This window comes from Bufo bufo, chromosome 1 (genome assembly GCF_905171765.1).
Source record: "Bufo bufo chromosome 1, aBufBuf1.1, whole genome shotgun sequence".
NCBI lineage: Eukaryota > Metazoa > Chordata > Amphibia > Anura > Bufonidae > Bufo > Bufo bufo.
This window is the reverse complement of record NC_053389.1, coordinates 836,143,655-836,269,047: the sequence shown is the minus strand read 5'-3', so window position 1 is coordinate 836,269,047 and position 125,393 is coordinate 836,143,655. Positions and strand designations below refer to the sequence as shown.

At 51.7% G+C, this 125,393-nt stretch overlaps 2 protein-coding genes across 2 annotated transcripts; one reads left to right on the top strand and one right to left on the bottom strand.

The window, feature by feature from the left end:
- The first annotated feature begins 4,284 nt into the window (after positions 1 to 4,284).
- Positions 4,285 to 42,891, top strand: LOC120986661 (insulin receptor substrate 1-like). Its single transcript, XM_040415327.1, has 4 exons — positions 4,285 to 4,913; positions 15,663 to 15,955; positions 19,265 to 21,080; positions 41,730 to 42,891. The coding sequence occupies exons 1-4, from the start codon at positions 4,589 to 4,591 to the stop codon at positions 41,735 to 41,737; spliced, it is 2,442 nt and encodes an 813-aa protein (XP_040271261.1). The 5' UTR covers positions 4,285 to 4,588; the 3' UTR covers positions 41,738 to 42,891.
- A 217-nt stretch (positions 42,892 to 43,108) lies between these two features.
- Positions 43,109 to 90,905, bottom strand: SAP25 (Sin3A associated protein 25). The gene is made up of 3 exons (XM_040415865.1): positions 90,753 to 90,905; positions 90,314 to 90,408; positions 43,109 to 43,508 (listed from the first exon to the last, which is right to left on the bottom strand). The coding sequence occupies exons 1-3, from the start codon at positions 90,772 to 90,774 to the stop codon at positions 43,179 to 43,181; spliced, it is 447 nt and encodes a 148-aa protein (XP_040271799.1). The 5' UTR covers positions 90,775 to 90,905; the 3' UTR covers positions 43,109 to 43,178.
- Positions 90,906 to 125,393: the final 34,488 nt, after the last annotated feature.

The window sequence follows — 125,393 nt, the reverse complement described above, 5'->3', positions numbered from 1 at the left end:
ACACCCATATACTGAGTGTGAGCAGTGTACACCCCGTATACGGAGTATGAGCAGTGTGTACACCCCCATTTTCTGAGTATGAGCAGTGTACACCCCGTATACTGAGTGTGAGCAGTGTGCACCCCCATTTTCTGAGTATGAGCAGTGTACACCCCCATTTTCTGAGTATGAGCAGTGTACACCCCCATTTTCTGAGTATGAGCAGTGTACACCCCCATTTTCTGAGTGTGAGCAGTGTACACCCCATATACTGAGTGTGAGCAGTGTACACCCCGTATACTGAGTGTAAGCAGTGTGTACACCCATATACTGAGTGTGAGCAGTGTACACCCCATATACTGAGTGTGAGCAGTGTACACCCCCATTTTCTGAGTGTGAGCAGTGTACACCCCATATACTGAGTGTGAGCAGTGTACACCCCGTATACTGAGTGTAAGCAGTGTGTACACCCATATACTGAGTGTGAGCAGTGTACACCCCATATACTGAGTGTGAGCAGTGTACACCCCCATTTTCTGAGTGTGAGCAGTGTACACCCCATATACTGAGTGTGAGCAGTGTGTACACCCCCATTTTCTGAGTGTGAGCAGTGTACACCCCGTATACTGAGTGTAAGCAGTGTGTACACCCATATACTGAGTGTGAGCAGTGTACACCCCATATACTGAGTGTGAGCAGTGTACACCCCCATTTTCTGAGTGTGAGCAGTGCACACCCCATATACTGAGTGTAAGCAGTGTACACCCCATATACTGAGTGTAAGCAGTGTGTACACCCATATACTGAGTGTGAGCAGTGTGTACCCCATATACTGAGTGTGAGCAGTGTGTACACCCCCATTTTCTGAGTGTGAGCAGTGTACACCCCGTATACTGAGTGTGAGCAGTGTACACCCATATACTGAGTGTGAGCAGTGTGTACACCCCCATTTTCTGAGTGTGAGCAGTGTGCACCCCGTATACTGAGTGTGAGCAGTGTACACCCCATATACTGAGTGTAAACAATGTGCACCCCGTATACTGAGTGTGAGCAGTGTACACCCCGTATACTGAGTGTAAGCAGTGTACACCCCGTATACTGAGTGTGAGCAGTGTACACCCCATATACTGAGTGTGAGCAGTGTACACCCCGTATACGGAGTGTGAGCAGTGTACACCCATATACTGAGTGTGAGCAGTGTGTACACCCCCATTTTCTGAGTGTGAGCAGTGTACACCCCCATTTTCTGAGTATGAGCAGTGTACACCCTATATACTGAGTATGAGCAGAGTGCACCCCGTATACTGAGTGTAAGCAGTGTACACCCCCATTTTCTGAGTGTGAGCAGTGTACACCCCATATACTGAGTGTGAGCAGTGTACACCCCGTATACTGAGTGTAAGCAGTGTGTACACCCATATACTGAGTGTGAGCAGTGTACACCCCATATACTGAGTGTGAGCAGTGTACACCCCCATTTTCTGAGTGTGAGCAGTGTACACCCCATATACTGAGTGTGAGCAGTGTGTTCACCCCCATTTTCTGAGTGTGAGCAGTGTACACCCCGTATACTGAGTGTGAGCAGTGTACACCCATATACTGAGTGTGAGCAGTGTGTACACCCCCATTTTCTGAGTGTGAGCAGTGTGCACCCCGTATACTGAGTGTGAGCAGTGTACACCCCGTATACTGAGTGTGAGCAGTGTACACCCCGTATACTGAGTGTGAGCAGTGTACACCCCGTATACTGAGTGTAAGCAGTGTACACCCCGTATACTGAGTGTAAGCAGTGTACACCCCGTATACTGAGTGTAAGCAGTGTACACCCCGTATACTGAGTGTAAACAATGTGCACCCCGTATACTGAGTGTGAGCAGTGTACACCCCATATACTGTGTGAGCAGTGTACACCCCATATACTGAGTGTGAGCAGTGTACACCCCATATACTGAGTGTGAGCAGTGTACACCCCATATACTGAGTGTGAGCAGTGTACACCCCATATACTGAGTGTGAGCAGTGTACACCCCGTATACTGAGTGTGAGCAGTGTGTACACCCCATATACTGAGTGTGAGCAGTGTACACCCCATATACTGAGTGTGAGCAGTGTACACCCATATACTGAGTGTGAGCAGTGTACACCCCGTATACTGAGTGTGAGCAGTGTGTACCCCGTATAGTGAGTGTGAGCAGTGTACACCCCATATACTGAGTGTGAGCAGTGTACACCCATATACTGAGTGTGAGCAGTGTACACCCCGTATACTGAGTGTGAGCAGTGTACACCCCGTATACTGAGTGTGAGCAGTGTGTACACCCCATTTTCTGAGTGTGAGCAGTGTGTACACCCCCATTTTCTGAGTATGAGCAGTGTACACCCCGTATAGTGAGTGTGAGCAGTGTACACCCCGTATACTGAGTGTGAGCAGTGTGTACACCCCCATTTTCTGAGTATGAGCAGTGTACACCCCGTATACTGAGTGTGAGCAGTGTACACCCCGTATAGTGAGTATGAGCAGTGTGCACCCCGTATAGTGAGTGTTATTCGCACACTCACACACACATATCCGCAGCGGTGGCTGGTGAAGCTGCTGCCTCTAGGACCATGTGCTGCCTGTCATTCTGCTGCTGTCTGACCATGGGAGGGGATTGCAGAAAACAAGTTTAGTTAAGCTGCTGTGTGTGCAGGGTCTGCCCTGTGCCCCTGCTGCTGCCCCCACACGGCTATGCTGCCATGCCTGCCCTGAAGGTGAAGCCTGCAGCCCCCTCTCGCCCAGCTCCTGCATGAAGACTGAGCCCCCCTCCAGCCTCACCGCCTGCATGGAAGGAGCAGCATGCCCTGCTAGGATCCAGGTATTTGCTGCCCCCCCCCCAGCACCTATGTGCCAGGGCAGAGTGACAGCAGCCCCTGCTGATCCAGGCCAAAGGACACGTTCATTGCACAAGCCCAGCCTGCAGCAGCATGCCTGCCCCCAGCCCAGAGCTGCAGCTGGGGTAAGGAGCGGCCCCCTCCTGCAAGAAACCGCTCCAGAGCCTGCACAGTCTGACAGCCAGCGCCATCCTGGAAGGACACGTGGGGGTGAGGCCTTTAAATGCATGCAGCCTTGTTACATTGTGGCAGCTGACGCAGGCTCCCACTCCAAACTTCCTGCAGGGTCTGCAAGAATTGGATCAATTCTGATTCAAAAACTTCAATGTGACTTTTACGCAAAAAAACATTTTTGGAATTTGGTTTTATTTTTTGTCCGCCGGTCGTCGGTCTCCTGTCAGACCGCAGATTGATTTGTTGCCGTTTTTCTTTTTTCTCCATTTTGTGCAAAGTTCTTTTGGTGCTTTTTTTTTCTCTCAGGTTTTAGGAAAAATTGTGATTTATTATTTTTTCCTGGTACTGAAGGAAGGGTCGCTGGCCGGCGCGGCTGTGCGCCTGACGCGCTGTGGTTTTTATAGATGGGACAGATGGCGAGAGCCGGGCGCAGTTGCATTTAAATATCACCTTACTTGCAAAGAATGTTTTATGCTGAAACTGCAAATTTTTTTTTTTAAAGTGCTAGTAACCTATTTTTTGATTTCCCCCCTTCGCGATCTTTAAGCTGCAAATCACTGTGTGAATTATTACAGTATTTCCAAAGATTATTACGGACGGACGCCGTAAAAACGCTTGCGGACTGTGCCTTCTCCCTGCCGTCTGCGCTCGTTTCTTAACCGATTAGAACAGAATTTTAGGTTTTTTTCAGCCTCATTGCGCCTTTTTTTTACTCGTCTACTATAGAGAAATTGAAAACTATTATAAAAAAAAAATTCTGCACTAAAATTATTATTTTTGTTTTGGTAAAAAAACAAAAAGTTCCCAGAATATTTTTTTTTTTTTTTTTTTTTTTTTTCAAAAAGTTGCTTGAAATTCTGCAGAGATTTGATGAAGACCCGACATTAATCTCCTTCACGTTGAATAAATCCCTTTTTTTTAAGGGGGGAAAAAAAATTCAAGTGGCCATTGTTTTAGGGAAATCCATTCACTGCCTGGAAGCGGTGTGTTGCACAATCTGATTTATGTAGCAGTACTCAACGTGCTAATGTGTGCCCCGGGGCCTGAAGGCGCTGATCGCTTCATAGACTGAAACCTTTGTATGCTTAGAATTTTTTATTTATTTTTTTAAGTGTAAAATTAATTTTTTGGGGTCTTGAGGTTTTTGTTGTCGTCATTTAAAAATATTTTAGAAAAATATTGCTCAAATTTATTTATTTTTTCTTTTTGAGTGGGTCTAAAAAAGCAAAACAGCACTTTTAAAATATTTAGTATATTTTTATTTTTCAGGTTGCGGGGCTGTGTAATAGCCGCCACTGGAAGCTGCATTTTTTCAGGGACGGAGTCTGGATTTAAAGACTCCCCGAATATTTAGCAGATTTTCTGGGGGGGGGGGGAGATAAGAAAAAAAAAAATCAAATTTTTTTTTCTTAGGGAAACCTTTTGTTTACGGAGCCTGGAAAATCTATTAAAGGAATTGGTGCTTTTTGTAAGGACACTTTAGTGGAAAGAAAGGAATTCTAGATTTTTTTTAGTTTTTTCTGGGACATGTAAATTAAAAAATAAACCAAAAAAACAGGCGACAATGGATGACGTGAAGAAGTGCGGCTATCTGCGCAAACAGAAGTCCATGCGCAGGAGATTTTTTGTTTTGCGAGGCCCCGGCTCTCGGGGTGCAGCTCGTCTGGAGTACTATGAGAATGAGAAGAAATTTCGGCTGGGGGACGGCTCCGGGGGGCCACGGGGGACAATCGTCCTAGAGGAAGCATTTGGAGTGAACAAGAGAGCCGATGCCAAGAGGAGACATCTCCTGGTGCTGTACACACGGGACGGGGGGCTGTGCGTGTCCACCGAGGGAGAAGAGGAGCAGGACGCCTGGTACCAAGCCATCCAAGAACTCCAGGCCCAAGGTAATGACAACCGCCATTCCTCCATGTGCCAGAGGGGGGCGCCAGTGTACACAGCAGATCTATCAGCAGCCACATGTGCACCACACTACATATGAGTCTGGACCAGGGGGGCACAACCTTTCTGGTTGGGGGACATATTGTCAGACAGAAGGAATCCCGGGGGTATTACCATCTGAAATGCTGTATTTATGGGGTATTGTACATACAGTATATACTAAATACATGACATATGTCACCAGATGGTCGGGGGCTGCATGTGGCCCCCTGGTCTGGACTTTTAGTGGCCCTGCCGGTGCCGGTAATTATTTTCTACTAGCGATGGTAACAGCACTGCTATTGATGAGCGCTCATTAGTGCGGCCTTTACCTCCCCCTAAACCCACCCCATCCTGTGCTAATTAAAATAATAATAGCCCCCCTCCTCCATTTGCTGGCGCTGCTGACTGAAGGACAGGACCTGCGAGACGTCATCACGCTGGAGGCAGGTCCTGCACATCCAGTCAGCAGGGGGCGTTCACAGCGGCGCCAGCAAATGGAGTGAGAAACAGAGAAGGGGCACTAATGGGGCATTATTCTAACTGGGGGGCACTAATGGGGGCATTATTCTAACTGGGGGCACTAATGGGGGCATTATTCTAACTGGGGGCACTAATGGGGGCATTATTCTAACTGGGAGCACTAATGGGGGCATTATTCTAACTGGGAGCATTAATGGGGGCATTATTCTAACTGGGAGCACTAATGGGGGCATTATTCTAACTGGGGGGCACTAATGGGGGCATTATTCTAACTGGGGGGCACTAATGGGGGCATTATTCTAACTGGGGGGCACTAATGGGGGCATTATTCTAACTGGGGGGCACTAATGGGGGCATTATTCTAACTGGGGGCACTAATGGGGGCATTATTCTAACTGGGGGCACTAATGGGGGGCATTATTCTAACTGGGGGGCACTAATGGGGGCATTATTCTAACTAGGGGCACTAATGGGGGCATTCTAACTGGGGGGCACTAATGGGGGCATTATTCTAACTGGGGGCACTAATGGGGGCATTATTCTAACTGGGGGCACTAATGGGGGCATTATTCTAACTGGGAGCACTAATGGGGGCATTATTCTAACTGGGAGCACTAATGGGGGCATTATTCTAACTGGGAGCACTAATGGGCGGAATTATTCTAACTTGGGGTACTAATAGGGGGCAATAATGTGCCCACTACTCTTAGGGCCCTTTCACACGAGTGAGTTTTTGGGGCGGGTGCAATGCGTGACGTGAACTCGTAGCACCCGCACTGAATCCTGAACCATTCATTCAGTGGGGCTGTGCACAGGAGCGTTTTTTTTTTTCACGCATCGGTTCTGGACTGTGTGTATACTGGTCATGGTGTAGCAGTGTCTGGACTGTGTGTATACTGGTCATGGTGTAGTCTGGACTGTGTGTATACTGGTCATGGTGTAGCAGTGTCTGGACTGTGTGTGTATACAGGTCATGGTGTAGTCTGGACTGTGTGTGTATACAGGTCATGGTGTAGTCTGGACTGTGTGTGTGTATACTGGTCATGGTGTAGCAGTGTCTGGACTGTGTGTATACTGGTCATGCTGTAGTCTGGACTGTGTGTATACTGGTCATGGTGTAGCAGTGTCTGGACTGTGTGTATACTGGTCATGCTGTAGTCTGGACTGTGTGTATACTGGTCATGGTGTAGCATTGTCTGGACTGTGTGTATACTGGTCATGGTGTAGCAGTGTCTGGACTGTGTGTATACAGGTCCTGGTGTAGCAGTGTCTGGACAGTGTGTATACTGGTCATGGTGTAGTCTGAACTGTGTGTATACTGGTCATGGTGTAGCAGTGTCTGGACTGTGTGTATACAGGTCATGGTGTAGCAGTGTCTGGACTGTGTGTATACTGGTCATGGTGTAGTCTGGACTGTGTGTATACTGGTCATGGTGTAGCAGTGTCTGGACTGTGTGTATACAGGTCATGGTGTAGTCTGGACTGTGTGTGTATACAGGTCATGGTGTAGTCTGGACTGTGTGTGTGTATACTGGTCATGGTGTAGCAGTGTCTGGACTGTGTGTATACTGGTCATGCTGTAGTCTGGACTGTGTGTATACTGGTCATGGTGTAGCAGTGTCTGGACTGTGTGTATACAGGTCATGGTGTAGTCTGGACTGTGTGTATACAGGTCATGGTGTACCATTGTCTGGACTGTGTGTATACTGGTCATGGTGTAGCAGTGTCTGGACTGTGTGTATACAGGTCCTGGTGTAGCAGTGTCTGGACTGTGTGTATACTGGTCATGGTGTAGTCTGAACTGTGTGTATACTGGTCATGGTGTAGCAGTGTCTGGACTGTGTGTATACAGGTCATGGTGTAGTAGTGTCTGGACTGTGTGTATACAGGTCATGGTGTAGCAGTGTCTGGACTGTGTGTATACAGGTCATGGTGTAGTAGTGTCTGCACTGTGTGTATACAGGTCATGGTGTAGCAGTGTCTGGACTGTGTGTATACAGGTCCTGGTGTAGCAGTGTCTGGACTGTGTGTATACAGGTCCTGGTGTAGCAGTGTCTGGACTGTGTGTATACAGGTCATGGTGTAGCAGTGTCTGGACTGTGTGTGTATACAGGTCATGGTGTAGCAGTGTCTGGACTGTGTGTGTATACAGGTCATGGTGTAGCAGTGTCTGGACTGTGTGTGTATACAGGTCATGATGTAACAGTGTCTGGACTGTGTGTATACAGGTCATGGTGTAGTCTGGACTGTGTGTATACTGGTCATGGTGTAGCAGTGTCTGGACTGTGTGTATACAGGTCATGATGTAGCAGTGTCTGGTCTGTGTGTATACAGGTCATGGTGTAGTAGTGTCTGGACTGTGTGTAGTCTGGACTGTGTGTATACTGGTCATGGTGTAGCAGTGTCTGGACTGTGTGTATACAGGTCATGGTGTAGCAGTGTCTGGACTGTGTGTGTATACAGGTCATGGTGTAGCAGTGTCTGGACTGTGTGTATACAGGTCATGGTGTAGTAGTGTCTGGACTGTGTGTGTATACAGGTCATGGTATAGTAGTGTCTGGACTGTGTGTGTATACAGGTCATGGTGTAGCAGTGTCTGGACTGTGTGTATACAGGTCATGGTGTAGTCTGGACTGTGTGTATACTGGTCATGGTGTAGCAGTGTCTGGACTGTGTCTATACAGGTCCTGGTGTAGCAGTGTCTGGACTGTGTGTATACAGGTCATGGTGTAGCAGTGTCTGGACTGTGTGTGTATACAGGTCATGATGTAACAGTGTCTGGTCTGTGTGTATACAGGTCATGGTGTAGCAGTGTCTGGACTGTGTGTATACTGGTCATGGTGTAGCAGTGTCTGGACTGTGTCTATGCAGGTCCTGGTGTAGCAGTGTCTGGACTGTGTGTATACAGGTCATGGTGTAGCAGTGTCTGGACTGTGTGTGTATACAGGTCATGATGTAGCAGTGTCTGGTCTGTGTGTATACAGGTCATGGTGTAGTAGTGTCTGCACTGTGTGTATACACTTTGTGGTGTAGCAATGTCTGGACTGTGTGTATACTGGTCATGGTGTAGTCTGGACTGTGTGTATACTGGTCATGGTGTAGTCTGGACTGTGTGTATACTGGTCATGGTGTAGTCTGGACTGTGTGTATACTGGTCATGGTGTAGCAGTGTCTGGACTGTGTGTATACAGGTCATGGTGTAGCAGTGTCTGGACTGTGTGTATACAGGTCATGGTGTAGCAGTGTCTGGACTGTGTGTATACAGGTCCTGGTGTAGCAGTGTCTGGACTGTGTGTATACTGGTCATGCTGTAGTCTGGACTGTGTATATACTGGTCATGGTGTAGCAGTGTCTGCACTGTGTGTATACAGGTCATGGTGTAGTCTGGACTGTGTGTATATACTGGTCATGGTGTAGCAGTGTCTGGACTGTGTGTATACAGGTCATGGTGTAGCAGTGTCTGGACTGTGTGTATACAGGTCATGGTGTAGTAGTGTCTGGTCTGTGTGTATACAGGTCATGGTGTAGTAGTATCTGCACTGTGTGTATACACATCGTGGTGTAGCAGTGTCTGGACTGTGTGTATACAGGTCATGGTGTAGTCTGGACTGTGTGTATATACTGGTCATGGTGTAGCAGTGTCTGGACTGTGTGTATACAGGTCATGGTGTAGTAGTATCTGCACTGGGTGTATACACATCGTGGTGTAGCAGTGTCTGGACTGTGTGTATACAGGTCATGGTGTAGCAGTGTCTGCACTGTGTGTATACAGGTCATGGTGTAGTCTGGACTGTGTGTATATACTGGTCATGGTGTAGCAGTGTCTGGACTGTGTGTATACAGGTCATGGTGTAGCAGTGTCTGGACTGTGTGTATACAGGTCATGGTGTAGCAGTGTCTGGACTGTGTGTATACAGGTCATGGTGTAGCAGTGTCTGGACTGTGTGTATACAGGTCATGGTGTAGTAGTGTCTGGACTGTGTGTATACAGGTCATGGTGTAGCAGTGTCTGCACTGTGTGTATACAGGTCATGGTGTAGTCTGGACTGTGTGTATATACTGGTCATGGTGTAGCAGTGTCTGGACTGTGTGTATACAGGTCATGGTGTAGTCTGGACTGTGTGTATATACTGGTCATGGTGTAGCAGTGTCTGAACTGTGTGTATACAGGTTATGGTGTAGTAGTGTCTGGACTGTGTGTATACAGGTCATGGTGTAGCAGTGTCTGGACTGTGTGTATACAGGTCATGGTGTAGTCTGGACTGTGTGTATACAGATCATGGTGTAGTCTGGACTGTGTGTGCATATAGCATTGTGGTGCAGCAGAACAGTCTTAGTGGGTGACTTCCCTGATTTATTGTATTCTAAAACTACTGTAATTGAACTCTCCGATTACAGGACATATTAAAACCTTCTCTGAGTCAGGGGTCAAATGCCCACTGTGTCCTCGTCTACCCCCTGGAGTGGTGTCTGCTGCCCGCTGTGTCCTCCTGTCTGCCGTCTGGGGTGGGGCTCTGCTGCCCGCTGTGTCCCCCTGTCTGCCCTCTGGGGTGGGGGTCTGCTGCCCGCTGTGTCCCCCTGTCTGCCCTCTGGGGTGGGGGTCTGCTGCCCGCTGTGTCCCCCTTGGCTGGGGGTCTGCTGCCCACTGTGTCCCCCTGGGGTGGGGGTCTGCTTCCCGCTGTGTCCCCCTCTATGCCCCCTGGGGTGGGGGTCTGCTGCCCGCTGTGTCCACATGGGGTAGGGGTCTGCTTCCCACTGTGTCCCCCTGTCTGCCCCCTAGGGTGGGGGTTTGCTGCCCGCTGTGTCCCCCTGTCTGCCCCCTGGGGTGGGGGTCTGCTGCCCGCTGTGTCCCCCTTGGCTGGGGGTCTGCTGCCCAGTGTCCCCCTGGGGTGGGGGTCTGCTTCCCGCTGTGTCCCCCTGTCTGCCCCCTAGGGTGGGGGTTTGCTGCCGCCTGTGTCCCCCTGTCTGCCCCCTGGGGTGGGTGTCTGCTGCCCGCTGTCCCCCTGGGGTGGGTGTCTGCTGCCCGCTGTCCCCCTGGGGTGGGGGTCTGCTGCCCAGTGTCCCCCTGGGGTGGGGGTCTGCTTCCCGCTGTGTCCCCCTGTCTGCCCCCTAGGGTGGGGGTTTGCTTCCGCCTGTGTCCCCCTGTCTGCCCCCTGGGGTGGGGGTCTGCTGCCCGCTGTCCCCCTGGGGTGGGGGTCTGCTGCCCGCTATGTCCCCCTGGGGTGGGGGTCTGCTGCCCGCTGTGTCCCCCTGGGGTAGGGGTCTGCTGCCCGCTGTGTCCCCCTGGGGTGGGGGTCTGCTGCCCGCTGTGTCCCCCTGGGGTGGGGGTCTGCTGCCCGCTGTGTCCCCCTGGGGTGGGGGTCTGCTGCCCACTTTGTCCCCCTGGGGTGGGGGTCTGCTGCCCGCTGTGTCCCCCTGGGGTGGGGGTCTGCTGCCCACTGTGTCCCCCTGGGGTGGGGGTCTGCTGCCCACTGTGTCCCCCTGGGGTGGGGGTCTGCTGCCCGCTGTGTCCCCCTGGGGTGGGGGTCTGCTGCCCGCTGTGTCCCCCTGGAGTGGGGGTCTGCTGCCCGCTGTGTCCCCCTGGGGTGGGGGTCTGCTGCCCGCTGTGTCCCCCTGGGGTGGGGGTCTGCTGCCCACTGTGTCCCCCTGGGGTGGGGGTCTGCTGCCCGCTGTGTCCCCCTAGGGTGGGGGTTTGCTGCCCGCTGTGTCCCCCTGTCTGCCCCCTGGGGTGGGGGTCTGCTGCCCGCTGTGTCCCCCTTGGCTGGGGGTCTGCTGCCCAGTGTCCCCCTGGGGTGGGGGTCTGCTTCCCGCTGTGTCCCCCTGTCTGCCCCCTAGGGTGGGGGTTTGCTGCCGCCTGTGTCCCCCTGTCTGCCCCCTGGGGTGGGTGTCTGCTGCCCGCTGTCCCCCTGGGGTGGGTGTCTGCTGCCCGCTGTCCCCCTGGGGTGGGGGTCTGCTGCCCAGTGTCCCCCTGGGGTGGGGGTCTGCTTCCCGCTGTGTCCCCCTGTCTGCCCCCTAGGGTGGGGGTTTGCTTCCGCCTGTGTCCCCCTGTCTGCCCCCTGGGGTGGGGGTCTGCTGCCCGCTGTCCCCCTGGGGTGGGGGTCTGCTGCCCGCTGTGTCCCCCTGGGGTGGGGGTCTGCTGCCCGCTGTGTCCCCCTGGGGTAGGGGTCTGCTGCCCGCTGTGTCCCCCTGGGGTGGGGGTCTGCTGCCCGCTGTGTCCCCCTGGGGTGGGGGTCTGCTGCCCACTTTGTCCCCCTGGGGTGGGGGTCTGCTGCCCGCTGTGTCCCCCTGGGGTGGGGGTCTGCTGCCCACTGTGTCCCCCTGGGGTGGGGGTCTGCTGCCCGCTGTGTCCCCCTGGGGTGGGGGTCTGCTGCCCGCTGTGTCCCCCTGGGGTGGGGGTCTGCTGCCCGCTGTGTCCCCCTGGGGTGGGGGTCTGCTGCCCGCTGTGTCCCCCTGGGGTGGGGGTCTGCTGCCCGCTGTGTCCCCCTGTCTGCCCCCTGGGGTGGGGGTCTGCTGCCCGCTGTGTCCTCCTTGGCTGGGGGTCTGCTGCCCAGTGTCCCCCTGGGGTGGGGGTCTGCTTCCCGCTGTGTCCCCCTGTCTGCCCCCTAGGGTGGGGGTTTGCTGCCGCCTGTGTCCCCCTGTCTGCCCCCTGGGGTGGGGGTCTGCTGCCCGCTGTCCCCCTGGGGTGGGGGTCTGCTGCCCGCTGTGTCCCCCTGGGGTGGGGGTCTGCTGCCCGCTGTGTCCCCCTGGGGTGGGGGTCTGCTGCCCGCTGTGTCCCCCTGGGGTGGGGGTCTGCTGCCCGCTGTGTCCCCCTGGGGTGGGGGTCTGCTGCCCGCTGTGTCCCCCTGGGGTGGGGGTCTGCTGCCCGCTGTGTCCCCCAGGGGTGGGGGTCTGCTGCCCGCTGTGTCCCCCTGGGGTGGGGGTCTGCTGCCCGCTGTGTCCCCCTGGGGTGGGGGTCTGCTGCCCGCTGTGTCCCCCTGGGGTGGGGGTCTGCTGCCCGCTGTGTCCCCCAGGGGTGGGGGTCTGCTGCCCGCTGTGTCCCCCAGGGGTGGGGGTCTGCTGCCCGCTGTGTCCCCCTGGGGTGGGGGTCTGCTGCCCGCTGTGTCCCCCTGGGGTGGGGGTCTGCTGCCCGCTGTGTCCCCCTGGGGTGGGGGTCTGCTGCCCGCTGTGTCCCCCTGTCTGCCCCCTAGGGTGGGGGTTTGCTGCCGTCTGTGTCCCCCTGGGGTGGGGGTCTGCTGCCCGCTGTGTCCCCCTGTCTGCCCCCTAGGGTGGGGGTTTGCTGCCGTCTGTGTCCCCCTGGGGTGGGGGTCTGCTGCCCGCTGTGTCCCCCTGTCTGCCCCCTAGGGTGGGGGTTTGCTGCCGTCTGTGTCCCCCTGGGGTGGGGGTCTGCTGCCTGCTGTGTCCCCCAATAGCTTTACCTCTCACCTCCACCTCGGCTGTTCTGAAAAGCTAACACTTTTTAGGCCCCAAAGCCTTACAGTTGTCATGGTTACCAAAGCTGCATCTACCAAAGGTGCGTATCCATGGTGATCATGGCGTCAGAACACTTGTTTTTCTGCAGAACGTCACTCCCTTAATTAATAACTTCCTGTAGAGGTGTTTTTTTTTCCCATCTAAGATGTCCCTGGGGCAGAGCGATGTTCTGCAGATCTCTAAAAAGGTCAGTCGTGTAATAATCTGCAGGATATATCACTATCTATCTGTCAGGAGGTAGAACGTGTGATGTTCTGCAGATCTCAGGAGCTATCAGTGCAGTGTAGTCTGCACTACTGACAGATAAATTGGGGACTGGTGTTTTAACCCTATGTTCTCCACATGGCACCAGATGTAGTACATGTTATGGACACTAGGGGGCAGACATGTGAAATCAAGTGGTAATTCTTCCTCAGCAACCAATCACAGCGCTGCCTTCATTTATCTGGCGCTCTACGAAGCATGAGAGCTGTGCTGTGATTGGCTGCTATGGGTAATGTTCTCTGTATGTAACACACATGATCCGTGTTCTCCTCCTCTGTACTGTGTATGTAACACACATGATCCGTGTTCTCCTCCTCTGTACTGTGTATGTAACACACATGATCCGTGTTCTCCTCCTCTGTACTGTGTATGTAACACACATGATCCGTGTTCTCCTCCTCTGTACTGTGTATGTAACACACATGATCCGTGTTCCCTTCCTCTGTGCTGTGTATGTAACACACATGATCCGTGTTCCCTTCCTCTGTGCTGTGTATGTAACACACATGATCCGTGTTCTCCTCCTCTGTGCTGTGTATGTAACACACATGATCCGTGTTCTCCTCCTCTGTACTGTGTATGTAACACACATGATCCGTGTTCTCCTCCTCTGTGCTGTGTATGTAACACACATGATCCGTGTTCTCCTCCTCTGTGCTGTGTATGTAACACACATGATCCGTGTTCCCTTCCTCTGTGCTGTGTATGTAACACACATGATCCGTGTTCTCCTCCTCTGTGCTGTGTATGTAACACACATGATCCGTGTTCCCTTCCTCTGTGCTGTGTATGTAACACACATGATCCGTGTTCTCCTCCTCTGTGCTGTGTATGTAACACACATGATCCGTGTTCTCCTCCTCTGTACTGTGTATGTAACACACATGATCCGTGTTCCCTTCCTCTGTACTGTGTATGTAACACACATGATCCGTGTTCTCCTCCTCTGTGCTGTGTATGTAACACACATGATCCGTGTTCTCCTCCTCTGTACTGTGTATGTAACACACATGATCCGTGTTCTCCTCCTCTGTGCTGTGTATGTAACACACATGATCCGTGTTCTCCTCCTCTGTGCTGTGTATGTAACACACATGATCCGTGTTCTCCTCCTCTGTGCTGTGTATGTAACACACATGATCCGTGTTCCCTTCCTCTGTGCTGTGTATGTAACACACATGATCCATGTTCCCTTCCTCTGTACTGTGTATGTAACACACATGATCTGTATTCTCCTCCTCTGTGCTGTGTATGTAACACACATGATCTGTATTCTCCTCCTCTGTGCTGTGTATGTAACACACATGATCCGTGTTCTCCTCCTCTGTGCTGTGTATGTAACACACATGATCTGTATTCTCCTCCTCTGTGCTGTGTATGTAACACACATGATCTGTATTCTCCTCCTCTGTGCTGTGTATGTAACACACATGATCCGTGTTCTCCTCCTCTGTGCTGTGTATGTAACACACATGATCTGTGTTCTCCTCCTCTGTGCTGTGTATGTAACACACATGATCCGTGTTCCCTTCCTCTGTGCTGTGTATGTAACACACATGATCCGTGTTCCCTTCCTCTGTGCTGTGTATGTAACACACATGATCCGTGTTCCCTTCCTCTGTGCTGTGTATGTAACACACATGATCCGTGTTCCCTTCCTCTGTGCTGTGTATGTAACACACATGATCCGTGTTCCCTTCCTCTGTGCTGTGTATGTAACACACATGATCCGTGTTCCCTTCCTCTGTGCTGTGTATGTAACACACATGATCCGTGTTCTCCTCCTCTGTACTGTGTATGTAACACACATGATCCGTGTTCTCCTCCTCTGTGCTGTGTATGTAACACACATGATCCGTGTTCTCCTCCTCTGTGCTGTGTATGTAACACACATGATCCGTGTTCCCTTCCTCTGTGCTGTGTATGTAACACACATGATCCGTGTTCCCTTCCTCTGTACTGTGTATGTAACACACATGATCCGTATTCTCCTCCTCTGTGCTGTGTATGTAACACACATGATCCGTGTTCTCCTCCTCTGTGCTGTGTATGTAACACACATGATCCGTGTTCCCTTCCTCTGTGCTGTGTATGTAACACACATGATCCGTGTTCCCTTCCTCTGTGCTGTGTATGTAACAAACATGATCCGTGTTCCCTTCCTCTGTACTGTGTATGTAACACACATGATCTGTATTCTCCTCCTCTGTGCTGTATATGTAACACACATGATCCGTGTTCTCCTCCTCTGTGCTGTGTATGTAACACACATGATCCGTGTTCTCCTCCTCTGTGCTGTGTATGTAACACACATGATCCGTGTTCTCCTCCTCTGTGCATGTAACACACATGATCTGTATTCTCCTCCTCTGTGCTGTGTATGTAACACACATGATCTGTATTCTCCTCCTCTGTGCTGTGTATGTAACACACATGATCTGTATTCTCCTCCTCTGTGCTGTGTATGTAACACACATGATCCATGTTCTTCTCCGCAGCCCGCTCCTTCTCATCCTCATCAGAAGATGGCGCCTCTTGGCCTGGTCCGCCCTTCCGTGAGGTCTGGCAGGTCAGCTTACGCCCTCGCGGCCTGGGTCAGACACGTAACCTGTCCGGTGTCTACCGCTTGTGTCTGACGGAGCGCACCCTGAGCCTACTGCGCCTGCGCTGTGACAACCCATCCGTCACCCTGCAGCTCATGAACGTCCGCCGGTGCGGCCACTCCGACAACTATTTCTTTGTGGAGGTGGGAAGGTCGGCCATCACCGGCCCTGGAGAGTTATGGATGCAGGTGAGAGCAGGGGCTACGTATAGGGCTCCTGACATTACTGAGCATGGGCGGGGCTAGATATAGGGCTCCTGATATTACTGAGCATGGGCGGGGCTACATATAGGGCTCCTGACATTACTGAGCATGGGTGGGGCTACATATAGGGCTCCTGACGTTACTGAGCATGGGCGGGGCTACATATAGGGCTCCTGACATTACTGAGCAAGGGCGGGGCTAGATATGGGGCTCCTGACGTTACTGAGCATGGGCGGGGCTACATATAGGGCTCCTGACATTACTGAGCATGGGCGGGGGCTAGATATGGAGCTCCTGACATTACTGAGTAAGGGCGGGGCTAGATATGGGGCACCTGATGTTACGGAGCATGGGCGGGGCTAGATATGGGGCTTCTGACCTTACTAGCGTAAGCAGGGCTAGATATGGGGCTCCTGACACTACTGAGCATGGGCGGGGCTAGATAGGGGGCTCCTGACACTACTGAGCATGGGCGGGGCTAGATAGGGGGCTCCTGACTTCTGAGCATGGGCGGGGCTAGATATGGGGCTCCTGACATTACTGAGCGTGGGAGGGGCTAGATATGGGGCTCCTGACATTACTGAGCATGGGCAAGACTAGATATGGGGCTTCTGACATTACTGAGAATGGGCTGAGCTAGATATGGGGCTCCTGACATTACTGAGCATGGGCAGGGCTAGATATGGGGCTCCTGCCATTACTGAGTAAGGGCGGGGCTAGATATGGGGCTCCGGACATTACTGTGCATGGGCGGGGCTACATATAGGGCTCCTGACATTACTGAGCAAGGGCGGGGCTAGATATGGGGCTCATGACCTTACTAGCATAAGCAGGGCTAGATATGGGGCTCCTGAAATTACTGAGCATGGGTGGGCCTACATATAGGGCTCCTGACATTACTGAGCAAGGGCGGGGCTAGATATGGGGATCCTGACATTACTGAGCATGGGCGGGGCTACATATAGGGCTCCTGATATTACTGAGCAAGGGCAGGGCTAGATATAGGGCTCCTGACCTTACTAGCGTAAGCAGGGCTAGATATGGGGCTCCTGAAATTACTGAGCATGGGTGGGGCTACATATAGGGCTCCTGACATTACTGAGCATGGCTGGGGCTACATATAGGGCTCCTGACATTACTGAGCAAGGGCAGGGCTAGATATGGGGCTCCTGACGTTACTGAGCATGGGCGGGGCTAGATATGGGGCACCTGATGTTACGGAGCATGGGCGGGGCTAGATATGGGGCTTCTGACCTTACTAGCGTAAGCAGGGCTAGATATGGGGCTCCTGACACTACTGAGCATGGGCGGGGCTAGATAGGGGGCTCCTGACACTACTGAGCATGGGCGGGGCTAGATAGGGGGCTCCTGACTTCTGAGCATGGGCGGGGCTAGATATGGGGCTCCTGACATTACTGAGCGTGGGAGGGGCTAGATATGGGGCTCCTGACATTACTGAGCATGGGCAAGACTAGATATGGGGCTTCTGACATTACTGAGAATGGGCTGAGCTAGATATGGGGCTCCTGACATTACTGAGCATGGGCAGGGCTAGATATGGGGCTCCTGCCATTACTGAGTAAGGGCGGGGCTAGATATGGGGCTCCGGACATTACTGTGCATGGGCGGGGCTACATATAGGGCTCCTGACATTACTGAGCAAGGGCGGGGCTAGATATGGGGCTCATGACCTTACTAGCATAAGCAGGGCTAGATATGGGGCTCCTGAAATTACTGAGCATGGGTGGGCCTACATATAGGGCTCCTGACATTACTGAGCAAGGGCGGGGCTAGATATGGGGCTCCTGACATTACTGAGCATGGGCGGGGCTACATATAGGGCTCCTGATATTACTGAGCAAGGGCAGGGCTAGATATAGGGCTCCTGACCTTACTAGCGTAAGCAGGGCTAGATATGGGGCTCCTGAAATTACTGAGCATGGGTGGGGCTACATATAGGGCTCCTGACATTACTGAGCATGGCTGGGGCTACATATAGGGCTCCTGACATTACTGAGCAAGGGCAGGGCTAGATATGGGGCTCCTGACGTTACTGAGCAAGGGCGGGGCTAGATATGGGGCTCCTGACATTACTGAGCATGGGCGGGGCTACATATAGGGCTCCTGATATTACTGAGCAAGGGCAGGGCTAGATATAGGGCTCCTAACCTTACTAGCGTAAGCAGGGCTAGATATGGGGCTCCTGAAATTACTGAGCATGGGTGGGGCTACATATAGGGCTCCTGACATTACTGAGCATGGCTGGGGCTACATATAGGGCTCCTGACATTACTGAGCAAGGGCAGGGCTAGATATGGGGCTCCTGACGTTACTGAGCATGGGCGGGGCTAGATATGGGGCACCTGACGTTACGGAGCATGGGCGGGGCTAGATATGGGGCTTCTGACCTTACTAGCGTAAGCAGGGCTAGATATGGGGCTCCTGACACTACTGAGCATGGGCGGGGCTAGATAGGGGGCTCCTGACTTCTGAGCATGGGCGGGGCTAGATATGGGGCTCCTGACATTACTGAGCATGGGAGGGGCTAGATATGGGGCTCCTGACATTACTGAGCATGGGCAAGACTAGATATGGGGCTTCTGACATTACTGAGAATGGGCTGGGCTAGATATGGGGCTCCTGACATTACTGAGCATGGGCAGGGCTAGATATAGGGCTCCTGACATTACTGAGCATGGGCGGGGCTAGATATGGGGCTCCTGCCATTACTGAGCCTGGGAGGGGCTAGATAGGGGGGCTCCTGACATTACTGAGCATGGGCGGGGCTAGATATGGGGCTCCTGCCATTACTGAGCCTGGGAGGGGCTAGATATGGGGCTCCTGACATTACTGAGCATGGGCGGGGCTTGATTGGGGGCTCCTGATATTACTGAACATGGGCGGGGTTACAGATGGGGCTCCTGACATTACTGTGGGCGGGGCTAGACACAGGGCTCCTGATATTACTGACTGTGGGCGGGGCTAGATACAGGGCTCCTGATATTACTGACTGTGGGCGGGGCTAGATCCAGGGTTCCTGATATTACTGACTGTGGGTGGGGCTAGATAAAAGGCTCCTGATATTACTTAATGTGGGTGGGGCTAGATACAGGGCTCCTAATATTATTGGCTGTGGGCGGGGCTAGATTTGGTGCTCTAGTCGGGGACCCTACTGATTCCCAGAATGAGCGACATACTTACTTTGCTATAAAGAGGTCATCTGCCCGGGCTCATAGTTGGAGTACGGGGGGTACATACCTAGGTGTTGGGTACTTACCTCTGGTCACTTTGCAGGTGGAGGACTCTGTAGTCGCGCAGAACATGCATGAGACCATCCTAGAAGCCATGAAGTCTCTGAGCGAAGAGTTTCGTCCTCGCACCAAGAGTCAGTCCCTGTCCTCCACCCCCATCACCGTCCCCTCCCGACGTCACCTACCTAATCCCCCTCCCCCCAGCCAGGTAGGTCTGTCCCGTAGATCCAGGGCAGAGGTCCCGATGGACAGCTCTCCGGCGATGAAACCCCGAGATCAGAGTCCACACTCCCTAGAAGAGGATGAGGAGAAGCTTCCTCGGAGCGGCCACCCCTCGGCGGACTACGGCTCTGCCTCATCTGATGAGTACGGCTCCAGCCCGGGATTTGAGCCGTCCACTTACCTGCCACCATCTCCATTGGCTGAAACTAATTACATCTCCATGGGACAATTGGGGAGGAGACCCCAGACGCTAGACCTCACCCAACCGCCACCTAATGAGGAACATGGAGGACGACCCTCCAAGGTGGACAATGAAGAGAACTACGCCATGATGGGGAGGAGCGAAGTGCGCCAGAAAGGGGGCTACATGCCCATGTTACCTGGCGGTAGACCATCCCACGATTACATGCCCATGACCCCCAACAGCATTTCGCCCCCCGCACCTATAGAAATGGCCGGCTACGTCATGATGTCCCCCCTCGGGAGCTGCTCCCCGGAGAGGACAAGCTGGCCGCCCCTGGGGGAGATGACTGTAGGCAGCGCTGACAGCCAGGCGTCAGACTACATGAACATGTGGTCGCTGAGCCGCTCCGCCTCCAACACGCCGCCCCTGTCACAGGAGAACACGCTAACCTCTACCGATCGGCCCACCAGGATCCCGGCCTCCTACCGCTCACTGCCTCGCTCTTACAAAATGGACTCCGTGCCCCCGTCCCATTACTCCTCCTCCTCCGACAGTCTGGAAGAAGGGACTGGCGGCAGGTGCCGGAGACCGCTCAGTATGTCCGTGGACACGTGGCGGCCCAGTATGCTGCCCAGAAACTACGGCAGACCACCCAGTCCCGGGGAGTATGTCAGCATCCATTACAGGTCTAAGCCAGAGAAGACCACCAGCAAGGATGACCCCCATCAGGCAGAGTACATCGCCATGGAGATTCACAGCCACGCTCCAAACGGGGACTACACTCACATGGCTTTCGAGCCGGAGACCCTACCCTCTCATGTCAAAATGGCAGTCAGACCGGAGAAGAAACTGGCCGCAGAGACCGGAAAGCTGCCCAAACCAGCATTGGAGAAGACACCATGGATACCACCAGCCATGGAGAGGTCCTCCACAAAGACCACCACAGAGAACAGCTACTGGATGGCGGCCAACAGTGAGAAGACCTTCAGGCCCATCGATCCCACAGGTGTATATGGCGCCAGTGCCCGGGTCCCAGGGGACTCCACCATCGACCACATGGAGAAGACACTGGTGGTCCGGTCCTGCTCTGTGGACACCACCTTGAAGGGACTCCTCACTGGAGTGTCCGGGTGTACCCTCCACAAAGGTCCGGAACAGGCAAAGTTCTCCAGGACAGAACCTCCTGCCAGAAGCAGACACTGCTCCGATGGGGCTCCTCTAACCCCGCACAATGGGAGTCGTCCTCCAGTGGAGGAGTCCGGACTCAACTACATAGACCTGGACCTGGCAAAGGATGCCGGGGGTGCTACCCCCTCTGCTGCACTACTGGGGCCCAGCGTACTGCCCCCCATTAAGTCTGGAAACCTGGCACCAGCTCCGTACATAAACACCTACGCCAGCATCGACTTCCAGATGTCCGGAGAACTGAGGAGAGGTAGCAGAGACGAAACAGGTAGGTGTAGTGTAGAGGAGTGTGTGTGAGGACAGTACAGGAATAGTAGATACAGGAGGTGTAGTGTAGAGGAGTGTGTGTGAGGACAGTACAGGAATAGTAGATACAGGAGGAGGTGTAGTGTAGAGGAGTGTGTGTGAGGACAGTACAGGAATAGTAGATACAGGAGGAGGTGTAGTGTAGAGGAGTGTGTGTGAGGACGGTACAGGAATAGTAGATACAGGAGGTGTAGTGTAGAGGAGTGTGTGTGAGGACGGTACAGGAATAGTAGATACAGGAGGAGGTGTAGTGTAGAGGAGTGTGTGTGAGGACGGTACAGGAATAGTAGATACAGGAGGAGGTATAGTGTAGAGGAGTGTGTGTGAGGACGGTACAGGAATAGTAGATACAGGAGGAGGTGTAGTGTAGAGGAGTGTGTGTGAGGACGGTACAGGAATAGTAGGTACAGGAGGAGGTGTAGTGTAGAGGAGTGTGTGTGAGGACGATACAGGAATAGTAGATACAGGAGGAGGTGTAGTGTAGAGGAGTGTGTGTGAGGACGGTACAGGAATAGTAGATACAGGAGGAGGTGTAGTGTAGAGGAGTGTGTGTGAGGACGGTACAGGAATAGTAGATACAGGAGGAGGTGTAGTGTAGAGGAGTGTGTGTGAGGACGGTACAGGAATAGTAGATACAGGAGGAGGTGTAGTGTAGAGGAGTGTGTGTGAGGACGGTACAGGAATAGTAGATACAGGAGGAGGTGTAGTGTAGAGGAGTGTGTGTGAGGACGGTACAGGAATAGTAGATACAGGAGGAGGTGTAGTGTAGAGGAGTGTGTGTGAGGACGGTACAGGAATAGTAGATACAGGAGGAGGTGTAGTGTAGAGGAGTGTGTGTGAGGACGGTACAGGAATAGTAGATACAGGAGGAGGTGTAGTGTAGAGGAGTGTGTGTGAGGACGGTACAGGAATAGTAGGTACAGGAGGAGGTGTAGTGTAGAGGAGTGTGTGTGAGGACGATACAGGAATAGTAGATACAGGAGGAGGTGTAGTGTAGAGGAGTGTGTGTGAGGACGGTACAGGAATAGTAGATACAGGAGGAGGTGTAGTGTAGAGGAGTGTGTGTGAGGACGGTACAGGAATAGTAGATACAGGAGGAGGTGTAGTGTAGAGGAGTGTGTGTGAGGACAGTACAGGAATAGTAGATACAGGAGGAGGTGTAGTGTAGAGGAGTGTGTGTGAGGACGGTACAGGAATAGTAGATACAGGAGGAGGTGTAGTGTAGAGGAGTGTGTGTGAGGACGGTACAGGAATAGTAGATACAGGAGGAGGTGTAGTGTAGAGGAGTGTGTGTGAGGACGGTACAGGAATAGTAGATACAGGAGGAGGTGTAGTGTAGAGGAGTGTGTGTGAGGACGGTACAGGAATAGTAGATACAGGAGGAGGTGTAGTGTAGAGGAGTGTGTGTGAGGACGGTACAGGAATAGTAGATGCAGGAGGAGGTGTAGTGTAGAGGAGTGTGTGTGAGGACGGTACAGGAATAGTAGATACAGGAGGAGGTGTAGTGTAGAGGAGTGTGTGTGAGGACAGTACAGGAATAGTAGATACAGGAGGAGGTGTAGTGTAGAGGAGTGTGTGTGAGGACAGTACAGGAATAGTAGATACAGGAGGAGGTGTAGTGTAGAGGAGTGTGTGTGAGGACGGTACAGGAATAGTAGATACAGGAGGAGGTGTAGTGTAGAGGAGTGTGTGTGAGGACGGTACAGGAATAGTAGATACAGGAGGAGGTGTAGTGTAGAGGAGTGTGTGTGAGGACAGTACAGGAATAGTAGATACAGGAGGAGGTGTAGTGTAGAGGAGTGTGTGTGAGGACAGTACAGGAATAGTAGATACAGGAGGTGTAGTGTAGAGGAGTGTGTGTGAGGACGGTACAGGAATAGTAGATACAGGAGGTGTAGTGTAGAGGAGTGTGTGTGAGGACGGTACAGGAATAGTAGATACAGGAGGAGGTGTAGTGTAGAGGAGTGTGTGTGAGGACGGTACAGGAATAGTAGATACAGGAGGAGGTGTAGTGTAGAGGAGTGTGTGTGAGGACGGTACAGGAATAGTAGATACAGGAGGTGTAGTGTAGAGGAGTGTGTGTGAGGACAGTACAGGAATAGTAGATACAGGAGGTGTAGTGTAGAGGAGTGTGTGTGAGGACGGTACAGGAATAGTAGATAAAGGAGGTGTAGTGTAGAGGAGTGTGTGTGAGGACGGTACAGGAATAGTAGATACAGGAGGAGGTGTAGTGTAGAGGAGTGTGTGTGAGGACGGTACAGGAATAGTAGATACAGGAGGAGGTGTAGTGTAGAGGAGTGTGTGTGAGGACAGTACAGGAATAGTAGATACAGGAGGTGTAGTGTAGAGGAGTGTGTGTGAGGACAGTACAGGAATATTAGATCCAGGAGGTGTAGTGTAGAGGAGTGTGTGTGAGGACGGTACAGGAATAGTAGATACAGGAGGTGTAGTGTAGAGGAGTGTGTGTGAGGACGGTACAGGAATAGTAGATACAGGAGGTGTAGTGTAGAGGAGTGTGTGTGAGGACAGTACAGGAATAGTAGATACAGGAGGAGGTGTAGTGTAGAGGAGTGTGTGTGAGGACGGTACAGGAATAGTAGATACAGGAGGAGGTGTAGTGTAGAGGAGTGTGTGTGAGGACGGTACAGGAATAGTAGATACAGGAGGAGGTGTAGTGTAGAGGAGTGTGTGTGAGGACAGTACAGGAATAGTAGATACAGGAGGTGTAGTGTAGAGGAGTGTGTGTGAGGACAGTACAGGAATAGTAGATACAGGAGGTGTAGTGTAGAGGAGTGTGTGTGAGGACTGTACAGGAATAGTAGATACAGGAGGTGTAGTGTAGAGGAGTGTGTGTGAGGACGGTACAGGAATAGTAGATACAGGAGGTGTAGTGTAGAGGAGTGTGTGTGAGGACAGTACAGGAATAGTAGATACAGGAGGAGGTGTAGTGTAGAGGAGTGTGTGTGAGGACGGTACAGGAATAGTAGATACAGGAGGTGTAGTGTAGAGGAGTGTGTGTGAGGACGGTACAGGAATAGTAGATACAGGAGGTGTAGTGTAGAGGAGTGTGTGTGAGGACGGTACAGGAATAGTAGATACAGGAGGAGGTGTAGTGTAGAGGAGTGTGTGTGAGGACGGTACAGGAATAGTAGATACAGGAGGAGGTGTAGTGTAGAGGAGTGTGTGTGAGGACGGTACAGGAATAGTAGATAGAGGAGGAGGTGTAGTGTAGAGGAGTGTGTGTGAGGACGGTACAGGAATAGTAGATACAGGAGGAGGTGTAGTGTAGAGGAGTGTGTGTGAGGACAGTACAGGAATAGTAGATACAGGAGGAGGTGTAGTGTAGAGGAGTGTGTGTGAGGACGGTACAGGAATAGTAGATACAGGAGGTGTAGTGTAGAGGAGTGTGTGTGAGGACAGTACAGGAATAGTAGATACAGGAGGAGGTGTAGTGTAGAGGAGTGTGTGTGAGGACGGTACAGGAATAGTAGATACAGGAGGAGGTGTAGTGTAGAGGAGTGTGTGTGAGGACGGTACAGGAATAGTAGATACAGGAGGAGGTGTAGTGTAGAGGAGTGTGTGTGAGGACGGTACAGGAATAGTAGGTACAGGAGGTGTAGTGTAGAGGAGTGTGTGTGAGGACAGTACAGGAATAGTAGATACAGGAGGTGTAGTGTAGAGGAGTGTGTGTGAGGACGGTACAGGAATAGTAGATACAGGAGGAGGTGTAGTGTAGAGGAGTGTGTGTGAGGACGGTACAGGAATAGTAGATACAGGAGGAGGTGTAGTGTAGAGGAGTGTGTGTGAGGACAGTACAGGAATAGTAGATACAGGAGGAGGTGTAGTGTAGAGGAGTGTGTGTGAGGACGGTACAGGAATAGTAGATACAGGAGGAGGTGTAGTGTAGAGAAGTGTGTGTGAGGACGGTACAGGAATAGTAGATGCAGGAGGAGGTGTAGTGTAGAGGAGTGTGTGTGAGGACGGTACAGGAATAGTAGATACAGGAGGTGTAGTGTAGAGGAGTGTGTGTGAGGACTGTACAGGAATAGTAGATACAGGAGGTGGTGTAGTGTAGAGGAGTGTGTGTGAGGACGGTACAGGAATAGTAGATACAGGAGGTGTAGTGTAGAGGAGTGTGTGTGAGGACGGTACAGGAATAGTAGATACAGGAGGAGGTGTAGTGTAGAGGAGTGTGTGTGAGGACGGTACAGGAATAGTAGATACAGGAGGTGTAGTGTAGAGGAGTGTGTGTGAGGACGGTACAGGAATAGTAGGTACAGGAGGTGTAGTGTAGAGGAGTGTGTGTGAGGACGGTACAGGAATAGTAGATACAGGAGGAGGTGTAGTGTAGAGGAGTGTGTGTGAGGACGGTACAGGAATAGTAGATACAGGAGGAGGTGTAGTCTAGAGGAGTGTGTGTGAGGACGGTACAGGAATAGTAGATACAGGAGGAGGTGTAGTGTAGAGGAGTGTGTGTGAGGACGGTACAGGAATAGTAGATACAGGAGGAGGTGTAGTGTAGAGGAGTGTGTGTGAGGACGGTACAGGAATAGTAGATACAGGAGGAGGTGTAGTGTAGAGGAGTGTGTGTGAGGACGGTACAGGAATAGTAGATACAGGAGGTGTAGTGTAGAGGAGTGTGTGTGAGGACGGTACAGGAATAGTAGATACAGGAGGAGGTGTAGTCTAGAGGAGTGTGTGTGAGGACGGTACAGGAATAGTAGATACAGGAGGAGGTGTAGTGTAGAGGAGTGTGTGTGAGGACGGTACAGGAATAGTAGATACAGGAGGAGGTGTAGTGTAGAGGAGTGTGTGTGAGGACGGTACAGGAATAGTAGATACAGGAGGAGGTGTAGTGTAGAGGAGTGTGTGTGAGGACGGTACAGGAATAGTAGATACAGGAGGAGGTGTAGTGTAGAGGAGTGTGTGTGAGGACAGTACAGGAATAGTAGGTACAGGAGGAGGTGTAGTGTAGAGGAGTGTGTGTGAGGACGGTACAGGAATAGTAGATACAGGAGGAGGTGTAGTGTAGAGGAGTGTGTGTGAGGACGGTACAGGAATAGTAGATACAGGAGGTGTAGTGTAGAGGAGTGTGTGTGAGGACGGTACAGGAATAGTAGATACATGAGGTGTAGTGTAGAGGAGTGTGTGTGAGGGCGGTACAGGAATAGTAGATACAGGAGGTGTAGTGTAGAGGAGTGTGTGTGAGGACGGTACAGGAATAGTAGATACAGGAGGTGGTGTAGTGTAGAGGAGTGTGTGTGAGGACGGTACAGGAATAGTAGATACAGGAGGTGTAGTGTAGAGGAGTGTGTGTGAGGACGGTACAGGAATAGTAGATAAAGGAGGAGGTGTAGTGTAGAGGAGTGTGTGTGAGGACGGTACAGGAATAGTAGATACAGGAGGTGTAGTGTAGAGGAGTGTGTGTGAGGACGGTACAGGAATAGTAGATACAGGAGGTGTAGTGTAGAGGAGTGTGTGTGAGGACGGTACAGGAATAGTAGATACAGGAGGAGGTGTAGTGTAGAGGAGTGTGTGTGAGGACGGTACAGGAATAGTAGATACAGGAGGAGGTGTAGTGTAGAGGAGTGTGTGTGAGGACAGTACAGGAATAGTAGATACAGGAGGAGGTGTAGTGTAGAGGAGTGTGTGTGAGGACAGTACAGGAATAGTAGATACAGGAGGTGGTGTAGTGTAGAGGAGTGTGTGTGAGGACGGTACAGGAATAGTAGATACAGGAGGAGGTGTAGTGTAGAGGAGTGTGTGTGAGGACAGTACAGGAATAGTAGATACAGGAGGAGGTGTAGTGTAGAGGAGTGTGTGTGAGGACGGTACAGGAATAGTAGATACAGGAGGTGTAGTGTAGAGGAGTGTGTGTGAGGACGGTACAGGAATAGTAGATACAGGAGGAGGTGTAGTGTAGAGGAGTGTGTGTGAGGACGGTACAGAAATAGTAGATACAGGAGGTGTAGTGTAGAGGAGTGTGTGTGAGGACAGTACAGGAATAGTAGATACAGGAGGTGGTGTAGTGTAGAGGAGTGTGTGTGAGGACGGTACAGGAATAGTAGATACAGGAGGTGTAGTGTAGAGGAGTGTGTGTGAGGACGGTACAGGAATAGTAGATACAGGAGGTGTAGTGTAGAGGAGTGTGTGTGAGGACGGTACAGGAATAGTAGATACAGGAGGAGGTGTAGTGTAGAGGAGTGTGTGTGAGGACGGTACAGGAATAGTAGATACAGGAGGTGTAGTGTAGAGGAGTGTGTGTGAGGACGGTACAGGAATAGTAGATACAGGAGGAGGTGTAGTGTAGAGGAGTGTGTGTGAGGACAGTACAGGAATAGTAGATACAGGAGGTGTAGTGTAGAGGAGTGTGTGTGAGGACGGTACAGGAATAGTAGATACAGGAGGAGGTGTAGTGTAGAGGAGTGTGTGTGAGGACAGTACAGGAATAGTAGATACAGGAGGTGTAGTGTAGAGGAGTGTGTGTGAGGACGGTACAGGAATAGTAGATACAGGAGGAGGTGTAGTGTAGAGGAGTGTGTGTGAGGACGGTACAGGAATAGTAGATACAGGAGGTGTAGTGTAGAGGAGTGTGTGAGGACGGTACAGGAATAGTAGATACAGGAGGAGGTGTAGTGTAGAGGAGTGTGTGTGAGGACGGTACAGGAATAGTAGATACAGGAGGAGGTGTAGTGTAGAGGAGTGTGTGTGAGGACGGTACAGGAATAGTAGATACAGGAGGTGTAGTGTAGAGGAGTGTGTGTGAGGACGGTACAGGAATAGTAGATACAGGAGGTGTAGTGTAGAGGAGTGTGTGTGAGGACGGTACAGGAATAGTAGATACAGGAGGAGGTGTAGTGTAGAGGAGTGTGTGTGAGGACGGTACAGGAATAGTAGATACAGGAGGAGGTGTAGTGTAGAGGAGTGTGTGTGAGGACGGTACAGGAATAGTAGATACAGGAGGAGGTGTAGTGTAGAGGAGTGTGTGTGAGGACGGTACAGGAATAGTAGATACAGGAGGTGTAGTGTAGAGGAGTGTGTGTGAGGACAGTACAGGAATAGTAGATACAGGAGGTGTAGTGTAGAGGAGTGTGTGTGAGGACGGTACAGGAATAGTAGGTACAGGAGGAGGTGTAGTGTAGAGGAGTGTGTGTGAGGACAGTACAGGAATAGTAGATACAGGAGGAGGTGTAGTGTAGAGGAGTGTGTGTGAGGACAGTACAGGAATAGTAGATACAGGAGGAGGTGTAGTGTAGAGGAGTGTGTGTGAGGACAGTACAGGAATAGTAGATACAGGAGGTGTAGTGTAGAGGAGTGTGTGTGAGGACAGTACAGGAATAGTAGATACAGGAGGAGGTGTAGTGTAGAGGAGTGTGTGTGAGGACGGTACAGGAATAGTAGATACAGGAGGTGTAGTGTAGAGGAGTGTGTGTGAGGACGGTACAGGAATAGTAGATACAGGAGGAGGTGTAGTGTAGAGGAGTGTGTGTGAGGACGGTACAGGAATAGTAGATACAGGAGGAGGTGTAGTGTAGAGGAGTGTGTGTGAGGACGGTACAGGAATAGTAGATACAGGAGGAGGTGTAGTGTAGAGGAGTGTGTGTGAGGACGGTACAGGAATAGTAGATACAGGAGGAGGTGTAGTGTAGAGGAGTGTGTGTGAGGACGGTACAGGAATAGTAGATACAGGAGGAGGTGTAGAGGAGTGTGTGTGAGGACAGTACAGGAATAGTAGATACAGGAGGTGTAGTGTAGAGGAGTGTGTGTGAGGACGGTACAGGAATAGTAGATACAGGAGGAGGTGTAGTGTAGAGGAGTGTGTGTGAGGACGGTACAGGAATAGTAGATACAGGAGGTGTAGTGTAGAGGAGTGTGTGTGAGGACGGTACAGGAATAGTAGATACAGGAGGTGTAGTGTAGAGGAGTGTGTGTGAGGACGGTACAGGAATAGTAGATACAGGAGGAGGTGTAGTGTAGAGGAGTGTGTGTGAGGACGGTACAGGAATAGTAGATACAGGAGGAGGTGTAGTGTAGAGGAGTGTGTGTGAGGACAGTACAGGAATAGTAGATACAGGAGGAGGTGTAGTGTAGAGGAGTGTGTGTGAGGACAGTACAGGAATAGTAGATACAGGAGGTGGTGTAGTGTAGAGGAGTGTGTGTGAGGACGGTACAGGAATAGTAGATACAGGAGGAGGTGTAGTGTAGAGGAGTGTGTGTGAGGACAGTACAGGAATAGTAGATACAGGAGGAGGTGTAGTGTAGAGGAGTGTGTGTGAGGACGGTACAGGAATAGTAGATACAGGAGGTGTAGTGTAGAGGAGTGTGTGTGAGGACGGTACAGGAATAGTAGATACAGGAGGAGGTGTAGTGTAGAGGAGTGTGTGTGAGGACGGTACAGAAATAGTAGATACAGGAGGTGTAGTGTAGAGGAGTGTGTGTGAGGACAGTACAGGAATAGTAGATACAGGAGGTGGTGTAGTGTAGAGGAGTGTGTGTGAGGACGGTACAGGAATAGTAGATACAGGAGGTGTAGTGTAGAGGAGTGTGTGTGAGGACGGTACAGGAATAGTAGATACAGGAGGTGTAGTGTAGAGGAGTGTGTGTGAGGACGGTACAGGAATAGTAGATACAGGAGGAGGTGTAGTGTAGAGGAGTGTGTGTGAGGACGGTACAGGAATAGTAGATACAGGAGGTGTAGTGTAGAGGAGTGTGTGTGAGGACGGTACAGGAATAGTAGATACAGGAGGAGGTGTAGTGTAGAGGAGTGTGTGTGAGGACAGTACAGGAATAGTAGATACAGGAGGTGTAGTGTAGAGGAGTGTGTGTGAGGACGGTACAGGAATAGTAGATACAGGAGGAGGTGTAGTGTAGAGGAGTGTGTGTGAGGACAGTACAGGAATAGTAGATACAGGAGGTGTAGTGTAGAGGAGTGTGTGTGAGGACGGTACAGGAATAGTAGATACAGGAGGAGGTGTAGTGTAGAGGAGTGTGTGTGAGGACGGTACAGGAATAGTAGATACAGGAGGTGTAGTGTAGAGGAGTGTGTGAGGACGGTACAGGAATAGTAGATACAGGAGGAGGTGTAGTGTAGAGGAGTGTGTGTGAGGACGGTACAGGAATAGTAGATACAGGAGGAGGTGTAGTGTAGAGGAGTGTGTGTGAGGACGGTACAGGAATAGTAGATACAGGAGGTGTAGTGTAGAGGAGTGTGTGTGAGGACGGTACAGGAATAGTAGATACAGGAGGTGTAGTGTAGAGGAGTGTGTGTGAGGACGGTACAGGAATAGTAGATACAGGAGGAGGTGTAGTGTAGAGGAGTGTGTGTGAGGACGGTACAGGAATAGTAGATACAGGAGGAGGTGTAGTGTAGAGGAGTGTGTGTGAGGACGGTACAGGAATAGTAGATACAGGAGGAGGTGTAGTGTAGAGGAGTGTGTGTGAGGACGGTACAGGAATAGTAGATACAGGAGGAGGTGTAGTGTAGAGGAGTGTGTGTGAGGACGGTACAGGAATAGTAGATACAGGAGGTGTAGTGTAGAGGAGTGTGTGTGAGGACAGTACAGGAATAGTAGATACAGGAGGTGTAGTGTAGAGGAGTGTGTGTGAGGACGGTACAGGAATAGTAGGTACAGGAGGAGGTGTAGTGTAGAGGAGTGTGTGTGAGGACAGTACAGGAATAGTAGATACAGGAGGAGGTGTAGTGTAGAGGAGTGTGTGTGAGGACAGTACAGGAATAGTAGATACAGGAGGAGGTGTAGTGTAGAGGAGTGTGTGTGAGGACAGTACAGGAATAGTAGATACAGGAGGTGTAGTGTAGAGGAGTGTGTGTGAGGACAGTACAGGAATAGTAGATACAGGAGGAGGTGTAGTGTAGAGGAGTGTGTGTGAGGACGGTACAGGAATAGTAGATACAGGAGGTGTAGTGTAGAGGAGTGTGTGTGAGGACGGTACAGGAATAGTAGATACAGGAGGAGGTGTAGTGTAGAGGAGTGTGTGTGAGGACGGTACAGGAATAGTAGATACAGGAGGAGGTGTAGTGTAGAGGAGTGTGTGTGAGGACGGTACAGGAATAGTAGATACAGGAGGAGGTGTAGTGTAGAGGAGTGTGTGTGAGGACGGTACAGGAATAGTAGATACAGGAGGAGGTGTAGTGTAGAGGAGTGTGTGTGAGGACGGTACAGGAATAGTAGATACAGGAGGAGGTGTAGAGGAGTGTGTGTGAGGACAGTACAGGAATAGTAGATACAGGAGGTGTAGTGTAGAGGAGTGTGTGTGAGGACGGTACAGGAATAGTAGATACAGGAGGAGGTGTAGTGTAGAGGAGTGTGTGTGAGGACGGTACAGGAATAGTAGGTACAGGAGGAGGTGTAGTGTAGAGGAGTGTGTGTGAGGACAGTACAGGAATAGTAGATACAGGAGGAGGTGTAGTGTAGAGGAGTGTGTGTGAGGACAGTACAGGAATAGTAGATACAGGAGGAGGTGTAGTGTAGAGGAGTGTGTGTGAGGACAGTACAGGAATAGTAGATACAGGAGGTGTAGTGTAGAGGAGTGTGTGTGAGGACAGTACAGGAATAGTAGATACAGGAGGAGGTGTAGTGTAGAGGAGTGTGTGTGAGGACGGTACAGGAATAGTAGATACAGGAGGAGGTGTAGTGTGGAGGAGTGAGTGTGAGGACAGTACAGGAATAGTAGATACAGGAGGAGGTGTAGTGTAGAGGAGTGTGTGTGAGGACGGTACAGGAATAGTAGATACAGGAGGAGGTGTAGTGTAGAGGAGTGTGTGTGAGGACGGTACAGGAATAGTAGATACAGGAGGAGGTGTAGTGTAGAGGAGTGTGTGTGAGGACGGTACAGGAATAGTAGATACAGGAGGTGTAGTGTAGAGGAGTGTGTGTGAGGACGGCACAGGAATAGTAGATACAGGAGGAGGTGTAGTGTAGAGGAGTGTGTGTGAGGACGGTACAGGAATAGTAGATACAGGAGGTGTAGTGTAGAGGAGTGTGTGTGAGGACGGTACAGGAATAGTAGATACAGGAGGAGGTGTAGTGTAGAGGAGTGTGTGTGAGGACGGTACAGGAATAGTAGATACAGGAGGAGGTGTAGTGTAGAGGAGTGTGTGTGAGGACGGTACAGGAATAGTAGATACAGGAGGTGTAGTGTAGAGGAGTGTGTGTGAGGACGGTACAGGAATAATAGATACAGGAGGTGTAGTGTAGAGGAGTGTGTGTGAGGACGGTACAGGAATAGTAGATACAGGAGGAGGTGTAGTGTAGAGGAGTGTGTGTGAGGACGGTACAGGAATAGTAGATACAGGAGGAGGTGTAGTGTAGAGGAGTGTGTGTGAGGTCGGTACAGGAATAGTAGATACAGGAGGTGTAGTGTAGAGGAGTGTGTGTGAGGACGGTACAGGAATAGTAGATACAGGAGGTGTAGTGTAGAGGAGTGTGTGTGAGGACGGTACAGGAATAGTAGATACAGGAGGTGTAGTGTAGAGGAGTGTGTGTGAGGACGGTACAGGAATAGTAGATACAGGAGGTGTAGTGTAGAGGAGTGTGTGTGAGGACGGTACAGGAATAGTAGATACAGGAGGTGTAGTGTAGAGGAGTGTGTGTGAGGACGGTACAGGAATAGTAGATACAGGAGGAGGTGTAGTGTAGAGGAGTGTGTGTGAGGACGGTACAGGAATAGTAGATACAGGAGGTGTAGTGTAGAGGAGTGTGTGTGAGGACGGTACAGGAATAGTAGATACAGGAGGTGTAGTGTAGAGGAGTGTGTGTGAGGACAGTACAGGAATAGTAGATACAGGAGGTGTAGTGTAGAGGAGTGTGTGTGAGGACGGTACAGGAATAGTAGATACAGGAGGAGGTGTAGTGTAGAGGAGTGTGTGTGAGGACGGTACAGGAATAGTAGATACAGGAGGAGGTGTAGTGTAGAGGAGTGTGTGTGAGGACAGTACAGGAATAGTAGATACAGGAGGAGGTGTAGTGTAGAGGAGTGTGTGTGAGGACGGTACAGGAATAGTAGATACAGGAGGTGTAGTGTAGAGGAGTGTGTGTGAGGACGGTACAGGAATAGTAGATACAGGAGGAGGTGTAGTGTAGAGGAGTGTGTGTGAGGACGGTACAGGAATAGTAGATACAGGAGGTGTAGTGTAGAGGAGTGTGTGTGAGGACGGTACAGGAATAGTAGATACAGGAGGTGTAGTGTAGAGGAGTGTGTGTGAGGACGGTACAGGAATAGTAGATACAGGTGGTGTAGTGTAGAGGAGTGTGTGTGAGGACAGTACAGGAATAGTAGATACAGGAGGAGGTGTAGTGTAGAGGAGTGTGTGTGAGGACAGTACAGGAATAGTATATACAGGAGGTGTAGTGTAGAGGAGTGTGTGTGAGGACGGTACAGGAATAGTAGATACAGGAGGTGTAGTGTAGAGGAGTGTGTGTGAGGACGGTACAGGAATAGTAGATACAGGAGGTGTAGTGTAGAGGAGTGTGTGTGAGGACAGTACAGGAATAGTAGATACAGGAGGTGTAGTGTAGAGGAGTGTGTGTGAGGACGGTACAGGAATAGTAGATACAGGAGGAGGTGTAGTGTAGAGGAGTGTGTGTGAGGACGGTACAGGAATAGTAGATACAGGAGGAGGTGTAGTGTAGAGGAGTGTGTGTGAGGTCGGTACAGGAATAGTAGATACAGGAGGTGTAGTGTAGAGGAGTGTGTGTGAGGACGGTACAGGAATAGTAGATACAGGAGGAGGTGTAGTGTAGAGGAGTGTGTGTGAGGACGGTACAGGAATAGTAGATACAGGAGGTGTAGTGTAGAGGAGTGTGTGTGAGGACGGTACAGGAATAGTAGATACAGGAGGTGTAGTGTAGAGGAGTGTGTGTGAGGACGGTACAGGAATAGTAGATACAGGAGGTGTAGTGTAGAGGAGTGTGTGTGAGGACGGTACAGGAATAGTAGATACAGGAGGAGGTGTAGTGTAGAGGAGTGTGTGTGAGGACGGTACAGGAATAGTAGATACAGGAGGAGGTGTAGTGTAGAGGAGTGTGTGTGAGGACGGTACAGGAATAGTAGATACAGGAGGAGGTGTAGTGTAGAGGAGTGTGTGTGAGGACGGTACAGGAATAGTAGATACAGGAGGAGGTGTAGTGTAGAGGAGTGTGTGTGAGGACGGTACAGGAATAGTAGATACAGGAGGTGTAGTGTAGAGGAGTGTGTGTGAGGACGGTACAGGAATAGTAGATACAGGAGGTGTAGTGTAGAGGAGTGTGTGTGAGGACAGTACAGGAATAGTAGATACAGGAGGTGTAGTGTAGAGGAGTGTGTGTGAGGACAGTACAGGAATAGTAGATACAGGAGGTGTAGTGTAGAGGAGTGTGTGTGAGGACGGTACAGGAATAGTAGATACAGGAGGTGTAGTGTAGAGGAGTGTGTGTGAGGACGGTACAGGAATAGTAGATACAGGAGGAGGTGTAGTGTAGAGGAGTGTGTGTGAGGACGGTACAGGAATAGTAGATACAGGAGGAGGTGTAGTGTAGAGGAGTGTGTGTGAGGACGGTACAGGAATAGTAGATACAGGAGGAGGTGTAGTGTAGAGGAGTGTGTGTGAGGTCGGTACAGGAATAGTAGATACAGGAGGAGGTGTAGTGTAGAGGAGTGTGTGTGAGGACGGTACAGGAATAGTAGATACAGGAGGTGTAGTGTAGAGGAGTGTGTGTGAGGACGGTACAGGAATAGTAGATACAGGAGGAGGTGTAGTGTAGAGGAGTGTGTGTGAGGACGGTACAGGAATAGTAGATACAGGAGGTGTAGTGTAGAGGAGTGTGTGTGAGGACGGTACAGGAATAGTAGATACAGGAGGTGTAGTGTAGAGGAGTGTGTGTGAGGACAGTACAGGAATAGTAGATACAGGAGGAGGTGTAGTGTAGAGGAGTGTGTGTGAGGACGGTACAGGAATAGTAGATACAGGAGGAGGTGTAGTGTAGAGGAGTGTGTGTGAGGACGGTACAGGAATAGTAGATACAGGAGGTGTAGTGTAGAGGAGTGTGTGTGAGGACGGTACAGGAATAGTAGATACAGGAGGTGTAGTGTAGAGGAGTGTGTGTGAGGACGGTACAGGAATAGTAGATACAGGAGGTGTAGTGTAGAGGAGTGTGTGTGAGGACAGTACAGGAATAGTAGATACAGGAGGAGGTGTAGTGTAGAGGAGTGTGTGTGAGGACGGTACAGGAATAGTAGATACAGGAGGAGGTGTAGTGTAGAGGAGTGTGTGTGAGGACGGTACAGGAATAGTAGATACAGGAGGAGGTGTAGTGTAGAGGAGTGTGTGTGAGGACGGTACAGGAATAGTAGATACAGGAGGAGGTGTAGTGTAGAGGAGTGTGTGTGAGGACGGTACAGGAATAGTAGATACAGGAGGAGGTGTAGTGTAGAGGAGTGTGTGTGAGGACGGTACAGGAATAGTAGATACAGGAGGTGTAGTGTAGAGGAGTGTGTGTGAGGACGGTACAGGAATAGTAGATACAGGAGGAGGTGTAGTGTAGAGGAGTGTGTGTGAGGTCGGTACAGGAATAGTAGATACAGGAGGTGTAGTGTAGAGGAGTGTGTGTGAGGACGGTACAGGAATAGTAGATACAGGAGGTGTAGTGTAGAGGAGTGTGTGTGAGGACGGTACAGGAATAGTAGATACAGGAGGTGTAGTGTAGAGGAGTGTGTGTGAGGACGGTACAGGAATAGTAGATACAGGAGGTGTAGTGTAGAGGAGTGTGTGTGAGGACAGTACAGGAATAGTAGATACAGGAGGTGTAGTGTAGAGGAGTGTGTGTGAGGACGGTACAGGAATAGTAGATACAGGAGGAGGTGTAGTGTAGAGGAGTGTGTGTGAGGTCGGTACAGGAATAGTAGATACAGGAGGTGTAGTGTAGAGGAGTGTGTGTGAGGACGGTACAGGAATAGTAGATACAGGAGGTGTAGTGTAGAGGAGTGTGTGTGAGGACGGTACAGGAATAGTAGATACAGGAGGTGTAGTGTAGAGGAGTGTGTGTGAGGACGGTACAGGAATAGTAGATACAGGAGGTGTAGTGTAGAGGAGTGTGTGTGAGGACGGTACAGGAATAGTAGATACAGGAGGAGGTGTAGTGTAGAGGAGTGTGTGTGAGGACGGTACAGGAATAGTAGATACAGGAGGAGGTGTAGTGTAGAGGAGTGTGTGTGAGGACAGTACAGGAATAGTAGATACAGGAGGTGTAGTGTAGAGGAGTGTGTGTGAGGACGGTACAGGAATAGTAGATACAGGAGGAGGTGTAGTGTAGAGGAGTGTGTGTGAGGACGGTACAGGAATAGTAGATATAGGAGGTGTAGTGTAGAGGAGTGTGTGTGAGGACGGTACAGGAATAGTAGATACAGGAGGAGGTGTAGTGTAGAGGAGTGTGTGTGAGGACGGTACAGGAATAGTAGATACAGGAGGAGGTGTAGTGTAGAGGAGTGTGTGTGAGGACGGTACAGGAATAGTAGATACAGGAGGTGTAGTGTAGAGGAGTGTGTGTGAGGACAGTACAGGAATAGTAGATACAGGAGGTGTAGTGTAGAGGAGTGTGTGTGAGGGCGGTACAGGAATAGTAGATACAGGAGGTGTAGTGTAGAGGAGTGTGTGTGAGGACGGTACAGGAATAGCAGATACAGGAGGTGTAGTGTAGAGGAGTGTGTGTGAGGACAGTACAGGAATAGTAGATACAGGAGGTGTAGTGTAGAGGAGTGTGTGTGAGGACGGTACAGGAATAGTAGATACAGGAGGAGGTGTAGTGTAGAGGAGTGTGTGTGAGGACGGTACAGGAATAGTAGATACAGGAGGTGTAGTGTAGAGGAGTGTGTGTGAGGACGGTACAGGAATAGTAGATACAGGAGGAGGTGTAGTGTAGAGGAGTGTGTGTGAGGACAGTACAGGAATAGTAGATACAGGAGGAGGTGTAGTGTAGAGGAGTGTGTGTGAGGACAGTACAGGAATAGTAGATACAGGAGGAGGTGTAGTGTAGAGGAGTGTGTGTGAGGACTGTACAGGAATAGTAGATACAGGAGGAGGTGTAGTGTAGAGGAGTGTGTGTGAGGACGGTACAGGAATAGTAGATACAGGAGGAGGTGTAGTGTAGAGGAGTGTGTGTGAGGACGGTACAGGAATAGTAGATACAGGAGGAGGTGTAGTGTAGAGGAGTGTGTGTGAGGACAGTACAGGAATAGTAGATACAGGAGGTGTAGTGTAGAGGAGTGTGTGTGAGGACGGTACAGGAATAGTAGATACAGGAGGTGTAGTGTAGAGGAGTGTGTGTGAGGACAGTACAGGAATAGTAGATACAGGAGGAGGTGTAGTGTAGAGGAGTGTGTGTGAGGACGGTACAGGAATAGTAGATACAGGAGGAGGTGTAGTGTAGAGGAGTGTGTGTGAGGACAGTACAGGAATAGTAGATACAGGAGGTGTAGTGTAGAGGAGTGTGTGTGAGGACGGTACAGGAATAGTAGATACAGGAGGAGGTGTAGTGTAGAGGAGTGTGTGTGAGGACGGTACAGGAATAGTAGATACAGGAGGAGGTGTAGTGTAGAGGAGTGTGTGTGAGGACGGTACAGGAATAGTAGATACAGGAGGTGTAGTGTAGAGGAGTGTGTGTGAGGACGGTACAGGAATAGTAGATACAGGAGGAGGTGTAGTGTAGAGGAGTGTGTGTGAGGACAGTACAGGAATAGTAGATACAGGAGGTGGTGTAGTGTAGAGGAGTGTGTGTGAGGACGTTACAGGAATAGTAGATACGGGAGGAGGTGTAGTGTAGAGGAGTGTGTGTGAGGACAGTACAGGAATAGTAGATACAGGAGGTGTAGTGTAGAGGAGTGTGTGTGAGGACGGTACAGGAATAGTAGATACAGGAGGTGTAGTGTAGAGGAGTGTGTGTGAGGACGGTACAGGAATAGTAGATACGGGAGGAGGTGTAGTGTAGAGGAGTGTGTGTGAGGACGGTACAGGAATAGTAGATACAGGAGGTGTAGTGTAGAGGAGTGTGTGTGAGGACAGTACAGGAATAGTAGATACAGGAGGTGTAGTGTAGAGGAGTGTGTGTGAGGACGGTACAGGAATAGTAGATACAGGAGGTGTAGTGTAGAGGAGTGTGTGTGAGGACAGTACAGGAATAGTAGATACAGGAGGTGTAGTGTAGAGGAGTGTGTGTGAGGACGGTACAGGAATAGTAGATACAGGAGGTGTAGTGTAGAGGAGTGTGTGTGAGGACAGTACAGGAATAGTAGATACAGGAGGAGGTGTAGTGTAGAGGAGTGTGTGTGAGGACAGTACAGGAATAGTAGATACAGGAGGTGTAGTGTAGAGGAGTGTGTGTGAGGACAGTACAGGAATAGTAGATACAGGAGGAGGTGTAGTGTAGAGGAGTGTGTGTGAGGACGGTACAGGAATAGTAGATACAGGAGGAGGTGTAGTGTAGAGGAGTGTGTGTGAGGACGGTACAGGAATAGTAGATACAGGAGGAGGTGTAGTGTAGAGGAGTGTGTGTGAGGACGGTACAGGAATAGTAGATACAGGAGGTGTAGTGTAGAGGAGTGTGTGTGAGGACAGTACAGGAATAGTAGATACAGGAGGTGTAGTGTAGAGGAGTGTGTGTGAGGACGGTACAGGAATAGTAGATACAGGAGCAGGTGTAGTGTAGAGGAGTGTGTGTGAGGACAGTACAGGAATAGTAGATACAGGAGGAGGTGTAGTGTAGAGGAGTGTGTGTGAGGACAGTACAGGAATAGTAGATACAGGAGGTGTAGTGTAGAGGAGTGTGTGTGAGGACAGTACAGGAATAGTAGATACAGGAGGAGGTGTAGTGTAGAGGAGTGTGTGTAAGGACGGTACAGGAATAGTAGATACAGGAGGAGGTGTAGTGTAGAGGAGTGTGTGTGAGGACGGTACAGGAATAGTAGATACAGGAGGTGTAGTGTAGAGGAGTGTGTGTGAGGACAGTACAGGAATAGTAGATACAGGAGGTGTAGTGTAGAGGAGTGTGTGTGAGGACGGTACAGGAATAGTAGATACAGGAGCAGGTGTAGTGTAGAGGAGTGTGTGTGAGGACAGTACAGGAATAGTAGATACAGGAGGAGGTGTAGTGTAGAGGAGTGTGTGTGAGGACAGTACAGGAATAGTAGATACAGGAGGTGTAGTGTAGAGGAGTGTGTGTGAGGACAGTACAGGAATAGTAGATACAGGAGGAGGTGTAGTGTAGAGGAGTGTGTGTAAGGACGGTACAGGAATAGTAGATACAGGAGGAGGTGTAGTGTAGAGGAGTGTGTGTGAGGACGGTACAGGAATAGTAGATACAGGAGGTGTAGTGTAGAGGAGTGTGTGTGAGGACGGTACAGGAATAGTAGATACAGGAGCAGGTGTAGTGTAGAGGAGTGTGTGTGAGGACGGTACAGGAATAGTAGATACAGGAGGAGGTGTAGTGTAGAGGAGTGTGTGTGAGGACAGTACAGGAATAGTAGATACAGGAGGTGTAGTGTAGAGGAGTGTGTGTGAGGACGGTACAGGAATAGTAGATACAGGAGGTGTAGTGTAGAGGAGTGTGTGTGAGGACAGTACAGGAATAGTAGATACAGGAGGTGTAGTGTAGAGGAGTGTGTGTGAGGACAGTACAGGAATAGTAGATACAGGAGGAGGTGTAGTGTAGAGGAGTGTGTGTGAGGACAGTACAGGAATAGTAGATACAGGAGGAGGTGTAGTGTAGAGGAGTGTGTGTGAGGACAGTACAGGAATAGTAGATACAGGAGGAGGTGTAGTGTAGAGGAGTGTGTGTGAGGACAGTACAGGAATAGTAGATACAGGAGGTGTAGTGTAGAGGAGTGTGTGTGAGGACAGTACAGGAATAGTAGATACAGGAGGAGGTGTAGTGTAGAGGAGTGTGTGTGAGGACGGTACAGGAATAGTAGATACAGGAGGAGGTGTAGTGTAGAGGAGTGTGTGTGAGGACAGTACAGGAATAGTAGATACAGGAGGTGTAGTGTAGAGGAGTGTGTGTGAGGACAGTACAGGAATAGTAGATACAGGAGGTGGTGTAGTGTAGAGGAGTGTGTGTGAGGACAGTACAGGAATAGTAGATACAGGAGGAGGTGTAGTGTAGAGGAGTGTGTGTGAGGACAGTACAGGAATAGTAGATACAGGAGGAGGTGTAGTGTAGAGGAGTGTGTGTGAGGACAGTACAGGAATAGTAGATACAGGAGGAGGTGTAGTGTAGAGGAGTGTGTGTGAGGACAGTACAGGAATAGTAGATACAGGAGGTGTAGTGTAGAGGAGTGTGTGTGAGGACGGTACAGGAATAGTAGATACAGGAGGTGTAGTGTAGAGGAGTGTGTGTGAGGACAGTACAGGAATAGTAGATACAGGAGGAGGTGTAGTGTAGAGGAGTGTGTGTGAGGACAGTACAGGAATAGTAGATACAGGAGGAGGTGTAGTGTAGAGGAGTGTGTGTGAGGACGGTACAGGAATAGTAGATACAGGAGGAGGTGTAGTGTAGAGGAGTGTGTGTGAGGACAGTACAGGAATAGTAGATACAGGAGGTGTAGTGTAGAGGAGTGTGTGTGAGGACGGTACAGGAATAGTATATACAGGAGGAGGTGTAGTGTAGAGGAGTGTGTGTGAGGACGGTACAGGAATAGTATATACAGGAGGAGGTGTAGTGTAGAGGAGTGTGAGTGAGGACGGTACAGGAATAGTATATACAGGAGGAGGTGTAGTGTAGAGGAGTGTGTGTGAGGACGGTACAGGAATAGTAGATACAGGAGGTGTAGTGTAGAGGAGTGTGTGTGAGGACGGTACAGGAATAGTAGATACAGGAGGAGGTGTAGTGTAGAGGAGTGTGTGTGAGGACGGTACAGGAATAGTAGATACAGGAGGAGGTGTAGTGTAGAGGAGTGTGTGTGAGGACGGTACAGGAATAGTAGATACAGGAGGTGTAGTGTAGAGGAGTGTGTGTGAGGACAGTACAGGAATAGTAGATACAGGAGGAGGTGTAGTGTAGAGGAGTGTGTGTGAGGACGGTACAGGAATAGTAGATACAGGAGGTGTAGTGTAGAGGAGTGTGTGTGAGGACGGTACAGGAATAGTAGATACAGGAGGAGGTGTAGTGTAGAGGAGTGTGTGTGAGGACGGTACAGGAATAGTAGATACAGGAGGAGGTGTAGTGTAGAGGAGTGTGTGTGAGGACGATACAGGAATAGTAGATACAGGAGGAGGTGTAGTGTAGAGGAGTGTGTGTGAGGACGGTACAGGAATAGTAGATACAGGAGGAGGTGTAGTGTAGAGGAGTGTGTGTGAGGACGGTACAGGAATAGTCTCCTCAGGTGGCCCCGAGTTGTCAGAAGATGTGGTGTACAGTCTCCTCAGGTGGCCCCGAGTTGTCAGAAGATGTGGTGTACAGTCTCCTCAGGTGGCCCCGAGTTGTCAGACATTGGGGTGTAGAGTCCATGTGTGAGTGCTGTGGTCACCGACCTGTTGGAATTTAAAGGAGAACTCCGCTAACGTCTGGCTTTGGGCGGAGCCTGTAGTATATTATATGTTTATCCTTTTTCTTTCTCTCTTTCACAGAATGTTGAGTCGCGGTGAGGAGACGATGCCGCCGCCGCCGCCGCACAATGTCCGTTACTATTTGCACTTTGCATCTCACAATTGACGCAAAATATCAGGACCGGACTTTACAATCAGATGTGCCTTTTCCCATAAACCGGGATGTCAGAAAGCCAACGCTGAAGTGTTGCCATAGCAACCTCGCCGTCAACGTCCACATTTACCCCGACTTTGCCGACGCAGCCGCCAATACTCCCGAAACCACTCTGACAACCACACCGAGAACTGTCTTGTAGCGCAGGAAGCCATTTTGTGTCTATTGCTGCGCCTCCAAAATGGCTTCCCCACATCACCGGTGTCCGCGGCTATAACTTAGCGTCTGGAGACGTCCGAACAAGAAGTGTAGCAGACTCCAGTAGGTACGATGTAGCTGTAGTCAGGGGCGACAACTACACAAAATGGCTGCCGTCATCGCCCCTGCGCCAGGGACAAAGGTGACGAGACGAGGATTTACAGTGTTTTTATCAAAAGCCAAAAATCTGGAAACAAAAAAAACTCATGAAACATGTGGTACGACCGCCGCGGACAGACGCGGCGCGCCATTTTGTGAGTGGATGCCGTCTGGTACTTTACTACAAGGTACGAGGCACCAGCTGCCTCCTAAAGTGACTTAATTTAATGGCATCCACAAAATGGCTGCCTGCAGCGCGTGTAGGAAGCGGGTCCGTGTTAAAGCGTTTGCGTGTTCGATGTCTGTTTTACATGAATTATGAGAATTTTTAGGAAATGTTGAAATCTATGACTAGAGGTTTATGGAGATGATGTAATATATAGATTATAACAGAGTATTATAACCCCAAGTGTTATTACGTTACAGAGAGCCATAACGAGGGGGGGGGGGAACTACGCCATCCCCCATCAGTCATATCAGCTGCCCCCCCCCCCTTATATTGTATGTAAATGGAACATTCCAAGTGCTGCCTGGGGGGTGGGACAAGAAACTGAGCCAATAGAAACGCTCGCTTGCCATCAGCTTGTCCTGTGTTGAGCCTGTAGACAGTCTCCATGGCAACGCCTAAGCTCCACCTTCCATGGGCCTGTAAAATGGCCGCAGCCTGTGCAGCCGCCAAAGTCACAGGAAAACTGCAATGTATAAGCTATGTCTGATAAATAAAGTGTCTGAACAGCGCCCGAGTCCATGGTCTGCCTCACACATAAAGCATGCCACAAGGGGGGCGGGGCTGTCCGGTGGAGGTCACATGACTGAGCGTTATATTATATAAAAAGCCTCTGACACCAGACTACACCGTCATACCCTGGACGGCCTGCAGGTGTCACTGTGACTGACCATCAGCACCACCTAGTGTCGGCTTAAGGAACTACCGGTCACACACCAGGGCTCACCCGCAGAGCTTACACTCTAATACAAGAAAAAACACAAATAATACAGAGGTGGGCGGAGCTCAGTGTCTATTGTGCGCGGTGCGGGGGGGATGTGGCCGACAGACACAACAGTCCACACACGGCCTCCAGCTCTGATGGGGTGTAGAGCGCGGGGGAGGGGACAGCACTGACCGTCCCACAACACCCTGAAACTGGGAGGACGAGACACTGGGGAGCGACCATGTCCAGGGGGTCAGAGCCGGGAGGAAGAAGGGGCAACTCCGAGGGTCCTCCATTATGTGAAATGTTCTCCGAGATATCTTCATCATCACCCATAGGATCATCATCATAGGAGGAGGGGAACACACAGGAAGACATGATGGGAGGCGGAGTCTGAAGGCGCAAACAGCCCATCACCTGAAAAAAGACAGAATGTATGAGCCCGCCCCCTGCAGGGTGATACAGACAGAAGAGAGCTATGAGCCTGCCCCTCCCCCTGCAGGGTGATACAGACAGAAGAGAGCTATGAGCCTGCCCCTCCTCCTGCAGGGTGATACAGACAGAAGAGAGCTATGAGCCTGCCCCTCCTCCTGCAGGGTGATACAGACAGAAGAGAGCTATGAGCCTGCCCCTCCTCCTGCAGGGTGATACAGACAGAGGAGAGCTATGAGCCTGCCCCTCCTCCTGCAGGGTGATACAGACAGAAGAGAGCTATGAGCCTGCCCCTCCTCCTGCAGGGTGATACAGACAGAAGAGAGCTATGAGCCTGCCCCTCCTCCTGCAGGGTGATACAGACAGAGGAGAGCTATGAGCCTGCCCCTCCCCCTGCAGGGTGATACAGACAGAGGAGAGCTATGAGACTGCCCCTCCCCCTGCAGGGTGATACAGACAGAAGAGAGCTATGAGCCTGCCCCTCCTCCTGCAGGGTGATACAGAAGAGAGCTATGAGCCTGCCCCTCCTCCTGCAGGGTGATACAGACAGAAGAGAGCTATGAGACTGCCCCTCCCCCTGCAGGGTGATACAGACAGAAGAGAGCTATGAGCCTGCCCCTCCTCCTGCAGGGTGATACAGAAGAGAGCTATGAGCCTGCCCCTCCTCCTGCAGGGTGATACAGACAGAAGAGAGCTATGAGCCTGCCCCTCCCCCTGCAGGGTGATACAGACAGAAGAGCTATGAGCCTGCCCCTCCTCCTGCAGGGTGATACAGACAGAAGAGAGCTATGAGCCTGCCCCTCCTCCTGCAGGGTGATACAGAAGAGAGCTATGAGCCTGCCCCTCCTCCTGCAGGGTGATACAGACAGAAGAGAGCTATGAGCCTGCCCCTCCTCCTGCAGGGTGATACAGAAGAGAGCTATGAGCCTGCCCCTCCTCCTGCAGGGTGATACAGACAGAAGAGAGCTATGAGCCTGCCCCTCCCCCTGCAGGGTGATACAGACAGAAGAGCTATGAGCCTGCCCCTCCTCCTGCAGGGTGATACAGACAGAGGAGAGCTATGAGCCTGCCCCTCCCCCTGCAGGGTGATACAGACAGAAGAGAGCTATGAGCCTGCCCCGCCCCCTGCAGGGTGATACAGACAGAAGAGAGCTATGAGCCTGCCCCTCCTCCTGCAGGGTGATACAGACAGAAGAGAGCTATGAGCCTGCCCCTCCTCCTGCAGGGTGATACAGACAGAAGAGAGCTATGAGCCTGCCCCTCCTCCTGCAGGGTGATACAGACAGAAGAGAGCTATGAGCCTGCCCCTCCTCCTGCAGGGTGATACAGACAGAGGAGAGCTATGAGCCTGCCCCTCCTCCTGCAGGGTGATACAGACAGAAGAGAGCAATGAGCCTGCCCCTCCTCCTGCAGGGTGATACAGACAGAAGAGAGCTATGAGCCTGCCCCTCCTCCTGCAGGGTGATACAGACAGAAGAGAGCTATGAGCCTGCCCCTCCTCCTGCAGGGTGATACAGACAGAAGAGAGCTATGAGCCTGCCCCTCCTCCTGCAGGGTGATACAGACAGAAGAGAGCTATGAGCCCGCCCCCTGCAGGGTGATACAGACAGAGGAGAGCTATGAGCCTGCCCCTCCTCCTGCAGGGTGATACAGACAGAGGAGAGCTATGAGCCTGCCCCTCCTCCTGCAGGGTGATACAGACAGAAGAGAGCTATGAGCCCGCCCCCTGCAGGGTGATACAGACAAAAGAGAGCTATGAGCCCGCCCCCTGCAGGGTGATACAGACAGAGGAGAGCTATGAGCCTGCCCCTCCCCCTGCAGGGTGATACAGACAAAAGAGAGCTATGAGCCTACCCCTCCTCCTGCAGGGTGATACACACAGAAGAGAGCTATGAGCCTGCCTCTCCTCCTGCAGGGTGATACAGACAAAAGAGAGCTATGAGCCTACCCCTCCTCCTGCAGGGTGATACACACAGAAGAGAGCTATGAGCCTGTCCCTCCTCCTGCAGGGTGATACAGACAGAAGAGAGCTATGAGCCTGCCCCTCCTCCTGCAGGGCGATACAGACAGAAGAGAGCTATGAGCCTGCCCCTCCTCCTGCAGGGTGATACAGACAGAAGAGAGCTATGAGCCTGCCCCTCCTCCTGCAGGGTGATACAGACAGAAGAGAGCTATGAGCCTGCCCCGCCCCCTGCAGGGTGATACAGACAGAAGAGAGCTATGAGCCTGCCCCTCCTCCTGCAGGGTGATACAGACAGAAGAGAGCTATGAGCCTGCCCCTCCTCCTGCAGGGTGATACACACAGAAGAGAGCTATGAGCCTGCCCCTCCTCCTGCAGGGTGATACAGACAGAAGAGAGCTATGAGCCTGCCCCTCCTCCTGCAGGGCGATACAGACAGAAGAGAGCTATGAGCCTGCCCCTCCTCCTGCAGGGTGATACAGACAGAAGAGAGCTATGAGCCTGCCCCTCCTCCTGCAGGGCGATACAGACAGAAGAGAGCTATGAGCCTGCCCCTCCTCCTGCAGGGTGATACAGACAGAAGAGAGCTATGAGCCTGCCCCTCCTCCTGCAGGGTGATACAGACAGAAGAGAGCTATGAGCCTGCCCCTCCCCCTGCAGGGTGATACAGACAGAAGAGAGCTATGAGCCTGCCCCTCCCCCTGCAGGGTGATACAGACAGAAGAGAGCTGTGAGCCTGCTCCTCCTCCTGCAGGGTGATACAGACAGAGGAGAGCTATGAGCCTGCCCCTCCTCCTGCAGGGTGATACAGACAAAGGAGAGCTGTGAGCCTGCCCCTCCTCCTGCAGGGTGATACAGACAGAAGGGAGCTATGAGCCTGCCCCTCCTCCTGCAGGGTGATACAGACAGAAGAGAGCTATGAGCCTGCCCCTCCTCCTGCAGGGTGATACAGACAGAAGAGAGCTATGAGCCTGCCCCGCCTCCTGCAGGGTGATACAGACAGAAGAGAGCTATGAGCCTGCCCCTCCTCCTGCAGGGTGATACAGACAGAGGAGAGCTGTGAGCCTGCCCCTCCTCCTGCAGGGTGATACAGACAGAAGAGAGCTATGAGCCTGCCCCTCCTCCTGCAGGGTGATACAGACAGAGGAGAGCTATGAGCCTGCCCCTCCTCCTGCAGGGTGATACAGACAGAAGAGAGCTATGAGCCTGCCCCGCCCCCTGCAGGGTGATACAGACAGAAGAGAGCTATGAGCCTGCCCCGCCCCCTGCAGGGTGATACAGACAGAAGAGAGCTATGAGCCTGCCCCTCCTCCTGCAGGGTGATACAGACAGAAGAGAGCTATGAGCCTGCCCCTCCTCCTGCAGGGTGATACAGACAGAGGAGAGCTATGAGCCCGCCCCTCCTCCTGCAGGGTGATACAGACAGAAGAGAGCTATGAGCCTGCCCCTCCCCCTGCAGGGTGATACAGACAGAAGAGAGCTATGAGCCTGCCCCTCCTCCTGCAGGGTGATACAGACAGAAGAGAGCTATGAGCCTGCCCCTCCTCCTGTAGGGTGATACAGACAGAAGAGAGCTATGAGCCTGCCCCTCCTCCTGCAGGGTGATACAGACAGAAGAGAGCTATGAGCCTGCCCCTCCTCCTGCAGGGTGATACAGACAGAAGAGAGCTATGAGCCTGCCCCTCCTCCTGCAGGGTGATACAGACAGAAGAGAGCTATGAGCCTGCCCCTCCTCCTGCAGGGTGATACAGACAGAAGAGAGCTATGAGCCTGCCCCTCCTCCTGCAGGGTGATACAGACAGAAGAGAGCAATGAGCCTGCCCCTACTCCTGCAGGGTGATACAGACAGAAGAGAGCTATGAGCCTGCCCCTCCTCCTGCAGGGTGATACAGACAGAAGAGAGCTATGAGCCTGCCCCTCCTCCTGCAGGGTGATACAGACAGAAGAGAGCTATGAGCCTGCCCCTCCTCCTGCAGGGTGATACAGACAGAAGAGAGCTATGAGCCCGCCCCCTGCAGGGTGATACAGACAGAAGAGAGATATGAGCCTGCCCCTCCTCCTGCAGGGTGATACAGACAGAAGAGAGCTATGAGCCTGCCCCTCCTCCTGCAGGGTGATACTGACAGAAGAGAGCTATGAGCCTGCCCCTCCTCCTGCAGGGTGATACAGACAGAAGAGAGCTATGAGCCTGCCCCGCCCCCTGCAGGGTGATATAGAAGAGAGATATGAGCCTGCCCCTCCTCCTGCAGGGTGATACAGACAGAAGAGAGCTATGAGCCTGCCCCTCCTCCTGCAGGGTGATACAGACAGAAGAGAGCTATGAGCCTACCCCTCCCCCTGCAGGGTGATACAGACAGAAGAGAGCTGTGAGCCTGCCCCTCCTCCTGCAGGGTGATACAGACAGAAGAGAGCTATGAGCCTGCCCCTCCTCGTGCAGGGTGATACAGACAGAAGAGAGCTATGAGCCTGCCCCTCCTCCTGCAGGGTGATACAGACAGAAGAGAGCTATGAGCCTGCCCCTCCTCCTGCAGGGTGATACAGACAGAAGAGAGCTATGAGCCTGCCCCTCCTCCTGCAGGGTGATACAGACAGAAGAGAGCTATGAGCCTGCCCCGCCCCCTGCAGGGTGATACAGACAGAAGAGAGCTATGAGCCTGCCCCTCCTCCTGCAGGGTGATACAGACAGAGGAGAGCTATGAGCCTGCCCCTCCTCCTGCAGGGTGATACAGACAGAGGAGAGCTGTGAGCCTGCCCCTCCTCCTGCAGGGTGATACAGACAGAAGAGAGCTATGATGATGCCCCTCCTCCTGCAGGGTGATATAGACAGAAGAGAGCTATGAGCCTGCCCCTCCTCCTGCAGGGTGATACAGACAGAAGAGAGCTATGAGCCTGCCCCTCCTCCTGCAGGGTGATACAGACAGAAGAGAGCTATGAGCCTGCCCCGCCTCCTGCAGGGTGATACAGACAGAAGAGAGCTATGAGCCTGCCCCTCCTCCTGCAGGGTGATACAGACAGAAGAGAGCTATGAGCCTGCCCCTCCTCCTGCAGGGTGATACAGACAGAAGAGAGCTATGAGCCTGCCCCTCCTCCTGCAGGGTGATACAGACAGAAGAGAGCTATGAGCCTGCCCCTCCTCCTGCAGGGTGATACATATAGAAGGAGCTATGAGCCTGCCCCTCCTCCTGCAGGGAGATACAGACAGAGGAGAGCTATGAGCCTGCCCCTCCCCCTGCAGGGTGATACAGACAGAGGAGAGCTATGAGTCTGCCCCTCCTCCTGCAGGGTGATACAGACAGAAGAGAGCTATGAGCCTGCCCCTCCTCCTGCAGGGTGATACAGACAGAAGAGAGCTATGAGCCTGCCCCTCCCCCTGCAGGGTGATACAGACAGAAGAGAGCTATGAGCCCGCCCCTCCTCCTGCAGGGTGATACAGACAGAAGAGAGCTATGAGCCTGCCCCTCCTCCTGCAGGGTGATACAGACAGAAGAGAGCTATGAGCCTGCCCCTCCTCCTGCAGGGTGATACAGACAGAAGAGAGCTATGAGCCTGCCCCTCCTCCTGCAGGGTAATACAGACAGAAGAGAGCTATGAGCCTGCCCCTCCTCCTGCAGGGTGATACAGACAGAGAAGAGCTATGAGCCTGCCCCTCCTCCTGCAGGGTGATACAGACAGAAGAGAGCTATGAGCCTGCCCCTCCTCCTGCAGGGTGATACAGACAGAAGAGAGCTATGAGCCTGCCCCTCCTCCTGCAGGGTGATACAGACAGAAGAGCTATGAGCCTGCCCCTCCTCCTGCAGGGTGATACAGACAGAGGAGAGCTATGAGCCTGCCCCTCCTCCTGCAGGGTGATACAGACAGAAGAGAGCTATGAGCCTGCCCCTCCTCCTGCAGGGTGATACAGACAAAAGAGAGCTATGAGCCTGCCCCTCCTCCTGCAGGGTGATACAGACAGAGGAGAGCTATGAGCCTGCCCCTCCTCCTGCAGGGTGATACAGACAGAAGAGAGCTATGAGCCTGCCCCTCCTCCTGCAGGGTGATACAGACAAAAGAGAGCTATGAGCCTGCCCCTCCTCCTGCAGGGTGATACAGACAGAGGAGAGCTATGAGACTGCCCCTCCCCCTGCAGGGTGATACAGACAGAAGAGAGCTATGAGCCTGCCCCTCCTCCTGCAGGGTGATACAGACAGAAGAGAGCTATGAGCCTGCCCCTCCCCCTGCAGGGTGATACAGACAGAAGAGAGCTATGAGCCTGCCCCTCCTCCTGCAGGGTGATACAGACAGAAGAGAGCTATGAGCCTGCCCCTCCTCCTGTAGGGTGATACAGACAGAAGAGAGCTATGAGCCTGCCCCTCCTCCTGCAGGGTGATACAGACAGAAGAGAGCTATGAGCCTGCCCCTCCTCCTGCAGGGTGATACAGACAGAAGAGAGCTATGAGCCTGCCCCTCCTCCTGCAGGGTGATACAGACAGAAGAGAGCTATGAGCCTGCCCCTCCTCCTGCAGGGTGATACAGACAGAAGAGAGCAATGAGCCTGCCCCTCCTCCTGCAGGGTGATACAGACAGAAGAGAGCTATGAGCCCGCCCCCTGCAGGGTGATACAGACAGAAGAGAGATATGAGCCTGCCCCTCCTCCTGCAGGGTGATACTGACAGAAGAGAGCTATGAGCCTGCCCCTCCTCCTGCAGGGTGATACAGACAGAAGAGAGCTATGAGCCTGCCCCGCCCCCTGCAGGGTGATATAGAAGAGAGATATGAGCCTGCCCCTCCTCCTGCAGGGTGATACAGACAGAAGAGAGCTATGAGCCTGCCCCTCCTCCTGCAGGGTGATACAGACAGAAGAGAGCTATGAGCCTACCCCTCCCCCTGCAGGGTGATACAGACAGAAGAGAGCGGTGAGCCTGCCCCTCCTCCTGCAGGGTGATACAGACAGAAGAGAGCTATGAGCCTGCCCCTCCTCCTGCAGGGTGATACAGACAGAAGAGAGCTATGAGCCTGCCCCTCCTCCTGCAGGGTGATACAGACAGAAGAGAGCTATGAGCCTGCCCCTCCTCCTGCAGGGTGATACAGACAGAAGAGAGCTATGAGCCTGCCCCTCCTCCTGCAGGGTGATACAGACAGAAGAGAGCTATGAGCCTGCCCCGCCCCCTGCAGGGTGATACAGACAGAAGAGAGCTATGAGCCTGCCCCTCCTCCTGCAGGGTGATACAGACAGAGGAGAGCTATGAGCCTGCCCCTCCTCCTGCAGGGTGATACAGACAGAGGAGAGCTGTGAGCCTGCCCCTCCTCCTGCAGGGTGATACAGACAGAAGAGAGCTATGATGATGCCCCTCCTCCTGCAGGGTGAGAAAGACAGAAGAGAGCTATGAGCCTGCCCCTCCTCCTGCAGGGTGATACAGACAGAAGAGAGCTATGAGCCTGCCCCGCCTCCTGCAGGGTGATACAGACAGAAGAGAGCTATGAGCCTGCCCCTCCTCCTGCAGGGTGATACAGACAGAAGAGAGCTATGAGCCTGCCCCTCCTCCTGCAGGGTGATACAGACAGAAGAGAGCTAAGAGCCTGCCCCTCCTCCTGCAGGGTGATACAGACAGAAGAGAGCTATGAGCCTGCCCCTCCTCCTGCAGGGTGATACAGACAGAAGAGAGCTATAAGCCTGCCCCTCCTCCTGCAGGGTGATACATATAGAAGGAGCTATGAGCCTGCCCCTCCTCCTGCAGGGAGATACAGACAGAGGAGAGCTATGAGCCTGCCCCTCCCCCTGCAGGGTGATACAGACAGAGGAGAGCTATGAGCCTGCCCCTCCTCCTGCAGGGTGATACAGACAGAAGAGAGCTATGAGCCTGCCCCTCCTCCTGCAGGGTGATACAGACAGAAGAGAGCTATGAGCCTGCCCCCCCCCCTGCAGGGTGATACAGACAGAAGAGAGCTATGAGCCCGCCCCTCCTCCTGCAGGGTGATACAGACAGAAGAGAGCTATGAGCCTGCCCCTCCTCCTGCAGGGTGATACAGACAGAAGAGAGCTATGAGCCTGCCCCTCCTCCTGCAGGGTGATACAGACAGAAGAGAGCTATGAGCCTGCCCCTCCTCCTGCAGGGTAATACAGACAGAAGAGAGCTATGAGCCTGCCCCTCCTCCTGCAGGGTGATACAGACAGAGAAGAGCTATGAGCCTGCCCCTCCTCCTGCAGGGTGATACAGACAGAAGAGAGCTATGAGCCTGCCCCTCCTCCTGCAGGGTGATACAGACAGAAGAGAGCTATGAGCCTGCCCCGCCTCCTGCAGGGTGATACAGACAGAAGAGAGCTATGAGCCTGCCCCTCCTCCTGCAGGGTGATACAGACAGAGGAGAGCTGTGAGCCTGCCCCTCCTCCTGCAGGGTGATACAGACAGAAGAGAGCTATGAGCCTGCCCCGCCTCCTGCAGGGTGATACAGACAGAAGAGAGCTATGAGCCTGCCCCTCCTCCTGCAGGGTGATACAGACAGAAGAGAGCTATGAGCCTGCCCCTCCACCTGCAGGGTGATACAGACAGAAGAGAGCTATGAGCCTGCCCCTCCTCCTGCAGGGTGATACAGACAGAAGAGAGCTATGAGCCTGCCCCTCCTCCTGCAGGGTGATACAGACAGAAGAGAGCTATAAGCCTGCCCCTCCTCCTGCAGGGTGATACATATAGAAGGAGCTATGAGCCTGCCCCTCCTCCTGCAGGGAGATACAGACAGAGGAGAGCTATGAGCCTGCCCCTCCCCCTGCAGGGTGATACAGACAGAGGAGAGCTATGAGCCTGCCCCTCCTCCTGCAGGGTGATACAGACAGAAGAGAGCTATGAGCCTGCCCCTCCTCCTGCAGGGTGATACAGACAGAAGAGAGCTATGAGCCTGCCCCTCCCCCTGCAGGGTGATACAGACAGAAGAGAGCTATGAGCCCGCCCCTCCTCCTGCAGGGTGATACAGACAGAAGAGAGCTATGAGCCTGCCCCTCCTCCTGCAGGGTGATACAGACAGAAGAGAGCTATGAGCCTGCCCCTCCTCCTGCAGGGTGATACAGACAGAAGAGAGCTATGAGCCTGCCCCTCCTCCTGCAGGGTAATACAGACAGAAGAGAGCTATGAGCCTGCCCCTCCTCCTGCAGGGTGATACAGAAAGAGAAGAGCTATGAGCCTGCCCCTCCTCCTGCAGGGTGATACAGACAGAAGAGAGCTATGAGCCTGCCCCTCCTCCTGCAGGGTGATACAGACAGAAGAGAGCTATGAGCCTGCCCCTCCCCCTGCAGGGTGATACAGACAGAAGAGCTATGAGCCTGCCCCTCCTCCTGCAGGGTGATACAGACAGAGGAGAGCTATGAGCCTGCCCCTCCTCCTGCAGGGTGATACAGACAGAAGAGAGCTATGAGCCTGCCCCTCCTCCTGCAGGGTGATACAGACAAAAGAGAGCTATGAGCCTGCCCCTCCTCCTGCAGGGTGATACAGACAGAGGAGAGCTATGAGCCTGCCCCTCCTCCTGCAGGGTGATACAGACAGAAGAGAGCTATGAGCCTGCCCCTCCTCCTGCAGGGTGATACAGACAAAAGAGAGCTATGAGCCTGCCCCTCCTCCTGCAGGGTGATACAGACAGAGGAGAGCTATGAGACTGCCCCTCCCCCTGCAGGGTGATACAGACAGAAGAGAGCTATGAGCCTGCCCCTCCTCCTGCAGGGTGATACAGACAGAAGAGAGCTATGAGCCTGCCCCTCCCCCTGCAGGGTGATACAGACAGAAGAGAGCTATGAGCCTGCCCCTCCTCCTGCAGGGTGATACAGACAGAAGAGAGCTATGAGCCTGCCCCTCCCCCTGCAGGGTGATACAGACAGAAGAGAGCTATGAGCCTGCCCCTCCTCCTGCAGGGTGATACAGACAGAAGAGAGCTATGAGCCTGCCCCTCCTCCTGTAGGGTGATACAGACAGAAGAGAGCTATGAGCCTGCCCCTCCTCCTGCAGGGTGATACAGACAGAAGAGAGCTATGAGCCTGCCCCTCCTCCTGCAGGGTGATACAGACAGAAGAGAGCTATGAGCCTGCCCCTCCTCCTGCAGGGTGATACAGACAGAAGAGAGCTATGAGCCTGCCCCTCCTCCTGCAGGGTGATACAGACAGAAGAGAGCTATGAGCCTGCCCCTCCTCCTGCAGGGTGATACAGACAGAAGAGAGCAATGAGCCTGCCCCTCCTCCTGCAGGGTGATACAGACAGAAGAGAGCTATGAGCCTGCCCCTCCTCCTGCAGGGTGATACAGACAGAAGAGAGCTATGAGCCCGCCCCCTGCAGGGTGATACAGACAGAAGAGAGATATGAGCCTGCCCCTCCTCCTGCAGGGTGATACTGACAGAAGAGAGCTATGAGCCTGCCCCTCCTCCTGCAGGGTGATACAGACAGAAGAGAGCTATGAGCCTGCCCCGCCCCCTGCAGGGTGATATAGAAGAGAGATATGAGCCTGCCCCTCCTCCTGCAGGGTGATACAGACAGAAGAGAGCTATGAGCCTGCCCCTCCTCCTGCAGGGTGATACAGACAGAAGAGAGCTATGAGCCTACCCCTCCCCCTGCAGGGTGATACAGACAGAAGAGAGCTGTGAGCCTGCCCCTCCTCCTGCAGGGTGATACAGACAGAAGAGAGCTATGAGCCTGCCCCTCCTCCTGCAGGGTGATACAGACAGAAGAGAGCTATGAGCCTGCCCCTCCTCCTGCAGGGTGATACAGACAGAAGAGAGCTATGAGCCTGCCCCTCCTCCTGCAGGGTGATACAGACAGAAGAGAGCTATGAGCCTGCCCCTCCTCCTGCAGGGTGATACAGACAGAAGAGAGCTATGAGCCTGCCCCGCCCCCTGCAGGGTGATACAGACAGAAGAGAGCTATGAGCCTGCCCCTCCTCCTGCAGGGTGATACAGACAGAGGAGAGCTATGAGCCTGCCCCTCCTCCTGCAGGGTGATACAGACAGAGGAGAGCTGTGAGCCTGCCCCTCCTCCTGCAGGGTGATACAGACAGAAGAGAGCTATGATGATGCCCCTCCTCCTGCAGGGTGATATAGACAGAAGAGAGCTATGAGCCTGCCCCTCCTCCTGCAGGGTGATACAGACAGAAGAGAGCTATGAGCCTGCCCCTCCTCCTGCAGGGTGATACAGACAGAAGAGAGCTATGAGCCTGCCCCTCCTCCTGCAGGGTGATACAGACAGAAGAGAGCTATGAGCCTGCCCCTCCTCCTGCAGGGTGATACAGACAGAAGAGAGCTATGAGCCTGCCCCTCCTCCTGCAGGGTGATACAGACAGAAGAGAGCTATAAGCCTGCCCCTCCTCCTGCAGGGTGATACATATAGAAGGAGCTATGAGCCTGCCCCTCCTCCTGCAGGGAGATACAGACAGAGGAGAGCTATGAGCCTGCCCCTCCCCCTGCAGGGTGATACAGACAGAGGAGAGCTATGAGCCTGCCCCTCCTCCTGCAGGGTGATACAGACAGAAGAGAGCTATGAGCCTGCCCCTCCTCCTGCAGGGTGATACAGACAGAAGAGAGCTATGAGCCTGCCCCTCCCCCTGCAGGGTGATACAGACAGAAGAGAGCTATGAGCCCGCCCCTCCTCCTGCAGGGTGATACACACAGAAGAGAGCTATGAGCCTGCCCCTCCTCCTGCAGGGTGATACAGACAGAAGAGAGCTATGAGCCTGCCCCTCCTCCTGCAGGGTGATACAGACAGAAGAGAGCTATGAGCCTGCCCCTCCTCCTGCAGGGTGATACAGACAGAAGAGAGCTATGAGCCTGCCCCTCCTCCTGCAGGGTAATACAGACAGAAGAGAGCTATGAGCCTGCCCCTCCTCCTGCAGGGTGATACAGACAGAGAAGAGCTATGAGCCTGCCCCTCCTCCTGCAGGGTGATACAGACAGAAGAGAGCTATGAGCCTGCCCCTCCTCCTGCAGGGTGATACAGACAGAAGAGAGCTATGAGCCTGCCCCTCCCCCTGCAGGGTGATACAGACAGAAGAGCTATGAGCCTGCCCCTCCTCCTGCAGGGTGATACAGACAGAGGAGAGCTATGAGCCTGCCCCTCCTCCTGCAGGGTGATACAGACAGAAGAGAGCTATGAGCCTGCCCCTCCTCCTGCAGGGTGATACAGACAAAAGAGAGCTATGAGCCTGCCCCTCCTCCTGCAGGGTGATACAGACAGAGGAGAGCTATGAGCCTGCCCCTCCTCCTGCAGGGTGATACAGACAGAAGAGAGCTATGAGCCTGCCCCTCCTCCTGCAGGGTGATACAGACAAAAGAGAGCTATGAGCCTGCCCCTCCTCCTGCAGGGTGATACAGACAGAGGAGAGCTATGAGACTGCCCCTCCCCCTGCAGGGTGATACAGACAGAAGAGAGCTATGAGCCTGCCCCTCCTCCTGCAGGGTGATACAGACAGAAGAGAGCTATGAGCCTGCCCCTCCCCCTGCAGGGTGATACAGACAGAAGAGAGCTATGAGCCTGCCCCTCCTCCTGCAGGGTGATACAGACAGAAGAGAGCTATGAGCCTGCCCCTCCTCCTGTAGGGTGATACAGACAGAAGAGAGCTATGAGCCTGCCCCTCCTCCTGCAGGGTGATACAGACAGAAGAGAGCTATGAGCCTGCCCCTCCTCCTGCAGGGTGATACAGACAGAAGAGAGCTATGAGCCTGCCCCTCCTCCTGCAGGGTGATACAGACAGAAGAGAGCTATGAGCCTGCCCCTCCTCCTGCAGGGTGATACAGACAGAAGAGAGCTATGAGCCTGCCCCTCCTCCTGCAGGGTGATACAGACAGAAGAGAGCAATGAGCCTGCCCCTCCTCCTGCAGGGTGATACAGACAGAAGAGAGCTATGAGCCCGCCCCCTGCAGGGTGATACAGACAGAAGAGAGATATGAGCCTGCCCCTCCTCCTGCAGGGTGATACTGACAGAAGAGAGCTATGAGCCTGCCCCTCCTCCTGCAGGGTGATACAGACAGAAGAGAGCTATGAGCCTGCCCCGCCCCCTGCAGGGTGATATAGAAGAGAGATATGAGCCGGCCCCTCCTCCTGCAGGGTGATACAGACAGAAGAGAGCTATGAGCCTGCCCCTCCTCCTGCAGGGTGATACAGACAGAAGAGAGCTATGAGCCTACCCCTCCCCCTGCAGGGTGATACAGACAGAAGAGAGCTGTGAGCCTGCCCCTCCTCCTGCAGGGTGATACAGACAGAAGAGAGCTATGAGCCTGCCCCTCCTCCTGCAGGGTGATACAGACAGAAGAGAGCTATGAGCCTGCCCCTCCTCCTGCAGGGTGATACAGACAGAAGAGAGCTATGAGCCTGCCCCTCCTCCTGCAGGGTGATACAGACAGAAGAGAGCTATGAGCCTGCCCCTCCTCCTGCAGGGTGATACAGACAGAAGAGAGCTATGAGCCTGCCCCGCCCCCTGCAGGGTGATACAGACAGAAGAGAGCTATGAGCCTGCCCCTCCTCTTGCAGGGTGATACAGACAGAGGAGAGCTATGAGCCTGCCCCTCCTCCTGCAGGGTGATACAGACAGAGGAGAGCTGTGAGCCTGCCCCTCCTCCTGCAGGGTGATACAGACAGAAGAGAGCTATGATGATGCCCCTCCTCCTGCAGGGTGATATAGACAGAAGAGAGCTATGAGCCTGCCCCTCCTCCTGCAGGGTGATACAGACAGAAGAGAGCTATGAGCCTGCCCCTCCTCCTGCAGGGTGATACAGACAGAAGAGAGCTATGAGCCTGCCCCGCCTCCTGCAGGGTGATACAGACAGAAGAGAGCTATGAGCCTGCCCCTCCTCCTGCAGGGTGATACAGACAGAAGAGAGCTATGAGCCTGCCCCTCCTCCTGCAGGGTGATACAGACAGAAGAGAGCTATGAGCCTGCCCCTCCTCCTGCAGGGTGATACAGACAGAAGAGAGCTATGAGCCTGCCCCTCCTCCTGCAGGGTGATACAGACAGAAGAGAGCTATGAGCCTGCCCCTCCTCCTGCAGGGTGATACAGACAGAAGAGAGCTATAAGCCTGCCCCTCCTCCTGCAGGGTGATACATATAGAAGGAGCTATGAGCCTGCCCCTCCTCCTGCAGGGAGATACAGACAGAGGAGAGCTATGAGCCTGCCCCTCCCCCTGCAGGGTGATACAGACAGAGGAGAGCTATGAGCCTGCCCCTCCTCCTGCAGGGTGATACAGACAGAAGAGAGCTATGAGCCTGCCCCTCCTCCTGCAGGGTGATACAGACAGAAGAGAGCTATGAGCCTGCCCCTCCCCCTGCAGGGTGATACAGACAGAAGAGAGCTATGAGCCCGCCCCTCCTCCTGCAGGGTGATACAGACAGAAGAGAGCTATGAGCCTGCCCCTCCTCCTGCAGGGTGATACAGACAGAAGAGAGCTATGAGCCTGCCCCTCCTCCTGCAGGGTGATACAGACAGAAGAGAGCTATGAGCCTGCCCCTCCTCCTGCAGGGTGATACAGACAGAAGAGAGCTATGAGCCTGCCCCTCCTCCTGCAGGGTAATACAGACAGAAGAGAGCTATGAGCCTGCCCCTCCTCCTGCAGGGTGATACAGACAGAGAAGAGCTATGAGCCTGCCCCTCCTCCTGCAGGGTGATACAGACAGAAGAGAGCTATGAGCCTGCCCCTCCTCCTGCAGGGTGATACAGACAGAAGAGAGCTATGAGCCTGCCCCGCCTCCTGCAGGGTGATACAGACAGAAGAGAGCTATGAGCCTGCCCCTCCTCCTGCAGGGTGATACAGACAGAGGAGAGCTGTGAGCCTGCCCCTCCTCCTGCAGGGTGATACAGACAGAAGAGAGCTATGAGCCTGCCCCTCCCCCTGCAGGGTGATACAGACAGAAGAGAGCTATGAGCCCGCCCCTCCTCCTGCAGGGTGATACAGACAGAAGAGAGCTATGAGCCTGCCCCTCCTCCTGCAGGGTGATACAGACAGAAGAGAGCTATGAGCCTGCCCCTCCTCCTGCAGGGTGATACAGACAGAAGAGAGCTATGAGCCTGCCCCTCCTCCTGCAGGGTGATACAGACAGAAGAGAGCTATGAGCCTGCCCCTCCTCCTGCAGGGTGATACATATAGAAGGAGCTATGAGCCTGCCCCTCCTCCTGCAGGGTGATACAGACAGAAGAGAGCTATGAGCATGCCCCTCCTCCTGCAGGGTGATACAGACAGAAGAGAGCTATGAGCCTGCCCCGCCCCCTGCAGGGTGATACAGACAGAAGAGAGCTATGAGCCTGCCCCTCCTCCTGCAGGGAGATACAGACAGAGGAGAGTTATGAGCCTGCCCCTCCCCCTGCAGGGTGATACAGACAGAGGAGAGCTATGAGCCTGCCCCTCCTCCTGCAGGGTGATACAGACAGAAGAGAGCTATGAGCCTGCCCCTCCTCCTGCAGGGTGATACAGACAGAAGAGAGCTATGAGCCTGCCCTTCCCCCTGCAGGGTGATACAGACAGAAGAGAGCTATGAGCCCGCCCCTCCTCCTGCAGGGTGATACAGACAGAAGAGAGCTATGAGCCTGCCCCTCCTCCTGCAGGGTGATACAGACAGAAGAGAGCTATGAGCCTGCCCCTCCTCCTGCAGGGTGATACAGACAGAAGAGAGCTATGAGCCTGCCCCTCCTCCTGCAGGGTGATACAGACAGAAGAGAGCTATGAGCCTGCCCCTCCTCCTGCAGGGTAATACAGACAGAAGAGAGCTATGAGCCTGCCCCTCCTCCTGCAGGGTGATACAGACAGAGAAGAGCTATGAGCCTGCCCCTCCTCCTGCAGGGTGATACAGACAGAAGAGAGCTATGAGCCTGCCCCTCCTCCTGCAGGGTTATACAGACAGAAGAGAGCTATGAGCCTGCCCCTCCCCCTGCAGGGTGATACAGACAGAAGAGCTATGAGCCTGCCCCTCCTCCTGCAGGGTGATACAGACAGAGGAGAGCTATGAGCCTGCCCCTCCTCCTGCAGGGTGATACAGACAGAAGAGAGCTATGAGCCTGCCCCTCCTCCTGCAGGGTGATACAGACAGAAGAGAGCTATGAGCCTGCCCCTCCTCCTGCAGGGTGATACAGACAGAGGAGAGCTATGAGCCTGCCCCTCCTCCTGCAGGGTGATACAGACAGAAGAGAGCTATGAGCCTGCCCCTCCTCCTGCAGGGTGATACAGACAAAAGAGAGCTATGAGCCTGCCCCTCCTCCTGCAGGGTGATACAGACAGAGGAGAGCTATGAGACTGCCCCTCCCCCTGCAGGGTGATACAGACAGAAGAGAGCTATGAGCCTGCCCCTCCTCCTGCAGGGTGATACAGACAGAAGAGAGCTATGAGCCTGCCCCTCCCCCTGCAGGGTGATACAGACAGAAGAGAGCTATGAGCCTGCCCCTCCTCCTGCAGGGTGATACAGACAGAAGAGAGCTATGAGCCTGCCCCTCCTCCTGTAGGGTGATACAGACAGAAGAGAGCTATGAGCCTGCCCCTCCTCCTGCAGGGTGATACAGACAGAAGAGAGCTATGAGCCTGCCCCTCCTCCTGCAGGGTGATACAGACAGAAGAGAGCTATGAGCCTGCCCCTCCTCCTGCAGGGTGATACAGACAGAAGAGAGCTATGAGCCTGCCCCTCCTCCTGCAGGGTGATACAGACAGAAGAGAGCTATGAGCCTGCCCCTCCTCCTGCAGGGTGATACAGACAGAAGAGAGCAATGAGCCTGCCCCTCCTCCTGCAGGGTGATACAGACAGAAGAGAGCTATGAGCCCGCCCCCTGCAGGGTGATACAGACAGAAGAGAGATATGAGCCTGCCCCTCCTCCTGCAGGGTGATACAGACAGAAGAGAGCTATGAGCCTGCCCCTCCTCCTGCAGGGTGATACAGACAGAAGAGAGCTATGAGCCTGCCCCGCCCCCTGCAGGGTGATATAGAAGAGAGATATGAGCCTGCCCCTCCTCCTGCAGGGTGATACAGACAGAAGAGAGCTATGAGCCTGCCCCTCCTCCTGCAGGGTGATACAGACAGAAGAGAGCTATGAGCCTGCCCCTCCCCCTGCAGGGTGATACAGACAGAAGAGAGCTGTGAGCCTGCCCCTCCTCCTGCAGGGTGATACAGACAGAAGAGAGCTATGAGCCTGCCCCTCCTCCTGCAGGGTGATACAGACAGAAGAGAGCTATGAGCCTGCCCCTCCTCCTGCAGGGCGATACAGACAGAAGAGAGCTATGAGCCTGCCCCTCCTCCTGCAGGGTGATACAGACAGAAGAGAGCTATGAGCCTGCCCCTCCTCCTGCAGGGTGATACAGACAGAAGAGAGCTATGAGCCTGCCCCGCCCCCTGCAGGGTGATACAGACAGAAGAGAGCTATGAGCCTGCCCCTCCTCCTGCAGGGTGATACAGACAGAAGAGAGCTATGAGCCTGCCCCTCCCCCTGCAGGGTGATACAGACAGAGGAGAGCTATGAGCCTGCCCCTCCTCCTGCAGGGTGATACAGACAGAGGAGAGCTGTGAGCCTGCCCCTCCTCCTGCAGGGTGATACAGACAGAAGAGAGCTATGATGATGCCCCTCCTCCTGCAGGGTGATATAGACAGAAGAGAGCTATGAGCCTGCCCCTCCTCCTGCAGGGTGATACAGACAGAAGAGAGCTATGAGCCTGCCCCTCCTCCTGCAGGGTGATACAGACAGAAGAGAGCTATGAGCCTGCCCCGCCTCCTGCAGGGTGATACAGACAGAAGAGAGCTATGAGCCTGCCCCTCCTCCTGCAGGGTGATACAGACAGAAGAGAGCTATGAGCCTGCCCCTCCTCCTGCAGGGTGATACAGACAGAAGAGAGCTATGAGCCTGCCCCTCCTCCTGCAGGGTGATACAGACAGAAGAGAGCTATGAGCCTGCCCCTCCTCCTGCAGGGTGATACAGACAGAAGAGAGCTATAAGCCTGCCCCTCCTCCTGCAGGGTGATACATATAGAAGGAGCTATGAGCCTGCCCCTCCTCCTGCAGGGAGATACAGACAGAGGAGAGCTATGAGCCTGCCCCTCCCCCTGCAGGGTGATACAGACAGAGGAGAGCTATGAGCCTGCCCCTCCTCCTGCAGGGTGATACAGACAGAAGAGAGCTATGAGCCTGCCCCTCCTCCTGCAGGGTGATACAGACAGAAGAGAGCTATGAGCCTGCCCCTCCCCCTGCAGGGTGATACAGACAGAAGAGAGCTATGAGCCCGCCCCTCCTCCTGCAGGGTGATACAGACAGAAGAGAGCTATGAGCCTGCCCCTCCTCCTGCAGGGTGATACAGACAGAAGAGAGCTATGAGCCTGCCCCTCCTCCTGCAGGGTGATACAGACAGAAGAGAGCTATGAGCCTGCCCCTCCTCCTGCAGGGTAATACAGACAGAAGAGAGCTATGAGCCTGCCCCTCCTCCTGCAGGGTGATACAGACAGAGAAGAGCTATGAGCCTGCCCCTCCTCCTGCAGGGTGATACAGACAGAAGAGAGCTATGAGCCTGCCCCTCCTCCTGCAGGGTGATACAGACAGAAGAGAGCTATGAGCCTGCCCCTCCCCCTGCAGGGTGATACAGACAGAAGAGCTATGAGCCTGCCCCTCCTCCTGCAGGGTGATACAGACAGAAGAGAGCTATGAGCCTGCCCCTCCTCCTGCAGGGTGATACAGACAGAAGAGAGCTATGAGCCTGCACCTCCTCCTGCAGGGTGATACAGACAAAAGAGAGCTATGAGCCTGCCCCTCCCCCTGCAGGGTGATACAGACAGAGGAGAGCTATGAGCCTGCCCCTCCTCCTGCAGGGTGATACAGACAGAAGAGAGCTATGAGCCTGCCCCTCCTCCTGCAGGGTGATACAGACAGAAGAGAGCAATGAGCCTGCCCCTCCTCCTGCAGGGGGATACAGACAGAGGAGAGCTATGAGCCTGCCCCTCCTCCTGCAGGGTGATACAGACAGAAGAGAGCAATGAGCCTGCCCCTCCTCCTGCAGGGTGATACAGACAGAAGAGAGCTATGAGCCTGCCCCTCCTCCTGCAGGGTGATACAGACAGAAGAGAGCTATGAGCCTGCCCCTCCTCCTGCAGGGTGATACAGACAGAAGAGAGCTATGAGCCCGCCCCCTGCAGGGTGATACAGACAGAGGAGAGCTATGAGCCTGCCCCTCCTCCTGCAGGGTGATACAGACAGAAGAGAGCTATGAGCCCGCCCCCTGCAGGGTGATACAGACAGAAGAGAGCTGTAAACCTGCCCCTCCTCCTGCAGGGTGATACAGACAAAAGAGAGCTATGAGCCCGCCCCCTGCAGGGTGATACAGACAGAGGAGAGCTATGAGCCTGCCCCTCCCCCTGCAGGGTGATACAGACAAAAGAGAGCTATGAGCCTGCCCCTCCTCCTGCAGGGTGATACACACAGAAGAGAGCTATGAGCCTGCCCCTCCTCCTGCAGGGTGATACAGACAGAAGAGAGCTATGAGCCTGCCCTTCCTCCTGCAGGGCGATACAGACAGAAGAGAGCTATGAGCCTGCCCCTCCTCCTGCAGGGTGATACAGACAGAAGAGAGCTATGAGCCTGCCCCTCCTCCTGCAGGGTGATACAGACAGAAGAGAGCTATGAGCCTGCCCCGCCCCCTGCAGGGTGATACAGACAGAAGAGAGCTATGAGCCTGCCCCTCCTCCTGCAGGGTGATACAGACAGAAGAGAGCTATGAGCCTGCCCCTCCTCCTGCAGGGTGATACAGACAGAAGAGAGCTATGAGCCTGCCCCTCCCCCTGCAGGGTGATACAGACAGAGGAGAGCTATGAGCCTGCCCCTCCTCCTGCAGGGTGATACAGACAGAAGAGAGCTATGAGCCTGCCCCTCCCCCTGCAGGGTGATACAGACAGAAGAGAGCTATGAGCCTGCCCCTCCCCCTGCAGGGTGATACAGACAGAAGAGAGCTGTGAGCCTGCTCCTCCTCCTGCAGGGTGATACAGACAGAAGAGAGCTATGAGCCTGCCCCTCCTCCTGCAGGGTGATACAGACAGAAGAGAGCTATGAGCCTGCCCCTCCTCCTGCAGGGTGATACAGACAGAAGAGAGCTATGAGCCTGCCCCGCCCCATGCAGGGTGATACAGACAGAGGAGAGCTATGAGCCTGCCCCTCCCCCTGCAGGGTGATACAGACAGAAGAGAGCTATGAGCCTGCCCCTCCTCCTGCAGGGTGATACAGACAGAAGAGAGCTATGAGCCTGCCCCTCCTCCTGCAGGGTGATACAGACAGAAGAGAGCTATGAGCCTGCCCCTCCTCCTGCAGGGTGATACAGACAGAAGAGAGCTATGAGCCTGCCCCGCCCCATGCAGGGTGATACAGACAGAGGAGAGCTATGAGCCTGCCCCTCCTCCTGCAGGGTGATACAGACAAAGGAGAGCTGTGAGCCTGCCCCTCCTCCTGCAGGGTGATACAGACAGAAGGGAGCTATGAGCCTGCCCCTCCTCCTGCAGGGTGATACAGACAGAAGAGAGCTATGAGCCTGCCCCTCCTCCTGCAGGGTGATACAGACAGAAGAGAGCTATGAGCCTGCCCCGCCTCCTGCAGGGTGATACAGACAGAAGAGAGCTATGAGCCTGCCCCTCCTCCTGCAGGGTGATACAGACAGAGGAGAGCTGTGAGCCTGCCCCTCCTCCTGCAGGGTGATACAGACAGAAGAGAGCTATGATGATGCCCCTCCTCCTGCAGGGTGATACAGACAGAAGAGAGCTATGAGCCTGCCCCTCCTCCTGCAGGGTGATACAGACAGAAGAGAGCTATGAGCCTGCCCCTCCTCCTGCAGGGTGATACAGACAGAAGAGAGCTATGAGCCTGCCCCTCCTCCTGCAGGGTGATACAGACAGAGGAGAGCTGTGAGCCTGCCCCTCCTCCTGCAGGGTGATACAGACAGAAGAGAGCTATGATGATGCCCCTCCTCCTGCAGGGTGATACAGACAGAAGAGAGCTATGAGCCTGCCCCTCCTCCTGCAGGGTGATACAGACAGAAGAGAGCTATGAGCCTGCCCCCCTCCTGCAGGGTGATACAGACAGAAGAGAGCTATGAGCCTGCCCCTCCTCCTGCAGGGTGATACAGACAGAGAAGAGCTATGAGCCTGCCCCTCCTCCTGCAGGGTGATACAGACAGAAGAGAGCTATGAGCCTGCCCCTCCTCCTGCAGGGTGATACAGACAGAAGAGAGCTATGAGCCTGCCCCTCCCCCTGCAGGGTGATACAGACAGAAGAGCTATGAGCCTGCCCCTCCTCCTGCAGGGTGATACAGACAGAGGAGAGCTATGAGCCTCTGCCCCTCCCCCTGCAGGGTGATACAGACAGAAGAGAGCTATGAGCCTGCCCCTCCTCCTGCAGGGTGATACAGACAAAAGAGAGCTATGAGCCTGCCCCTCCTCCTGCAGGGTGATACAGACAGAAGAGAGCTATGAGCCTGCCCCTCCTCCTGCAGGGTGATACAGACAGAAGAGAGCTATGAGCCTGCCCCTCCTCCTGCAGGGTGATACAGACAGAGAAGAGCTATGAGCCTGCCCCTCCTCCTGCAGGGTGATACAGACAGAAGAGAGCTATGAGCCTGCCCCCTCCTCCTGCAGGGTGATACAGACAGAAGAGAGCTATGAGCCTGCCCCTCCTCCTGCAGGGTGATACAGACAGAGGAGAGCTATGAGCCTGCCCCTCCTCCTGCAGGGTGATACAGACAGAGGAGAGCTATGAGCCTGCCCCTCCTCCTGCAGGGTGATACAGACAGAAGAGAGCTATGAGCCTGCCCCTCCTCCTGCAGGGTGATACAGACAGAAGAGAGCTATGAGCCTGCCCCTCCCCCTGCAGGGTGATACAGACAGAAGAGAGCTATGAGCCTGCCCCTCCTCCTGCAGGGTGATACAGACAGAAGAGAGCTATGAGCCTGCCCCTCCTCCTGCAGGGTGATACAGACAGAAGAGAGCTATGAGCCTGCCCCTCCTCCTGCAGGGTGATACAGACAGAAGAGAGCTATGAGCCTGCCCCTCCTCCTGCAGGGTGATACAGACAGAAGAGAGCTATGAGCCTGCCCCTCCTCCTGCAGGGGGATACAGACAGAAGAGAGCTATGAGCCTGCCCCTCCTCCTGCAGGGTGATACAGACAGAGAGAGCTATGAGCCTGCCCCTCCTCCTGCAGGGTGATACAGACAGAAGAGAGCTATGAGCCTGCCCCTCCTCCTGCAGGGTGATACAGACAGAAGAGAGCTATGAGCCTGCCCCTCCCCCTGCAGGGTGATACAGACAGAAGAGCTATGAGCCTGCCCCTCCTCCTGCAGGGTGATACAGACAGAGAGAGCTATGAGCCTGCCCCTCCTCCTGCAGGGTGATACAGACAGAAGAGAGCTATGAGCCCGCCCCTCCTCCTGCAGGGTGATACAGACAGAGGAGAGCTATGAGCCTGCCCCTCCTCCTGCAGGGTGATACAGACAGAGAGAGCCATGAGCCTGCCCCTCCTCCTGCAGGGTGATACAGACAGAAGAGAGCTATGAGCCTGCCCCTCCTCCTGCAGGGTGATACAGACAGAAGAGAGCTATGAGCCTGCCCCTCCTCCTGCAGGGTGATACAGACAGAGGAGAGCTATGAGCCTGCCCCTCCTCCTGCAGGGTGATACAGACAGAAGAGAGCTATGAGCCTGCCCCTCCTCCTGCAGGGTGATACAGACAGAAGAGAGCTATGAGCCTGCCCCTCCTCCTGCAGGGTGATACAGACAGAAGAGAGCTATGAGCCTGCCCCTCCTCCTGCAGGGTGATACAGACAGAAGAGAGCTATGAGCCTGCCCCTCCTCCTGCAGGGTGATACAGACAGAAGAGAGCTATGAGCCTGCCCCTCCTCCTGCAGGGTGATACAGACAGAAGAGAGCTATGAGCCTGCCCCTCCTCCTGCAGGGTGATACAGACAGAAGAGAGCTATGAGCCTGCCCCTCCTCCTGCAGGGTGATACAGACAGAAGAGAGCTATGAGCCTGCCCCTCCTCCTGCAGGGTGATACAGACAGAAGAGAGCTATGAGCCTGCCCCTCCTCCTGCAGGGTGATACAGACAGAAGAGAGCTATGAGCCTGCCCCTCCTCCTGCAGGGTGATACAGACAGAAGAGAGCTATGAGCCCGCCCTCCCCTGCAGGGTGATACAGACAGAAGAGAGCTATGAGCCTGCCCCTCCTCCTGCAGGGTGATACAGACAGAAGAGAGCTATGAGCCTGCCCCTCCTCCTGCAGGGTGATACAGACAGAAGAGAGCTATGAGCCTGCCCCTCCCCCTGCAGGGTGATACAGACAGAGAGAGCTATGAGCCTGCCCCTCCTCCTGCAGGGTGATACAGACAGAAGAGAGCTATGAGCCTGCCCCTCCTCCTGCAGGGTGATACAGACAGAAGAGAGCTATGAGCCTGCCCCTCCCCCTGCAGGGTGATACAGACAGAAGAGAGCTATGAGCCTGCCCCTCCTCCTGCAGGGTGATACAGACAGAAGAGAGCTATGAGCCTGCCCCTCCTCCTGCAGGGTGATACAGACAGAAGAGAGCTATGAGCCTGCCCCTCCTCCTGCAGGGTGATACAGACAGAAGAGAGCTATGAGCCTGCCCCTCCTCCTGCAGGGTGATACAGACAGAAGAGAGCTATGAGCCTGCCCCTCCTCCTGCAGGGTGATACAGACAGAAGAGAGCTATGAGCCTGCCCCGCCCCCTGCAGGGTGATACAGACAGAAGAGAGCTATGAGCCTGCCCCTCCTCCTGCAGGGTGATACAGACAGAGGAGAGCTATGAGCCTGCCCCTCCTCCTGCAGGGTGATACAGACAGAGGAGAGCTGTGAGCCTGCCCCTCCTCCTGCAGGGTGATACAGACAGAAGAGAGCTATGATGCTGCCCCTCCTCCTGCAGGGTGATACAGACAGAAGAGAGCTATGAGCCTGCCCCTCCTCCTGCAGGGTGATACAGACAGAAGAGAGCTATGAGCCTGCCCCTCCTCCTGCAGGGTGATACAGACAGAAGAGAGCTATGAGCCTGCCCCGCCTCCTGCAGGGTGATACAGACAGAAGAGAGCTATGAGCCTGCCCCTCCTCCTGCAGGGTGATACAGACAGAAGAGAGCTATGAGCCTGCCCCTCCTCCTGCAGGGTGATACAGACAGAAGAGAGCTATGAGCCTGCCCCTCCTCCTGCAGGGTGATACAGACAGAAGAGAGCTATGAGCCTGCCCCTCCTCCTGCAGGGTGATACAGACAGAAGAGAGCTATGAGCCTGCCCCTCCTCCTGCAGGGTGATACAGACAGAAGAGAGCTATGAGCCTGCCCCTCCTCCTGCAGGGTGATACATATAGAAGGAGCTATGAGCCTGCCCCTCCTCCTGCAGGGAGATACAGACAGAGGAGAGCTATGAGCCTGCCCCTCCCCCTGCAGGGTGATACAGACAGAGGAGAGCTATGAGCCTGCCCCTCCTCCTGCAGGGTGATACAGACAGAAGAGAGCTATGAGCCTGCCCCTCCTCCTGCAGGGTGATACAGACAGAAGAGAGCTATGAGCCTGCCCCTCCCCCTGCAGGGTGATACAGACAGAAGAGAGCTATGAGCCCGCCCCTCCTCCTGCAGGGTGATACAGACAGAAGAGAGCTATGAGCCTGCCCCTCCTCCTGCAGGGTGATACAGACAGAAGAGAGCTATGAGCCTGCCCCTCCTCCTGCAGGGTGATACAGACAGAAGAGAGCTATGAGCCTGCCCCTCCTCCTGCAGGGTGATACAGACAGAAGAGAGCTATGAGCCTGCCCCTCCTCCTGCAGGGTGATACAGACAGAAGAGAGCTATGAGCCTGCCCCTCCTCCTGCAGGGTGATACAGACAGAGAAGAGCTATGAGCCTGCCCCTCCTCCTGCAGGGTGATACAGACAGAAGAGAGCTATGAGCCTGCCCCTCCTCCTGCAGGGTGATACAGACAGAAGAGAGCTATGAGCCTGCCCCGCCTCCTGCAGGGTGATACAGACAGAAGAGAGCTATGAGCCTGCCCCTCCTCCTGCAGGGTGATACAGACAGAGGAGAGCTGTGAGCCTGCCCCTCCTCCTGCAGGGTGATACAGACAGAAGAGAGCTATGAGCCTGCCCCTCCTCCTGCAGGGTGATACAGACAGAAGAGAGCTATGAGCCCTGCCCCTCCTCCTGCAGGGTGATACAGACAGAAGAGAGCTATGAGCCTGCCCCTCCTCCTGCAGGGTGATACAGACAGAAGAGAGCTATGAGCCTGCCCCTCCTCCTGCAGGGTGATACAGACAGAAGAGAGCTATGAGCCTGCCCCTCCTCCTGCAGGGTGATACAGACAGAAGAGAGCTATGAGCCTGCCCCTCCTCCTGCAGGGTGATACATATAGAAGGAGCTATGAGCCTGCCCCTCCTCCTGCAGGGTGATACAGACAGAAGAGAGCTATGAGCATGCCCCTCCTCCTGCAGGGTGATACAGACAGAAGAGAGCTATGAGCCTGCCCCGCCCCCTGCAGGGTGATACAGACAGAAGAGAGCTATGAGCCTGCCCCTCCTCCTGCAGGGAGATACAGACAGAGGAGAGTTATGAGCCTGCCCCTCCCCCTGCAGGGTGATACAGACAGAGGAGAGCTATGAGCCTGCCCCTCCTCCTGCAGGGTGATACAGACAGAAGAGAGCTATGAGCCTGCCCCTCCTCCTGCAGGGTGATACAGACAGAAGAGAGCTATGAGCCTGCCCTTCCCCCTGCAGGGTGATACAGACAGAAGAGAGCTATGAGCCCGCCCCTCCTCCTGCAGGGTGATACAGACAGAAGAGAGCTATGAGCCTGCCCCTCCTCCTGCAGGGTGATACAGACAGAAGAGAGCTATGAGCCTGCCCCTCCTCCTGCAGGGTGATACAGACAGAAGAGAGCTATGAGCCTGCCCCTCCTCCTGCAGGGTGATACAGACAGAAGAGAGCTATGAGCCTGCCCCTCCTCCTGCAGGGTAATACAGACAGAAGAGAGCTATGAGCCTGCCCCTCCTCCTGCAGGGTGATACAGACAGAGAGAGCTATGAGCCTGCCCCTCCTCCTGCAGGGTGATACAGACAGAAGAGAGCTATGAGCCTGCCCCTCCTCCTGCAGGGTTATACAGACAGAAGAGAGCTATGAGCCTGCCCCTCCCCCTGCAGGGTGATACAGACAGAAGAGCTATGAGCCTGCCCCTCCTCCTGCAGGGTGATACAGACAGAGGAGAGCTATGAGCCTGCCCCTCCTCCTGCAGGGTGATACAGACAGAAGAGAGCTATGAGCCTGCCCCTCCTCCTGCAGGGTGATACAGACAAAAGAGAGCTATGAGCCTGCCCCTCCTCCTGCAGGGTGATACAGACAGAAGAGAGCTATGAGCCTGCCCCTCCTCCTGCAGGGTGATACAGACAGAAGAGAGCTATGAGCCTGCCCCTCCTCCTGCAGGGTGATACAGACAAAAGAGAGCTATGAGCCTGCCCCTCCTCCTGCAGGGTGATACAGACAGAGGAGAGCTATGAGCCTGCCCCTCCCCCTGCAGGGTGATACAGACAGAAGAGAGCTATGAGCCTGCCCCTCCTCCTGCAGGGTGATACAGACAGAAGAGAGCTATGAGCCTGCCCCTCCCCCTGCAGGGTGATACAGACAGAAGAGAGCTATGAGCCTGCCCCTCCTCCTGCAGGGTGATACAGACAGAAGAGAGCTATGAGCCTGCCCCTCCTCCTGTAGGGTGATACAGACAGAAGAGAGCTATGAGCCTGCCCCTCCTCCTGCAGGGTGATACAGACAGAAGAGAGCTATGAGCCTGCCCCTCCTCCTGCAGGGTGATACAGACAGAAGAGAGCTATGAGCCTGCCCCTCCTCCTGCAGGGTGATACAGACAGAAGAGAGCTATGAGCCTGCCCCTCCTCCTGCAGGGTGATACAGACAGAAGAGAGCTATGAGCCTGCCCCTCCTCCTGCAGGGTGATACAGACAGAAGAGAGCAATGAGCCTGCCCCTCCTCCTGCAGGGTGATACAGACAGAAGAGAGCTATGAGCCCGCCCCCCTGCAGGGTGATACAGACAGAAGAGAGATATGAGCCTGCCCCTCCTCCTGCAGGGTGATACTGACAGAAGAGAGCTATGAGCCTGCCCCTCCTCCTGCAGGGTGATACAGACAGAAGAGAGCTATGAGCCTGCCCCGCCCCCTGCAGGGTGATATAGAAGAGAGATATGAGCCTGCCCCTCCTCCTGCAGGGTGATACAGACAGAAGAGAGCTATGAGCCTGCCCCTCCTCCTGCAGGGTGATACAGACAGAAGAGAGCTATGAGCCTACCCCTCCCCCTGCAGGGTGATACAGACAGAAGAGAGCTGTGAGCCTGCCCCTCCTCCTGCAGGGTGATACAGACAGAAGAGAGCTATGAGCCTGCCCCTCCTCCTGCAGGGTGATACAGACAGAAGAGAGCTATGAGCCTGCCCCTCCTCCTGCAGGGTGATACAGACAGAAGAGAGCTATGAGCCTGCCCCTCCTCCTGCAGGGTGATACAGACAGAAGAGAGCTATGAGCCTGCCCCTCCTCCTGCAGGGTGATACAGACAGAAGAGAGCTATGAGCCTGCCCCGCCCCCTGCAGGGTGATACAGACAGAAGAGAGCTATGAGCCTGCCCCTCCTCCTGCAGGGTGATACAGACAGAAGAGAGCTATGAGCCTGCCCCTCCCCCTGCAGGGTGATACAGACAGAGGAGAGCTATGAGCCTGCCCCTCCTCCTGCAGGGTGATACAGACAGAGGAGAGCTGTGAGCCTGCCCCTCCTCCTGCAGGGTGATACAGACAGAAGAGAGCTATGATGATGCCCCTCCTCCTGCAGGGTGATATAGACAGAAGAGAGCTATGAGCCTGCCCCTCCTCCTGCAGGGTGATACAGACAGAAGAGAGCTATGAGCCTGCCCCTCCTCCTGCAGGGTGATACAGACAGAAGAGAGCTATGAGCCTGCCCCGCCTCCTGCAGGGTGATACAGACAGAAGAGAGCTATGAGCCTGCCCCTCCTCCTGCAGGGTGATACAGACAGAAGAGAGCTATGAGCCTGCCCCTCCTCCTGCAGGGTGATACAGACAGAAGAGAGCTATGAGCCTGCCCCTCCTCCTGCAGGGTGATACAGACAGAAGAGAGCTATGAGCCTGCCCCTCCTCCTGCAGGGTGATACAGACAGAAGAGAGCTATAGGCCTGCCCCTCCTCCTGCAGGGTGATACATATAGAAGGAGCTATGAGCCTGCCCCTCCTCCTGCAGGGGGATACAGACAGAGGAGAGCTATGAGCCTGCCCCTCCCCCTGCAGGGTGATACAGACAGAGGAGAGCTATGAGCCTGCCCCTCCTCCTGCAGGGTGATACAGACAGAAGAGAGCTATGAGCCTGCCCCTCCTCCTGCAGGGTGATACAGACAGAAGAGAGCTATGAGCCTGCCCCTCCCCCTGCAGGGTGATACAGACCGAAGAGAGCTATGAGCCCGCCCCTCCTCCTGCAGGGTGATACAGACAGAAGAGAGCTATGAGCCTGCCCCTCCTCCTGCAGGGTGATACAGACAGAAGAGAGCTATGAGCCTGCCCCTCCTCCTGCAGGGTGATACAGACAGAAGAGAGCTATGAGCCTGCCCCTCCTCCTGCAGGGTAATACAGACAGAAGAGAGCTATGAGCCTGCCCCTCCTCCTGCAGGGTGATACAGACAGAGAAGAGCTATGAGCCTGCCCCTCCTCCTGCAGGGTGATACAGACAGAAGAGAGCTATGAGCCTGCCCCTCCTCCTGCAGGGTGATACAGACAGAAGAGAGCTATGAGCCTGCCCCTCCCCCTGCAGGGTGATACAGACAGAAGAGCTATGAGCCTGCCCCTCCTCCTGCAGGGTGATACAGACAGAGGAGAGCTATGAGCCTGCCCCTCCTCCTGCAGGGTGATACAGACAGAAGAGAGCTATGAGCCTGCACCTCCTCCTGCAGGGTGATACAGACAAAAGAGAGCTATGAGCCTGCCCCTCCTCCTGCAGGGTGATACAGACAGAGGAGAGCTATGAGCCTGCCCCTCCTCCTGCAGGGTGATACAGACAGAAGAGAGCTATGAGCCTGCCCCTCCTCCTGCAGGGTGATACAGACAGAAGAGAGCAATGAGCCTGCCCCTCCTCCTGCAGGGTGATACAGACAGAGGAGAGCTATGAGCCTGCCCCTCCTCCTGCAGGGTGATACAGACAGAAGAGAGCAATGAGCCTGCCCCTCCTCCTGCAGGGTGATACAGACAGAAGAGAGCTATGAGCCTGCCCCTCCTCCTGCAGGGTGATACAGACAGAAGAGAGCTATGAGCCTGCCCCTCCTCCTGCAGGGTGATACAGACAGAAGAGAGCTATGAGCCCGCCCCCTGCAGGGTGATACAGACAGAGGAGAGCTATGAGCCTGCCCCTCCTCCTGCAGGGTGATACAGACAGAAGAGAGCTATGAGCCCGCCCCCTGCAGGGTGATACAGACAGAAGAGAGCTGTAAACCTGCCCCTCCTCCTGCAGGGTGATACAGACAAAAGAGAGCTATGAGCCCGCCCCCTGCAGGGTGATACAGACAGAGGAGAGCTATGAGCCTGCCCCTCCCCCTGCAGGGTGATACAGACAAAAGAGAGCTATGAGCCTGCCCCTCCTCCTGCAGGGTGATACACACAGAAGAGAGCTATGAGCCTGCCCCTCCTCCTGCAGGGTGATACAGACAGAAGAGAGCTATGAGCCTGCCCTTCCTCCTGCAGGGCGATACAGACAGAAGAGAGCTATGAGCCTGCCCCTCCTCCTGCAGGGTGATACAGACAGAAGAGAGCTATGAGCCTGCCCCTCCTCCTGCAGGGTGATACAGACAGAAGAGAGCTATGAGCCTGCCCCGCCCCCTGCAGGGTGATACAGACAGAAGAGAGCTATGAGCCTGCCCCTCCTCCTGCAGGGTGATACAGACAGAAGAGAGCTATGAGCCTGCCCCTCCTCCTGCAGGGTGATACAGACAGAAGAGAGCTATGAGCCTGCCCCTCCCCCTGCAGGGTGATACAGACAGAGGAGAGCTATGAGCCTGCCCCTCCTCCTGCAGGGTGATACAGACAGAAGAGAGCTATGAGCCTGCCCCTCCCCCTGCAGGGTGATACAGACAGAAGAGAGCTATGAGCCTGCCCCTCCCCCTGCAGGGTGATACAGACAGAAGAGAGCTGTGAGCCTGCTCCTCCTCCTGCAGGGTGATACAGACAGAAGAGAGCTATGAGCCTGCCCCTCCTCCTGCAGGGTGATACAGACAGAAGAGAGCTATGAGCCTGCCCCTCCTCCTGCAGGGTGATACAGACAGAAGAGAGCTATGAGCCTGCCCCGCCCCATGCAGGGTGATACAGACAGAGGAGAGCTATGAGCCTGCCCCTCCCCCTGCAGGGTGATACAGACAGAAGAGAGCTATGAGCCTGCCCCTCCTCCTGCAGGGTGATACAGACAGAAGAGAGCTATGAGCCTGCCCCTCCTCCTGCAGGGTGATACAGACAGAAGAGAGCTATGAGCCTGCCCCTCCTCCTGCAGGGTGATACAGACAGAAGAGAGCTATGAGCCTGCCCCGCCCCATGCAGGGTGATACAGACAGAGGAGAGCTATGAGCCTGCCCCTCCTCCTGCAGGGTGATACAGACAAAGGAGAGCTGTGAGCCTGCCCCTCCTCCTGCAGGGTGATACAGACAGAAGGGAGCTATGAGCCTGCCCCTCCTCCTGCAGGGTGATACAGACAGAAGAGAGCTATGAGCCTGCCCCTCCTCCTGCAGGGTGATACAGACAGAAGAGAGCTATGAGCCTGCCCCGCCTCCTGCAGGGTGATACAGACAGAAGAGAGCTATGAGCCTGCCCCTCCTCCTGCAGGGTGATACAGACAGAGGAGAGCTGTGAGCCTGCCCCTCCTCCTGCAGGGTGATACAGACAGAAGAGAGCTATGATGATGCCCCTCCTCCTGCAGGGTGATACAGACAGAAGAGAGCTATGAGCCTGCCCCTCCTCCTGCAGGGTGATACAGACAGAAGAGAGCTATGAGCCTGCCCCTCCTCCTGCAGGGTGATACAGACAGAAGAGAGCTATGAGCCTGCCCCTCCTCCTGCAGGGTGATACAGACAGAGGAGAGCTGTGAGCCTGCCCCTCCTCCTGCAGGGTGATACAGACAGAAGAGAGCTATGATGATGCCCCTCCTCCTGCAGGGTGATACAGACAGAAGAGAGCTATGAGCCTGCCCCTCCTCCTGCAGGGTGATACAGACAGAAGAGAGCTATGAGCCTGCCCTCCTCCTGCAGGGTGATACAGACAGAAGAGAGCTATGAGCCTGCCCCTCCTCCTGCAGGGTGATACAGACAGAGAAGAGCTATGAGCCTGCCCCTCCTCCTGCAGGGTGATACAGACAGAAGAGAGCTATGAGCCTGCCCCTCCTCCTGCAGGGTGATACAGACAGAAGAGAGCTATGAGCCTGCCCCTCCCCCTGCAGGGTGATACAGACAGAAGAGCTATGAGCCTGCCCCTCCTCCTGCAGGGTGATACAGACAGAGGAGAGCTATGAGCCTGCCCCTCCCCCTGCAGGGTGATACAGACAGAAGAGAGCTATGAGCCTGCCCCTCCTCCTGCAGGGTGATACAGACAAAAGAGAGCTATGAGCCTGCCCCTCCTCCTGCAGGGTGATACAGACAGAAGAGAGCTATGAGCCTGCCCCTCCTCCTGCAGGGTGATACAGACAGAAGAGAGCTATGAGCCTGCCCCTCCTCCTGCAGGGTGATACAGACAGAGAAGAGCTATGAGCCTGCCCCTCCTCCTGCAGGGTGATACAGACAGAAGAGAGCTATGAGCCTGCCCCTCCTCCTGCAGGGTGATACAGACAGAAGAGAGCTATGAGCCTGCCCCTCCCCCTGCAGGGTGATACAGACAGAAGAGAGCTATGAGCCTGCCCCTCCTCCTGCAGGGTGATACAGACAGAGGAGAGCTATGAGCCTGCCCCTCCTCCTGCAGGGTGATACAGACAGAAGAGAGCTATGAGCCTGCCCCTCCTCCTGCAGGGTGATACAGACAGAAGAGAGCTATGAGCCTGCCCCTCCTCCTGCAGGGTGATACAGACAAAAGAGAGCTATGGGCCTGCCCCTCCCCCTGCAGGGTGATACAGACAGAAGAGCTATGAGCCTGCCCCTCCTCCTGCAGGGTGATACAGACAGAGGAGAGCTATGAGCCTGCCCCTCCCCCTGCAGGGTGATACAGACAGAAGAGAGCTATGAGCCTGCCCCTCCTCCTGCAGGGTGATACAGACAAAAGAGAGCTATGAGCCTGCCCCTCCTCCTGCAGGGTGATACAGACAGAGGAGAGCTATGAGCCTGCCCCTCCTCCTGCAGGGTGATACAGACAGAAGAGAGCTATGAGCCTGCCCCTCCTCCTGCAGGGTGATACAGACAGAAGAGAGCTATGAGCCTGCCCCTCCTCCTGCAGGGTGATACAGACAGAGGAGAGCTATGAGCCTGCCCCTCCTCCTGCAGGGTGATACAGACAGAAGAGAGCAATGAGCCTGCCCCTCCTCCTGCAGGGTGATACAGACAGAAGAGAGCTATGAGCCTGCCCCTCCTCCTGCAGGGTGATACAGACAGAAGAGAGCTATGAGCCTGCCCCTCCTCCTGCAGGGTGATACAGACAGAAGAGCGCTATGAGCCTGCCCCTCCTCCTGCAGGGTGATACAGACAGAAGAGAGCTATGAGCCCGCCCCCTGCAGGGTGATACAGACAGAGGAGAGCTATGAGCCTGCCCCTCCTCCTGCAGGGTGATACAGACAGAAGAGAGCTATGAGCCCGCCCCCTGCAGGGTGATACAGACAGAAGAGAGCTGTAAACCTGCCCCTCCTCCTGCAGGGTGATACAGACAAAAGAGAGCTATGAGCCCGCCCCTCCTCCTGCAGGGTGATACAGACAGAAGGGAGCTATGAGCCTGCCCCTCCTCCTGCAGGGTGATACAGACAGAAGGGAGCTATGAGCCTGCCCCTCCTCCTGCAGGGTGATACAGACAGAAGAGAGCTATGAGCCTGCCCCTCCTCCTGCAGGGTGATACAGACAGAAGAGAGCTATGAGCCTGCCCCTCCTCCTGCAGGGTGATACAGACAGAGGAGAGCTGTGAGCCTGCCCCTCCTCCTGCAGGGTGATACAGACAGAAGAGAGCTATGAGCCTGCCCCTCCTCCTGCAGGGTGATACAGACAGAGGAGAGCTATGAGCCTGCCCCTCCTCCTGCAGGGTGATACAGACAGAAGAGAGCTATGAGCCTGCCCCGCCCCCTGCAGGGTGATACAGACAGAAGAGAGCTATGAGATTGCCCCGCCCCCTGCAGGGTGATACAGACAGAAGAGAGCTATGAGCCTGCCCCTCCTCCTGCAGGGTGATACAGACAGAAGAGAGCTATGAGCCTGCCCCTCCTCCTGCAGGGTGATACAGACAGAGGAGAGCTATGAGCCCGCCCCTCCTCCTGCAGGGTGATACAGACAGAAGAGAGCTATGAGCCTGCCCCTCCCCCTGCAGGGTGATACAGACAGAAGAGAGCTATGAGCCTGCCCCTCCTCCTGCAGGGTAATACAGACAGAAGAGAGCTATGAGCCTGCCCCTCCTCCTGCAGGGTGATACAGACAGAGGAGAGCTATGAGACTGCCCCTCCCCCTGCAGGGTGATACAGACAGAAGAGAGCTATGAGCCTGCCCCTCCTCCTGCAGGGTGATACAGACAGAAGAGAGCTATGAGCCTGCCCCTCCCCCTGCAGGGTGATACAGACAGAAGAGAGCTATGAGCCTGCCCCTCCTCCTGCAGGGTGATACAGACAGAAGAGAGCTATGAGCCTGCCCCTCCTCCTGCAGGGTGATACAGACAGAAGAGAGCTATGAGCCTGCCCCTCCTCCTGCAGGGTGATACAGACAGAAGAGAGCTATGAGCCTGCCCCGCCCCATGCAGGGTGATACAGACAGAGGAGAGCTATGAGCCTGCCCCTCCTCCTGCAGGGTGATACAGACAAAGGAGAGCTGTGAGCCTGCCCCTCCTCCTGCAGGGTGATACAGACAGAAGGGAGCTATGAGCCTGCCCCTCCTCCTGCAGGGTGATACAGACAGAAGAGAGCTATGAGCCTGCCCCGCCCCCTGCAGGGTGATACAGACAGAAGAGAGCTATGAGCCTGCCCCTCCTCCTGCAGGGTGATACAGACAGAGGAGAGCTGTGAGCCTGCCCCTCCTCCTGCAGGGTGATACAGACAGAAGAGAGCTATGATGATGCCCCTCCTCCTGCAGGGTGATACAGACAGAAGAGAGCTATGAGCCTGCCCCTCCTCCTGCAGGGTGATACAGACAGAATAGAGCTATGAGCCTGCCCCTCCTCCTGCAGGGTGATACAGACAGAAGAGAGCTATGAGCCTGCCCCGCCTCCTGCAGGGTGATACAGACAGAAGAGAGCTATGAGCCTGCCCCTCCTCCTGCAGGGTGATACAGACAGAAGAGAGCTATGAGCCTGCCCCTCCTCCTGCAGGGTGATTCAGACAGAAGAGAGCTATGAGCCTGCCCCTCCTCCTGCAGGGTGATACAGACAGAAGAGAGCTATGAGCCTGCCCCTCCTCCTGCAGGGTGATACATATAGAAGGAGCTATGAGCCTGCCCCTCCTCCTGCAGGGAGATACAGACAGAGGAGAGCTATGAGCCTGCCCCTCCCCCTGCAGGGTGATACAGACAGAGGAGAGCTATGAGCCTGCCCCTCCTCCTGCAGGGTGATACAGACAGAAGAGAGCTATGAGCCTGCCCCTCCTCCTGCAGGGTGATACAGACAGAAGAGAGCTATGAGCCTGCCCCTCCCCCTGCAGGGTGATACAGACAGAAGAGAGCTATGAGCCCGCCCCTCCTCCTGCAGGGTGATACAGACAGAAGAGAGCTATGAGCCTGCCCCTCCTCCTGCAGGGTGATACAGACAGAAGAGAGCTATGAGCCTGCCCCTCCTCCTGCAGGGTGATACAGACAGAAGAGAGCTATGAGCCTGCCCCTCCTCCTGCAGGGTAATACAGACAGAAGAGAGCTATGAGCCTGCCCCTCCTCCTGCAGGGTGATACAGACAGAGAAGAGCTATGAGCCTGCCCCTCCTCCTGCAGGGTGATACAGACAGAAGAGAGCTATGAGCCGGCCCCTCCTCCTGCAGGGTGATACAGACAGAAGAGAGCTATGAGCCTGCCCCTCCTCCTGCAGGGTGATACAGACAGAAGAGCTATGAGCCTGCCCCTCCTCCTGCAGGGTGATACAGACAGAGGAGAGCTATGAGCCTGCCCCTCCCCCTGCAGGGTGATACAGACAGAAGAGAGCTATGAGCCTGCCCCTCCTCCTGCAGGGTGATACAGACAAAAGAGAGCTATGAGCCTGCCCCTCCTCCTGCAGGGTGATACAGACAGAGGAGAGCTATGAGCCTGCCCCTCCTCCTGCAGGGTGATACAGACAGAAGAGAGCTATGAGCCTGCCCCTCCTCCTGCAGGGTGATACAGACAGAAGAGAGCTATGAGCCTGCCCCTCCTCCTGCAGGGTGATACAGACAGAGGAGAGCTATGAGCCTGCCCCTCCTCCTGCAGGGTGATACAGACAGAAGAGAGCAATGAGCCTGCCCCTCCTCCTGCAGGGTGATACAGACAGAAGAGAGCTATGAGCCTGCCCCTCCTCCTGCAGGGTGATACAGACAGAAGAGAGCTATGAGCCTGCCCCTCCTCCTGCAGGGTGATACAGACAGAAGAGCGCTATGAGCCTGCCCCTCCTCCTGCAGGGTGATACAGACAGAAGAGAGCTATGAGCCCGCCCCCTGCAGGGTGATACAGACAGAGGAGAGCTATGAGCCTGCCCCTCCTCCTGCAGGGTGATACAGACAGAAGAGAGCTATGAGCCCACCCCCTGCAGGGTGATACAGACAGAAGAGAGCTGTAAACCTGCCCCTCCTCCTGCAGGGTGATACAGACAAAAGAGAGCTATGAGCCCGCCCCCTGCAGGGTGATACAGACAGAGGAGAGCTATGAGCCTGCCCCTTCCCCTGCAGGGTGATACAGACAAAAGAGAGCTATGAGCCTGCCCCTCCTCCTGCAGGGTGATACACACAGAAGAGAGCTATGAGCCTGCCCCTCCTCCTGCAGGGTGATACAGACAGAAGAGAGCTATGAGCCTGCCCCTCCTCCTGCAGGGCGATACAGACAGAAGAGAGCTATGAGCCTGCCCCTCCTCCTGCAGGGTGATACAGACAGAAGAGAGCTATGAGCCTGCCCCTCCTCCTGCAGGGTGATACAGACAGAAGAGAGCTATGAGCCCGCCCCGCCCCCTGCAGGGTGATACAGACAGAAGAGAGCTATGTGCCTGTCCCTCCTCCTGCAGGGTGATACAGACAGAAGAGAGCTATGAGCCTGCCCCTCCTCCTGCAGGGTGATACACACAGAAGAGAGCTATGAGCCTGCCCCTCCTCCTGCAGGGTGATACAGACAGAAGAGAGCTATGAGCCTGCCCCTCCTCCTGCAGGGCGATACAGACAGAAGGGAGCTATGAGCCTGCCCCTCCTCCTGCAGGGTGATACAGACAGAAGAGAGCTATGAGCCTGCCCCTCCTCCTGCAGGGTGATACAGACAGAAGAGAGCTATGAGCCTGCCCCTCCCCCTGCAGGGTGATACAGACAGAAGAGAGCTATGAGCCTGCCCCTCCCCCTGCAGGGTGATACAGACAGAAGAGAGCTGTGAGCCTGCTCCTCCTCCTGCAGGGTGATACAGACAGAGGAGAGCTATGAGCCTGCCCCTCCTCCTGCAGGGTTATACAGACAAAGGAGAGCTGTGAGCCTGCCCCTCCTCCTGCAGGGTGATACAGACAGAAGGGAGCTATGAGCCTGCCCCTCCTCCTGCAGGGTGATACAGACAGAAGAGAGCTATGAGCCTGCCCCTCCTCCTGCAGGGTGATACAGACAGAAGAGAGCTATGAGCCTGCCCCGCCTCCTGCAGGGTGATACAGACAGAAGAGAGCTATGAGCCTGCCCCTCCTCCTGCAGGGTGATACAGACAGAGGAGAGCTGTGAGCCTGCCCCTCCTCCTGCAGGGTGATACAGACAGAAGAGAGCTATGAGCCTGCCCCTCCTCCTGCAGGGTGATACAGACAGAGGAGAGCTATGAGCCTGCCCCTCCTCCTGCAGGGTGATACAGACAGAAGAGAGCTATGAGCCTGCCCCGCCCCCTGCAGGGTGATACAGACAGAAGAGAGCTATGAGCCTGCCCCGCCCCCTGCAGGGTGATACAGACAGAAGAGAGCTATGAGCCTGCCCCTCCTCCTGCAGGGTGATACAGACAGAAGAGAGCTATGAGCCTGCCCCTCCTCCTGCAGGGTGATACAGACAGAGGAGAGCTATGAGCCCGCCCCTCCTCCTGCAGGGTGATACAGACAGAAGAGAGCTATGAGCCTGCCCCTCCCCCTGCAGGGTGATACAGACAGAAGAGAGCTATGAGCCTGCCCCTCCTCCTGCAGGGTGATACAGACAGAAGAGAGCTATGAGCCTGCCCCTCCTCCTGCAGGGTGATACAGACAGAAGAGAGCTATGAGCCTGCCCCTCCTCCTGCAGGGTGATACAGACAGAGGAGAGCTATGAGCCCGCCCCTCCTCCTGCAGGGTGATACAGACAGAAGAGAGCTATGAGCCTGCCCCTCCCCCTGCAGGGTGATACAGACAGAAGAGAGCTATGAGCCTGCCCCTCCTCCTGCAGGGTAATACAGACAGAAGAGAGCTATGAGCCTGCCCCTCCTCCTGCAGGGTGATACAGACAGAGGAGAGCTATGAGACTGCCCCTCCCCCTGCAGGGTGATACAGACAGAAGAGAGCTATGAGCCTGCCCCTCCTCCTGCAGGGTGATACAGACAGAAGAGAGCTATGAGCCTGCCCCTCCCCCTGCAGGGTGATACAGACAGAAGAGAGCTATGAGCCTGCCCCTCCTCCTGCAGGGTGATACAGACAGAAGAGAGCTATGAGCCTGCCCCTCCTCCTGCAGGGTGATACAGACAGAAGAGAGCTATGAGCCTGCCCCTCCTCCTGCAGGGTGATACAGACAGAAGAGAGCTATGAGCCTGCCCCGCCCCATGCAGGGTGATACAGACAGAGGAGAGCTGTGAGCCTGCCCCTCCTCCTGCAGGGTGATACAGACAGAAGGGAGCTATGAGCCTGCCCCTCCTCCTGCAGGGTGATACAGACAGAAGAGAGCTATGAGCCTGCCCCGCCCCCTGCAGGGTGATACAGACAGAAGAGAGCTATGAGCCTGCCCCTCCTCCTGCAGGGTGATACAGACAGAGGAGAGCTGTGAGCCTGCCCCTCCTCCTGCAGGGTGATACAGACAGAAGAGAGCTATGATGATGCCCCTCCTCCTGCAGGGTGATACAGACAGAAGAGAGCTATGAGCCTGCCCCTCCTCCTGCAGGGTGATACAGACAGAATAGAGCTATGAGCCTGCCCCTCCTCCTGCAGGGTGATACAGACAGAAGAGAGCTATGAGCCTGCCCCGCCTCCTGCAGGGTGATACAGACAGAAGAGAGCTATGAGCCTGCCCCTCCTCCTGCAGGGTGATACAGACAGAAGAGAGCTATGAGCCTGCCCCTCCTCCTGCAGGGTGATTCAGACAGAAGAGAGCTATGAGCCTGCCCCTCCTCCTGCAGGGTGATACAGACAGAAGAGAGCTATGAGCCTGCCCCTCCTCCTGCAGGGTGATACATATAGAAGGAGCTATGAGCCTGCCCCTCCTCCTGCAGGGAGATACAGACAGAGGAGAGCTATGAGCCTGCCCCTCCCCCTGCAGGGTGATACAGACAGAGGAGAGCTATGAGCCTGCCCCTCCTCCTGCAGGGTGATACAGACAGAAGAGAGCTATGAGCCTGCCCCTCCTCCTGCAGGGTGATACAGACAGAAGAGAGCTATGAGCCTGCCCCTCCCCCTGCAGGGTGATACAGACAGAAGAGAGCTATGAGCCCGCCCCTCCTCCTGCAGGGTGATACAGACAGAAGAGAGCTATGAGCCTGCCCCTCCTCCTGCAGGGTGATACAGACAGAAGAGAGCTATGAGCCTGCCCCTCCTCCTGCAGGGTGATACAGACAGAAGAGAGCTATGAGCCTGCCCCTCCTCCTGCAGGGTAATACAGACAGAAGAGAGCTATGAGCCTGCCCCTCCTCCTGCAGGGTGATACAGACAGAGAAGAGCTATGAGCCTGCCCCTCCTCCTGCAGGGTGATACAGACAGAAGAGAGCTATGAGCCGGCCCCTCCTCCTGCAGGGTGATACAGACAGAAGAGAGCTATGAGCCTGCCCCTCCTCCTGCAGGGTGATACAGACAGAAGAGCTATGAGCCTGCCCCTCCTCCTGCAGGGTGATACAGACAGAGGAGAGCTATGAGCCTGCCCCTCCCCCTGCAGGGTGATACAGACAGAAGAGAGCTATGAGCCTGCCCCTCCTCCTGCAGGGTGATACAGACAAAAGAGAGCTATGAGCCTGCCCCTCCTCCTGCAGGGTGATACAGACAGAGGAGAGCTATGAGCCTGCCCCTCCTCCTGCAGGGTGATACAGACAGAAGAGAGCTATGAGCCTGCCCCTCCTCCTGCAGGGTGATACAGACAGAAGAGAGCTATGAGCCTGCCCCTCCTCCTGCAGGGTGATACAGACAGAGGAGAGCTATGAGCCTGCCCCTCCTCCTGCAGGGTGATACAGACAGAAGAGAGCAATGAGCCTGCCCCTCCTCCTGCAGGGTGATACAGACAGAAGAGAGCTATGAGCCTGCCCCTCCTCCTGCAGGGTGATACAGACAGAAGAGAGCTATGAGCCTGCCCCTCCTCCTGCAGGGTGATACAGACAGAAGAGCGCTATGAGCCTGCCCCTCCTCCTGCAGGGTGATACAGACAGAAGAGAGCTATGAGCCCGCCCCCTGCAGGGTGATACAGACAGAGGAGAGCTATGAGCCTGCCCCTCCTCCTGCAGGGTGATACAGACAGAAGAGAGCTGTAAACCTGCCCCTCCTCCTGCAGGGTGATACAGACAAAAGAGAGCTATGAGCCCGCCCCCTGCAGGGTGATACAGACAGAGGAGAGCTATGAGCCTGCCGCTCCCCCTGCAGGGTGATACAGACAAAAGAGAGCTATGAGCCTGCCCCTCCTCCTGCAGGGTGATACACACAGAAGAGAGCTATGAGCCTGCCCCTCCTCCTGCAGGGTGATACAGACAGAAGAGAGCTATGAGCCTGCCCCTCCTCCTGCAGGGCGATACAGACAGAAGAGAGCTATGAGCCTGCCCCTCCTCCTGCAGGGTGATACAGACAGAAGAGAGCAATGAGCCTGCCCCTCCTCCTGCAGGGTGATACAGACAGAAGAGAGCTATGAGCCCGCCCCGCCCCCTGCAGGGTGATACAGACAGAAGAGAGCTATGAGCCTGCCCCTCCTCCTGCAGGGTGATACAGACAGAAGAGAGCTATGAGCCTGCCCCTCCTCCTGCAGGGTGATACACACAGAAGAGAGCTATGAGCCTGCCCCTCCTCCTGCAGGGTGATACAGACAGAAGAGAGCTATGAGCCTGCCCCTCCTCCTGCAGGGCGATACAGACAGAAGGGAGCTATGAGCCTGCCCCTCCTCCTGCAGGGTGATACAGACAGAAGAGAGCTATGAGCCTGCCCCTCCTCCTGCAGGGTGATACAGACAGAAGAGAGCTATGAGCCTGCCCCTCCCCCTGCAGGGTGATACAGACAGAAGAGAGCTATGAGCCTGCCCCTCCCCCTGCAGGGTGATACAGACAGAAGAGAGCTGTGAGCCTGCTCCTCCTCCTGCAGGGTGATACAGACAGAGGAGAGCTATGAGCCTGCCCCTCCTCCTGCAGGGTTATACAGACAAAGGAGAGCTGTGAGCCTGCCCCTCCTCCTGCAGGGTGATACAGACAGAAGGGAGCTATGAGCCTGCCCCTCCTCCTGCAGGGTGATACAGACAGAAGAGAGCTATGAGCCTGCCCCTCCTCCTGCAGGGTGATACAGACAGAAGAGAGCTATGAGCCTGCCCCGCCTCCTACAGGGTGATACAGACAGAAGAGAGCTATGAGCCTGCCCCTCCTCCTGCAGGGTGATACAGACAGAGGAGAGCTGTGAGCCTGCCCCTCCTCCTGCAGGGTGATACAGACAGAAGAGAGCTATGAGCCTGCCCCTCCTCCTGCAGGGTGATACAGACAGAGGAGAGCTATGAGCCTGCCCCTCCTCCTGCAGGGTGATACAGACAGAAGAGAGCTATGAGCCTGCCCCGCCCCCTGCAGGGTGATACAGACAGAAGAGAGCTATGAGCCTGCCCCGCCCCCTGCAGGGTGATACAGACAGAAGAGAGCTATGAGCCTGCCCCTCCTCCTGCAGGGTGATACAGACAGAAGAGAGCTATGAGCCTGCCCCTCCTCCTGCAGGGTGATACAGACAGAAGAGAGCTATGAGCCTGCCCCTCCTCCTGCAGGGTGATATAGACAGAAGAGAGCTATGAGCCTGCCCCTCCTCCTGCAGGGTGATACAGACAGAAGAGAGCTATGAGCCTGCCCCTCCTCCTGCAGGGTGATACAGACAGAAGAGAGCTATGAGCCTGCCCCTCCTCCTGCAGGGTGATACAGACAGAAGAGAGCTATGAGCCTGCCCCTCCTCCTGCAGGGTGATACAGACAGAGGAGAGCTATGAGCCCGCCCCTCCTCCTGCAGGGTGATACAGACAGAAGAGAGCTATGAGCCTGCCCCTCCCCCTGCAGGGTGATACAGACAGAAGAGAGCTATGAGCCTGCCCCTCCTCCTGCAGGGTGATACAGACAGAAGAGAGCTATGAGCCTGCCCCTCCTCCTGCAGGGTGATACAGACAGAGGAGAGCTATGAGCCTGCCCCTCCCCCTGCAGGGTGATACAGACAGAAGAGAGCTATGAGCCTGCCCCTCCTCCTGCAGGGTGATACAGACAGAAGAGAGCTATGAGCCTGCCCCTCCCCCTGCAGGGTGATACAGACAGAAGAGAGCTATGAGCCTGCCCCTCCTCCTGCAGGGTGATACAGACAGAAGAGAGCTATGAGCCTGCCCCTCCTCCTGTAGGGTGATACAGACAGAAGAGAGCTATGAGCCTGCCCCTCCTCCTGCAGGGTGATACAGACAGAAGAGAGCTATGAGCCTGCCCCTCCTCCTGCAGGGTGATACAGACAGAAGAGAGCTATGAGCCTGCCCCTCCTCCTGCAGGGTGATACAGACAGAAGAGAGCTATGAGCCTGCCCCTCCTCCTGCAGGGTGATACAGACAGAAGAGAGCAATGAGCCTGCCCCTCCTCCTGCAGGGTGATACAGACAGAAGAGAGCTATGAGCCCGCCCCCTGCAGGGTGATACAGACAGAAGAGAGATATGAGCCTGCCCCTCCTCCTGCAGGGTGATACTGACAGAAGAGAGCTATGAGCCTGCCCCTCCTCCTGCAGGGTGATACAGACAGAAGAGAGCTATGAGCCTGCCCCTCCTCCTGCAGGGTGATACAGACAGAAGAGAGCTATGAGCCTGCCCCGCCCCCTGCAGGGTGATATAGAAGAGAGATATGAGCCTGCCCCTCCTCCTGCAGGGTGATACAGACAGAAGAGAGCTATGAGCCTGCCCCTCCTCCTGCAGGGTGATACAGACAGAAGAGAGCTAGGAGCCTACCCCTCCCCCTGCAGGGTGATACAGACAGAAGAGAGCTGTGAGCCTGCCCCTCCTCCTGCAGGGTGATACAGACAGAAGAGAGCTATGAGCCTGCCCCTCCTCCTGCAGGGTGATACAGACAGAAGAGAGCTATGAGCCTGCCCCTCCTCCTGCAGGGTGATACAGACAGAAGAGAGCTATGAGCCTGCCCCTCCTCCTGCAGGGTGATACAGACAGAAGAGAGCTATGAGCCTGCCCCGCCCCCTGCAGGGTGATACAGACAGAAGAGAGCTATGAGCCTGCCCCTCCTCCTGCAGGGTGATACAGACAGAGGAGAGCTATGAGCCTGCCCCTCCTCCTGCAGGGTGATACAGACAGAGGAGAGCTGTGAGCCTGCCCCTCCTCCTGCAGGGTGATACAGACAGAAGAGAGCTATGAGCCTGCCCCGCCTCCTGCAGGGTGATACAGACAGAAGAGAGCTATGAGCCTGCCCCTCCTCCTGCAGGGTGATACAGACAGAAGAGAGCTATGAGCCTGCCCCTCCTCCTGCAGGGTGATACAGACAGAGGAGAGCTATGAGCCTGCCCCTCCTCCTGCAGGGTGATACAGACAGAAGAGAGCTATGAGCCTGCCCCTCCTCCTGCAGGGTGATACAGACAGAGGAGAGCTATGAGCCTGCCCCTCCTCCTGCAGGGTGATACAGACAGAAGAGAGCTATGATGATGCCCCTCCTCCTGCAGGGTGATACAGACAGAAGAGAGCTATGAGCCTGCCCCTCCTCCTGCAGGGTGATACAGACAGAAGAGAGCTATGAGCCTGCCCCTCCTCCTGCAGGGTGATACAGACAGAAGAGAGCTATGAGCCTGCCCCGCCTCCTGCAGGGTGATACAGACAGAAGAGAGCTATGAGCCTGCCCCTCCTCCTCCAGGGTGATACAGACAGAAGAGAGCTATGAGCCTGCCCCTCCTCCTGCAGGGTGATACAGACAGAGGAGAGCTATGAGCCTGCCCCTCCTCCTGCAGGGTGATACAGACAGAAGAGAGCTATGAGCCGGCCCCTCCTCCTGCAGGGTGATACAGACAGAGGAGAGCTATGAGCCTGCCCCTCCTCCTGCAGGGTGATACAGACAGAAGAGAGCTATGAGCCTGCCCCTCCTCCTGCAGGGTGATACAGACAGAAGAGAGCTATGAGCCTGCCCCTCCTCCTGCAGGGTGATACAGACAGAAGAGAGCTATGAGCCTGCCCCTCCTCCTGCAGGGTGATACAGACAGAAGAGAGCTATGAGCCTGCCCCTCCTCCTGCAGGGTGATACAGACAGAAGAGAGCTATGAGCCTGCCCCTCCTCCTGCAGGGTGATACAGACAGAAGAGAGCAATGAGCCTGCCCCTCCTCCTGCAGGGTGATACAGACAGAAGAGAGCTATGAGCCTGCCCCTCCTCCTGCAGGGTGATACATATAGAAGGAGCTATGAGCCTGCCCCTCCTCCTGCAGGGAGATACAGACAGAGGAGAGCTATGAGCCTGCCCCTCCCCCTGCAGGGTGATACAGACAGAGGAGAGCTATGAGCCTGCCCCTCCTCCTGCAGGGTGATACAGACAGAAGAGAGCTATGAGCCTGCCCCTCCTCCTGCAGGGTGATACAGACAGAAGAGAGCTATGAGCCTGCCACTCCCCCTGCAGGGTGATACAGACAGAAGAGAGCTATGAGCCCGCCCCTCCTCCTGCAGGGTGATACAGACAGAAGAGAGCTATGAGCCTGCCCCTCCCCCTGCAGGGTGATACGGACAGAAGAGAGCTATGAGCCTGCCCCTCCTCCTGCAGGGTGATACAGACAGAAGAGAGCTATGAGCCTGCCCCTCCTCCTGCAGGGTGATACAGACAGAAGAGAGCTATGAGCCTGCCCCTCCTCCTGCAGGGTGATACAGACAGAAGAGAGCTATGAGCCCGCCCCTCCTCCTGCAGGGTGACACAGACAGAAGAGAGCTATGAGCCTGCCCCTCCTCCTGCAGGGTGATACAGACAGAAGAGAGCTATGAGTCTGCCCCTCCTCCTGCAGGGTGATACAGACAGAAGAGAGCTATGAGCCTGCCCCTCCTCCTGCAGGGTGATACAGACAGAAGAGAGTTATGAGCCTGCCCCTCCTCCTGCAGGGTGATACAGACAGAAGAGAGCTATGAGCCGGCCCCGCCCCCTGCAGGGTGATACAGACAGAAGAGAGCTATGAGCCTGCCCCTCCTCCTGCAGGGTGATACAGACAGAGGAGAGCTATGAGCCTGCCCCTCCCCCTGCAGGGTGATACAGACAGAGGAGAGCTATGAGCCTGCCCCTCCTCCTGCAGGGTGATACAGACAGAAGAGAGCTATGAGCCTGCCCCTCCTCCTGCAGGGTGATACAGACAGAAGAGAGCTATGAGCCTGCCCCTCCTCCTGCAGGGTGATACAGACAGAAGAGAGCTATGAGCCTGCCCCTCCTCCTGCAGGGTGATACAGACAGAGGAGAGCTATGAGCCTGCCCCTCCCCCTGCAGGGTGATACAGACAGAAGAGAGCTATGAGCCTGCCCCTCCTCCTGCAGGGTGATATAGACAGAGGAGAGCTATGAGCGTGCCCCTCCTCCTGCAGGGTGATACAGACAGAAGAGAGCTATGAGCCTGCCCCTCCCCCTGCAGGGTGATACAGACAGAAGAGAGCTATGAGCCTGTCCCTCCTCCTGCAGGGTGATACAGACAGAAGAGAGCTATGAGCCTGCCCCTCCTCCTGCAGGGTGATACAGACAGAGGAGAGCTATGAGCCTGCCCCTCCTCCTGCAGGGTGATACAGACAGAAGAGAGCTATGAGCCTGCCCCTCCTCCTGCAGGGTGATACAGACAGAGGAGAGCTATGAGCCTGCCCCTCCCCCTGCAGGGTGATACAGACAGAGGAGAGCTATGAGCCTGCCCCTCCTCCTGCAGGGTGATATAGACAGAGGAGAGCTATGAGCCTGCTCCTCCTCCTGCAGGGTGATATAGAAGAGAGCTATGAGCCTGCCCCTCCTCCTGCAGGGTGATACAGACAGAAGAGAGCTATGAGCCTGCCCCTCCTCCTGCAGGGTGATACAGACAGAAGAGAGCTATGAGCCGGCCCCGCCCCCTGCAGGGTGATACAGACAGAAGAGAGCTATGAGCCTGCCCCTCCTCCTGCAGGGTGATACAGACAGAAGAGAGCTATGAGCCGGCCCCGCCCCCTGCAGGGTGATACAGACAGAAGAGAGCTATGAGCCTGCCCCTCCTCCTGCAGGGTGATACAGACAGAGGAGAGCTATGAGCCTGCCCCTCCTCCTGCAGGGTGATACAGACAGAGGAGAGCTATGAGCCTGCCCCTCCCCCTGCAGGGTGATACAGACAGAAGAGAGCTATGAGCCTGCCCCTCCTCCTGCAGGGTGATACAGACAGAAGAGAGCTATGAGCCTGCCCCTCCTCCTGCAGGGTGATACAGACAAAAGAGAGCTATGAGCCTGCCCCTCCTCCTGCAGGGTGATACAGACAGAAGAGAGCTATGAGCCTGCCCCTCCTCCTGCAGGGTGATACAGACAGAAGAGAGCTATGAGCCTGCCCCTCCTCCTGCAGGGTGATACAGACAGAGGAGAGCTATGAGCCTGCCCCTCCCCCTGCAGGGTGATACAGACAGAAGAGAGCTATGAGCCTGCCCCTCCCCCTACAGGGTGATACAGACAGAAGAGAGCTATGAGCCTGCCCCTCCTCCTGCAGGGTGATACAGACAGAAGAGAGCTATGAGCCTGCCCCTCCCCCTGCAGGGTGATACAGACAGAAGAGAGCTATGAGCCTGCCCCTCCTCCTGCAGGGTGATACAGACAGAAGAGAGCTATGAGCCTGCCCCTCCTCCTGCAGGGTGATACAGACAGAAGAGAGCTATGAGCCTGCCCCTCCTCCTGCAGGGTGATACAGACAGAAGAGAGCTATGAGCCTGCCCCTCCTCCTGCAGGGTGATACAGACAGAGGAGAGCTATGAGCCTGCCCCTCCTCCTGCAGGGTGATACAGACAGAAGAGAGCTATGAGCCTGCCCCTCCCCCTGCAGGGTGATACAGACAGAAGAGAGCTATGAGCCTGCCCCTCCTCCTGCAGGGTGATACAGACAGAAGAGAGCTATGAGCCTGCCCCTCCTCCTGCCCCGCCCCCTGCAGGGTGACACATACCTGGTGACTGGCGGGTGACAGGCAGTTATACACTCGTTGTCCGGGTGACAGTAAGGGATCGGTGTAGAAATATTCTCCAGGGTTTGCAGTAAATCCTGGAGGAGAGAAGATGATGGAGGTTGTAGTTCTGTCCGCTGTGGTAGTAGTTACTATCCATCTGTCATGTACAGTGGGCGGAGCCCTTCACCTTTTCTGGGTGGAGTCAATATGATTATCATGTGATCAGCTATGAAGCAGTCACATGGCAGCAGCTGAGGGGCTGTTACAATGTAGCAGTGCACAGCCTGTCTGCGCTGACACACTGTAACAAAGCCTCAGGTGTGAGATGAATGAGGTCAGAGGTTTCCATTCACTGACAACACCGACCTTGTAATAGTCTATTGGAGAGTTGTCGCCGTACAGAAGGCAGTCATTAGAGTGTCAGCTCTGCTGCCGTTACCTTCCTCCCGCCTCTGCCGCATCTCCCGAGTCTCCAGGTTCTGACTGACGGCGGCGGCGGCGAAATACGCCTCAAACGTGGGGTGAAAGAGAAGACGAGAGGAGAAGGGGGGCAGGGGGGGCGCGTCCGGCACTGGAAGAAGCAGAGGTCGCGTCACTACTACCCCCATCATCCTCGCAGAACCACCACATGTACAAAGCCCCTCCCCCTTACTATGGCCCCTCCCCCTAGAAACTCCAGACGCCAACAGACAATGCACGGATCACAGCTGTGTGCTGATGGAGCCGAGCTGCAGTGTAAAGCATGGGGGACAATCAGTGACTGGAAAAGGCAGACACTTACCTGCGTGCGCCAAGCAGATGGCGGGGGCGTTACACTGTGCCAGTGCCTGGGAATGAGGGGGCGATGCCTTGGCTTCATCTGCAGAGCTGAGAGAGCAGGACCCCGCATCAGGACTGGAAACGAGGGGCTCACACCCCGCACACGTGGGACGCACTGACAGTCACCTCACCTGAAGTCTCCGGAGAAATCACTCTCATCATCTTCTAAGGATTCACAGTCTGTGTGACCGCAGCAGGACGTCTACAGAGGGGGCACAGAGATCAGACGTGTGCCGCCACCTGGTGGTCACACCGCATCATACAGGCTGCTCCGCAAACACACCCTCCACTGCCCGGCTCTCCTGAAATCCTCTGTGCTGCTGGGAGGACCCTGCTCCTTCCACTATGTAACTCTCATCCTGTGACCTCCACAGGATCAGCACACTGCTCTCCTGAAATCCTCTGTGCTGCTGGGACCCTGCTCCTTCCACTATGTAACTCTCATCCTGTCACCTCCACAGGATCAGCGCACTGCTCTCCTGAAATCCTCTGTGCTGCTGGGACCCTGCTCCTTCCACTATGTAACTCTCATCCTCTGACCTCCTCAGGATCAGCACACTGCTCTCCTGAAATCCTCTGTGCTGCTGGGACCCTGCTCCTTCCACTATGTAACTCTCATCCTGTAACCTCCACAGGATCAGCACACTGCTCTCCTGAAATCCTCTGTGCTGCTGGGACCCTGCTCCTTCCACTATGTAACTCTCATCCTGTAACCTCCACAGGATCAGCACACTGCTCTCCTGAAATCCTCTGTGCTGCTGGGACCCTGCTCCTTCCACTATGTAACTCTCATCCTGTCACCTCCACAGGATCAGCACACTGCTCTCCTGAAATCCTCTGTGCTGCTGGGACCCTGCTCCTTCCACTATGTAACTCTCATCCTCTGACCTCCTCAGGATCAGCACACTGCTCTCCTGAAATCCTCTGTGCTGCTGGGACCCTGCTCCTTCCACTATGTAACTCTCATCCTCTGACCTCCACAGGATCAGCACACTGCTCTCCTGAAATACTCTGTGCTGCTGGGACCCTGCTCCTTCCACTATGTAACTCTCATCCTGTCACCTCCTCAGGATCAGCACACTGCTCTCCTGAAATCCTCTGTGCTGCTGGGACCCTGCTCCTTCCACTATGTAACTCTCAACCTGTCACCTCCACAGGATCAGCACACTGCTCTCCTGAAATACTCTGTGCTGCTGGGACCCTGCTCTTTCCACTATGTAACTCTCATCCTCTGACCTCCACAGGATCAGCACACTGCTCTCCTGAAATACTCTGTGCTGCTGGGACCCTGCTCCTTCCACTATGTAACTCTCATCCTGTCACCTCCACAGGATCAGCACACTGCTCTCCTGAAATACTCTGTGCTGCTGGGACCCTGCTCCTTCCACTATGTAACTCTCATCCTGTCACCTCCACAGGATCAGCGCACTCCTCTCCTGAAATCCTCAGTGCTGCTGGGACCCTGCTCCTTCCACTATGTAACTCTCATCCTGTCACCTCCACAGGATCAGCACACCGCTCTCCTGAAATCCTCTGTGCTGCTGGGACCCAGCTCCTTCCACTATGTAACTCTCATCCTGTCACCTCCACAGGATCAGCACACCGCTCTCCTGAAATCCTCTGTGCTGCTGGGACCCAGCTCCTTCCACTATGTAACTCTCATCCTGTCACCTCCACAAGATCAGCACACTGCTCTTCTGAAATCCTCTGTGCTGCTGGGACCCTGCTCCTTCCACTATGTAACTCTCATCCTGTCACCTCCACAGGATCAGCACACTCCTCTCCTGACATCCTCTGTGCTGCTGGGACCCTGCTCCTTCCACTATGTAACTCTCATCCTGTGACCTCCACAGGATCAGCACACTCCTCTCCTGAAATCCTCTGTGCTGCTGGGACCCTGCTCCTTCCACTATGTAACTCTCACCCTGTCACCTCCACAGGATCAGCACACTGCTCTCCTGAAATCCTCTGTGCTGCTGGGACCCTGCTCCTTCCACTATGTAACTCTCATCCTGTCACCTCCACAGGATCAGCACACTGCTCTCCTGAAATCCTCTGTGCTGCTGGGGCCCTGCTCCTTCCACTATGTAACTCTCATCCCGTCACCTCCACAGGATCAGCACACTCCTCTCCTGAAATCCTCTGTGCTGCTGGGACCTTGCTCCTTCCACTATGTAACTCTCATCCTGTCACCTCCACAGGATCAGCGCACTGCTCTCCTGAAATCCTCTGTGATGCTGGGACCCTGCTCCTTCCACTATGTAACTCTCATCCCGTCACCTCCACAGGATCAGCACACTCCTCTCCTGAAATCCTCTGTGCTGCTGGGACCCTGCTCCTTCCACTATGTAACTCTCATCCTGTCACCTCCACAGGATCAGCGCACTGCTCTCCTGACATCCTCTGTGCTGCTGGGACCCTGCTCCTTCCACTATGTAACTCTCATCCTGTCACCTCCTCAGGATCAGCACACTCCTATCCTGAAATCCTCTGTGCTGCTGGGACCCTGCACCTTCCACTATGTAACTCTCAACCTGTCACCTCCACAGGATCAGCGCACTGCTCTCCTTAAATCCTCTGTGCTGCTGGGACCCTGCTCCTTCCACTATGTAACTCTCATCCTGTCACCTCCACAGGATCAGCACACTCCTCTCCTGACATCCTCTGTGCTGCTGGGACCCTGCTCCTTCCACTATGTAACTCTCAACCTGTCACCTCCACAGGATCAGCACACTGCTCTCCTGAAATACTCTGTGCTGCTGGGACCCTGCTCCTTCCACTATGTAACTCTCACCCTGTCACCTCCACAGGATCAGCGCACTCCTCTCCTGAAATCCTCTGTGCTGCTGGGGACCCTGCTCCATCCACTATGTAACTCTCAGCCTGTCACCTCCACAGGATCAGCACACTGCTCTCCTGAAATCCTCTGTGCTGCTGGGACCCTGCTCCTTCCACTATGTAACTCTCATCCTGTCACCTCCACAGGATCAGCACACTCCTCTCCTGAAATCCTCTGTGCTGCTGGGACCCTGCTCCTTCACCTATGTAACTCTCATCCTGTCACCTCCACAGGATCAGCACACTGATCTCCTGAAATCCTCTGTGCTGCTGGGACCCTGCTCCTTCCACTATGTAACTCTCAGCCTGTGACCTCCACAGGATCAGCACACTCCTCTCCTGAAATCCTCTGTGCTGCTGGGGCCCTGCTCCTTCCACTATGTAACTCTCATCCTGTCACCTCCACAGGATCAGCACACTGCTCTCCTGAAATCCTCTGTGCTGCTGGGAGGACCCTGCTCCTTCCACTATGTAACTCATCCTGTCACCTCCACAGGATCAGCGCACTGCTCTCCTGAAATCCTCTGTGCTGCTGGGACCCTGCTCCTTCCACTATGTAACTCTCATCCCGTCACCTCCACAGGATCAGCACACTGCTCTCCTGAAATCCTCTGTGCTGCTGGGACCCTGCTCCTTCCACTATGTAACTCTCACCCTGTCACCTCCACAGGATCAGCACACTCCTCTCCTGAAATCCTCTGTGCTGCTGGGGACCCTGCTCCTTCCACTATGTAACTATCAGCCTGTCACCTCCACAGGATCAGCGCACTGATCTCCTGAAATCCTCTGTGCTGCTGGGACCCTGCTCCTTCCACTATGTAACTCTCATCCTGTCACCTCCACAGGATCAGCACACTCCTCTCCTGAAATCCTCTGTGCTGCTGGGACCCTGCTCCTTCCACTATGTAACTCTCATCCTGTCACCTCCACAGGATCAGCACACTGATCTCCTGAAATCCTCTGTGCTGCTGGGACCCTGCTCCTTCCACTATGTAACTCTCATCCTGTCACCTCCACAGGATCAGCACACTCCTCTCCTGAAATCCTCTGTGCTGCTGGGACCCTGCTCCTTCCACTATGTAACTCTCATCCTGTCACCTCCACAGGATCAGCACACTGCTCTCCTGAAATCCTCTGTGCTGCTGGGAGGACCCTGCTCCTTCCACTATGTAACTCTCATCCTGTCACCTCCACAGGATCAGCGCACTGCTCTCCTGAAATCCTCTGTGCTGCTGGGACCCTGCTCCTTCCACTATGTAACTCTCATCCCGTCACCTCCACAGGATCAGCACACTGCTCTCCTGAAATCCTCTGTGCTGCTGGGACCCTGCTCCTTCCACTATGTAACTCTCACCCTGTCACCTCCACAGGATCAGCACACTCCTCTCCTGAAATCCTCTGTGCTGCTGGGGACCCTGCTCCTTCCACTATGTAACTATCAGCCTGTCACCTCCACAGGATCAGCACACCCATCTCCTGAAATCCTCTGTGCTGCTCCTGGGCTGTGCACCTCCCCTCCTGCCCTAGAAGACCCACCTATGCTCTCATTCGGTCCCTGTAGACTGCACAGTGTGCTCAGCCCCTGTAAGTGAGCACTTACCTGTGTGAGGGGCACTTACCTCTTCCATGTTTGCAGCTAATAAAGTTATTTTATCAGAATAACGGCCAGTGCACTTCTCCGTACAGACACCGGGGGCAGTGTAGAGTGTAAACCTTATTATCTATTTGCCCACAGCGCCATCTACCGGCTCCTGTTCTCTATTGCGTTCATCAGACAATGTACCTTAAGCGCTGCCCCCTGGAGGCGACCTTCTGTCAGTGTCACCTGCTTCTAACAGAAACAGCAGGGAGGTCACTGTCGCCTGCAGAGGGCGCTCCTCCTACCAGAGCAGGACTCTTACTGTGAAAGTGACGTCAGTGTGCTGCCCCAAAGGGTGAGAATGTAGAGGGACAGTACAGTCACCATGACCCACATCTACCTGTATATAAGACATATGGACCATGCTGGTATAACCTGGGCACCTCCTGTATATAATTATATATGTACAGCTGGTATAACTCGGGTATCTCCGGTATATAATTATATATGTACAGCTGGTATAACCTGGGCATCTCCTGTATATAATTATATATGTACAGCTGGTATAACCTGGGCATCTCCTGTATATAATTATATATGTACAGCTGGTATAACCTGGGCATCTCCTGTATATAATTATATATGTACAGCTGGTATAACCTGGGCATCTCCTGTATATAATTATATATGTACAGCTGGTATAACCTGGGCACCTCCTGTATATAATTATATATGTACAGCTGGTATAACCTGGGCACCTCCTGTATATAATTATATCTGTACAGCCGGTATAACCTGGGCACCTCCTGTATATAATTATATATGTACAGCTGGTATAACCTGGGCATCTCCTGTATATAATTATATCTGTACAGCTGGTATAACCTGGGCATCTCCTGTATATAATTATATCTGTACAGCTGGTATAACCTGGGCATCTCCTGTATATAATTATATATGTACAGCTGGTATAACCTGGGCATCTCCTGTATATAATTATATATGTACAGCTGGTATAACCTGGGCATCTCCTGTATATAATTATATATGTACAGCTGGTATAACCTGGGCACCTCCTGTATATAATTATATATGTACAGCTGGTATAACCTGGGCATCTCCTGTATATAATTATACATGTACAGCTGGTATAACCTGGGCATCTCCGGTATATAATTATATATGTACAGCTGGTATAACCTGGGCATCTCCTGTATATAATTATATATGTACAGCTGGTATAACCTGGGCATCTCCTGTATATAATTATATATGTACAGCTGGTATAACCTGGGCACCTCCTGTATATAATTATATATGTACAGCTGGTATAACCTGGGCACCTCCTGTATATAATTATATCTGTACAGCTGGTATAACCTGGGCATCTCCTGTATATAATTATCTCTGTACAGCTGGTATAACCTGGGCATCTCCTGTATATAATTATATATGTACAGCTGGTATAACCTGGATATCTCCTGTATATAATTATATATGTGCAGCTGGTAGAACCTGGGCATCTCCTGTATATAATTATATATGTACAGCCGGTATAACCTGGGCATCTCCTGTATATAATTATATATGTGCAGCTGGTAGAACCTAGGCATCCCCCTGTATATAATTATATATGTATATATATATATATAGGCCCCTTGGTTAGGTAGTTAGCGTCAGTTAGCGCCCAGCCCACCGCACCGCAGTCACTTTTATTCGCTGATTAGCGTATCGCTAATCAGCATTTGTACTTTTATAGTATCTGTAAGTGATCAAAACTGATCACGGTCAGATCTATAATAGTATTAGTGTCACTTTAGTTCGCCCTCCACCCAAAACGCAGTGTTTGCCCGATCAGGCCTGATCGGTCGCCCACACGTGCGTTCACCCACGCCCGCCCCACCGCAGTGACAAAAAATATATATTTTTTTGATCACTGCACATTCATTTTACACGCACTGCGGCGATAAAAAAATCAGTTTTGATATTTTTTATCAACCGCAGCGGCCTCCGGTACTTCGCTAGCCTCCCCTTTGTAAGACAGGCTTGCTTTTTTTCTTGGGTAGTCTCAGGGAATACCCCTAAATTTAGTAGTCCAAAATGTCAAACAGGGGGTATTCTTCTGAAGAGGCCTTCAGGCTTCTGACCCAGTCGGATGAGGAGTGGGAACCCTCATCTGACGAATCTAGCGGGTCAGAATATGAACCTGTGGAAAGCAGTGGCAGTCTGACCCAAAGTTCGGACGAGGAGGTGGAGGTCCCTGATAGCACCAGGCGTACCAGGCCCCGTGTCGCTAGACCACAGGTTACGCAGGATCCGCTTCAAGAGCAGCAGAGTGGGGCTGTCGCTGCCGGATCACGTGGTGAGGCATACACCAGCAGCGCAGCCCTCCCTGGACCTAGTACCAGCACTGCCGTACAACATGGTGACGTGGCGAGCACCAGAAGGGCAGTTGAAGCTGGTACGGTGGCACGTGCAATAGTTACCCCGTCGCAGCCACCGCACAGACAGGCCCGTAGACCCCCTAGAGTCCCTGAGGTGCTGGCAAACCCTGATTGGCAGTCACCAACTTCAGCCGCACCAGTAGTTCCCCCTTTCACCGCCCAGTCTGGAGTTCGGGTTGAGACGGCTCAAATCGGTTCGGCCCTGGGATTTTTTGAGCTGTTCTTGACTGCGGAGCTCTTGGACTTAGTCGTGGCAGAGACCAACCAGTATGCCACACAATTTATATCCGCCAACCCGGGAAGCTTTTATGCCCAGCCTTTCCGGTGGAAACCAGTCCAAGTTTCCGAAATTAAAATTTTTTTGGGCCTTCTCCTCAACATGGGCCTGACAAAAAAGCATGAATTGCGGTCATATTGGTCAACGCACCCAATTCATCACATGCCCATGTTCTCTGCTGCTATGTCCAGGGCACGATTTGAGGCCATCCTCCGTTTCCTGCATTTTAGCGACAACACCACCTCCCGTCCCAGAGGCCACCCAGCTTTTGACCGGCTCCACAAAATTCGGCCCCTCATAGACCATTTCAACCAGAAATTTGCAGATTTGTATACCCCCGAGCAAAACATCTGCGTAGACGAGTCCCTAATACATTTTACCGGGCGCCTTGGCTTCAAACAGTACATCCCAAGCAAGCGTGCCCGGTATGGGGTCAAATTGTATAAGCTCTGTGAAAGGGCCACAGGCTATACCCACAAATTTCGTGTCTATGAGGGAAAAGATCAGACCCTGGAGCCGGTCGGTTGCCCTGACTACCTGGGGAGCAGTGGGAAGACAGTCTGGGACTTGGTGTCACCCTTATTCGGCAAGGGGTACCATCTTTATGTGGACAATTTTTACACAAGTGTGGCCCTCTTTAGGCATTTGTTTCTAGAACGGATTTGCGCCTGTGGCACCGCGCGAACTAGTCGCGTGGGCTTCCCCCAACGGCTTGTAACCACCCGTCTTGCAAGGGGGGAGAGGGCTGCCTTGTGTAACGAAGAACTGCTCGCGGTGAAATGGAGAGACAAGCGTGACGTTTACATGCTCTCCTCCATTCACGCAGACACGACAATCCAAATTGAGCGAGCAACCCGTGTCATTGAAAAGCCCCTCTGTGTCCACGACTATAATGCGCTCATGGGAGGGGTGGACTTCAATGACCAGATGTTGTCTCCGTATTTAGTTTCCCGCAGAACCAGACGCTGGTATAAGAAGGTGTCTGTATATTTAATTCAATTGGCGCTGTACAATAGTTTTGTTCTCTACAGTAAGGCTGGGAGAACACGATCCTTCCTCAAATTCCAGGAAGAGATCATCGAGAACCTCCTGTATCCAGGAGGTTCCGTGGCCCCATCCCCCAGTGTAGTTAGCCGTCTACACGAGCGACATTTCCCCAGTGTCGTTCCTGGTACCTCAACCCAACCGTCACCCCGAAAAAGATGTCGTGTCTGTAGCAGGAGTGGAATAAGGCGTGACACCCGCTATTTCTGTCCTGACTGTGCTGACCACCCTGCCCTATGCTTTGGAGAGTGTTTCCGGAAGTACCACACACAGGTACACTTAGCATAGGGATTGCATCTCACAGGACAGGCACACAGGGCTATTAGGGCCCTTTTACTCACAGCTTCTGCAAACCTCTCCTTTCACCTGGGATAAAGTGCATAACGTACTTCGCCACATCTTTGGGCGATTTGCGCTTTGCACATTGTCCCATGGGGAAGGAGAGGTTTGTTCTATAAAGGTAAAAAAAACTAAACAAAAAAAAAATTACCGGTAAGTAAAAAAGTTAAAAAAGTTTAAAAAAGTTAATATGTTCTGTTCTAAAGTTAATAAAGTTATTGCGTTGCGGCCTGGTTTTTTCTTTTTTGTTTTGTTTTTTTTACCTTCCAGGTGGACCAACCGATCGACCAGCTGCAGCACTGATGTGCATTCTGACAGAAGCATTGCGCTGCTGTCAGATTACACGCAAGTCGGTGTATGCGGCGCTGCAAGACGAGATTTCTCCTCTGCAGTAAAAGATATGTTTGCCGAGGCATATGAGCTGAGGAGGTGGCGGTGTTCATATACTTTGGCAAACACTTTGTATATAAAAAAAAAAAATCCCGGCAATGATTTATTCATCCACATCGATTGATGTGAATGGAGAAATCGGGTTTGCCAGGGCATACGAGCTAAGTGGGTATGGATGTTGGGCGGAGCTCCTATGTCCTGGCAGACGCCTTTCCCCTCCTTTTTTTTTTTTGGCAGAGATTTTTTCATCCACATTGATTGATGCGAATGAAGAAATCTGTGCCGTTCATTTTTTTCTTTCAGCCCAGAGGCTGAACGAAAAAAAAAAATCTCATTACCCGTATGCTGAATATAAGGAGAATAGCAGAAACTCCTAATGCTGGGCATACATGTAATGATTGCGGAGACCCTCAAATGCCAGGGCAGTACAAACACCCCACAAATAACACCATTTTGGAAAGAAGACACCCCAAGGTATTCGCTGAGGGGCATATTGAGTCCATGAAAGATTGAAATTTTTGTCCCAAGTTAGCGGAAAGGGAGACTTTGTGAGAACAAAATCCAAAAAATCAATTTCCGCTAACTTGTGCCAAAAATTTTTTTTTTCAATGAACTCGCCATGCCCCTCATTGAATACCTTGGGGTGTCTTCTTTCCAAAATGGGGTCACATGTGGGGTATTTATACTGCCCTGGCATTTTAGGGGCCCCAAAGCGTGAGAAGAAGTCTGGTATCCAAATGTCTAAAAATGCCCTCCTAAAAGGAATTTGGGCCCCTTTGCCCACCTAGGCTGCAAAAAAGTGTCACACATCTGGTATCTCCGTACTCAGGAGAAGTTGGGGAATGTGTTTTGGGGTGTAATTTTACATATACACATGCTGGGTGAGATAAATATCTTGGTCAAATGCCAACTTTGTATAAAAAAAATGGGAAAAGTTGTCTTTTGCCAAGATATTTCTCTCACCCAGCATGGGTATATATAAAATGACACCCCAAAACACATTCCCCACCTTCTCCTGAGTACGGAGATACCAGATGTGTGACACTTTTTTGCAGCCTAGGTGGGCAAAGGGGCCCACATTCCAAAGAGCACCTTTCAGATTTCACAGGTCATTTACCTACTTACCACACATTCGGGCCCCTAGAATGCCAGGGCAGTATAACTACCCCACAAGTGACCCCATTTTGGAAAGAAGACACCCCAAGGTATTCCGTGAGGGGCATGGCAAGTTCCTAGAATTTTTTATTTTTTGTCACAAGTTAGTGGAAAATGATGATTTTTTTTTTTTTTTTTCATACAAAGTCTCCTATTCCACTAACTTGTGACAAAAAAAATTTTTTTCCATGAACTCACTATGCCCATCAGCGAATACCTTGGTGTCTCTTCTTTCCAAAATGGGGTCACTTGTGGGGTAGTTATACTGCCCTGGCATTCTAGGGGCCCAAATGTGTGGTAAGGAGTTTGAAATCAAATTCAGTAAAAAATGACGAGTGAAATCCGAAAGGTGCTCTTTGGAATATGGGCCCCTTTGCCCACCTAGGCTGCAAAAACGTGTCACACATCTGGTATCTCCGTATTCAGGAGAAGTTGGGGAATGTGTTTTGGGGTGTCATTTTACATATACCCATGCTGGGTGAGAGAAATATCTTGGCAAAAGACAACTTTTCCCATTTTTTTATACAAAGTTGTCATTTGACCAAGATATTTATCTCACCCAGCATGGGTATATGTAAAAAGACACCCCAAAACACATTCCTCAACTTCTCCTGAATACAGAGATACCAGATGTGTGACACTTTTTTGCAGCCTAGGTGGGCAAAGGGGCCCATATTCCAAAGAGCACCTTTCGGATTTCACTTGTCATTTTTCACTGAATTTGATTTCAAACTCCTTACCACACATTTGGGCCCCTAGAATGCCAGGGCAGTATAACTACCCCACAAGTGACCCCATTTTGGAAAGAAGAGACCCCAAGGTATTCGCTGATGGGCATAGTGAGTTCATGGAAGTTTTTATTTTTTGTCACAAGTTAGTGGAATATGAGACTTTGTATGAAAAAAAAAAAAAAAAAAAAAAATCATCATTTTCCGCTAACTTGTGACAAAAAATAAAAAATTCTAGGAACTCGCCATGCCCCTCACGGAATACCTTGGGGTGTCTTCTTTCCAAAATGGGGTCACTTGTGGGGTAGTTATACTGCCCTGGCATTTTCCAGGGGCCCTAATGTGTGGTAAGTAGGTAAATGACCTGTGAAATCCGAAAGGTGCTCTTTGGAATATGGGCCCCTTTGCCCACCTAGGCTGCAAAAAAGTGTCACACATCTGGTATCTCCGTACTCAGGAGAAGGTGGGGAATGTGTTTTGGGGTGTCATTTTATATATACCCATGCTGGGTGAGAGAAATATCTTGGCAAAAGACAACTTTTCCCATTTTTTTATACAAAGTTGTCATTTGACCAAGATATTTATCTCACCCAGCATGGGTATATGTAAAATGACACCCCAAAACACATTCCTCAACTTCTCCTGAGTACGGGGATACCAGATGTGTGACACTTTTTTGCAGCCTAGGTGGGCAAAGGGGCCCATATTCCAAAGAGCACCTTTCGGATTTCACAGGTCATTTTTCACAGAATTTGATTTCAAACTCCTTACCACACATTTGGGCCCCTAGAATGCCAGGGCAGTATAACTACCCCACAAGTGACCCCATTTTGGAAAGAAGAGACCCCAAGGTATTCGCTGATGGGCATAGTGAGTTCATAGAACTTTTTATTTTTTGTCACAAGTTAGTGGAATATGAGACTTTGTAAGAAAAAAAAAAAAAAAAAAAAAAATCATCATTTTCCGCTAACTTGTGACAAAAAATAAAAAGTTCTATGAACTCACTATGCCCATCAGCGAATACCTTAGGGTGTGTACTTTCAGAAATGGGGTCATTTGTGGGGTGTTTGTACTGTCTGGCCATTGTAGAACCTCAGGAAACATGACAGGTGCTCAGAAAGTCAGAGCTGCTTCAAAAAGCGGAAATTCACATTTTTGTACCATAGTTTGTAAACGCTATAACTTTTACCCAAACCATTTTTTTTCTACCCAAACTTTTTTTTTTTATCAAAGACATGTAGAACTATAAATTTAGAGCAAAATTTCTATATGGATGTCGTTTTTTTTTGCAAAATTTTACAAGTGAAAGTGAAAAATGTCATTTTTTTGCAAAAAAATCGTTAAATTTCGATTAATAACAAAAAAAGTAAAAATGTCGGCAGCAATGAAATACCACCAAATGAAAGCTCTATTAGTGAGAAGAAAAGGAGGTAAAATTCATTTGGGTGGTAAGTTGCATGACCGAGCAATAAACGGTGAAAGTAGTGTAGGTCAGAAGTGTAAAAAGTGGCCTGGTCTTTCAGGGTGTTTAAGCACTGGGGGCTGAGGTGGTTAATATGGAAATAACCTGGGTACGGACTCATGTTTGTTATTTGAGCCTCCAAGAACTTTTATACCGTTTTCTACTGTTTTATTATGGACTTATTCACTGTCATGGACTATCCTGGTTATAATGTTACGCTGTGCCAGGTCAGCGCCCCCGTTCCATTCACTATCCTGAGAGAAGAGAACGACGCCCCTTGTCACTACCCTGCACCTTTGCCAATTGGACCTGATGTAAATGTAAATGCAGATGAATTACATATATGTATGCCTGCATGTCTCTATTTTCTATTTCAGGTAGAGATTCCAGTTGGGCGACCCATGATGGAGTACGAGGTCGTACTCAGCTTAAAGCAGTGGGGTATGTAGTGTACGGGGACTGTAATACCCGTCACTACCAAAGTGTCACTTGGTGTGCTGTCGTCCCTCCTAATTATGGGGAGTTGTTGTATGTCAGTTTTATAAAATGTAATGTAATGTGTGTATTTCCCTGTCATTGAAACTTGCATGCACAGGCCTGCTAGGGGTGTCATTCCTACTTCTAGTCCATAGAGGGAGCTAGGGAGCCCTAGTTTATATAAGGCCCAGTCAGGGAAGTGCAAGGCAGACGGAGTCTAGTGTCTGTAATCTACAGTTGGAGTTTAGACAATGTCTGAGACAAGTCCAGGCCTGAAGCCTGCTGTCCAGGAGAAGATTCCCTCCTGAATTCCCATATGCAGAAGCAGGAATATCTTAGCCTAAGGGCCTGAGGAACCTTTCAGAAGCTGAGAGAGACAGAGGCAAAAATCAGAGGAGCCAGAGGTACTGAGAGAAACAGAGGAGGTACTTTATAAAAGCTATAGCCAAGGATATAAAGCCAGACTTAGGTTAATGGGCCTTGGTGAAGAATTGCTACATTCCAGGATCAGACAGAATTAGAGTGCAAGCTCCTGTGCTGCAAGTCCTGTGTTCAACACTCTGTAATTACCCTGCTGTACTGAATTGCCTGCATCGACCGAATTGCAAAATCGACTGTATGCTGAGGAACTGCGTTTCCAATATTGTCTCTGCTTGGAAAAACTACTAAAGTTGAAGTTCTGTTTTAATTCCACGTTTCCTCAATTTATTCCTGCATCCGCAAACGGCGTGCCACCGTTTACTTGGCACTGGCGTCACGAACTATTTCTACCTATACCTGCCCTTGCAGAGAGTCAGCTGTACCAGGTTAGTGTATATTGCACTACTACACCCAGAAACACCTACTACACACAACTTGAGTACACTGCAGGTATAACCTGTTCACCTCCTGTATATAATTATATATGTACAGCTGGTATAACCTGGGCATCTCCTGTATATAATTATATATGTACAGCTGGTATAACCTGGGCATCTCCTCTGTATAATTATATATGTACAGCTGGTATAACCTGGGCATCTCCTGTATATAATTATATATGTACAGCTGGTATAACCTGGGCATCTCCTGTATATAATTATAAATGTACAGCTGGTATAACCTGGGCATCTCCTCTGTATAATTATATATGTACAGCTGGTATAACCTGGGCATCTCCTGTATATAATTATAAATGTACAGCTGGTATAACCTGGGCATCTCCTCTGTATAATTATATATGTACAGCTGGTATAACCTGGGCACCTCCTGTATATAATTATATATGTACAGCCGGTATAACCTGGGCATCTCCTGTATATAATTATATATGTACAGCTGGTATAACCTGGGCACCTCCTGTATATAATTATATATGTACAGCTGGTATAACCTGGGCATCTCCTCTGTATAATTATATATGTACAGCTGGTAGAACCTGGGTATCTCCTGTATATAATTATATATGTACAGCCGGTATAACCTGGGCATCTCCTGTATATAATTATATATGTACAGCTGGTATAACCTGGGCACCTCCTGTATATAATTATATATGTACAGCCGGTATAACCTGGGCATCTCCTGTATATAATTATATATGTACAGCTGGTATAACCTGGGTATCTCCTGTATATAATTATATATGTACAGCTGGTATAACCTGGGTATCTCCTGTATATAACTATATATGTAGAGCTGGTATAAGTCAAGGTCCCGATATATCTAAAAAAGTTTAAAACAAGTTAATACAAATCTATAAAAGCTCTATATACACAGAGACACTGACATACACCCCGATGCTTGTACGTCCCAGGTATCTCGGAGCTCTGCTCACCTGTGGATCAATGTGTCGACGCGGTATAGCTGCACTAATAATACAGGTCACCTGTGCAGTCGCCACTTCCTCCCAAAATTTCAAACACTAATGTTTTAAATACTAATATTTACCTGAGGTACAAATCAGCTGATAGATGCACCAGAGGAAGAGGAGCCGCAGTGCTCAGCGGTCAGCGAACGCCGTCAGTCTGTGAGACACACCGCCACTGTCCCCTGTGAAGAAGTCATTGTAAATCCAAAGTCTCATATGGTTATTTTGTGTATAGGCAGCAGTGCCGTCATATCGGGGGCAGTGGCGTGCCCTGGGGGGCGGGGGGGTCCGCCCTGGCTGCCAGCTCTCACTGGGGTGCCAGCAGTGCCGTCATATTGGGGGCAGTGGCGTGCCCAGGAGAGGCGGGGGGTCCGCCCCGGGTGCCGGCTCTCACTGGGGTGCCAGCAGTGCCGTCATATCGGGGGCAGTCGAGTGCCCAGGGGAGGGCGGGGGGGTCCGCCCCAGGTGCCGGCTCTCACTGGGGTGCCAGCAGTGCCGTCATATCGGGGGCAGTGGCGTGCCCAGGGGAGGGCGGGGGGGCCCGCCCTGGGTGCCGGCTCTCACTGGGGTGCCAGCAGTACCGTCATATCAGGGGCAGTCGAGTGCCCAGGGGAGGGCGGGGGGGCCGCCCTGGGTGCCGACTCTCACTGGGGTGCAAGCAGTGGGTCATATCGGGGGCAGTGGTGTGCCCAGGGCAGGGCGGGGGAGTCCGCCCCGGGTGTCGGTTCTCAATGGAGTGCCAGCAGTGCCGTCATATCGGGGGCAGTGGAGTGCGCAGGGAGGGCCCGCCCCGGGTGCCGGCTCTCACTGGGGTGCCAGCAATGCCGTCATATCGGGGGCAGTGGCGAGCCCAGGGAGGGCCCGCCCCGGGTGCCGGCTCTCACTGGGGTGCCAGCAGTGGCGTCATATCGGGGGCAGTGGCGTGCCCAGGGGAGGGAGGGGGGGTCCGCCCCAGGTGCCGGCTCTCATGGAGGTGCCAGCAGTGCCGTCATATCGGGGGCAGTGGCGTGCCCAGGACAGGGCGGGGGAGTCCGCCCCCGGTGCCGGCTCTCATGGAGGTGCCAGCAGTGCCATCATATCTGTGGCAGTGGCGTTCCCAAGGGGAGTCGGGGGGGGTCCGCCCCGGTTGCCAGCAGTACCGTCATATCGGGGGCCACTTAGGCTACGTTACCCGTCCACTGTGTTCCAGTATATACCGTCAGTAATGCCTCTCACACCTCACAATACCATCATACTCCTATTCTATTAGGTGCCACTTTGGATACATCACCCATCCGCTTGGTTCAGATGTATGTTGTTGGCGTGTGGATGTATCGCAGCAGTCTACTGAAATTGCGCTCTGTCGGCGTCCCACGTGGTGTGAGGTTTGACGATTCCTATTCAGGTGTATTCTTAGATATCGCTCGTATGCGGAAGGTCAGATGAAGCAAGGATACGGTAATTCCGGTATACCGTCTATCACCATACGCGTTTCGGGGCTTACTGCTCCTTCATCAGTGGTCAACAGTAAACATTTTTGGGGTTCTTCTAAAGTAGAGCATCAATTACAAAGTGGGGAGGGGATGGGATCTCAGTAAAACGGAACATGTGGAATGGAAACGGGCCTTTATGATGGAACATCTTCCTAACAAGTGGTTCTCCCTTCCCTCAGTGGATCTTCATGTAGGTGGCATCTAGTGGACATCAGTAGTAGACCCGTCAACAACGTGAAGGTAAAACAACACCTACGTTTTCTTATAAATCAGTCATTCATATTGGACATCCACAGAAACGCATTGTCCTCTCAACATAGAAATAATTAATAGACTAACCCATCAACAATACTTTTTTAAAAAGGACATAAGGAACATAAAAGACACCAAAAGCATAAAAACGCACCTGCGTTCTCCATGCGTTATCTTGTAGATCCTTACTATTGGACATCTAGATCTAGGTGCCCCCAGGAACGCACAGTCCTGTCCACACCTGATTCATTTATGTATCAGGATCAGAACAAGGTCCACAGTCATATCACACATTATATATATAGATCATTCGGGAACATATCCCGTCCCTGCACTTCTAGTCATGTGCACATAGCAGAAGGTCACAGTGTGAGCACTTCATAGCGGTTTTTGGATGTGGTAGAAGTTAAAGGATGGGGGCCGGTGAAGAAGGAGAGATCGGGGCGCTGGTAAACAGCCGGGCTCCGATCTCCTGTCCCCCATCGGCAGCCAGCCCCATGTATACAGTCATATGGAGCATGCTGGTATAACCTGGGCATCTCCTGTATATAGATATACATGTACAGCTGGTATAACCTGGGCATCTCCTGTATATAATTATATATGTACAGCTGGTATAACCTGGGTATCTCCTGTATATAATTATATATGTACAGCTGGTATAACCTGGGCATCTCCTGTATATAATTATATATGTACAGCTGGTATAACCTGGGCATCTCCTGTATATAATTATATATATACATCTGGTATAAGTTATACATCTTCTTGTATATAGTGATATGGACCATGCTGGTATAACCTGGGCATCTCCTGTATATAATTATAGATGTACAGCTGGTATAACCTGGGTATCTCCTGTATATAATTATATATGTACAGCTAGTATAACCTGGGCACCTCCTGTATATAATTATATATGTACAGCTAGTATAACCTGGGCACCTCCTGTATATAATTATATATGTACAGCTGGTATAACCTGGGCACCTCCTGTATATAATTATATATGTACAGCTGGTATAACCTGGGTATCTCCTGTATATAATTATATATGTACAGCTGGTATAACCTGGGCATCTCCTGTATATAATTATATATGTACAGCTAGTATAACCTGGGTATCTCCTGTATATAATTATATATGTACAGCTGGTATAACCTGGGCACCTCCTGTATATAATTATATATGTACAGCCAGTATAACCTGGGCATCTCCTGTATATAATTATATATGTACAACTAGTATAACCTGGGCATCTCCTGTATATAATTATATATGTACAGCTGGTATAACCTGGGTATCTCATGTATATAATTATATATGTACAGCTGGTATAACCTGGGCATCTCCTGTATATAATTATATATGTACAGCTGGTATAACCTGGATATCTCCTGTATATAACTATACATGTACAGCTGGTATAACCTGGGCATCTCATGTATATAATTATATATGTACAGCTGGTATAACCTGGGCATCTCATGTATATAATTATATATGTACAGCTGGTATAACCTGGGCATCTCATGTATATAATTATATATGTACAGCTGGTATAACCTGGGCATCTCATGTATATAATTATATATGTACAGCTGGTATAACCTGGGCATCTCATGTATATAATTATATATGTACAGCTGGTATAACCTGGGCATCTCATGTATATAATTATATATGTACAGCTGGTATAACCTGGGCATCCCCCTGTATATGATTATATATGTACAGCTGGTATAAGTTATACATCTTCTTGTATACAGCGATATGAACCATGCTGGTATAACCTGGGTATCTCCTGTATATAACTATACATGTACAGCTGGTATAACCTGGGCATCTCCTGTATATAATTATATATGTACAGCTGGTATAACCTGGGCATCTCCTGTATATAATTATATATGTACAGCTGGTATAACCTGGGCATCTCATGTATATAATTATATATGTACAGCTGGTATAACCTGGGCATCTCATGTATATAATTATATATGTACAGCTGGTATAACCTGGGCATCTCATGTATATAATTATATATGTACAGCTGGTATAACCTGGGCATCTCATGTATATAATTATATATGTACAGCTGGTATAACCTGGGCATCCCCCTGTATATGATTATATATGTACAGCTGGTATAAGTTATACATCTTCTTGTATACAGCGATATGAACCATGCTGGTATAACCTGGGTATCTCCTGTATATAATTATATATGTACAGCTGGTATAACCTGGGTATCTCCAGTATATAATTATATATGTACAGCTGGTATAACCTGGGCATCTCCTGTATATAACTATACATGTACAGCTGGTATAACCTGGGCATCTCATGTATATAATTATATATGTACAGCTGGTATAACCTGGGTATCTCCTGTATATAATTATATATGTACAGCTGGTATAACCTGGGCATCTCCTGTATATAATTATATATGTACAACTGGTATAACCTGGGCATCTCCTGTATATAATTATATATGTACAGCTGGTATAAGTTATACATCTTCTTGTATATAGTGATATGGAGCATGCTGGTATAACCTGGGCATCTCCTGTATATAATTATATATGTACAGCTGGTATAAGTTATGCATCTTCTTGTATACAGCGATATGAACCATGCTGGTATAACCAGGGTATCTCCTGTATATAATTATATATGTACAGCTGGTATAACCTGGGCACCTCCTGTATATAATTATATATGTACAGCTGGTATAACCTGGGCATCTCCTGTATATAATTATATATGTACAGCTGGTATAAGTTATACATCTTCTTGTATATAGTGATATGGACCATGCTGGTATAACCTGGGTATCTCCTGTATATAATTATATATGTACAGCTGGTATAAGTTATACATCTTCTTGTATATATGCTGGTATAACCTGGGCATCTCCTGTATATAATTATATATATACATCTGGTATAAGTTATACATCTTCTTGTATATAGTGATATGGACCATGCTGGTATAACCTGGGCATCTCCTGTATATAATTATATATGTACAGCTGGTATAACCTGGGCATCTCCTGCATATAATTATACATGTACAGCTGGTATAACCTGGGTATCTCCTGTATATAATTATATATGTACAGCTGGTATAAGTTATACATCTTCTTGTATATAGTGATATGGACCATGCTGGTATAACCTGGGTATCTCCTGTATATAACTATATATGTACAGCTGGTATAACCTGGGCATCTTCTGTATATAACTATACATGTACAGCTGGTATAATCTGGGTATCTCCTGTATATAACTATACATGTACAGCTGGTATAACCTGGGTATCTCCTGTATATAACTATACATGTACAGCTGGTATAACCTGGGCATCTCCTGTATATAATTATGTCGGGCATATTTATATCTGCATATTAAGGAATGACAATATTGGATATTCACATTACCTTTAAGAGGCCGAACTCTCTGTTGGAATAAGCCAGAAAAGGTCAGGATAAGTTTAACTGGTACGGAAAGTCACTGGCATGCAATGTACACTGCGTGCAGAATTATTAGGCAAATGAGTATTTTGACCACATCATCCTCTTTATGCATGTTGTCTTACTCCAAGCTGTATAGGCTCGAAAGCCTACTACCAATTAAGCATATTAGGTGATGTGCATCTCTGTAATGAGAAGGGGTGTGGTCTAATGACATCAACACCCTATATCAGGTGTGCATAATTATTAGGCAACTTCCTTTCCTTTGGCAAAATGGGTCAAAAGAAGGACTTGACAGGCTCAGAAAAGTCAAAAATAGTGAGATATCTTGCAGAGGGATGCAGCACTCTTAAAATTGCAAAGCTTCTGAAGCGTGATCATCGGACAATCAAGCGTTTCATTCAAAATAGTCAACAGGGTCGCAAGAAGCGTGTGGAAAAACCAAGGCGCAAAATAACTGCCCATGAACTGAGAAAAGTCAAGCGTGCAGCTGCCAAGATGCCACTTGCCACCAGTTTGGCCATATTTCAGAGCTGCAACATCACTGGAGTGCCCAAAAGCACAAGGTGTGCAATACTCAGAGACATGGCCAAGGTAAGAAAGGCTGAAAGACGACCACCACTGAACAAGACACACAAGCTGAAACGTCAAGACTGGACCAAGAAATATCTCAAGACTGATTTTTCTAAGGTTTTATGGACTGATGAAATGAGAGTGAGTCTTGATGGGCCAGATGGATGGGCCCGTGGCTGGATTGGTAAAGGGCAGAGAGCTCCAGTCCGACTCAGACGCCAGCAAGGTGGAGGTGGAGTACTGGTTTGGGCTGGTATCATCAAAGATGAGCTTGTGGGGCCTTTTCGGGTTGAGGATGGAGTCAAGCTCAACTCCCAGTCCTACTGCCAGTTTCTGGAAGACACCTTCTTCAAGCAGTGGTACAGGAAGAAGTCTGCATCCATCAAGAAAAACATGATTTTCATGCAGGACAATGCTCCATCACACGCGTCCAAGTACTCCACAGCGTGGCTGGCAAGAAAGGGTATAAAAGAAGAAAATCTAATGACATGGCCTCCTTGTTCACCTGATCTGAACCCCATTGAGAACCTGTGGTCCATCATCAAATGTGAGATTTACAAGGAGGGAAAACAGTACACCTCTCTGAACAGTGTCTGGGAGGCTGTGGTTGCTGCTGCACGCAATGTTGATGGTGAACAGATCAAAACACTGACAGAATCCATGGATGGCAGGCTTTTGAGTGTCCTTGCAAAGAAAGGTGGCTATATTGGTCACTGACTTGTTTTTGTTTTGTTTTTGAATGTCAGAAATGTATATTTGTGAATGTTGAGATGTTATATTGGTTTCACTGGTAAAAATAAATAATTGAAATGGGTATATATTTGTTTTTTGTTAAGTTGCCTAATAATTATGCACAGTAATAGTCACCTGCACACACAGATATCCCCCTAAAATAGCTAAAACTAAAAACAAACTAAAAACTACTTCCAAAAATATTCAGCTTTGATATTAATGAGTTTTTTGGGTTCATTGAGAACATGGTTGTTGTTCAATAATAAAATTAATCCTCAAAAATACAACTTTCCTAATAATTCTGCACTCCCTGTATATTGTTTTAAAAGTTATTGCCAACAGATGTGGTATCTTAAAGAACATAATGGGTCTCACATCTTAAATACCGGGGTCAAGAGGGGTTATTGCTTAAGACACTGGTATGCAGCGTTATTCCATATAATCACCAGTATAAAGTATATATTCACGTGTGATTGCATATAATTTAATATATTTTATCCAATGATACATATAATGTTTGTACATTCATATCCAGTTATTGATAATATATCATTATATCCATTTTTATATATATATATTATGCCACATATGTATCAATGAGAGTATATTCTGTAGAAGCATATAAGCTGGTTTTCTACTAAGAGGATCTTCTTTTAGAGAAGAGCTCAGTTATCTTAGACGGCAATTAATTAGTCATTTGGATGGCTAAGATACACAAACTGGATAAAACTTTCTAAGGACTATTGTATTCTTATCTGCCCCATAAATTCAAGGATTAGGGAAACTTCTAATACCGCCAGTCGGTCTGAGCAAAGTGTCAGAAAGAATACCTCCTTGGTTGATATCATGGGAAAAGGTTAAGAAAGTCATGGGAATAGGTTAGATATGTGTACATTTGGCATTCCTGAACATTTAAATTTCATATATGAAACAACAGTGCCATCGAGTGGTAGATGGACAGAAGTTTCTAAGGAATGCCAATTAAGTGACATCATCCCCATGATTAACATATGTCACACCCACCTTGTCTAATTGGAAATCCCTAATCCAAGAGGGGATGGACATAGATAAGGATTAGAATATCTGATCCAGTTTTGGGGATCAGGAGAGATCATCATTGACACGTCGGGAACGTACCACAGGACGAAACAGATCACAGAACATCTTCACCACTTCCAGTCCTAAGAAAAAGCTCCCTACACCCTAAGGAATTCTTCCAGGGACACACCCGAGACTCGCAGAAAGAAACTGACAGATCTAAATCTTGGAAAGCTGGGTCCCTTCTGAAAGCTCTTTATCCCAAAGCCAGGGGTAATGTATAATTTATTTCATTTGCAGTAATTATAAATCGCTCCAATGGGCATATAGTTGAGACCCCATTATCAGTGGGTCAGTAGTGTTAAAACAGTAATTTTATGGGAAATTTTAATGAACGTGCACATCATTAGAATTCCTGTAATATTATTATCCGTAGTTAGGCCAACGGGCGTATTTATAAGGTGTCTCTTACTGCCATATTCTTTGATTGAGCATAAGGGACTTTCCACAGATTCATTTCTATAGTTTTTCTTTGTTGTTGTTGCATCATAATGTTTTGATAACCAGTACACTAATCAGTAATAATTTGATTTAAAAAAAAAGAGTAGCATTGTATTGTACTTGGTGTAGTAAATTAAGTGAGCCTGGCGTAAACGGTGGAGCACCATCTTGTGGTCAATTTTGATATTGTCCTTGTATTAATTTGTATGCCATTTTTACTGTATGTATTTGTAATAAATTATATTTTATATAATTAATAGCACCCTGTTTCATTAGCTGCACAAATTGACTTTAGATCTCATCAATAAAAGAACTGGTGTTTATATGTCCGCCAATCAAATTTTTCAATTTTCATATTTCATAAGAATATGAAATCATAATTTTTATGATTTCATATCTTATATGAAATAAATACTTGACAATTATATATGTTCAGCTGGTATAAGTTATACATCTTCTTGTATATAGTGATATTGAGCATGCTGGTATAACCTGGGTATCTCCTGTATATAATTATATATGTACAGCTGGTATAAGTTATACATCTTCTTGTATATAGTGATATGGAGCATGCTGGTATAACCTGGGCATCTCCTGTATATAATTATATATGTGCAGCTGGTATAACCTGGGCATCTCCTGTATATAATTATATATGTACAGCTGGTATAACCTGGGTATCTCCTGTATATAATTATATATGTACAGCTGGTATCAGTTATACATCTTCTTGTATATAGTGATATGGACCATGCTGGTATAACCTGGGCACCTCCTGTATATAATTATATATGTACAGCTGGTATAAGTTATACAGGAGATGCCCAGGAAATCTACAAGATTAGGCAGAGAGAGGCCAAGCAAGTTATAAGAACTTCTAAAGCGCAGGCAGAAGAAAAACTAGCTCAGTCTATGAAAAAAGGGGATAAGACATTCTTCAGATATATAAATGAAAAAAGGAAATTAAAACAGGGAATAACTAAATTAAAAACAAAGGACGGAAGGTATGTAGAAGAGAATAAAGGGCTAGCCGACTGCCTTAATGAATACTTCTGTTCAGTTTTTACAAAAGAAAAAGGAGAAGGACCTCCACTAGAAAGGATGACTAATAAATCGTTTGATGCATGTATCTTTACAGAGGAAGATGTTCTAAGTTTGCTGTCTAAGGTGAAGACAAATAAGTCACAGGGGCCTGATGAGATACACCCAAAATTATTAAAAGAGTTTAGTGGTGAGCTGGCAAAACCGCTAACAGATTTATTTAACCAATCATTAGTAACAGGAGTCGTCCCGGAAGATTGGAAATTGGCAAATGTCGTGCCCATTCACAAGAAAGGTAGTAGGGAGGAATCGAGCAACTATAGACCAGTGAGTCTGACACCAATAGTAGGCAAATTAATGGAAACCCTATTAAAGGATAGGATTGTGGAACATCTAAAATCCCATGGATTGCAAGATGAAAAACAACATGGGTTTACTTCAGGGAGATCATGTCAAACAAATCTTATAGATTTTTTTGACTGGGTGAATAAAATAATAGACGGTGGAGGTGCAGTAGACATCGCATATCTAGATTTTAGTAAGGCTTTTGACACTGTCCCACATAGAAGACTTATCAATAAACTGCAGTCATTGAGCATGGACTCCCATATTGTTGAGTGGATTAGGCAGTGGCTGAGTGACAGACAACAGAGGGTTGTAGTCAATGGAGAACATTCAAAACAAGGTCATGTTACCAGTGGGGTTCCACAGGGATCTGTACTGGGACCAATTTTGTTTAATATCTTCATAAGTGATATTGCAAAAGGCCTCGATGGTAAGGTTTGTCTTTTTGCTGATGACACAAAGATATGTAACAGGGTTGATGTTCCTGGAGGGAAACGCCAAATGGAAAAGGATTTAGGAAAACTAGAAGAATGGTCAGAACTCTGGCAACTGAAATTTAATGTGGATAAGTGCAAGATAATGCACCTGGGGCGTAAAAACCCAAGGGCAGAATATAGAATATTTGACACAGTCCTGACCTCAGTATCTGAGGAAAGGGATTTAGGAGTAATTATTTCAGAAGACTTAAAGGTGGGAAGACAATGTAATAGAGCAGCACGAAATGCCAGCAGAATGCTTGGATGTATAGGGAGAGGTATAAGCAGTAGAAAGAGTGAAGTGCTTATGCCGCTGTACAGAGCACTAGTGAGACCTCACTTGGAGTATTGTGCGCAGTACTGGAGGCCATATCTCCAGAAGGATATAGATACTCTAGAGAGAGTTCAGAGAAGAGCTACTAAACTAGTACATGGATTGCAGGATAAAACTTACCAGGAAAGATTAAAGGACCTTAACATGTAGAGCTTGGAAGAAAGAAGAGACAGAGGGGATATGATAGAAACTGCTAAATACATAAAGGGAATCAACTCGGTAAAGGAGGAGAGAAGATTTACAAGAAGAAAAACTGCTACAAGAGGACACAGTTTTAAATTAGAGGGGCAAAGGTTTAAAAGTAATATAAGGAAGTATTACTTTACTGAGAGAGTAGTGGATGCATGGAATAGCCTTCCTGCAGAAGTGGTAGCTGCAAATACAGTGGAGGAGGTTAAGCATGCATGGGATAGGCATAAGGCTATCCTTCATATAAGATAGGGCCAGGGGCTATCCATAGTATTCAGTATATTGGGCAGACTAGATGGGCCAAATGGTTCTTATCTGCCGACACATTCTAGGTTTCTATGTTTCTTGTATATAGTGATATGGAGCATGCTGGTATAACCTGGGTATCTCCTGTATATAATTATATATGTACAGCTGGTATAACCTGGGTATCTCCTGTATATAATTATATATGTACAGCTGGTATAACCTGGGCATCTCCGGTATATAATTATATCTGTACAGCTGGTATAACCTGGGCATCTCCTGTATATAATTATATATATACAGCTGGTATAAGTTATACATCTTCTTGTATATAGTGATATTGAGCATGCTGGTATAACCTGGGCATCTCCTGTATATAATTATATATGTACAGCTGGTATAACCTGGGCATCTCCGGTATATAATTATATCTGTACAGCTGGTATAACCTGGGCATCTCCTGTATATAATTATAGATGTACAGCTGGTATAACCTGGGCATCTCCTGTATATAATTATGTTTCAAAAGGTGTTTATTGGATTTTGGCATAGGTAGATATGCATGAACATAAGCAAATAAAAGAATAAAAAAAAACATAAACATTAACAATTCTTGGAGGAATGTATATCACATTGTACATTATTTTATCATACTATAAAATACAATAGGATTCTTGACATAAGGAGAAAATATCAAAATTCAGAGGCATAGCTCTGGCAAGCATGGATAGTAAGATCAAAGAGAAATACTATATTGTAAGTCTGGTGCATGGGGGGAAGCTAACCACGGTTCCCAAACCTTCTCAAATGTTATAAATGTGTCAGCTCGGATAGCTGAAAGTTTTTCAAAGACCATTATTGTGACAAACTGCCATTTGCCACTGGGCATTGTAGAGGACTGATGGCTAGCCTCCTGCCCTACGACTATGGCCCCGGGACATATTACCCTTCAAGAACAGAACTATGCCGCATGTCTGGACTGTTCTTAGGACCGAACGCGGTCAGCGGTGTATAGTAAAGAATCTATGGAACTGTTTTGGGCAGGAAATTGTGCTTGCGGTCGGTCATAAAGGACTTCCACTGAACTTTTGATCCGCTGGAGGGATTTGGGTGATTTTTGGAAGTGTTTATGTTTGATGTATGCTGAGTTTAAATATGTAATTTTTATGGAGATGGAATGTATGGTTTTAAAGTTACAGTGTATGTTAAAAAACTGTATTTTTACTGTCTGTGATAGTTATGTTAATCCATAATTATATCACAGACAGAAGGGAGGATTTTGTGTGTTTGGGTGGGGATTCCTGTCCTGTTGTCTCTCTGTGTGTATTGGCGATGTCCTTTGTCCTGAGAGATAATTGAATTACTTCTCGGTTGTCTCCAGGACAGAGGATATTGTGTATTCGTCTGTCTGTGGTGATTGCATCAACCCAGTGTGAGGTAATTCTATCACGGACAGAGGGGAGGATTTTGTGGGGATGTGTTGTAATATATTGATTGGTTGTATTTCAAACCCCTGTGGGCAGTACTATGTTTTTGGTTTGTGAATAAAAGAGGCTGTACGTTCAGTTCAGCTCAGTTCATGTTTTTCTAACCCCTCAAAACGCAGCCTCGTCTCGTTATTGGAGGGAATTGCTGTATCACGCTGGGGATTGCTATGCTCTGCATATTCCCTGGAGGAGAGATCTTTCCCACACGGTCCTGAATGCTGGAGGTTCGTTCAGGGTTGAAGGAAGACGGCGCGGCTCCAGTTAAGCTACGGCGGTTGTGGAGTCTGCGGTGCTTGTGGTGTCCAGTGCGGTGCTTGTGGTCCTCGGCGCAAGCTAGGAAGCGTCCATTAACGGAAGCGGATCCGTTACAATTATTTTATTGATCCTTTCAACAACACTCTGGTAAGAGAGTGAATCAGTTCGCCATTTGAAAGCTATATGGATTCTCGCAGCTAGTAATATATATTGGGAAAGTTTAAATCTGGCAAAGGTCAGCCAATGAGGTTTATCTCCCAGAATGCATAGTGGCATTGCTAGTGGATAGTTACAATCTAATACAGAAGACATCAAACTTGTTATTTGGACCCAGAACCTTTTAACCACAGGGCAGGACCACCATGTATGAAGCATGGTTCCTTCCTCAGTACATCCTCTAAAACATAAGGGGGAAACCTCAGGATAAATAGTATGAAGCCTCGTTGGTACCATATAAGTTCTATGTAGAACCTTTATGGAAGTTTCCGCCAGGGTAACCTGCCATGAACCCTTCATGAGAGTTAGTGAGCGTTGAGACCATTTAGAAGTAGAGAATTCCTGTTGCAAGTCTCTCTCCCAGGCTCTCATATAAGCTAGTTTATGACCTTCGGGAATAGAGTTCAGGGCTTCATACATTCTTGAGAGGAGACCCTGTCTGTATAGTGAGAAATTAATAGAACGCTCAGAGGGGGAAAATTCTACATTACGGTTTGGTATCAGATTAGACCTAAAGTAAGAGAAGACCTGGTTCATGATGAGATATTCTCCTACGGGAGGTGAGTATTTCTCTTTAAAATCCGAAAGGGATATTAATTTACCTCTAACCAGAAGTTTGTGAAGGGTACATAGTTTGTTGGATGACCACCAATTAAGGTTATTACCTTGGAGGCTCGGGGGAAAAGCAGGGTTACCTACAATGCTCAGTAAAGGAGAGGGCCTAGATTGCAGGGTAAATTTAAACCTAACTGACCTCCAAAGAATCAGCGAATAATAAGTCAAAGGGGAATTATTACGAACTGCTTGAGGAATGGGTGCAGTATTCCAGATCAGGGCTTTCCATGTGTAAGGGAGAAGGATAGTGCGTTCAAGTGGTATCCATAGGGGGTGATCCTGTGGGTTTAGGTGGGTCAAAAACATTTGGGCCAGTCTAGCTGCCTGATGGTATTTTACTAAATCAGGTACTGATAGCCCCCCATGTGACCTATGTCTACACATTACTGCCTTAGATATACGGGGACGTTTATTAGCCCATATAAATCTCATTAAATCTCTCTGAACCGATCTCAAGTCCCTTATCTGAGCAGGGATTGGTAGAGCCCTGAACAAATAAAGGAGTCTCGGTAGAACTACCATTCTGAAGATATTTATCTTACCCACCCAAGATACTTGAAGGGATTGCCAATCTACTAAATCCTGACGTATCTTTTTATACATGGGTAAATAATTAATCCTATATGTTGTGTCTAGCGTCTTTGGCAACATAACTCCCAGATATGGGATATATTGGGGTCTAAGTTGAAAAGGGAAATTTTGAGTGAGCAATGTTTTAGTAGAAATGGGGGTGTTACATAGTAGTAAGTCGGATTTGGAATGATTTATGGAAAGGCCCGAAGCTTTGGAGAATGAATCCAATAATTTCAGCAGGGAAGGGAAGGAGATGATGGGGTTGGTGATGGTTAACATAAGGTCACCTGCAAAGAGATTAAGTTTATACTCTGTTCCCCCAACTGTCAAACCTTTAATATCAGGATAAGATCTTATGTGAGCAGCTAAGGGTTCAATGGCTAGAGCGAATAGGGCTGGGGAGAGGGGGCAACCCTGCCTTGTACCCCTTCTAATAGGGATATGGGAAGCCCTAGTGGAAGGTAATTTAAGTTGAGCCTCTGGTTTAGAGTATAGGGCTTGGATAGCTGCTAAGAAGGGACCCTGGATTCCCATTGTCGAGAGAACACCATAAAGATATGACCATGTAACAGAATCAAAGGCCTTTTCAATATCTAGGGCCAATAAGGCTAGTGGGATTTTGGATTTATTGGAGTATTGGATGATGTTAAGTATTTTTCTGATGTTATCAGGGGCTTCCCTACCGGGTATGAAACCCACTTGGTCTTTATGGATAAGACTTGGTAGGAATCTATTGAGTCTTCCAGCCAAAATAGCAGTGAAGAGTTTGTTGTCAATGTTTAATAAGGAAATCGGCCTATAATTGGAAGTGAGCAGGGGATCTTTATTGGGCTTAGGTATGACTGTGATGGAGGCTTTTAAGAATTCTTCTGGTGGGACAGATCCTTGCATCAAGTAGTTACAGTAATTAGTTACATGTGGAATAAGTAGAGGGGCGAACTTTTTATAGTATAAGGCTGAGTAGCCATCGGGGCCTGGGGCTTTCCCTAATTTTAAGGAGTTAATAGCATATTCTACTTCTTCTGCTGAAACCGGCTTATTAAGTTCTGATTGGGATTCTGGGGATAAGGCAGGGAGATGGACTGATGACAGAAACTCATTTATCTTCGTTCTAGAGTCTCCTATGGGAGCTGAATAAAGATGTGTATAAAATTCCTGAAATGTGGTGTAGATTGTGTCAGGATTAGAAGTGGTTTGACCTGATCTTGTACTAATTTTAAATACCTGATTGATCTTCTGTTTATTTTTAAGTTGATTGGCTAAAAGTTTATCTGGCTTATTGGCGAACTTATAGTAAAAGGAGTTTGTCCATCTAAGGGCTTTTTCTGTGGAGTTTGTGAGTATCATGTTAAGTTGTAATTTAACATCTTTAATTGCCTTAAGTAAATAGAGAGACGGGGATCTCTGATGGGCCCAAACAAGTCTGCTCAGCTTGGCTTCCAGCCCAACTTGAGCTTGAGTACGTTCCTTCTTTCTCCTGGAGGCCAAACTTATCAACCTGCCCCTCATGAAGGCCTTGTGAGTCAGCCACAATGTCATAGGATTGATTTCGTGAGAAACATTCTCAGACAAGAAGTTCGAAAGTTCGTCCTTCAATTGAGAAAATTGTGCCGTATGGGTCAGGAGTGATTCGTTGAGCCTCCAGTGAAACGGAGTAGAACTAACCTGTGGAACCGTAAAATCAGAGATGACCATATCGTGATCTGACCAAGAGGAAACTACATGTCTGGAATAAGACATGTAAGGAAGAAGAGAGGTGGAAGATAAAATCATATCTAAGCGAGAGTATACCCTATGAGCTGCTGAATAGAAGGTATAACTTCTCTGTGTACCATTGTGTTCCCTCCAGGTGTCAGCTAGGGCCAGAGATTGAAAGACTCGTTGGATCTTTTTTGTCTGCGTTGTAGGTCGCAAGGCAGAAGGAGGGGTGGAACGATCTAGCACAGGATTTATGGTAAAATTAAAATCCCCACACCACACTAGTTTATGAAAAGTTAGGGATTCAATCACTTTTCCAACCTTTTCGAAAAAGGAAATGGGGTCTTCGTTAGGGGCATATGAATTAACCAAGCAAAGAGACTCATCCCTATATGTTCCCAGTAGAATTACGTATCTCCCTTCCGGGTCTATGCAAGTTTGGGAAACAGTGAAAGGGAAGGTATTTTTCAACAATGTCACTACACCCCTACATTTTGAAGTAAATGAAGAGGAGTAGAAAGTGGAGTATTGTGGATTAAAGTACTTAGGGTGAGATGTGGGAGTGAAATGGGTCTCCTGGAGGCAGATGACATCAGGTTTGTGTTTAACATAAATGGAGAATGCTGTTTTTCTCTTTCGTGGGGAGTTTAAACCCCTTACATTATGAGTTAAAATCTTACACATGATATCAGTGTAGAATCAATGTAGTAATTTGAGGGTGAAGCCAGACGTCACCCGCCCCCAGGGCCAGTCGCACCCCAGCACCATTCCCTCCTAAAACCTCATAGTATGAATCCCCATGCCAAGTCTCCAAAAAGTATGAAACAATACAATTAAACAGCAAATTAACATATAAAAACGTAAAACAAAAAGTAGAGCTGGTAAGCCCAAAACAAAAAGCAATCATAAGTGGGAAAAGTGAATAGATAGCCAGCCTGTAATTGGCTCGCCTTACTATCTCACAATGACCCATAGACAGGGACAACATGATAAACCACGTTATCGAATCCTGAATCAAGAGGGTTGGCCTCAAATGGCTTAGAGGGAATAATACAACACGGGATCCCTACGGGACCGCAAAATGTAATATAAGATAATGCCACCATCTTGACAGGAAAAAGTTCAAGTGATTCTTGACCTGTTCGATCCATTCGGGGTTGCAGGGACCTTGGTCCAGACTCTTGCTGGCCTTTGAGGTTTCGGCGATGAGGGTAACTGGGCTTGAGGTTCACAGGGGATCCCTTCTCGCTGTAAGACTTCTAATCCCTCCGCCGGTGAATGGATCGTGTGCAGACGAGAGTTCAGCTGAAATGACAGGTTAAAGGGGAATCCCCACCTGTATCGAATGTGAGCTTTCTGCAGGGACTGTGTGACTGGTCTCATCTCTCTGCATCTACGAAGTGTGGATGGGGCCAAGTCCGCATACAGATGGACTGAAGCTGGGAGTCCAGGTAGTACAGGTAAGTCCCTTGCGGCAAATAAGATTTTATCTCTCATTTCTGGATGGTGAAGCTTGAGAATGATATCTCTGGGTAGGTCCAGGTTACGAGGTTTCCCCAAAGCCCTGTGGACTCTATCCATCTTGAAAAGACTGAGCTCAGTCTGTGGTAAGAGGGCTGCAAACAGGGTGGTAAGGGTGGCTTGCAGATCGGTGAAAGTCTCTGGGAGGCCTCTGACCCTCAGGTTGCCCCTCCTGGACCTATTCTCGAGGTCTTCGAGTTTGAGCTCTAGCTCTATAAGTTGGGCATCATGGGAGTTAATGTCCTCTTTATCGCGGTCTAAAGCATCGGACATGTCGTCCATTCTTGTCTCTATGTCAGAGACTCTATTTCCCAGGTCTTGGATTTGGCGGGAAAATTCAGTGACGGCTTGGGATAACTCCGTTTTGAACAGGGCTGCTATATTCTTATATAAGTCGTTCTGACCTGTATTCGGAGCTGCCGTGTCTGGTGAGGGACCGCCACCGTCCGATGATGCAGGACTGGTGGGTTCTGAAGGTGCGTCCGCCATGACAGTCTGCCTGGTCTGTCGGAATAGCTCCGGTAAAGTTTGCGACAAGACCGGGGTGCCCGGAATTTTCGACCTCCCTTTGGTGCGGGTCATCTTCGGGGATCCCTGCATCGATTTTGAGGCTGATTGGAGCCTAATCAAAGGCGCTTAGAGCAGGTTGGTTCGACAAGCGGAGTGGAGCTCACGGAAGCATGTCCTCCTCGTGAGCCTCGCGCATGCGCCCCCCTCCTGTATATAATTATATATGTACAGCTGGTATAAGTTATACATCTTCTTGTATACAGTGATATGGACCATGCTGGTATAACCTGGGTATCTCCTGTATATAATTATATATGTACAGCTGGTATAACCTGGGTATCTCCTGTATATAATTATATATGTACAGCTGGTATAACCTGGGCATCTCCTGTATATAATGATATATGTACGGCTGGTATAACCTGGGTATCTCCTGTATATAATTATATATGTACAGCTGGTATAAGTTATACATCTTCTTGTATATAGTGATATGGACCATGCTGGTATAACCTGGGCATCTCCTGTATATAATTATATATGTACAGCTGGTATAACCTGGGCATCTCCGGTATATAATTATATATGTACAGCTGGTATAAGTTATACATCTTCTTGTATACAGTGATATGGAGCATGCTGGTATAACCTGGGTATCTCCGGTATATAATTATATATGTACAGCTGGTATAACCTGGGTATCTCCGGTATATAATTATATATGTACAGCTGGTATAACCTGGGCATCTCCTGTATATAATTATATATGTACAGCTGGTATAAGTTATACATCTTCTTGTATACAGTGATATGGAGCATGCTGGTATAACCTGGGTATCTCCGGTATATAATTATATATGTACAGCTGGTATAACCTGGGCACCTCCTGTATATAATTATAGATGTACAGCTGGTATAACCTGGGCACCTCCTGTATATAATTATATATGTACAGCTGGTATAACCTGGGCATCCCCTGTATATAATTATATATGTACAGCTGGTATAACCTGGGCACCTCCTGTATAAAATTATAGATGTACAGCTGGTATAACCTGGGCCTCTCCTGTATATAATTATATATGTACAGCTGGTATAAGTTATACATCTTCTTGTATACAGTGATATGGAGCATGCTGGTATAACCTGGGTATCTCCTGTATATAATTATATATGTACAGCTGGTATAACCTGGGCATCTCCTGTATATAATTATATATGTACAGCTGGTATAACCTGGGCATCTCCTGTATAAAATTATAGATGTACAGCTGGTATAACCTGGGCATCTCCTGTATATAATTATATATGTACAGCTGGTATAAGTTATACATCTTCTTGTATACAGTGATATGGAGCATGCTGGTATAACCTGGGCATCTCCTGTATATAATTATATATGTACAGCTGGTATAACCTGGGTATCTCCTGTATATAATTATATATGTACAGCTGGTATAACCTGGGTATCTCCTGTATATAATTATATATGTACAGCTGGTATAAGTTATACATCTTCTTGTATACAGTGATATGGAGCATGCTGGTATAACCTGGGTATCTCCTGTATATAATTATATATGTACAGCTGGTATAACCTGGGCATCTCCTGTATATAATTATATATGTACAGCTGGTATAACCTGGGTATCTCCTGTATATAATTATATATGTACAGCTGGTATAACCTGGGCATCTCCTGTATATAATTATATATGTACAGCTGGTATAAGTTATACATTTTCTTGTATACAGTGATATGGAGCATGCTGGTATAACCTGGGTATAGTGTTAATCGAGCACCGTAGTGCTCGGGTGCTCGGCCCGAACACATCATGATATTTGGGTGCTTGACCGAGCACCTGAGTATAATGGAAGTCAATGGGAGAACCCGAGCATTAAGCCAGGCACCCCCTGCTCTGAAGAGGGGGGGGGGGGGGGGCTGGGTCACAGGAAAAGGTCAGAAATTGTTGGTAACACCACCGAAATGGTTCTGGAACAGCATGGGGAGGATGTCTGGATGCATCTTGGACTCACAGGTCGCTGCTGGGAACAATGTTGTCCGAATAGTACGCCACTTTTACATAATGACAATAATACGCACAAAACCAAGGGGAAAAAAAAGA

What these genes read in the sequence shown, in the direction of transcription:
- LOC120986661 (XM_040415327.1), top strand. Translation starts at nt 4,589, where the DNA reads ATGGATGACGTGAAGAAGTGCGGCTATCTGCGCAAACAGAAGTCCATG. An exon ending in CCAAGAACTCCAGGCCCAAG is followed by an intron (nt 4,914 to 15,662) that starts GTAATGACAACC and finishes TCTTCTCCGCAG; the next exon opens with CCCGCTCCTTCTCATCCTCA. An exon ending in CTGGAGAGTTATGGATGCAG is followed by an intron (nt 15,956 to 19,264) that starts GTGAGAGCAGGG and finishes GTCACTTTGCAG; the next exon opens with GTGGAGGACTCTGTAGTCGC.
- SAP25 (XM_040415865.1), bottom strand. Translation starts at nt 90,774, where the DNA reads ATGCGGCAGAGGCGGGAGGAAG. An exon ending in GCGGCAGAGGCGGGAGGAAG is followed by an intron (nt 90,409 to 90,752) that starts GTAACGGCAGCA and finishes TCTCTCCTCCAG; the next exon opens with GATTTACTGCAAACCCTGGA. An exon ending in TGTCACCCGCCAGTCACCAG is followed by an intron (nt 43,509 to 90,313) that starts GTATGTGTCACC and finishes GTCTTTTTTCAG; the next exon opens with GTGATGGGCTGTTTGCGCCT.